This window comes from Trachypithecus francoisi, unplaced genomic scaffold (genome assembly GCF_009764315.1).
Source record: "Trachypithecus francoisi isolate TF-2019V2 unplaced genomic scaffold, Tfra_2.0 Lachesis_group14, whole genome shotgun sequence".
Classification (NCBI taxonomy): Eukaryota; Metazoa; Chordata; class Mammalia; order Primates; family Cercopithecidae; genus Trachypithecus; species Trachypithecus francoisi.
In genome coordinates, this window is record NW_022681459.1 from 2,743,192 (window position 1) to 2,887,370 (window position 144,179).

Here is a 144,179-nt window from a genome sequence, read left to right on the forward strand (position 1 = left end):
TTCTCCATGATATAAAATAGCAGCCTTCATTTAAAAGATCAGTAATTACCCCAATGACCAGATCCAAATGCTGAACAACAAACAGTCCAGATTTACCATGAGGAATAGGGTTAATATTTGCTCCCCAATGACAAATCCCAACCCGGAACAGATTTCAGCCAGGCAGCTAGCAAAGCTCGCGGGTGAACTGCACAGGCCATGGTGGGTGCAGAGCTCAGAGCCGGAAAGCAAACAGCTGCTGTAGCCTGATTTGAGTTAAAATAGTGTGAGTGTTTAGTCTGGCGCATGGCTTCAGGGGAGATTGGCAGCTGGGTCAAACAAAGTCCTTCCATTGGCTCCCTTCCCAGGCAGCTTCTGCTAGTGTTTAGGTACTAGTGCAGTGTAGAACCCTTTTCTCAGGCAAAACCTAACATCTGACCGCACCCTTTTTGCTATTAAAAAAAAAAAAAAAAGCTTCTACTTTTTTCCTCCTTTCGTTAAGATAAATTCTCCAGTAGACAACCTCTCCCACTAATTGTGTATTAGCAACGTATTTTATCTTGAGAGCTTGTACACTGGGCTCTTAACGTGGTGTGGAAGGTAGCCTGTTACAGTGCTGGATTCATAAAAGGGCCTTTATGGTTTGCGAAAGAATATCTGTGTGCTTAGGAAGGAAACTTTTTGATCTGCAGAAAAGCCAGAAGACATCTAGGTAAGACTGCGATATCAAATCTACTTTTTTGGGGGAAAGTTGGGCAGCGAGACTGCTTAATCGCAACCAATGTGAGTTTAAAGGGTGTATGTTCACTTTTGTAGAAGTTCAAAATGTACTGACGATTGTTTGCTTATTTTTTGTTTGTTTGTTTAAATCTTAAAGGAACACTGTCGTCTGCATTTTTACAATTTTGTTTTCTTCTATTGAACCGATTACAGTGGATATAGAGTTTTATTATATAGCGAAATCTTTGTAAACTGCCACAGAAAGAAAGTGTTATTTAGAAGGGAAATTGACAAGTTTTAAAGAGTAATTGTACAATCATTTGAGGACAGAGGAACACTGCATTATACTAATAAGGGTTTAATTACCAAAAAAAGTTTAATGTTGCTTTGGAAGGAATATTAAGTAAGTTGTCTTTGTCTCTTACTTTTTAATTTTAGTCGCTGATTTAGCCTGTTGGGTCACATTTTTTGTTAGTGCTGAAGGCTGCCATGAATCCGTAATGAGGCCCCTTTGCACATGATTTTGGCACCTGGCCAAAATCAACTTCCCAGCGGCAAGCTTTCTCTAAAGAACCTGGAGCAATTTCTTTCTTTCTTTTTTTTTTTTTTTTGATCTGGAATCATGTCTGAAAGCTGCCACAACCAGTTGTATAGGCATGTCAAAATGACTTTATACAGTCAATATGAAACAAGCATTAAATATTTTTTCTCATATTGGTGCTTTTATCATTATGAATTCCTTGCTTGTTGCCACCTAAGATACGATGGAACAGGCACAATCTTAAAGAAGATTTACTGATTTTTTGTTTTTCTCAGCAGACCAGAGTAGGTATGATCATCTTATTGAGAAGTATACAGTGCAAAAAAGGTTTTTCAAAATACTGCAGGATAAATAACAAATGAAATCTTAAAATTGTTAATCTCTGTAAGTAATACTCAGTGAACAGTAAGTAATGGAGTTTTCTAGAAGTTTCGTTCTGCGCGCAATTAAGCTTAACATTTTAATAGTGTTTTTGTCTATGTTAAAATGTAGCATTTGGGATTTTTTAAAATGTCAGCATTTGTTATATAATTTAAAATACTTATTAACGCCTTGATATTATTTCTAACAAATGTTTTAATAGAAATGCTTGGTATTTAGACATGGCTGAATAGCTTTAAGTAATTGTGTTTAATTGCTGTTTTGCAATAAAAAGATCATTTTTCATGAAAGAAATTTTGAAGCTCAAAGGTACTTACATTCCATATCTAGAACTATTATTAATTTTGATATTACTATAACTGAATTTTGTTCTGTAAGCCAATTTTATACTCTAGTGTTTTAAGAGTTAAATTCACGAATGTCAATGAAATACTATAGTAATCAAATATTAACACCTCAGATTTTTCTATAGCCATTTGCAATAGTATCTTTAGACATTAAACATGGGTACATTACAGAATAATTAAAAGCAGAAAAGTGTAATATCAGTTGCTCTATTTTTTTAAAACAAATTTTATTATCACTATCATAAATGCTATTATGCCTTGTGTGTTAATCTGTAGTAATCCAGAGTGCAACTTTATTTTACTAGAAACAGTCATATTTCTCTTTAAAATATTGAGGGAAATCAGATATATTATTTTTTAAGAGTGACCTAATTAAGAGATTTCTTAATAGGCATGTTTATTCTGTATTTATCTTCCCTTTACGTATAGAATATTGCTAATTTTGGTGATAGAAAAGGTCATATTAATTTTAGATAAATTTTAGGATTAGAAAATGCCTCCTGATTTCCTTCAGGTCATTTTTGTAAATATACAATTTATATTTGCTTTCTTGTGGACTGAATTATGATACTGTAAATATCTTGCTATTAGTTTAACCAAGACATGGAGTGTTTTGAATTTTCATACCAGTCAACATTAAAATCCGTAGAAATTATAAATTGTTATTAATAGAAATTTACCTAGATAAGTTATCTTTGTATGTGAGTTTACAGCTGAATTCTCATTTAATGTAATCTTTGTAATTTATATAAAAGAAGTTAATAAAGGTAAATGTTTCAAAACTTGGATTAAAACCCAAACATTTTCACATTTATTATCATGAAACAGGTGCAGGAAAAATAAGATAGCTTCTCTTGTTCAGCATGATTCTCAGTTAAAAGTTATTTTTTAATTCAATTTTAATTTTAGCTCTTACACACATCTTCTGTTTTTATTTTTTGATTATTTTGAATCAACTGTTGTACTTAGCATTTGAAATTGATGGATTATTTTTCTAATATTTACTAAGAAATGTTTTAACTGAAAATTATAGGGTATTTTTGGTTAATTAGAGCCCATAGCAAAGTAAATGCCATCAAATATAGAACTTTTCAAGTACACAGAAATGTTAGTTTGCGAGTTCAGAAGAAACTTAATTGTACACGATTACTGACAAATATTTTTTAGTTGAGGTAGAAACAAATAAGTATTAAGGGCAATTTAGATTATCTTCCTTACTGAAATAGCTAAAAAATTTACTTTCTTTTGCTATGGCAATGAGTTGTAATTATTTCCATAATGTAGGCTTTTTTAGCAGAATTACTAGCTAATTTTCCCTAGGATCATAAATGCAAACACTGATTATATTTCCTTCATTGAGTTAACATTTAAAAAATACTATATGGAAACGCGATTGCTTGTAAAAAGAAAAATATTTTAATATTTTTCTTGAATTTCTTCAATTTATAAAGAATAGCTCGAACAAGTTTTTTCGTTCATCTTTTCCCCCATACTTATGTTGGAAATATTAAAATCTATGAAATTTTACAATGTGGAATCTCTTCTACTCTTCAGAAAAAGTGAAATTTATTTGTAGTTGTCAATTCAAATTATGGACTTCTATCATTTTAAATGTGACAGGGTTTTTTGTTTGTTTATTTTAATTATGCAACAGGCACATAAAATACTTTCTTTCCCTCCAATTAAAAGAGATATTAAATAATTAAACATCAACTTTTATTCGGTATTGAAAAGAAAGCTTTAACATCGCAGTATTTTATCCACAATTGTTTAAATGTGAGAAATGTTTACAACAGGGTATTTTAGGTGAGCATTTATCATTTAAATGAAGTGCTTTGTTCTGAGGGGTCTAAAATTCAGCAATAAGATAAGTGCATTGCTACATTAGATTGAACATCATTGTTGAATTTTTGGCACAACTTCTGTTACCTCGGCCATAAAAAACTAGCATAGGCAGAATGATTTGGAATTTGCAGTAACAAAACTAGATATAGAAGCACATGAAGACACCAATCTTTGTTGTTTTGGAGAAAGTATGCACTAAAATAAAAGATGATACCTTTCATATAAACTGCTAATAATAATACTTTGTTATTTCATTAATACAATAAACCTGAAATATTAAAACAATAATTATACTTTGTCATGCATTTGTAAGGCTTTTCTCATAAAATTAACTGCCATATTTTACTCTTTTATTAGATGAACAAATGTCTTATTTCCAAGCAGCCAACATACCACTATAGCTTATATAACCAAATAATTTTTTAACGTTACTTTGATTTATATACAATTAATATTGAATAGAATCATGTTAGCTGATTTTAAGCCTTGTTCAAATAAAAGAAGTGTTGATTTGCACTTGTTGCAATTTTTTTTACTTTATATTGGTTTAATTTTAAAATTATCACAAAGTAAATATTACTGTTTGATATCATTCTTAAACATTCATTTTACAAGCCACCTGACCTGTTAGCTGTTTAAACAATGATGATTTATCTTGCTATAAATTCTTCTCTCAAAGTCAAGACAAATAAATCAGTAAAGGAACCTCTTTTTTAATGCTCAAAATTTTTTCCTAAAAACCTGTAAGAATTTGTTTAGTTTTCTCTTGTTTATGTGTTCATGTGTATTTGCCAACCTGTGTTTTTGCCTATATCCTGAGATATAAGTCTTCTGAGCTCGAGGTTGGAAAGTCTGATAGCATGCTCTACATTTGTTCTTATTCCATATTACTTTCTATAAACAAATTTATTGAGTTTCTTACTGAGAGTTAGTCGATATATGAATCAATGTTAATGATCACATCAAATCTGAGGATTTGCTTCATTTAAAGCACTGAATATTCAGCATAAATTAGTGCTAATTTACGCGTTTATAGAGTGATTCTAAATATTTGATTTTTTTTAGAGATTTACTAATTCTTTGAAAATCTGGAGAACTATCATTTGCTTAAAAAACTAATATCTACTAAAGTTATAATTGTCCCTGCTTTGCTATTATTGAAATATTGCATAATCTCTTGTTTAAAAATATCATGAGACCAAGCTATCGTGCCTTTCTTTTCATTTCTCCCACTAACATCTGAGGTCAACGTCTGTAAGGGGAAATATCTGAAAATATTTCAAAAACATTTTCTTTCCTGTGATAATCAACTACTTTATTACTTGCAGAGATTTTGAAAGGAGTAACTGTTTTATTTGAATGTTTAGATAAATATGAGGAATATATGGGCTTTCTGTGGACTTCAGTTTTAAAACTAAAATAGAAAGTAAGATGGAGAGTAATAAAATTCTATATTTTATAGCAACTAATTACAACTTGCTGTTCATACATAAACAACACACTGGAAAGATAGACAGTGGGCTTTGAGAACAGCTTTCATTTACTCAGTCTGTAAGAACTCTAGTAAAAATGGTGTCAAAGGGATGGTGGTGATCCATTCTGTATGGCCCATGGTGCTTTAAACTTATGCAGTCATTTCCCATATTTAAATCCCTGAGTCTTGCCTCAGAGCTCCAAATCACCAATCTCAGATATTTTTACAAAGAGAGAGGAGTTACACACTCATTCTTGTTCACTGGAGGATCTGTGATGGGGTTTCCTTGGCAGAAACAGGGTTCTTCTATGTATGATTTTTTAAAAAATCCCTGTTAAGGTAGTTCAGCTCATTCAGTTAGACAAATCAGCATTATAACCCAGCTGACTCAGCCTTAGCAAGGATCATTAGTTTTTCATTTTACCCCAAACCTGGGCATTTTCCTGAAGAATATGGACAGTTGTGCATGAAAGGTCAAGTTGCTAAAAATTATAGAACATGCATGCTCTACGTATGAGTTACTAAATTGTGTTTTGTGTTCAAAATAGTATATATAAATACATGTTTTGTGTACAGAATATTTAAACAGTGATAGAAACAGTTGTTCTCAAATTTAACTTATGGGATTGGCTTTATTCCAATTCTACTTGAGATGTCATCCAAAATTACTTTTTAAAAGCACTGCTTTGAAAATTTCCAAGTATAGTCTTCATGAAGTATTGCGATCTGGGTATGAATTTTCTGCTAATGCAGGAGTTTGGGAAAAATACAAGTATGTGACTATTGCATGATCTGTGGGATTCTAATCTGATCACATGCTCTTTCCTCTCCATTCCTTGGGCCCATTCAGAAATATTCTATGGAGACGGGTTTTTTTTTGTTTTTTGTTTGTTTGTTTGTTTGTTTGTTTGCTTTTTTTCCTGTCAGCAGCCAATTTTAGTCTTTATTTTATTTCTTTTTAGAGACAGGATCCTACTATGCTGCCAGGACTGGAGTATAGTGGCTATTCACAGGTGTGGTCATGACCCACTATTGTGTTGAAGTCCTGGGCTCAAGAGATTCTCCCACCTCAACCACCAATTGTAGATATATTCAGATAGCATGACATTTGAAAAAGTTGATGGAGAGAAAATTCCTACTGAAGTGTGATACAGATATCTCTAAAACATCTTTGGTTGTCAGGAAATGAATCAATGATATAGAAATAAACAATGATTTGTAATCTTGGCAGATAAACAGAGAAATAATCAGTTCAGAATATTTATGGAATGATAACATTTTCCTGTTGATATATTTTTGTGCCAACAAATTTAATTTGGAAACTGATATTTGTTACTAGAAGGCAGTAATCATTTTTAGTAATCGGTAGTTTTAAATGCTTTATTCAAGACCAAGGGCTGATTTATTGAATGAATAGGTCTTAGATAAAATGTAAGTGATTAGGCCACCTCATATCTGGAATTTGTTTTTATTTTCAATACCCAAGTCATTAAGTGTAAATGTAATAGTATTTGCATATTTTCAACTTTCAGGTTAGTCATGTCTACCTTTGATATTTGTTTTCTCCTTAGATAAGTAACTTACGAGTAATCAAATATCTTGCAATTTCCATTTTCCATCTTAAAGCCTGTGCAAGATCAAATTTGCAATTGGTAAATCACATAAAAGTCTGGATTAATAGCAAAATGAGATTATGTAGCCCAAAATGAAATTATAAATGAAGTGCAGGTGTTTACTAGGATTTGTGTGGTCAGATATACAAATAGAATCACAGGTAGACTTTTTCATTTCTCACTTGAGAAAAGTGCAATTAAAAGTAATTTCCAGATGTTCAAATGCACAGCTGCTTTCTCCTAAACTAAATTTTGCAGAAATGAGCTAAATTATAATGGGTTTAAAAGTCACTACATTTTAATGGTTTTTAAATTGAATTTGAAACATCATTACTAGGTTTACCAGATGAAGAGAGTTAATGCTTATGAGTACCTGGTACAATTTTCATTTCGGTGGCAGCAGAGCCATTAAGGTATTGGAAATTATAATAAGACCAAAACTTACACTGAGTTTGAAAAAATCGATTAGTATGTGTGTTGATATACTCTATGCCTTTATGAGATTTATATTATATACTCTATGACACTATGAAAATTATACAGCTATAGCTGAAAGAAACATGTGTATATAAGTTCATAAAATGGTATGTGGGGGGGGAGGTGTGGGTATATATGTGTGACAGAGATTTTTACATTTTCTTTGTCTAATGATAAGGAAATATCAAGAGTAAGATGTTAAGTACACTGTTTAAAATATACAAGTCTGTTACATTGTTTCTACATATCAAATTATAAGCAATGACTATGAACCTACATATGTATAATATCTACTTAAAAAAATCCATCTGTTTTACTTAGAGTTACTTACATGCCCAAAAGCAATAAGCTACTGTCATAAATATTATCCCGTTAAGTAAAGTAATGATCTTGACTAAGTTTTCTTGGGCTTGAAATAGGCTTTTCTTTGCAGCCAGGAATAGCCAAGTTTTTCTCAAACTCTTAGGGGAAGGCATATAGATGGTTAAATGAAGAAGGGGAGGTAAAAAGTGGGGGCATTCCATTGGAATAGAGAATTAAAGAGCTTTTACCCTACCTAAGCTCAGAAATTTATCATTAAAGAATCCACAACAGTTTACAAAGCGCACTACTGAAAGTATTGCCACAACAGTTTTCAAAGCGCACTACTGAAAGAATTTCAAAAATTTGACCTTGGAAGTAATTAGAAAACTGACTCATTAGTTATGAGTATGATGATAGAACACTTTATCCTACCTATGACATTCTTTCAAGTGATTGACTCCTGCCCTTGAAAGCATTATCCATGGCCAGTGATTGATGACTTGTTCAGGTCCCATGCAGAGTGCTTCATATATCTCATCTCAATCCTCTGAATAACCATGAAAGTTGATGATTATCTCATGGTACAGATGGAAGGCTAAAAGTGTTTAATTTTCCCCAACTTCCCGTGCTAGTAAGTGTTGATGTCTGGATCTGAACCTGTGTTAATGGTTTTTCTAGTCCATGCTGTTATCTGTTGCACCACATTTTGAATAATCTTGGACTTTCAGAGTATGAAGGAAGATTAAATATAACCCTTTGATATAAATGTTCTCTCTCTCTCTCTCCTCTCTGACAATTGGAGAAACAGAGTTCTAAAAATATTAAAATCAGCCATAGACAGAGAGTAGTGAGAAATACACTTTTTTTTAATACAGAAGGTTTCCTGAAGTACTTTTAGTATTGTTCTAAATTAAGCAATAACCAACGAACAATTTTGGTCATAGGCAGTTTCTCTCCAGAAAAACAAAAAACAAACAAACAAAAAAACAAATAATATCCATAAACAAAGGTTGTGTTTCTGATGTGAGGCTCTTTTGCACATCAGTGGCTTAAAAGAATGAGTAGTGGAATAGCACAATAGGGGGAAACACCTCTGAGACAGGAAATTGCACTAGCTTGTTTTGTCAACATACACAACTCTTGCATGTCTGTGGGTATAGAGTTGGAGAGGCACGGTGAGTTTTCACTGTGACCATCTGTACCATCCCGTGCAGGACTCTACTGTGGCATTCCACAGAAGCAAATCCTCAGAAGTCTTCTCAAAGGGCTTACCTGCCCTGGAACAGGTGTTTCTCACTAGAAAACAATGTCTGCTTACTTTAAAATTCAGAATTTCTCCATATCACATGCTTATGAAGAAAGAAGCGTGAACTCTGTTATAGTATAGTTGTTGGCAATTGTTATAAAAATTAGATTTCTAACCTCTATTGATAGCACTAAACTTGAAATGAGAATATGGGTATAAAATACTTCTTATAAACTTATTTTTAAGTTTTATGTAATGTTGGCTATTATGAGTCCAGATATGAACACTGAAAATTTGGGGCCAAAGTCACTTTTTCAACACTGGCACATTTGAGTTGTTGATTTTAGAACTGGGATCATTGAATGTGGTTTTTTCACACCCTTATTTTATGCAACAGAAAATGGAGGCTTCAAGAGGGAAAAAAATGGCCTTTCTGCTCATAGTCATAATACTAGCGCCTGGAGAGTTGGCTTTGATCACAGATTTTCCTTCCAGTTTTCTATTCCTTCATTTATATAAGGTCATTTACCCTCTAAATCATTTATATCTAGTTATAAATTCTTTTTTATTTTCCTAAATCTTTAGTAGAATAGAAATACAATTGAAGGAAATTTAGCTACGTTGGTAAATGTAGAAATAACTAATAAGAGGTATTGAATATAAACTTACCTATAAGTTATTGTTTCTGTAAATGCACACTATTAAAAATGTCTGGTTTGTAATTTCATTTTTGATGTATATTCTAGGGCACGCTGACATTTTAAAGAATTTTGTTGAAACGTCCACTGAGCATGCTTTCTGAAAAATGAAGATTGTCTTTTGGTTTTTTCTTTTTTATTAGCTTTAAAAAGTTTCAAGTAAAAGTTTCTGAGATGCATGATTCTTAAGCATACATCTGGATGAATGTTTTACATATGCATACATATGTAGTTATACGCATTCATACGTCTTCTCCCAGATATCAGAATATAAAACTTTCAGCACTCCATAGTACTCTCTCATCCCCATCTGACACCTGTCACCATATATGTTAGGTTTACCAGTCTTTGATTTCACATAAATAGAATTGCACAGTATGTATATATTTTTGTTTGGCTTATGTTACTCAATATTTTGCCCATGTGATTTTCCCATGTTTCATATATTGGTTGGTTGTTCTTTTTTGCTTTGCAGTATCCATTTGTGTGATTATGGCACAATTTTAATCTATTCTACTGGGTTAGTACACTTTTTGGTTGTTTTCAGTTGTCTGTTTACATAATTTTTTAAATGCAGAACTGGTACCAAAAATATAGTAGTCAGTTGTTTTCTTTAATAGATTCAATATAAAAATAGAATCACTGGCCGGGCACGGTGGCTCACGCCTGTAATCCCAGCACTTTGGGAGGCCTAGGCGGGCGGATCATGAGGTCGAGAGATCAAGACCATCCTGGCTAACACGGTGAAACCCCATCTCTACTAAAAATACAAAAAATTGGCCGGGCGTGGTGGCGGGTGCCTGTAGTCCCAGCTACTCGGGAGGCTGAGGCAGGAGAATGGCAGGAACCCGGGGGTTGGAGCTTGCAGTGAGCCGAGATCGCGCCACTGCACTCCAGTCTGGGCGACAGAGAGAGACTCCGTTCAAAAACAGAGAGCAAAAAATAGAATCACTTTAATTAAAGCACTACAGGCAGTTGTTGCTTTTCATGGTCCCATGCTAACTGAAATACATTTGTATTTGAACTCGGAAAAGTGACGACTCAATACTTCGGAGTTATCTATGAAAAAAATCCTGGAAAAAACAAATAGTATATATTATCCTAAGTAGATGCTGAAGAAACAGTCCTGCAGTATTTAAACTTTATCATCACCCATTTGCTCTTGTTATTTATTACAATATATAGAACTATAATTATAGGTTGGCCCAAATATCCATGTTGTTAAAAACTCAGTTGTCACTATATTTTCTATAACTCCTTCTGGGTGGCAAAAATTTTCTGGTTTAAAGCAAAATAATTAAGCCATTGTATTTTACATAGGATAGTTTGGGATGATTCTTTTTTTTTTTTTTTTTTTTTGTACGATATGAGCAAAATGGGACCCAATATCTTTGACAATATCTTTGATAAATATTTGTTTGAAAGTAATGGGAATAGTTTTAGAGATACTTTTCCAACTATTTTCTATGATGTTTTTAACAGTTCCACCATTGGTGTTACTATACTCAAATTTAAAATCTTTTCCTCTACTAGGATAACACAAACATTACTAATAAAAAATTGAAAAGGTTTTTAAAATTTTCCTTTATTATGGAAGAAAGATTAAGTTATTTAGAAGTTCTTAAGTCACCAACTGAATTTATTTATAAGCTTCTGTTGAGTGCATCATCAAAAAGCTAATGAATTTATTTATTACATTGGCTATATTGATAAACAGTCTGGGGTTGTCATCTGGATATTATTCACACTTGCTAGTAAGCAAATGCTTTAATAAAATAAATAACATGAAAGTCGTGTATTACAATATGGTTTGCAAAGCCCTTTCACACATACGTATACATATTAACATTGAGAGGGAGAGGATATCAGTCTTCCACCCCAAACAGTAAAATAATTAGTATCCTGATTATTTGATTGAGAAAATAATCTAAGAAAGACTGAGCTATGACCTGCATTGAAATTATTTTTCTACTCTAAATCTGTTATCTTTTATTACAACAGACTACATCTCTGTAAATAATGGAACTTCATACAAGAGATCCATGGTGAACTAGTGGCTTAATGTATCTCTCAAAATATTTTTAAACAAAATATATTTTTTATTTGTATCTGTAATGCTACAAAATTCTCATATGATCTGGAAAGTTTTCAATCATATATGAAAAATTATTTATCATTTAACACATTTTCTTGGAGGTTGTGTATTCACATTTTAGCCCCTAAAAATGGTAATATCCCTTTCTAGTTTTTTTTGTTTGTTTTAAATAATCGGTTCAAAGCTGGCCAAGGTCAATGATTCTTAAATGCTATTATTATTTTGCGACAACTATACAATGCCTGATATTGATTCCATTCCTGATACCAGCTGGCAGTAAGCTTCCCTCTCAGATGAAGCGGTAGATGGCCTGTTCATAATTCATACACGCAATGGGCACTACAAAATTCCACTGCTAGCTTCTCCTTAATTAGATGTATTTGCATCTGATAGGAAGAGAAGACTAACTTTCCACCATGCTTTGTCCCCGTAATTGTATTCTAGGTATTAAATATATTTTTAAACATGTGCAATGTCTGAAGACTTCTGAATTAACAAACTCATGTGGACATTTGAAAATGTATACCTGTTTGTCCTCCTACTATGCTATATATGTTTGGTTTTGTAAAAATATGGGTGAATTCATAGTATCGTTCTTTTTTACTCTGGATGTCACCTTGTATCTGTGAGTCTTTACTGGCCCATGAAAATGACTGGAGTTAGTCTGATCTCACCATGTAAAAAGGTCCGGTTCATGGCTTGGATTTGAGAACAGCAGAATGAATCAACTTTGAGGAAGAAGCTGATTTTTTTAAAAAAGAAAATGTCTATTTACATTGAACTTACCAGAAATAGGTAGAGATCAAGAAGAAAACAAGTATAGAATTACTTCAGGATATTTTAAAAGGACTTCCATTTAGATATCCTTGACTAAATCTGTCAACTTTGTATCCATTTTCTCATAAAGAAAGTGTTGAACTTTTCACTAGAAGTACTTCTTTTTATTCCTCAGTTAAAACATGCCTGTTTTTTTTTTGTAATACTTAAGCAATTTTATTTTACAGATATACCACTTAGTTCATCAGTCTCCACTTCCGGTTGTTTTTAAGAATTATTTATGTATTTATTTATTTTATTTTATTTTGCAATTCTGTGTTTGCTTTAATACAACAGCTATAAAAAGGAATCATGTTCATGAAGAAATAAGTATAATTCATAAAACTAACATGCCTTGCAGAGATACAAGTAAAAATATAGTTGTGTGTGTGTGTGTGTGTGTGTGTATTCACTGAGATGAATTTAATTCCTGGAGATTATTTTAAGCTTTGGTAATGATCTCTGGAGTAAAAAACAATACATTTCACTTTTTTGTTAATAGTAATTTTTATTTTGAAACACTGATATTTATAATCTGAAAATATTTATTTGTTTATTTGTTTGTTTGATATAGAGCAAGAAACAATATATTGATAGGTGATCTTTTATTCACTGTATTTATTTTTGCTAAGAGAAAGTAAATTTATATTTAATTATGAAATAACTAAATATGTTTTCTTTTGTCTAGACTAATTGTGAAGTGATAAAGTACGATATTTCTTACCAAATATAACATTTTAATGCATAGAACTTACTATCTATAATAGCTATCTTACAGTCTTGATAGTTATTAATGTAATTTATCAATAAGCCTTCTTTTGAACAGAAGGGATACATCTAATTTTTAAAAATTTGTCTTTGTCTTTTACTACGGAAATCTCATTTACAGAAAACCAAATGAGAATTCTATTCAACATGGACCCTAAGAGCTCTCAAATCCACTAAGAAAATTGCCATATGTGAAATATTCTCTTGCCCTGTTAGAACTATTCATTCGTTGTAGGCTCTGAAACCCATTTGATAAGAAATAATATTCTGATTCATGACTAATTTGAATCATATTTAAAAATTAAATAAAATTTGAGCCATAAAGGATTAAAGAGATGTAGATTATCTCATTTTACAATAGCATGAGATTTTTAAAATTTGGTTACAAATAAAACCAAATGCTTTTATAATAGGAAATGTTACAAAATTAACTGAGAACCCTTCTACCCTATGTTGTTATTCTAGTCTCTGACTGGTGTGAAAAAGCTACTAGTTAAATGATTCAGGAAAGAATAAGATAAACAAAAGGCATACACTATCCATACACGATAGTAGTTCGTAACTTCTCTCTGGAATAATTAAAATCAATTTACAGTCAGAGTAGTTAACCAGCTCTCAGTTGTCTTCCATGTAATGAATACACTTCTGTACCCTTATTAAAACATGATTTGTCAATGCTTCTGTCTTCATGAAAATTATAACTTGGTTGGGAATATTAAACAGAAATGAACCAACATGAGAAAAATGGAAAATAGGCTAGTTTAACTAAGCAACTAGATTTTCTTTATCATGTGCCAATCATGGCCAAAAATTGAAGCCAGCACAGATCTCTCTGAATGGCTTTCTAGGAAAAACACATTTTTAATTACCACATGAGCCTGTTGGAAGGTAACTGAATTCAACAAAACATTAATTGATATTCTGTTTGAAACCTTTCCTGATAATGCATCTAGCATCTAGCTATTTTCTATGATATTTTTAACAGTTTCTCTTGAAGAACAGAATATAGCATATAATAGGTGCTCAGCAAACATATGTTGAATGAATGCATGAATGAAAAACCCCAATAAAGTGAATATTTGTATCTCTCACTGGGTTTCTCTTTCTCAGCATGGCTCATTTCCTCAAACACGAAAAGATTCTTAAGGCTCCTTTTGGGTCGCTTATCTTTCAATGATTCAGTTACTTTACAAATGAATAACATCTAATTACATCTTAAGCATCCAGAGAAATCATTTTATCATTTTGTAATAATATCAGTCATCGAACATGACAGTTTCTGAAGATATACGAAGTATGGTAACTTGTAATCATTGTGCTTATATCTGGTCCACAAGGGAATGAAGATTGTTACCAAGGATGTAATAATTTAGTGTGTCATACAATTTAAAAATCAATTAAAAACTGAGATGTAGGCCGGGCTCTGTGGCTCACGCCTGTAATCCCAGCACTTTGGGTGGCCGAGGCGGGCGGATCACGAGGTCAGGAGATCCAGACCCTCCTGGCTAACGCAATGAAACCCCGTCTCTACTAAAAATACAAAAAATTAGCCAGGCGCGGTGGCGGGTGCCTGTAGTCCCAGCTACTCTGGAGGCTGAGGCAGGAGAATGGCGGGAACCCGGGAGGCGGAGCTTGCAGTGAGCCGAGACCGCGCCACTCACTCCAGCCTGGGCGACAGAGCGAGACTCTGTCTCAAAAAAAAAAAAAAAAAAAATAAATTAAAATAAAAAATAAATTTAAAAAACTGAGATGTAAAAATGGCATTCAGCCTAGTTTTTGTTTCTTTGTGTTGTATTATGGTCTCATATTTTGTTTTCAAAAGGTAATTATGTGTCAATGTGTTTAGTCATTTCTTTGGGCATTTTTTGAGCATGGTACATACAAACCATATCTTCAGAAAAACAATAACTTCTATTTTTGCCATTTATAAATTCAAACGTACTCATAACATATATATTTGTATTCAGTTATCCAGAAATCATATTTCATGAAGATGCCCAGAGAAATGGTATTGTCAGTAATGAATTGGGATAGCTTCTATGTTGGTGCATCTTTTCTTTAGTGTTTACAGTAAAATGGAGCCGATGGTTTCTATTGCTAAAAATATTTCCCCACTTGATTTAATGGTAAATCCTCCGGATCACAGTATTATTATTCTAGCGTTCATGTCTTCTGCCTTTAGCTTTCTGTGTGACAACTTTTCATCAGGAAATTTCTTAACTAATCACCAGGAAGATTTAATCAAAATCAGTTTAGTTACTAACTAACATACACTTAGGGGAATGAGAGAAGCGAAGTGTATAATGATTGAATTATTTGACTACATCTTGTTAACACAGATGTAAAATCCATGACTTCTCTCCCTTCCTCCTCCACTAAAAATAAAAAAAGAAATTAAAGATAGTTGGGAACAAATAGTTGTTAACAGCAAAATTAAAAAGAATACTAGCAGCTACCACTGCCTCTAGAGAGTGTACTGGGTTCTAGCAGAGAAGTAGCTCTTTTAAAAGAACTGATGCTGGAGATAGGTAACACCAAGTCAAATGTCACCTCTACCAGTAACCAGTTATCAAATCTTGATATTTTTTTCTTACTGTTCTTTTTTATCTGTAAATTCATAATAATAATAAACTTGATTTCATAGTATTTGTTAAGCAATCAAAAATTAATAATGTCCCTTCCAATTAAATGAAGATGTGTACAATTTAATCCAGATTTAGGAGTGAATATGAATGAAATGGGAAAAGAAGCATGTTCCTTTGAGATGTTACACTTTTTAAATCTAATGTCATTGAAAAAAGCATCAAAGTATTCAACATGTTGCCATTATGAAGGTCAAAACAGAAAACAGTGGCAAGTTTCTAAGAATATTTAAAAGTAGTAAATGTTGACTGCTTGATGTTTCTTTAAATCGTCATTAACTGGAGGGTATGCCAGCCATATCTTCCATTAATATTTTCTTCTGAAACATTTCTTCAAGGAACCATAAGTACATTAATTAAACTAGGGCAAAACTTCAAAGGAACTACTTCACTTTTCTTTGTGCAAGTTCACATAAGAAAAAGCAATTAATTTAAAATCCAAGTTTCATATATTCCCAGCTTTCCAGTTGGGAGAAGATGAAATATACATTCTCAACTCTCCTATTTCTTTCTGAACTCAATCTTCTCATTCTCTCTCTCTCTTTTTTTTTTTTTTTTTTCTTTTTCTGGCATAACTGGTTATTTTGATTACCATTAAAAGGCTAAATGGTGTTGACAATTATCTTCTTTTTACTTCTGACGCTAATTCTATTGTTTAGTAAATTAAGGGAAAGGAATACCAGATGAAATTTGGTATGATTTTTAAAGTCTGGAAAAGAAATCAGTATTTAGCTTAATTATCGTCTTTTATCTACAGGTCTGAGTATTTACATTTGGAACAACCCTTGAGCTTAATTCTGCTGTTTAGACATGAAACAGAGTTCCAAAGTCAAGTTAACCCATTTTTCTTTAAGATGTGTTAGTTTCAGTGTATCTTGCCCTGCTTAAAACAATCCTTTTTAATGTTCTATGTTTTGATCTATTTAATTTAAAAAAAAAAAAAGTAATAGGGGTTTCCAGTATGGAAAATCTGGTTGTCTCTAATTCAGTCTCTTTGTAGTAAGTCCAATATGTCCATTTTAAGAGCAGGATAGGCCTTTTTAAGGTGAATGCCTTTCAGAGGGGAACACAGTGTCTCATGTTTGCTGATCTAAATCTAAGAAGTTTTTTCCAATCTGAGATCTCTTGCCTTACAGATACTGAAAGCATCAGTATTTCCCTTTTCTAGAATTTTCACACAAATTTCAGTCCTGATGGTGTGATTTTTTTTTCTTTTGCCTTCAAGAGCTAACACGAGACATAAATAAGAAACAAGTTAACTGAAAGGAAAATTCAAAAAAAAAAAAAAAAAGGATGCTTTACGAAGGGAGATGATTTGATGGTGGGTGAAGTGGTAGACTAGGTTAATGCAACCAGGTTAAAGAAACTAGAGGGTTGAAGTACAATAAAGGGTGCCCAGAATTCTTAAGTGCAGTCAAACAAGCAAGCATGTGGCAGAGGGGCCTTGCCTAGGGTATGGATGTTTTTTGATTTTTTTTTTTTTAAAAGGAGGAAAAATAACCAGATGATCTAGCAATTCCTTAGAACATCTGCGTACTATCTATCTAATGTAATAATGAATCCAAATCACCCGTCACTATGCACTGCCACTCCGTTCTGGTAACAATCCTCTCGCCACGTCTCATCAGGAAATAAAATTTTTATTCATACAAGTTGAAGGTTGTTTTCAAGACAGACTTCCTCTGTGCTGTTCATCATGCATACCCTAGCTAAAGTATTGTAGCTAGAATATTGCAGCAATTTTCCAACTGATCTTCAAGTCTTTATTCCTTCAGATATGTTGTGTGTACTCTTTCCATTTGCCTAAATTTTCTTTCAAAAATTCCGATCACATCTCTAATTTTCTAAGAATCTTTTATGACTCTGTTGCTTTGATGTCCATGTTCCAACTGCACAGTTAAAGGTTCATCACAGCCTTACCTAAATCCTCTTTCTGGTCTTCTTTCTCTGATGGTTATTTCCACAGTTAGAGCTGCAGGAAGCCACTTGTTTCTTTAACACATCATATTCCATCTATTTCAGTTCATGCTGCTTCTGCTATAAAAACTCTTACTGCTTTTTGTCTTTACCTAAAAGAATTCTACTTCTGATTTTTACTCACTATATCAGTTTGGGCAAGTTATTAAATTGTTTTGTGCCTCACTATGAAACTCTTTGGTTCCAGATGTATTTAGAATAGTTTGAATTTTAGAAAAGTTAGAGTGGTTATGCTATACATTATGTAACATCCCCAGCAAGGTCTTGGGTGGCCAAAGACATTAATATATATGAATAATAACATTAAAGTTAATAAATAGATAGTATAAGTAGTTTTTTATTTAATGTTAGTTGATTCCAAACTTGAAATGTCTTTCATGTTTAGAAATTATTTTGATTTGGAATTTCAGATTCCAAAAGGAGCCATATACTTCCAGTGCCAGTCTTGCAGACTTGAGGTAAAGGTTAAGCGAGGTGACACATTTAAAGAATTTGCAGGCTATGTGCAGTGGCTCATGCCTATAACCCCAGCACTTTGGGAGGCTGAGGCGGGTAGATCACCTGAGGTCTGGAGTTCAAGACCAGCCTGGCCAACATGGTGAAACCCTGTCTCTACAAAAAATACAAAAATTAGCCAGGTATGGTGGTGTGAACCTGTAGTCCCCACCTACTTGTGAGGTTGAGGCAAGAGAATTGTCTGAACCTGGGAGATAAAGGCTTCGGCAAGCCAAGATTGTGCCACTGTGCTCCCACCTGGGCAATACAGTGAGACTAGGTCTCAAAAATGACAAAAAAAAAAAAAAAAAAGATTTGCAAATAGTAAACAATCATTGATCTGTAACTGTTATTATCACCGTCACCTGTCCAGTATTTCATTTAAATATCTTGTCGTCTGCAAAAATCCCTTCTAGCCAATCAGAATTTATTATACAATTCTTATAAGAACATTACAGATGTTACTTTTTGCCTGTTTGTGTGATTTGTTTTTTATATGTTTGTTTTTACCTACCCCAAACTTCAAAATATTTGATGGCAATAGTAGTTTATGTTTTCAAATCCATATCACATTCCCAGCTGCGTTCCATAACATCTCTATCTCTTCCCTCTGGATTTCTCATCCACTTCCAGTGGAAAAAAAAAAAAAAAAAAACAGCAATATTTTGGCTTTGTAGAAAAACTTATTTTTATTCAGAGAAATTGTGACTTCCTCCATTTTGCCTCTTACAGACAGGAACTTGTCATTAATGTGCAGTAGAGGCAAACATTCCTTCTTGGAACAGGATCTCTGCTTCTGGCTGATAAGCTAGGTGCTGCTAGAATGTAAATGCCTTCAAACTTGGGTAATAATTCTTAGTACCTTTCATAGAGTCATCTCTTATTTCAGATAAAATTTGAAGGAACTGTCACAGACATTTAAAATCATCAAATAAATTGTACTAGAAAAATTACTTAAATTTTAATAAAGTTTGTTTTTAGTTGAGAGTGTAAAATATGACATTTTGTTTTCTTAATAAGTTTATGTGGACTTAAACTGTAAGGGTCTAAGCTGTGTTTTTTTTTTTTTTTTAATCAGTTTGCTTTGCCAGTTATGTAAAAGATTCTAACTTGATTTCACAACTTGATATACATAATTCTCATGTACAGACCTCCAAAATTCTTTGAAATTTTCATTTGGGAGAGTAAAAAAATTGTTCAGGAGAGTAATTTGATTCAGAGTATTAAAAAGAAAAGGAAATTTAGAACTTTTGTGGTTAACATTTAAAAAAAAACCCTTGATTCATTGGATTTATAATAAAGGAGAGAAAATTGAAAATCAGGTTGTTTGGAGTTAGGAAGGTAATATGATGAGAGATGAAAATGAAGTTCAACTGAAATTAGAAAAGGATCTAGTAGTGTGGGTAACTGTAACTTCTTTGAGGGCGTAACCTTTATTTTATTTATTTATTCATTTATTTATTTGAGACAGATTCTTGCTCTGTCACCCAGGCTGGAGTACAGTGGCGTGATCTCGGCTCACTGCAACCTCCACCTCCTAGGTTGAAGCAATTCTCTTGCCTCAACCTCCCAAGTAAAGCGGGGACTACAGGTGCACACTACCATGCCCAGCTAATTTTTGTATTTTTAGTAGAGATGGGATTTCACCATGTTGGCCAGGATGGTCTCTATGTCTTGATCTCATAATCCCTCCACCTTGGCCTCCCAAAGTGCTAGGATTACAGGTGTGAGCCACCATGCCCGGCCTAACCTTTATTTTATTAATATTTGTTTCTTTCGCAAAACTTGCATAATGAATGTCATTAACTGATAACACTAAATCGATCTTGGAGGGACTTTCTGTGGGGAAACATTACTTAGTGTTGCCTATAGGTATTTATTGGCACCTATAATAGCTCAATTGAAATGTTGTGGAAAAATTCTGAAATATGTTTACGAGGTGTATGGAAATGAGTGACGAATAAAGTTGAGAGAGAAAACTGATGGTATTCTGAAAGGGGAACACATTGTATGGAATTTAGTGGGTTGTTTTTTTTCTTAACTTGCCTTATTGAATAAGCTGAACTTTCCCAGCCTCCATCCTTTAAAATATGAACACCACAAATAACAGGAAAGATAATAGCATTGGTTTCCAAGAAGAGCTCTACATATAAGCCATACATTGGGTCTCCAAAGCCAGTAATCGTAGCTTTTGAGATTTCAGGAATTCTCTTTAGAGTCACCATCTTCAACCTTAAAAATATGTATTTAAAGATTGACAAGAAAAAGAAACTGTTTAGTTACCATAACACAGAAATTCTGTTGTGATTTTAGTTGTATGTTTATTTTTTAAGAGTTCAAATTAAAAAAGACAAAGTTCCCATCATTTCAATAACATTTTTCTCATACTTATTTACTCTGAAATAAAGTATTGACTAAAGTATTTCAGTGCTAATAACTGCAACTCTAACATGATATGTATTATTTGAACTCACTATGCAAATGTGATCTAGAATAATGCACTTAAAAATTTCTAAAAATCAAATGAGTTTGCTTGTAAAATATTTTTTGCTGGCAGCCTTGATAGAATATTGAAAATAATAGATTTAAAGTGAATATTCTGATTAATAATAGATGTCAATCTTGCCAAGAAAAGTCAGTAGAGGATACAATTTTTGAAATCTTATGTTTACAGCAAGATAAAATGAAGAAAACAGAAAAACAGAGGCTTACCATTCTGGACTATCACATTTGTATATTAAAATGCTCAATGTAGGCTGGGTGCAGTGGCTCATGCCTGTAATTCACACTTTGGGAGGCCGAGACAGGAAGATAGCTTGAGCCCAGGAGTTCAAGACTAGCCTGGGCAACATGGTGAAACCTGATCTTTACAATAAATAAAAAAATTGCCCAGGCATGGTAGTGTGCACCTGTGGTTCCATCTACTTTGGAGGCTGTTTATACTTCATGCTAAAACCATTTTTTAAATGAGCTACACATAGATTCATATGCAAAACTATCAACAATAAACTATAATTATTAAACTATGTTTAATATTATACTAAGAAGATCCTCCCACCTGAGGATCATCTGAGCCCGGAAGGTGGAGATTGCAGTGAGCCATGATTGTACAGTGTACTCCAGCCTGAGCAACACAGTGAGGAAAAAAAAAGTGTTCAATGCAATTTAAATAATTTAAATGTTATTGGGGAAAAATAGTGTTCTTCAGATATCATATTTGCTTCAAGAAAAAAAATAACTTCAGTTAGAGCTAGCTGGAATAGTGACAGATTTCTAGATCATGGTCAAAATAATGCCATTACCTTGTACCTGATTGCTGCATGTAATTTTTGAAAACAATGCAAATTGTTTTACCTGACCTTTTGGGTATCAAAGCTTTCTCCTATCTAAATGTAATTATGATATTGGGTAAATGCAGAATAATTCTGAAGTTATGTTTTAGATTTAAAACTGTGTGTATTTAAAGGCATGACCAATTTCATCTTTGGTAAAGCAATACCTGAAAATGGGGGTTTTAGTATTTTAAACATTGTCATTTGACCTTAGAAGTGACATTTTTTCTTCTCTTATTTATTTATTTATTTCTTCTTTATAGGCCTTATTCAATACCAAGAATTCCTCAGGATGTCTGGTTTTTTTGTTTGTTATTATTATTATTTGAAGTGGAGTCTCACTCTGTTGCCCAGGCTAGAGTACAGTGGCACAATCTTGGCTCACTGACACCTCTACCTCCCTGAGGTTCAAGTGATTCTCCTGCCTCAGCCTCCCAAGCAGCTGAAATTACAGGCACTTGCTGCTGTACCTGGCTGATTTTTGTATTTTTAGTAGAGACATAGTTTCACCATGTTGCCCAGGCTGGTCTTGAACTCCTGACCTCAGGTGATCTATGTGCCTCGGCCTCCCAAAGTGCTGAGATTACAGGCGTGAACCACCGCCCCCATCCAGGATGTTCATTTTTAAATAGGCCATCACAGCTTCATATTAAAAAAAATCTTTAATTAAATTTCAAATATTGAGCTGAATTTAGTATAATATTAAACATAGTTTAGTAATTACATATAGTTTATTGTTGATAGTTTTGCATATGAGTCTATGTATAGCTCATTTAAAAAATGGTTTTAGCATGAAGTATAAACAGTTGAACAAATAAATGAGAAAAATGCTTGCTTAGAAGGAATGGAAATTGGGTCAGCCAGCCTAGCCTTTGACCAGGCAGTGGCGTTGAGAAGGTATTTTGTCTACAAAAAATCTAGACAGCTTCCCCAACGCCCAGTGAATTCTGACAGTCTGTTACAGTTTAGTGTGATGAATGACGTAAAGACCTGCCTAAAAGACCTCACCCAGCTTCCCAATGTCTGGCCCCGACCTACAAACCAGCTCATAGGTCTCCATGCATGTGTTGTAGAAAGGGATGTAGATGGGTGAGGATATATGTAGGGAGAAGTTATTTCAAAACTGTTATTTTTTATGGAAGTCTTTTTGACTGTGTTTCTCACCCACTTAAACACCTCCAGGGTAGAGACTGTTTCTTATTTATATATATTCAGTCTTGTATATAGAGGATCCTTTCCTCATGAATGTTTATGGAATAAAGTTAGACGTTAGGAACAAGAAAGAGCCTTTTGCTTCTTGTTGCCTGCAGGGTTAAGGCAAAGCTCCTGGAATAAGTCTAGGATGTTTGTTTTTTATATGAACTGTGGTGTAATAGAAAGAGAGCAAGAAAAAACAGCGGTAAGTAGGACAAGAATTAGAAGCTGATAAGTTAGTCCTTCTACCTTAACTTAGCGTTTTGAAGCCCTTCCCACTGTTCTTCAGTGTATGATTCAGTTGGTGTGAAACTCTCACCAGCTTTTCACAGCTCTATACATTTGCACATATTGTTCTATATGCATTAAAATTCTTTTTATTCCTTTTTCACCTGAAAAAAATATCTGCTGGTCCTTTAATGCTCTGGGATCTCATTAGAAAAGCCTTGCCTTACTCTTCCAGGCAGAATTGATTGTTCCTCTCTGAGATGGTGCATATCTGTATCATAGTGCTTTTCACATAGACTTACAAATATTCATTTACATACATGTCTGCTCTCAGTCTAAATTGTCAGCTCCTTAGCCGGGACTATTTCTTATCTATTTGTGTATTCCCACCACCTTTTATTATGCCTTTCACAGTTGGCATTCTGTGAAAGGCTGGTTAATCTTTCTAAGCATTTAACCAGCCTTTTAGAAAAATAATGTAGGCCGGGTGCAGTGGCTCAAGCCTGTAATCCCAGCACTTTGGGAGGCCGAGACGGGCGGATCATGAGGTCAGGAGATCGAGACCATCCTGGCTAACACGGTGAAACCCCGTCTCTACTAAAAAAATACAAAAATCTAGCCGGGCGAGGTGGCGGGCGCCTGTAGTCCCAGCTACTCAGGAGGCTGAGGCAGGAGAATGGCGTGAACCCGGGAGGCGGAGCTTTCAGTGAGCTGAGATCCGGCCACTGCACTCCAACCGGGGTGACAGAGCGAGACTCCGTCTCAAAAAAAAAAAAAAAAAAAAAAAGAAAAATAATGTAATATATTTACAGAGAAATGATATATGATGCCAAACAGTAGTTTACGCTCTCTGTTGCCTTGTATTTCTCCATAAAAGTAAATAACAATGACAAAAACACAACACCAAATTTAGAAATGAAACGAGATTTGTTGAAAACTATTTATTTGAGTAACTTAAATGAAATAACCAGAGCAGTATAAATAGCATAGTACAAGAAAATCAAGTCATAAAGAAATTTTCAAAACTCTCTGCCATTTTTTCATAGACAGTAGAAAATTAGAATAGAAAAAAAAGTCATTACAGGACATCCTATTCAAATACATCATGAATGGACATTGAATAAATAAATGGATGTCTGAAGCCTAGAACCTGGAACTAACATCCTAAAGTCACATTTGTTATCATCTGTGCTAGGACTAGAACCCAGATCACAGTGCCAAATCAAAAGTAAAATCCTCGCTTTTAAAATGCTGCAACGTCTTTTCTAACTTTTGTTTTCATGTAATAATTATAGAGCTACATAAAAGTTGTGCAAATAACATAGAGCATTTACATATATCTTTCATCTAGTTTCCCCTAATGGTAACAACATACATGACTATAGCACAATTATCAAACCCAGAAATTGATATAAAATTCAGGATTCCACATCGCCTGTTTTTGTTGGGTCTCTGTCTTCTCACTATGTTGTAGTTTCTCAGTCTCTGTCTTTTATGACATTGACACTTTTGATGAGTACTGGTCAGTTATTTGGTAGAATGTCCCTCGATTTGGGTTTGTCTGATGTTTTCTCGTGAGTACTTTGAAGTTATGCATTTGGGAAAGAATAACTGCTATGCCTGACTCAGTGCATCGTGTAGACAGGTGCATTTTTTTCAACGTATCTTATTACTGAAGACGTTAACCTTCAGCACTTGAGTGAGGTGGTTCCTGTCGGGTTTTTCCCATGTAAGGTTACTGTTTCTTCCTTCATAGTTAATATATATGCAGGAAATAGTCTATTTTTCTTCCATCTTTCACCCCCTAATTTTAACATTAAATAGTAGGTCTTGTCTGTAACGATTATTAATCTTGTGTTTGCTTAATGTGATTTTATGTTCTTCATTCCTTCTACATTTCTTAATTGGGATTCTTTTAAAGGAGGTGGTTTTTCTCCCCCGTTTGGTTGTTTAATTATGTAATTTATGTCAGTGTGGACACATAGCTGTTTATTTATTTTAGGGGTTATTATCCCTAAATACTATCACTATGTATTTTGTTATCCAAATTATTTCAGCTTCTGCTATTGGGAATGCTTTTCAGGTCGATTTCAATATCCATTCAACATGTCCCCCATTTTTTCTAGCACTTTCTTATTCCTTGTCATCACAAGATATTCCAGATTCATATTTTGTTTTTCCTGCCCAGTCCTGGAATATACCACATGTCTAAGGAGATCCAGTTTCTTTAATGGAAAATGGTATTTAGAAACTAAGATTTGAGTCTAAGTATACTTACTGCTACTGAAGTATTATTTCTTCTAGGCCCCGTTAATGGCTAGAGTTAGGGACTATAGGAATTTATACCATTCCATGCATAGTTGTTTATCCATATTTATTTCTGTATCTCTTTGTTTATAAATATATTAACAAATGTGAGTTAATACTTGCATCTCTGATTTTATTCTAATGGGATAGGTTAATTTTAGTCTTCTGCCTTTCCTTCTAAATTTTTTCAATGAAAAATTAAGCTTTCATTATCTACAATATGTTTACTTATTTGTTCAATCCTGGTACACACATCACGTGGTTACAAAGTTGCTAAACCTTATCTCTGTAAAAACAGATTGACTGATCATGTAATAGAGTGCAGTATATTCAAAATACTTTTACTAAGTACTAAAATATTTAAAGTAATAATAATTACTTTAGTTTGTTATTTTCTTCCCACCCTATTCAGTGTGGTGATGTCATTCATTTATAATACAGCTGGCTTCATTTTTTACTATTTGTATTCCACTCCATGTCCACCTGATATCCTGGTTTATTTTGATTTTTTACGTTTTGGGGGGATATGTGAAAATCGCTGTGGTTCTAAGATGCAAAACTGTTTTTTAGAAGTTACACCCAGAAAGATGTTGTTCCCTGTAGCTCCTTCCCTCCGTGTGCCCATTACACCCTTTTCCCTACTCATTTCTCTTCCACTTCCTATAGCTTCTGGGCTTTCCTTCTTGTATTTCTTTTGCACAAATAAGAAGATACATATTTATTTTCTTATATCCCTTTCTTTCTTACACGAAAGGTAGCTACATTAGATACTCATTTACAATTTGCTTTCTTCAATTAAGAGATTATTCTGGAAACCTCTCCAAATCAGTTCATAGAGACATTCCTTTCTTTTTTACAACTGCACATTGTGCTGTTGTGTTGATTTCACATAGCACAGTCATGCACTGCATAATGATGTTTTCGTTAACCATGAACTGCATATATGAGAGTGGTACCATGACATTATAATGGAGCTGAGAAATTTCTATCACATGGTGACATTGTCGCCATTGAAAGGTCATGGCACAAAGCAGTACTCAAGAGGTTGTGTTGCTTCTGGTGTCAACAAACCTACAGTGAGGCCAGTTGTATAAAAGGATAGCACATCCAATTATGTACAACACATAACCTTTGATAATAAACAACTATGTCACTGGTTTATCTATTTGCTATACTGTACTCTTTTTCATTACTTTAGAGTGTACTTCTTCTACTTACATATTTTAAAAGAAGGTTAATTGTAAAACAGCCTCAGGCAAGTCCTCCAGGAGGCATTCCTGAAGAAGACATTGTTATTAGAGGATGAGATGAGAGCTCCATGCATGATATTGTCCTGAAGACTTTTCTATGGGACAAAATGTGAAGGTGGAAAACGGTGATATTGATGATTCTGATTCTGTGAGACCCATGGCTAATGTGGGTGTTCATGTCTTCGTTTTTAACAAAAAAAATTAGGTCGGGAATGGTGGTTCATGCCTGTAATCCCAGCACTTTGGGAGGCCAAGGTGGGCAGATCGCAAAGTCAGGAGATAGAGACCATCCTGGCTAACACGGTGAAACCCCGTCTCTACTAAAAAAATACAAAAAATAAGCCAGGCATGGTGGCGGGTGCCTGTAGTCCTAGCTACTGGGGAGGCTGAGGCAGGAGAATGGCATGAACCTGGGAGGTGGAGCTTGCAGTGAGCCGAGATTGCACCACTGCACTCCAGCCTGGGCGACAGAGCGAGACTCCGTCTCAAAATAAATAAATAAATAAATAAATAAATAATACAAAAAGCTTAGCGAGCAGTGATATAAGGAAAAATATTTTTGTGTAGCTGTACAGTGTGTTAGTATTTTAAGCTAGGTATTATTACAAAAGAGACATAATGTTTAAAAAATTGTTTATAAGTAATAAAAGTGACAGTAAGCTAAGGTTCACTTATTACTGAAGAAAGAAAATGTCTTTTAAATAAATGTAGTGTAGCCTAAGTGTACAGTGTTTATAATGTTCATAGTAGTGTGCAGTAATGTCCCTGTCTTCACATTCACTCACCCACCAACTCACGAAAGCAGCAGCTTTCGTCCTACAGCTCCACTGGTGGCAAGTGTCCTGTATATGTGTGCCGTTTTTTATCTTTTATACCATATTTTTACTGTATCTTTTCTATTTTCATTCTGTTTAGATGTGCAAACACCATTGTGTGAAACAGTTGCCTACAGTATTGAATACAGTAGCATTCTGCACAGATTTGTTCCGGTAGGCTATACTATATAATCCATGTGTGTAGTAGGCTATAGCAATAGGTTTAAGTGGGCTCTACTTAAGTAAACTATACCAGTATACTTAAGTACATATACTAAAGTTATATACTTAAGTATACATACTTCAGTAAGCTATAGCAATAGGTTTAAGAGGTCTATACACATAGGCTTAAGTAGGCAATACCAGTAGGTTTAAGTATACAAGTATGATGTTTGCACAATGATGAAATCACCTAATACCCCATTTCTCAGAACATATTCCTGATGAACTGAGTGACGCATGACTGTATTCAACAAACTTCCTTTCCATTAGCAATAGGTTGTTTCCAATATTTGTCAATGAAAAACAATATTGCAAAGCATATCCTTGTGTCGTATATTTTCTAATTATTTACCATATCTTTAGGATAGAGTCTTAGAAGTTGGACTGATTTCTCTCCAAAAGGGTTAGACCCTTTTGTATTTACTGTATTTCCACCAGTAATGCGTGGGAGTCCATATGAATGAGTTAATGATGCTTAAAGACATAAAAGTAGACTTGAGCAAATGGAAAAGACATATCCTGTTTAAACCTGTTGGTATAGCCTCTTACTGCAGTGCCTGTTTCCCCACACCCTCATGAACAGAATGCAATGTCACTAATTTTGATCGATCTGAGAATTGAGAAACAGTATCGCAGTGTTTTAATTTGCTCTTCACTGATTATGATTGAGTTCAAATATTTTAATATTTTGAGGGGCTGGCTAGGCTCAGTGGCTCACGCCTGTAATCCCAGCACTGAGGCCGGCAGATCACAAGGTCAGGAGTTTGAGACCAGCCGGGCCAACATGGTGAGACTCCATCTCTACTAAAAATACAAAAATTAGCCTGGTGTGGTGGCATGCATCTGCAATCCCAGCTACTCGGGAGGCTGAGGCAGAAGAATTGCTTGAACCTGGGAGGCAGAGGTTGCAGTGAGCCAAGATCGTGCCATTGTACTCGAGCCTGGCCAACAGAGCAAGACTTTGTCATAAACATATATATATATATATATACACACACATATATATGGCTGTTTGTATACCTTTTGTAGAAATTTTCAGTTTATATGTTTTCCAATTCTTATGTTTTTGATGCTTTTTTCAAAATTTTTAAGAATTCTTGATATATTGTGGGCATTAGCCTTTTGTCTGTGGTATAAGTTGTGAATATTTTCTCCCAGTTTTTCAGATTTATTTTAACTTTGCAAATTTTGTCCTGCAGATTTTTACATTTTGTATGTAGTCAAATTTATGAATTTTTTATTTCATTGCTTCTGAATTTTGATTTGTATTTAGAAAGCCTGTATTTAATCCAGTTCATATTCGTTCGTATTTTCTGGTACTTGTTATTTCATTTTTACATTTAGATCTCTAATTTGTTTGGAGTTTATTTTGGTGTATACTATCAGATACGAACCTAATTTTATCTTTTTTTTCAAATGGCTAGCCAGTAGTTCCAGTACCATTTATGAAAAAGTTTATCTTCACCCTAAGAATTTAAGATGCCACCTTTAACATATGCCAAGGACATATACAAGGACTGTTTCTGCATTCTATTTTTTTTGGATTATTTGTCTATATGCCATTACAACAGGCTAGTAACAGAGACTTCGTAGTATATTCGAAAGTATAGTAGTGTTTCTTTCTTTTATAGTTTTTCATTTTAGTGTTTTTCTGGCTATTTTTTCATGTTGCCTTTTAAAATAAATTTTAGATCAACCTAACTTCATAAAATAGCTTGCTGGAGGTTTTATTGGAATTTCATCAAGTTTACAATTTCACTTAGAACTGAGATCTTTATAATGTTGAGTTCTGTTAGACAAAAACAGGATGTCTTTTCCATTTGCTCAAGTCTACTTTTATGTCTTTAGGAAGCATTAAAAATGCCTTAAATGAGTATATTAACTCCTAAATATTAATTCCTAAGTACTTAATATTCTTTATTGATATTATAAAAAGAATTTCTCTATCATTACACTCTTTATTCATTTATTAGTATATTGAAGCTACTTATTTTTATATGTTAATGTGCATCAAGTTACTTATTGCCTCTTTATTTGAGTTTGCCTTAACATTGATTTTATAGGGGTTTATAGTATACTGTCATATCATCTGGAAACAGACATCATTTTTGCTTCTCCTTTACCAATTCTTGTGCCACTAATTAATATCAGTTATCTAATTACATTGGCTAGTATTTCAAGTACATTGCTGAATATTCATAAATAATGGCCAAGCTTACCTTTGTCCCAGTTTTAGTGGAAATGCTTCTTCTCTTTTCTCACTAAAGAACATACAGGTTTTGGACTAACATATATATGTGTGTGTGTGTGTATACACACATATATATTGCTTCTGGAATATATATATATAGACACACACACACAAATGTATGTTAGTCCAAAATCTGTATCTTCTTTATTATAGGTTCTAAAGTTTTCCTCCATTCCCATGTTCTTGAATATTTTTGTATCATAAATGGTTGTTTAATTTTTGAAGATTTTTTTGTCAGTATCTATGGAGATAGTCCTAATTTTCACCTTTAGTTTTATAATATAATGTGTGACAGTAAGAAATGTTTTTACATTCCTGAGATAAATCCCATTTAGTCATAGTGCATTATTTTCAAAACATATAATTCAATTCTGTTTGTTAATCTTTTATGTGGTATTGTGGAATTATTTATGAGTGATATTGGTATTTGATTTTCTTCTTTACAATGTCTTTATTTTTGTTAGATATCACTGTTACACTTGTTTCATAGAAGAAATTATGAAATTTTAATTCCTTTTCATGGCATTGGAATAATTTTTAGACTCTTCAGGCCATATGGTTGTTGAAAGTAGCAAAAATCTCCTGTGAAACCATCTGGGCCTGATGCTTTTTGGTAAAGTAATTCTTTGATAGCTGTCTATATTTTTATGCATTGATGTGCTAAGGAAGTTGAGTCAATTTGGTAATATCTATTTCTCTAGAGAAACTATCTAACTTTTCAATTATATTTGACTAGAGCTCTGCAAAGCAGACCTCTAGGGTCCTCTGGGGGTGTGTGCATATGAATGTTTTAATTTCTTTGCTTTCAAAGATTATTTCCTTTTTGTCATTTCTTCTTTTGAATGTTTATACTTTATTGCTGCATTTTCTTGATTAACTAGTAGTTTTTCTTTCATTAATTTTCTTTAAAAATAGGACAATATATTAGGTATAGTTTTTCAATTATCTTATTCTCAAATCATTTTCTTCTTTTATTTTTCTTCCTTCATTATGATGCTTTGTTTTTGTTTCCTTTTTTTTTCTTTCTTAAAGCTTTCTGAGAAGGGAATTTAATTCATTGTCTTTTATTATTCCTTTTCTTTGTGATTAATAAAGCCTGACTTGCATCCTCGTAAGGATTTTGTTAAAGATGCAGATGGATGGGCCCCACCCATGTATGGAGATTCAGTTTCAGTAGGCCTAGGTGTGGCCTGAGGACCAGAAGCAGAATATCTAGAACTACACTGGAGAGCCACTGATGCAGTATTAAAATTTTACAAATCTTCCTCTCAAGGAATGTGTAATTCCTTATCCAATCATTTTGTTATTCACATGCATTCAAATCTGTTATGGTGTTTTGCTGGTTAAGTGTCCTCCTTCTAGGCCGGGCGCGGTGGCTCAAGCCTGTAATCCCAGCACTTTGGGAGGCCGAGACGGGCGGATCACGAGGTCAGGAGATCAAGACCATCCTGGCTAACATGGTGAAACCCCGTCTCTACTAAAAAATACAAAAAACTAGCCGGGCGACATGGCGGGCGCCTGTAGTCCCAGCTGCTTGGGAGGCTGAGGCAGGAGAATGGCGTAAACCCAGGAGGCGGAGCTTGCAGTGAGCTGAGACCCGGCCACTGCACTCCAGCCTGGGTGGCAGAGCGAGACTCCATCTCAAAAAAAAAAAAAAAAAAAAAAAAAAAGTGTCCTCCTTCTAGACCTGTGATATTTTGACTTAATAATTATGACTTGTATTCGACCATTTAAAACTTGCTTAGGTTGACAATAGGCAATATCAAGAGTTTCCCTTAGATAAAATATCACGATTTCCTAAATCTGTCACTCTTATCTTCTAAGGCAGCAGAAGTCAGAGGAGCTATACCAATATCTTAACTAACATTTTAAAATACAACTGAAGAATGTAATTTGTAACAAATTTGTTCACAATAATTTTTTTTAAAATACCTTTGTATGTACACTAAGTAACTGAACATTTTGGAAAGGCTATCAGTGATGACAAAAATACAAATGACATGAAAATAAATTATTTGGAAAATTGTGCTACAAAACTATAACCACTGATCTCATTCGAACATCAAAAATATTAGTTAGAAGCCATGCTCTAATGTTTTGGAGGTTTCCCAAGATTTTCAAACTACTAATCTCACTTCTTAATATAAGGTGGAGCAATATTCTGAAAAGTCTTTGAGTTTTTAGTTTTGCTAAAACCGTTGTTTCAACCGACCCTAGGTTATACAATTGTTAGGCTGAAATCTCATCAAATAACTGCACAAATGAACTAATGAAAGAACCTCATCTCTATAATTATCCACAAAACACAAAGGAAAAGAGTGGATAATTTCACTGTCTATATTACATTGGGCTGGTACTTTTTTTGTGTGAAGCTGATATATTGAAGATGCAGTGTAATATAATAATTCAGAAGTTATTTATATATCCTTTAAGACTGATACTATCTGTTCATACATTGCACATTGGCATTTATTTCTACAGATTTATTTTGGTGTAGTTGGTATGGGAGCCATAAAGTTTTGGTCTTCATTTTTCCAGGGGTGAAATCAAAAGAGTGTTAGAGAATAGTCTTCTTCCTCAAGCTATCAGTGTGACTATCTGAGATAACTAGAGTCTGAAAAAGAAGTTCAAATCTGTCTTAATTTTTTCAGGCCAGGATTTCCCTACAAAACTAATCTTTAATTTAGATAGAAATACAACCCTTGATTTTCTTTCATAATGTTTTTAAACGTAGAGTCTCTTGTCATTTTTTCAGAATTATTCATGTTATGCTATTGGGGGCAAAGCAAAAGTCAGGAAAATTAGACTAATTTGGAAAATGACCACATTGCTGTTGCTCTGGAGTAGGACACAGTTGGAGTTTATCACCAAGTCATTTTATGTCCCCTGGTAATGTTCCCATCTCCCAAATCCATTGCTAATATTCCTGTATCTTTCAGAGAAGATAGAAGCAACTCTATAGAAGAATTATCAGCAAAATTGTTCTTATGCAATGAAAGCATCTTAATTCACTGAAAGTAAAGCAAATCTTGTCAGTTTCTACTTTGATTTAGAAGATGAAAAAATATACCAAAGAAAGTTATACATTTTAATGTATATTAATAATATTAATAATACATTAATAATAAAGATATTAATGTTAGTGAAAGGAGTAATTACAAGCTCTTTCCATAATTTGAAATGATATGAAATGTCTGACCATTATTTTATTACAGTTCTTTACTATAAATAAAGCTAAAGGAGGATCAAAAAAATTTTCACTTAAGAAGTAATCATACATTTCTATAATTATTTAAATATCAATTAAAGTACAGGTGTTTTACTATTCAACAGATGCCTTATAAGGACATATAGGACACAACTACATTCATTTCAGAGTTTTGAATGTGTCAAAAATGTCGTGGTACATTGCTCAGTAGTTACAGCTGGCAAACAGTGATTTGCACAAAGATCTGAGTCAAAGTTGTTGTTATCAGATCCCAGTTCAAAGACACCAGGTACTGTAGTTATAATAATATTATACACATTTTAGCAGTCTTTTAATTTAAGAAACTATTTTGAGCTGTACTTAGTGCAAAGGGCAAGTGATAGTGACTGTTACATTGTTTCTTTTAGAAACAAACCTTGTAGGCAGGAACATACTAAATACAATTTTAAGCAACACTGAAACTATTGGTCATGTATAATTATTTTTGAAACATTGGTTAGTTGATCTAGATTTACAATAAGCAGTGTCTATTAGAGCAAGTTTCAGGGTTTTTTATTTTACTGTGGAGGGAAAAGAAAATTTTGGGGAGCCTAAGTTCTGCTATGATCATAATTAGTTGTGTGATTGTAATCATAATTTTGAGAATAGTAATATATCAGTTACCACATATTCGGTATTTACTTGTGGTCAGGCATGTTGCTATATACTTTAGACTGATGATGACGGGATTGAAAAACCAAAACTGGTATTATCTTAGACATTTTTCATATGCAGAAATCAGTTTCAAAAAATTAGGTAACATCCAAGGTTAAACTTCTACATCATTTAAATTTGTTTCTAATAATGATTTCTCTCCTTAGTTAAGCTAAATTTTTGAAAATCTGCTTTGATCATGCAATGTAATCGTGTTGTAATATGACAGGGTAGTGTCAATTCTTTGGCTTTTCTGAATAATAGTAAGAAAATTACTCTAAACAGGGACATCTTTGGACTCTATCACTGAGTCCAGTGTAATTGGGAGCAACTTGGTAATGAGCTTTGATTGTACCTCATTGTCTACATTGCTGCAATGAACGGGACTGTGTATTTGATGAGAGTCACAATGGTACGATGAGATTGGAAAACATGATGTTACAGATGCTGTCATATGCAAACCATGGCAGAAGTACTTAATGAACAATGACTGTAAGCATTTTATGTTGCCTTTCATTGAAAATGTTTTATAAGAAAAAAATTTTTGCATTCCATGAAGTGATGATGGAATAATTACATTTTTGATGATAAAATTATGCAACAAATACATCACATAAAAGCTAAAGAAATGACTATAAAATTGAGTAAAGATGCCACTTTCTCTACATTTTTATACATATGAGTATCTTCTCCAATGTTCTCCTTTTGTCTAATTGCACTGTGTGAAAGTGTAAATATCCAGTAAATATTGACTGAGTTAAGTCAATATTAATGTGGTTCCTAGTTTCTATTTTCCATTTGAACTCAAGTTATTGAGAGGATGATGTTAAAGTCTCCAACTCATAGCTTTGACTTTAAAATAACTTTAAAAAAATTTATATGCTCTAACTGTATTGAGTACCAACTCTGCTATATACTCTGCTTGAGACTTGAGGACAGAAATAATGATTTCATATTGGTTGAGATATGCAAGTATATAATTGATTATCCAAGTTTTTTTTCATGAAATGTGTGGTCTATAAATAGGTTTCAAGGGGTTCACAGAACCCTAAAATTATATGCAAATCATTTTCTGTCTATGGATGTGAACATTTTCATAGGCAAGGTGTTCATGGATTTCATCAGCTTTTTCAGATTCTCAAAAGGTTCATTATGTTAACAAAGTTAGAAATTATTAACCCTCTTTCTCCTTGGCAATGGAAATAAACTAGTTTTAGGGGGATATGTTTTCATATGTGATGAAATTTTGGTTCAGAAGTTTTGTGACCTGCCTAACATCAAGTAATTGTTTAATGGCAGATCTAGAATAAGAATAGTAAGTTGTCTTGTCACCTAGTCCAGGCTTGTTACCCACCATATAGTTTTTATCTCATTGACATTATCTCATTGTTTCTTCAAACCCTAGCCATATAGTCTGAAGCATTTGTTTTCTACATTTTCTTATTCTATTAAATGGAAACATCGGCTTTTATGTGCTTCCATGTTTAATAGGGAAAAATTCCAAATTGCATTAGACAACCAAATCCTAATTCAGTTTTTATTTTGGCTCATTCTTTATAAGAAGCAAATGACAACCAAAATTTTGCAGTGTAATTTCCCAGGGGAGACCTAGTCTCAGAACATTGTTTACCCAAGTCACAGTATCTTTGACATCTAATGATCATTGATTATCACAATAATAAATCACAAAAGAAAAATTCCATTGTATTTACTGTATGCTCTGCCATCTAGGGCAAGGGCATAAATAAACTATTTGGATATTTCAACAGGATTGGGCCAAGATGTTCTTGTTAAGCCTCTACACAGGTATTATGGTAAACCTAAGGAGCCCATTCTCCATGCATTCAAGTCATAGGTGTTCTGGTTTTCTTTCTTTCTCTCTCTCTCTTTCTTTCTTTCTTTCTTTTTATTTTCTTTCTTTTTTTTTATCACTAGGGTTTGGTATCTCTATGGAAATAATTAAAAACTCTCAGGAAAATGGCACATCTCTGCTCTCAGTTCAAATGATAGTCAGTCAGTGCATTCTTATATGACCTCAGAAGCTCACTTTTAGCATTGCATGTGTGTATATATGTGTGTGTATGTGTGTGTGGGGGGGTATATACTTGAAGGTTGATTAACTTATTCATAATTCATATATGAACACAGTACTAAAGAGTGTACTTATTTTTATTTTGTTAAAAAATTGGAAAACATGATCTTTTCACAAAAGGGAATGCATCACTCCTATTTTTTCATTAGGAGAATAAAGTTCATGCTACACTTTATGTATTTATCTAACATTTTGTAATTCTGGGGTTGAAAAAATAGAAGGAAATTAGGTCAGGTTTAGCCTTCATAAAAGACATTTTTACTCTGACACACCACTGGGTGGAGTATATTGCTAGCCCAGAGACTAATATTACTCTATTGAAAGGTAAGAGTTTCTGTGCAAGAAGAAACTCCTGATCAATTTTGAGGTTTTATGTATTGCTTCTAAAATCTGGACATGTTTAACAATGGCTGAGTGACCAGAATATAATGCCAACATTGACTATACTCTGGCATTATAACTTTCAAGTTTCAATCCATCTTTCCTAGATCCTTGGGAGATATGCCTAGAAGACTCTGAGAGAATTATGTGGACGAAGGCCATTTTATATTCTGGTCAAAAGAGCAACTGCAGTTTGGTCTCAATTAGTGTTTTAACTCTACATGGAAAAGCATAAAACTTCTTTTTGATAATGAAATCAAACTGTACCCAGGTATTGAATTTGACTTTTTATTTCATGTTGCTTTGATGTAGCTTATTTTGGAGCTGAGCCTAATCTTATAATAAAATGAGCTTCTCTCCGATACCCTGTGGGATTATTATTGTCCACAGCATTTGCCTGAATTTGGCCTTCAGGACTTTATGAATGAGAATAATATCCTAGTAGGCATTAGTTCTATATTATTTTCAATTTCCCATACATTTCCCCCCATTCTCCTCTCTTCTCTTTAATTTTTTCTCCCTAAGTGCTGGGAAAATGAACTCTACTAATCAAGTCTAAAAATCTCCAACCTTAGAAATTTATTGTGCTTTAAACTTTGTAATCTAATAAAATTGAGTCGTTTTTACAGAACTATTTAGGATCTGTAATTCTAAATATATATCTTCATATTTCAAGTAAAGATTATGTTATATGAAAGAAAGAATTCTCACATTGATCATTCTTTTGCCTTGTTTCCTTTATTCCTTTAATTTCATTTTCCTGCTCACAGGACCCCTTTATTTCTTCTCAGCTTTCAGCTCTCAAACCTCGCCCTATAGCTTTTATGCTTCCAAACTTCCCCTCCTGCCCCATTTCCATTCTAAAAGGAGTTCTCTTTCATCTGTTTTTTTTTTTCTTTAACAACCTCATATTCTGCACTTTACTTAATTTTTCTTTCCAACACTATTAAAGATTATTTATTTCTCCCTTCACCCGAATATAGCATCTCATCTATTTCTCTATACTGAAGATGTGGTTCACCCAGGGGAGGAACTTTCTCATACACACTGCTCAGTGCTGGGATGATTTCAATGGTGCTAGCATATTTTAATCACATTATTATCATGTAGTCCCAAAGCCTTGCTCACTGAAAACATCATCTTTAAAAGGATTTAGTTTCCATTAATCAATTTCAGAACTTGACATTCAAGCACGGAAAGCATTTATTAGAATGTTCCCTACTTGTTCCCACATTCGTTTCATTCTCTTGACTATCCAAGAAAAAGGAATTCTGCAAAGATCTTTTCTCTCTCCGTGCTTACCTCTCCTTTCTATAACCCACAGAGCCCCTCAAGTCTATTCTTTCATACAGTAGTTAAATCAGAGCATGCGGCAGGAAGGCATTGTGTGAACTGGTGGCCACACAAGTACTTTGTATTCACTAGAGGTTTAGAAGTACAGCAGCTGCATATAAATATGCATAGTTGAGAGATTCATGATGGTGCCTCCTCATTCTAGTGCTGGTTGGCTGCAGTGCAGGCACTACAAATCAATGAACATTTTCCCCATCCATCAGCTGCTCGCTTGCAAGCAGACAAAACACTTACAATGCCAGAAACCCACAGAGAGCTCCTTAGTGAACGAAACCTCACTGTCACAAGATTCAAAATAGCCTTCTCCCTCCCACCCTCAACCTCCACAGCTCTCGACCTCAAATGTCTTTTTTTTTAATCCAACGTGGATCCCAAGTACTTAAAAAATAACGCCAGGAAAGAAACTGAAAAAAAAAGGAGCATTGATAAATCAGGGTTTTGAGGGTCCTTACATAACACTTGTCACAAAACAAAGGGTTCTTTGAGATTTAACCCTTTTAGAAAATAAAACCCATCATAAAGATGAATCTGCTTATGTTGACTGTACTGCTTTGCAATTGTAGGGTTTGAGTATTGAAGCATTTAAGTATGCAAAGCATTGTGCCAAGCTGTGTCAGACATTTGTAATTTATCTATAGTTACTAGATGGCTTTGGGTATTGAAGGAATTATGATTGACGATATGAGAAGAATAAATCATAGATATATCTAACAGTAGAAATCATGTTTCTCCATTTGATTGCACAATGTTTTGCAGAGAACTCAGATATAGTTATATTGTGACAATTCATGTAGAAACTTTAATAAAGCTTAATGTCACTTAATAAAATTTCATATGTAATATATTAACGACTCAAATGTATATTTCTTGGTGAAAAGATATACTTTCATTACACCTCAGGAATAAATCTATTTCTCATTTTTAGATAGATTAACATTTGTAATAAAAATGGTTTATTCTTGTGTAGCATGAGCTATTAAACAATTTACAACACTTTATCTGACAACTTGCCAACCCATCTTCCAATAACAATAATTTAATTTTTCATTCATTTAGGTTTTCACCTACTTTGTAAATACATGCCATAGCACCATGATACTATATGATACATACTATATGATAGTATCTGTAGTCCCTGTTTTTAAGAAATGAATGTTCTGATTGGGGGTATAGGAAATACTGTTATAGAAATGACCATGTGACTTTCAAGTGTTAGGAAAGTCTAGTTCATTGTTCATTATGTTGAAGATAGTAAATGCTTTTTAAATGTATGACATTTATTTAAAAATAAGCTATCCAGTTAATATGTTTTGTTACCATATTAAAGCAAGGACAAAAACAAATATAGGTAAGATAATATAATTATACTTAACTATGGCTCAGAGAAGCTGACAGACATGTCCAAATTTTATTTGCTTCTGAGGAGCAAAACCAAAATTTGAACTCTTGTCTGCTTAACTTCAGAGCTCATCCATTCACTTCTACTAAGCCATGTAGAATTACAAGGCAGAATGTGATAATTGCTCTAGTGGATCAGAAGAGGTAAAGATCGCTTCCAGCAGGGAGGACCAAAGAAGACATCATTAAGAAGGAGTAGCATTTGAGCAAGCCTTTGAAGAATGGGCACAGGAACAAAGCAAAAACTGCAGACAGGGGTTAGCACTGGTGAAACCTTATGACTCTGGAAAATGAGTTGCCAGGCAGATGAAGGACATCACATTGAATGAAATGGATGCCATAAATAACACTACGATTTAAAGAATTGCCAAACGGACTTCTTAGTTATTAGAAATGGAATGTAAAAATAGACTTATACTTCAGGTTCCAAGTGAAAGTCAGTTAAACGGTCTGGACCTCAGTTTCTTCGTTTCTAAAGTAAGCACTTGAACCTAAAAACCACTGGAGACTCCTCTTAGGAGGTCCATTTTGCAATACTCTCATTTTCATTTTTTTCAGAATATAAAAATGTTAGTAGTAGCGAATTCAATGTGTAGTAATTATATAACCTGTATATATATAATTCTTCTTAAAACAAGAAGTGTATCTATGTATTTACATATCCATATCTCTATGTACAAACAAGATATTTGCATTTGACTGGCTTATATAAGCCAGTCAACTTCAAGAAGGCTTTTTTTTTGGGGGGGGGGGCATATATTTATCTCTAGTTTGCTTGTTAGTGTTTGAGTGCAAACTGATTCTTAAAATAATTTGATCAATATATAATAAGAAAGTATACATGTATTAAGCAAGTGATAAAGACAAGATTTGGGGATTATGCACTCTCATGATATCTGTTTTTAATTTCAACTTTTGAAGGAGATATGGAGACTGAAATATTGTATATGAATTCATCAATAAAATGGCAAATTTTTGTGATGTTCAAATGCTCTTGAGTAGATTCACAAATTCCACTTTTCTCTCCTGTAAGCCATGCAGAATTCAAAGTAAGATTTTGGCAATGTTTATTAAATGAATGTGTATGTGTGTTTGTATGTATACATTTGTGTGTATACATTTGAATGTATATACACATATGCATTCAAGTATATACAAATACATATACATATATACATTCAAATATGTATGTATTTGAGACATATGTATCTCAAATCAGTATGATGTGTACCTGTATACATGCTTGCACATATATAGACAATTTGAGGAAACATGAGAACTTAAAAGATTAATACAATAATGCTTATTTTTTTCCTGACTTCAAAGCATTTTTTTCCATTAGTATTTTTTCTCTCTAATTTCCCTTTCCAAATAAAGAAAAGAGAACCCAAAAAACAGGAGTATTTTGTTTGAATTTAGGGTAAGAAGAAAACCAAACATTGTTTTTTTCCCCATAATTTTTGCAAGGGTTTCTAAGGAATTTTAGTGGGGACCTCTTCCTTGAATAGAATTGCTCAGGATGGAATTCCATCCTGCCATTGTTGCTGCCAAACCCATTCAGGAGAACTTGATGTCATTAGAGTTCCAGACTTTTTCGTTTTCCATCTTACACTGTCGCTCATGTCCTAAAATAGTATGTTTTGGCAAAAACTGATTTGGATTCCAATGTATTTGGAATTGAGCTTTGGATTTGTATTCCAATCTGTTTGGAATTTATTAGGTTTGTTTTAATAATTTGAATGAAATTGAACCTCGTTGGTAGCAAACAATGCAATGCTTTGATCATATTAATTCTGATGCTGATCTTAAGTAGGGATAGTTTAAGCTCATTTTGGTTAAATCAGTTCATGGTCAAATTAACTAATCTTCTTAACAAATATTTACAGAGCACTAACTATATCCATTAGTGTTGAGTGTTGTTAAGATGAAAGGAAATGTAAAAAGGTTTCCAACCTTCATGACTTGTATTTTACGTTGAGAAATAAGATTAAATCTTTGAAAAGTTAACCAATTTAAGGTCTTACATACATAAATACTAAATGAGTGATAAAGTGTACAAGTTCTTTGGAAATTCAAAGACCTGGAATTTGTTCAAACCCTCTGATTTTGTTAACTAGGTAGTACCAGCACCGCTTTCTAATGGGAGAAAAGTCTCAAGATGAATTTGCCCTCAGGTACATTCTGAGCAGATGGAAGTTGAAAAGCAATGAAAGTAAATGAAAAAAAAAAATTGAACTATTATCACTTAGTAAAAAGAAGATAAAGCTGGAGCAATAGGGAAATTCCAGTAAATTTTGCTATTACAGCAAGAAAATCCTTCCCTTCAGAAGACACAAGTGCTCTCTTATAGGTTGATCTTAAGTTAGAAACACTTAATTTTATATAGGCATTTCTGGTGAGAGGACTGTATATAAGTCCATTTTCATGCTGCTGGTAAAGATATACCTGATACTGACAATTTACAAAAGAACAAGGTCTAATAGACTTACAGTTCCACATGGCTGGGGAGGCCTCACAATCATGGCAGAAGGCAAGGAGGAGCAAGTCACGTCTTATATGGATGGTGGCAGGCAAAGAGAGAGCTTGTACAGGAAAACTCCTGTTTTTAAAACCATCAGATCTCATGAGACTTATTCACTATCATGAGAACAGCACAGGAAAGACCCACCCCATAATTCAATCACCTCCCGGTTACTTCCGTAACACATGGGAATTGTGGGAGTTACAATTCAAGATGAAATTGGGTGGGGACAAAGCCAAACCAAATCTGCCGGAACTACTTTTAAAGGGGATATTGATTTAAGTGAAATAAAATTACCAAATTTATATCATGTAAGAATGAAGAGCAAATATTCATTAGTAATCCTAAAAATCAGTCACAGAATTGAATGCTTATATTTCAATAAAAATGCATATTAGTAAATATCAAGATAGTAAAAAAATCTTAAGTCTAGTACTTGAATAAAATGTTAACCCAATGACCCTTAAATCTTCCTATATTTTAGGTACCATATAGAAAATATAATAAAAATGATCTGGTTGAGAAATATTGGTCTGGAAAATTAATATAGATTAGAACTTCTTTCCCAGCCTCTAGTTATTGCAAAGATTCACACTGATTGCCTAAGGAAGAACATTCTCTCATGCTATGGCTAGAAGAGAAGTGAAAGGAAATTAAAAATAATTGCAAAATTAATCACTAGGAAAAATTTAATTGTGGACAAAATAATGAGAAAATAACACAAATTAATGATTAGAAGGTAATTGGTGAGTTTTAATGTTCTATTGGGCTCTGGATTCTAAACCTTTTCTAAAACCTAAGTCAATTGAACTGGTTGAAGAACAAATGCCTTAAGATAAAAAACAATTTTCATATTTAAAACGTACCATTGATTTCACAATAAAGTGCCATATAGCAGGAATATGATTAGCTAAACAAACATATATTGACTGAAAAAAGTTAATTTTGATCAAATTGTCATTCCATTGTCAGTGTCCATGCTCTGCATACTCAGACTTCAAATGAAATTTTGATTATCTCCAAAATTTAGGTAACAGGACACCATCTGATGTGGTTTGAGTTTTCATCCCCACCTAAGTCTTATATTTAATTGTGATCCTCAGTGCTGGAGGAGGGCTCTGCTGGGAGGTGATTGCATCATGGGGGTGGTTTCTAATGGTTCAGCAGCATCCCCATAGTGGCTGCTCTTTAAAAGTGTGTGGCACTTCCCCATTTACTCTGTCTCTTCCTCCTGCTTCAGCTACATAGGATGTGCCAGCTTCTCCTTCGCCTTCCTCCACTATTGTAAGTTTCCTGAGCCTCCCCAGACAGGCTTACTGTACAGCCTATGGAATGCTGAGCCAATTGAACCTCTTTTCTTTATAACTTACCTAGTTTCAGGTAGTTCTTTATATCAATATGAGCACGGACTAATACACCATCTAACCTACAGAATGATTCATTTGTTTCTTCATAGGCTACTTGAATCTAGGTGGTAATTTGGAATGCTATTCACCTCTGATTTGAAAATGATTTGGGTTGCTTGTAATTAGTCATTTCCTAACCCATTTACTTCCTGGTTCTCATAGACAAAGCCAAGAAATATACATGTATGTAGTCAGGGTAATTCTTTGGGTCTTAGAATAAATGAGAATAGACTTATAGATATTTACAATCCTATTTGCAAGTCTCCATCCTTTTATAGGTAAAACCTAAATTCTTCCTTTTAAAATTAAAATTTCATTTAGTTCCTTTTTATTCTGTTCTTAATGGAGAATACATTATATATGTTTAAGTAAATCTAATCCTTTTCTTTTTTCCGTCAAAGAAGTCCAAAATTCATACTTTTTGTCTTTATTGACTTCTGTTTCCCTAGTTCTCAGAATGCAGCTTAAATGAAAAACACCAAGAAAGGATGATTTAACAGCTTAGACAAATTTGTATTTAAGAGCAGATGAATCTGGGAGGGGTTGGATTCCTTAGAACAGGAATTCTTGTGGGAGTATTTGTGGGGTGGGTGAGGTGCTACAGCAGAAATAGGACGAATATTTTCAAGAAGCTGTCCAACCTTCTCTTCCTGCCCTTTATAGTCAACCAAAAAGCGAAAGATTACTTCCTCAGGTAATGTGCTCTGACTCCATAGACTAGGCCATGTCTCCCTGTTAAAGTGCTCACGGTTCCCTGTCTGACATTTCTCAATGATGCCTACATTATGTTTCATTCTCCTTTACTGACAGGGAAAGTATTAAATGCTATGTGGGTTAAACATGGTAAAAATAATGATGAGAGTGATTACATTTGTGAAAAATCTTAAAGCATATTATGGATCAGCGAAACACCAATATATTAGAATCTCTCTCTTTCTCCATTTGTATCTCTAGCTCTTTAAATAATTGTATTTTAAGCAGTTCACCCTTTCTGTGAATACTGGAAATACAACTTCCCCTTCACCAGGAAGGAAAAAATGTTCTACTGCACAGACACACACACACACACACACACACACCACACACACACATTTTGCCAATGTATTCTCCCACAGGGACAAGTGTAGCTGACTACATTTCAGGGAATTACACAGGGAGAGTAAGTGAGGAAGTGAAAGAAGGGAAGAGGGGACACGTAGCTGTGTGTTCATCTAGACCCACCTTAAGTTCCATTTTATCATTCGAAAAAAAGGGTGTGATTGAGACGGGCATAATTAATAAACTATTTTAGTCTTTTGGCCATTTTAAATGAAACAATTCATGTAATATTCAATATTCTTATTATTGAAATTGTATTATTGCTTTTTTTTATATAGGTCATGCAATTGTAGTATGTTTCTAAATAGCTTGTGTGATATTGACTAAATTCAATTATTTTAAGTTCACTTTTTAAAACATGCTATTTGTTTTGTTTTATCTTGGTGTACCACTGATATTGTTTGGCTCTGTGTTCCCACCCAAATCTCATCTTGTAACTCCCATAATTCCCACATGTTGTGGGACTCAGTAGGAGATGATTGAGTCATGGGGGTGGGTCTTTCCTGTGCTTTTCTTGTGATAGTCAGTGGGTTTCATGACATCTGCTGGCTTTAAAAATGGGTGTTTGCCTGCACAAGCTCTCTCTTTGCTTGCCACTATCCACATAAGATGTGACTTGCCATCCACCATGATTGTGAGGGTTCCCCGGTGACATGGAGCTGTGAGTTCTCCATTAAACCTCTTTCTTTTGTAAATTGCCCAGTCTCATGTATGTCTTTATCATCAGCATGAAAATGTACTAATACAGTAAATTGGTACCGGTAGAGTGGGGCATTACTGAAAAGATACCAGAAAATGTGGATGCAACTTTGGAACTAAGTAACAGGCAAAGGTTGGAAGAGTTTGGAGAGATGAGAAGAAGGCAGGAAAATGTGGGAAAGTTTGGAACTCTTAGAGACCTGTTGAACAGTTTTGACCAAAATACCGGTAATAATATGGTCAGTGAAATCCAGGCTGAAGTGGTCTCAGATTGATATGACGAACTTGTTGGGAACTGGAACAAAAGTAACTCTTGTTATGTTGTAGCAAAGAGACTGGCAACATTTTGCCCCACCCTAGAGATTTATGGAACTTTGAACTTGAGAGAGATGATTTAGGGTATCTGGCAGAAGAAATTTCTAAGCAGCAAAGGATTCGAGAGGTGATTAGAGTGCTATTAAAGGCAATCAGTTTTGTAAGGGAAGGAGAGCATAAAACTGGAAAATTGGAAACCTGACAATGCGATGGAAAAGAAAATTCCATGTTTTTGAGGAGAAATTCAAGTTAGCTGCAGAAATTTGCATAAGTAACGAGGATCCAAATGTTAATCCCCAAGACAATGAGGAAAGTATCTCCAAGGCATGTCAGAGGTCTTCATGGCAGCCCCTCCCATCACAGGCCTAGAGGCCTAGGAGGAAAAAATGATTTCGTGGGTCTGGCCCAGGGTCCCCATGCTATGTGCAGCCTAGGGACTTGGTGCCCTGCATTCTAGCCACTCTAGCCAAAAGGCCAATGTAGCTAAAATGGGCTAAGGTCCAGCTCAGGCTGTTGCTTCAGATGGTGGAAGCCCCAAGCCTTGGCAGCTTCCATGTAGTGTTGAGCCTGCAAGTGCACAGAAGTCAAGAGTTGAGGTTTGGGAACTTCCACCTTGATTTCAGAAGATGTATGGAAATGCCTGGATGCCCAGGAAGTTTGCTGCAAGGGCAGGGCCCTCATGGAGAACCTCTGCTAGGGCAATGAGGAAGGGAAATGTAGGGTTGGAGCCCCCAGACAGAGTCCCTACGGGAGCACTGCCCTGTGGAGCTGTGAGAAGAGGGCCACCATCCTCCAGATCCCAGAATGGTAGATCCACTGACAGCTTGCACCGTGTGCCTGGAAAAGCCACAGACACTCAATGCCAGCTTGTGAAAGCAGCCAGGAGGGAGACTGTACTCTTCAAAGCCACAGGGGCAGAGCTCTCCAAGACTATGGGAACTTACCTCTTGCATCAGTGTGACTTGGATGTGAGTCATGGAGTCAAGGGAGATCATTTTGGAGCTTTAAGATTTAACTACCATGCTAGATTTTGGACTCATGTGGGACCTGTAACCCCTTTATTTTGGCCAGTTTCTCCCATTTGGAACAGCTGTATTTACCCAAAGCCTGTATCCCCATTGTATCTAGGAGGTAAATAACTTCCTTTTCATTTTATCAGCTCATAGGTGGAAGGGACTTGCCTTGTTTCAGATGAGACTTTGGACTGTGGACTTTTCAGTTAATGCTGAAATGAATAGAGACTTTGGGAGACTGTTTGGAAGGCATGATTGGTTTTGAAATGTGAAGATACGAGATTTGGGAAGGGCCAGGGGCAGAATGATATGGTTTGGTTCTGTGTTCCCAACCAAATCTTACTTTGTAGCTCCCATAATTCCCATGTGTTGTGGGAGGGACCTGTGGGAGATGATTGAATCATAGAGGCAGGTCTTTCCAATGCTGTTCTTGTGATAATGAATGGGTCTCATGAGATCTGATGGCTTTCAAACAGGAGTTTGCCTGCACAATCTCTCTTTGCCTGCCACCATCCATGTAAGATATGACTTGCTCTTTGCCTTCCACCATGAGTGTGAGGCTTCTCAGTCATGTGGAGCTATGAATTCTCCACTAAACCTCTTTCCTTTGTAAATTTCCCAGTCTTGGGTATGTCTTTATCAGCAGCATGAAAACGGACTAATGCAACCACCCATTTGACTTTTGCTTAACAGGTAAACCTGGAAGGTTACAAACAGAAATTTTAGAAACAGTAGCTGAAATCTTGCAGAGGTGCTCCTAGGATCTCTTTCAATTCCCTACTAGAAAAGTGGGAAATTCATACCAATCTATTGCCCAACTTGTAGCTCTTCTAGTCCAGATGAAGAAAAGTTTCATTCTTCTGATGGATGAAGAAACGTAAGGAATAATTTTATCTACATCAAGACATTTTTTAGATTAAATTAAGAATGGGGGCTGTAATTCTCTGGGTAAGCAATTCTTGCTCCATGCAGGACACTGATTTTCACCTACATTTGCACATCAGAGCTGCCTAGAGAGCCTTTGTGAAATGCATGTGCCCTGGACCTACTCCTGGATACTTCTGCTTCTGTAGGCCTGGAGTGGGGCTGTGCCATGTGCATTTTTACAGGACTTGGAGATCATGCTCATGTATTTTCCAGATCAGTAACAACAAACCAGGGCTTTCTTCTCACAGTCATGCTGTAAGGCCCACTAATATTTGAAGGATTCACTGTTGGACAAAATGTCCAGAGACCCCATTCTTTAGAAAAGTGACCTGCTTCCCTATGAGTTTTGGATGTAGATTGACTTAGCTTGGCCTGCCCATCTTCATATTTTTACCTATGATTCAGACCTTAAAAAAAAATTAAAACCCTAAATTTCTTGCCCATGTTTAAATATTTCAAAGATAATTTTTATAACATAAAATATTTCCAACTTCTAACTCAAAATACTTTGAAAGATTATTGTTTAAGTAATACATATTAACATACCCTGTATGCTTCTTTGAGAAGTAATTTAGAGAGTATTTTCCAAAGGCAATAATATTAAAATAAATAACAATAGTTATAAATAAATAAATAATAAACACATAATAATCTTAGGCATACAGCATCTTCATATCTGGTGTCTAACCCACTTGACTATAGGTACCTTGAAGCTCATAAATATTTTCATTAACATGTGATATATTGGATGCATATTTAAAATGGAATAGAAATGAACTATTTTCAAATTAATATTTTATTCATACAAGGAATAGACCATAGCCTTTCTTTTATTTATTCCATAAACATGAGAAAAATGTTTTTCTTCCAGCTTATATAGACACTATATTAGAATACATTCTAATATATATATTGTGTGTGTGTGTGTATGTATGTAAGATGCTGTTGAAACTACTTCTATATTGTATGTTCACCTGAAAAGCTCTTAATTGTGAAACCCAAGGGGCATATGTAGTCTTTACTTTGTTGGACTTCTTTGATGTGTTTGACTCGCTCTACCACCCTGTTTGAAATTTCCATGGCTTCTGTGAGTCTCTCCACTCTTTTCCTTCTAATATTTCATCATTGCTCCTCTCTGTCTTCTTCAGGGGCTGCTTTCTCCTATAAACAATTTATTTTTATCATTCTTGGATTCCTCATCCCCTCATTCTAAATACAGGTTTTAGGTGAGCAAATTAATTCCATAATTTCAACTCTTGCTTGTATACTGCTATTTCTCCCAATTTTGTCTCCAACAAAATGACTTCGTACCTGAGCCACATGGCCTTTTCCTCTAGGTAGCTCTACTAGTATATCTTAAATCTCAAAGTCATACCTCAGCATTTTCTTCTCCAAGTTTATGGTTATTCTTATGCTGTCTCTCCTAGGTGATGACTTCAGAATGAGTCAATTTACCAAGCCGATATTTAGGAGTCATCTGTGACTCTTCCTTAAGCCTCATCACCCATATCTGACTTTTTCCAACATAGCTTCTGAAATATTTCATCTTCTTTCCTCTCCCTGTGTATTTCCACTGCCTTGTTTAGAACTCTCATCATCTCCCTTCTGCGCTACTATGAAGGCCTCTTATTTTTTTCTGCATTCCACCTCTTGCCTTTTCTTCAATCTATATTAAAGAAAAACCTTGACATAGTAATTCAAACATACACTGAAGGTCCACCATCCCTGTATGGCAAAAATAGCACGTATAGCATTAGTGTCATGACTCCCTAGTTTTGTATCTATGAAAAATATTACTAATTAAATAAAATATTCTATTTTGTTGTTTTAACATTTATTCAGAAAGATTCTGAGGAATTGTCAAAAACAGAAGTCACCCAATCACATCATACAAGATTTGGCACATAAGAGTAAATGCATTTGCCATATTGATTAAGATAAACCCCATAGTGCAGCACTGTGTTATCCCTGATCTGATCTTGGTCAGATTTTCCAGCTTTGTCTCCAGTCACTCCCTGCATCATACTCTATGAAACACTTTGGTGATAGCAGTTTCTTGCTTACACTATGCTGTTTCTTCCTTCTGAGCTTTTACTTATATTGCTCCCTTCGTTTGGAGGCTTTCTCCCTACACTCCTACCTTTTTGCCAATCCCAATTCCAATTAATTTTTACCTTTGTTGATAAGAGTCAGCCTAGTTCTCACCCTTTTCTTGAGTCCAGCCAAAGATTATGACTCTAATCCATATTCCTGTAATAATCTATGCATATCTCTATCAATGTCTGTTATTGTTCTTAGTGTATCTATACTTAGTTATTTTTCCACTTATGTGTTTGTCTAGCCTACTGATAGACACTGAGAAACACAATTTTATTAGTCTAGCAACTTTCGAACAACTTATATAGTAACTGGCACATCAGCAAGCACCGTAAAAGATGAATCAATTAACTTTGAAAACATTACTGCACGTGTAAAATATCAGATTTATTTAGGAGAGGTATTTATTTGTCTTTTCCTAAAGCACAGTTCACAAACTTCCATCATGCACTCTCAGGCAATCCAGTCTACCCCTAATCCACATAATTAATTTACATTGCTAGGTTGCTAAGGGAATTTAAGGTTTAAACTCCTGTGTAAAGCATAGATATACCAAATACATCTTCTGATGAAAATTGCGTATCTTAAGAAATAATAATAGTTAAAGACTGTAGAGAAAGCAAGTTTTTTTTTTTTGGGAAATTGTTCCCAAACACCTAAATTCTGTTTTCTTTTGTCATGGGTTATTACTATACATTATATACTAAAGTATATATATTTTATATTTATTTTCCTTCCCAATGTTTAAAAAAACACATATTCACAGTATATACTATTGATTCACCCCAGAGACATGCTTTGGTTTTGTATGGTTGAGAAATATCTAATAAAAGTGTTTCAAAATTGTTTATACTGTAGTTCATACTACTTTTCTGGTCTTCTTAGTCATAAACCAAAGACATGATTCGCAGATTTATAAGTAGGTATAATATCTCTGTATGGGTCAGACATGGTGGCTCATGCCTTAAATCTCAGCATTTTGGGAGGCCGAAGTGGTAGATCACTTAAACGCAGGAGTTCAAGACCAACCTGGGAAACATGGTGAAAACCCATATCTACAAAGAATACAAAATTTAGGCAGGCATGGTGCCATGTGCTTGTAGTCCCAGCTACTTGGGAGGCTGAGGTGGGAGGATTGCTTGAACCCGGGAGGTTGAGGTTACAGTTAGCCACAATTGCACCACTGCACTCCAGCCTGGGTGCTTGTGTGACAGAGCAAGACACCATTCCCAAAAGAAAAGGTAGAAAGAAACAAAACAACTCTATGTTTCCTGGAGAAATTTGCTGTTGATATTTATTCTTATATATCAATATATTTTAGAGTCCTTAGGATCTAAAAGTTTTATCTCAGTTTTCTTGAATTTTACTCATTTGGTTTTTGTAAACCTAAACAGAAATAATTATATGCTGACAAAAGGACTTCCATATTGTCCGAGTCCCAATTATCAGTCAAGGTGTGTGTGTATATGTGTATGTGCGAGTACACATTGTTCGAAAGAAATGTAAGAAGAGAGACGCCAAAAGAAAAAGGGCTCAGTGTCACAACACAGATGCTCTGTAATGTGATCCAATAATATGAGATTTTGAGCAGGAACTTATATGAACAGGATCCCATATTTTTCATGAAATTTTTTGAGAATCATGAGACAGCAATTTGAAATATTTGTACTTGGTTCCCTGAAACATCAGTAAATAGCACAAAGTAGTCTTCTCTTAGGTGGCTGAATATAATTTGGTGACTACTAGATTTAGAAGGTGTTGAAATAATTTTTTTTGCCTTAAAATATGAAATACTGTGTGAACTGGTCTACTCATGGAGATGAATGGAAAGCTCCTCAGAAGTATAATTTTAAAATTATGCAGAAAAGTAATCATGTGGCAAATAGAAATAGTACCTTGTTATCCTTGTTTCCAGTTAGCCAGACAAAGAAGTTTCATCTGTAGGAAAATGGAGAAAAAATATCTGGCCATGGGTTTGACTGATTCCTATTCTTATTAAGTATGTATCTTCATGTGAGAGGGAAGAGACAGGAATCATTTCTTATATGTTACAGCTTAATTCCCTCATCCACTAGTGTTTCCTGAGCACTTTAGACATGCCAGGAATAATAAACAGGGAACAAAAGGGAAGAGAGCTGTGCAGTAACTTTATTATGGATACATGCTTTCTTAGGAAAGGTAAAAGCTACATATATAAAGTATATATGCTGACTTCAGACTGTCGTTGGTGTTTGGGTGGGATAGAGGGGAAAGGGAATGCATTGGGTGAAACTTTGGTTATACTAAGACATTTATTCAACTTGCAGCTTACATTCTGGAAAGTCAGATAGATAAACATTTTATCATTTAGCAAATATGTAACACAGACAGCAATAAACGATTAAAAAAATAGTTTTAAAGCAGAATAAGACGATGAAAGGTTAGGAGTGATGTCGTTTTAGATTGACTGTTAAGGGAAGTCTTTTCTGAGAAGATACCTGAATGAAGTGAGAGAGTAAATAGTGAGCTAGGTTCTTTTAGTTTTTTTTTTTTTTTTTTTTTTTTGTAAGAGATAGAGAAAAAGATAATGAAAGCGAGCATGGCAAAATGGTAATACCTATTAATTCCAAATTTTATACTTAGAGACTGATTTTTATTATTTTTGACTCCTCTGTACCTTTGTATTTTGAAGTATTTAAAAAGTAATTTTATAATGTATATATTCGTGACCAGTTGGGGCCACATTCAGCCTGTGTGAGCGATTGAGGAGTAGGCTAGGATTTTTTGTAGTTGCATTTGGTTGAGTCCCCCTCAGCCATCTATTAGGATGGATAGTATTGCGGTAGATAGAGGGAAGTTGGTGTCTGTTAGGTCCTGAGAGAATCCGGTTTGGCATTGACAGGTAGGAGTTCCATGTGAGAGGAAACTAAAGAAGTGGATAGGCAGTAAGCCAGCAGGTCCTTGTAGCTTGTAAAGACGTTGAGTCTTTTTTCTAGGAGCAATGGGAAGATGTTGAATGGTGTTTTCGCAGGGGTAAAAGTGATATGATTGGTTTTGCATTGAAGAATTTAAAATTTTCCATTCATTCAAGAAATTTCAAGCTTGCAGCTACCGTTTGTCAGGTTCTGTTCCAAGTATGTGGAGATATATTTGTAAAAAAACAGGCCTTTACATTCAGAGAACTTGAAGTGCAAAGGTGGGTGAAGTTTTTGCTGTCATCTATGGATGAACTTACGAGCTAAATATTTTGAAATCTCCTTATAAGTTGCTTTGCACCTTCAACAACCCATATACTTATCACCTTTGACAAAGATTGGGCAACTATCTTAATTCTGATGACTGAGAATTTTGATAACTCACTTGTACATTCATTGTGAGAAAAATCTTTTGTGTGTGTGTGTAAAGTGGTTTCTTATATTGTTTTATCTGTTTCCTATTGTATCTGTAATGTTTATGTGATTCTTTTCCAAGTTTAAGACTTCTAATATTTTAAGGTCAAGAAGGCCTGGGCCAAGGACAGAAGAGCCATATGAAGTGCATGTTCATTGCTGAAGCTGAGCCAAAAAACACACTCCTTTAGAGTGTCATTTGAGAACCGGAATTCTCAGCGCTTACCAAAAGAGGATTTAAAATTCAAGTGTTAGTGATGGGGATACTTTTAATATTTTGCAGGTAGTCTGTGTCTTCTGTACAAGAAACATGTTCTAAGTGATTAGTTGTTATTGAGGACTTGGAGGAAGGATAAAGATCCATTCTCAATGAGGAAACGTGAGCATGGTTAATGCCATCCAGTTTAAAAGGTTGGCTTAGTATTTTCTTTTGAGCAGTTCCCTCCGATATTTCCCATTGATTTGACTTCATTCTCCTGGAGTTTTGTCATTTTCCACAAAACTTAATTGATCTATCTTTAGAGACAAATGACTTCCATCATTTGCCATGGAGAGAATGTGGGTCATAGTCAAATTTGATTATGGACTCTTTCTCTTTAGCGTCGTAGAAAATGGGACCACCAGGTTACTCCAGTGTCTCAAGTGATTTATTGGACCTAAGTTGGTAGCAACTAAAATTTTATGTAAGTATTCAAATTGCTCCTTATATTTATTGTAAAACAAAAGCAGTTATCTTAATACATGGCTCTTCTAACATTCAGTTTAACATATAATGAAAAAAGATGTTAGTGCTCAGACTATAGTATCTATCAATGAATTCTGAAGAAGAAGACAAAAGCCAGTAAATATTTATGCTTTTCTTAATTACCAATTTGATAACTGTGGGCAGATAAAGCTTTGTTTTTATAGCCAAGTAATTAAATGTTTTTACAACAAATCTGGAGTGCCAAATAAAGACAAAATTGTTTTTAAAATTTAAAAGAAATGTTTAGTTTTCAAGGGATGATATATAAATTTAGGAGTCAATTTAGAGCTTAATATTGCTTTGAGTTTATCTTTCATTTCACATTGCTAAATTTCTTTTAAGTTGTAAATGTTAGTATTTATATTTTAAAATTATGTATTTACACAATAATGTAGATGTTTGGTTTTAAGATAATCATGGGTGATAGAAACAACAAATTATATATATCTTTATGCAAATGTACAAACATTAGCAGAATTGTACCAATTTGAATTATATCAAGTCTAACACTGGTAGAATTATATCGAGGATAACTTTATGTGTTCTCAAATTAAAGTTGATTAAGTTGGTTTGTTTGATTTTTGTGTGTGTAAAGTGGTTTCTTATATTGTAAAGGAAGAGTAAAATGAGCTTATGAGAGATAAAGAGTGAGAATGCTAATTTTAGAAAAGGCAAGAACTTGATTTGCAATTCTTTTATTTGTTATTACAAAGCGTCAACCCCAAGGGAAAAACAGGATTGAGTATCTCATCGGAGAGGCTTTGCCTCCCTTTTCTATTTCAAAATGGTGGAGCTGGGGGGCTGGGCCTGAGAGTGACGGGGACCCAGGTCAAAACTCTGCTGTTCTCCTTTACAATCTTTGTCATGTTAGGAAGTTACTTAATTTTCTTAAGTATCTGTTTCCTTATCTATAAAATGGAAATAATACAAGTTTTAACTAGTATATGTAAATGTCCTAAGTTTCCAAAACTCAATGAAGTTTATTATGCTATGAAACTATTTCAGTCTCTTCCCTTTAATCACTGTTTATTTTACTTTTTAATTTTTTTATTATTAATTTTATGACTATATAATAGCTGTACATATTTATGGGGTACATGAGATACTTTGATATAGGCTTACAAGACATAATGATCACATTAGGGTAAATGAGGTGACCATCACCTCAAGAATTTATCATTTGTTTGTGTTACAAACATTCCAATTATACTCCTTTAGTTATTTTTAAATGTACAATAAATCTGTGTTAACTGTAATCACACAATTGTACTATCAACTACTAGATCTTATTCATTCTAACTATATTTCTGTACCCATGAACCAGCCCCATATTCCCCATCACTGTGGGGTTTCTTTTAGATATTTACCTATAGTATTTGATCAGTCATTTAATTTAATATTTTAAATAGAGATGGGATCTCACTTTGCTGCCCAAACTCATCTCAAACTCCTGGGCTCAAACAATCCTCACTGTTGGCCTTCCAAAGTGCTGAGATTACAGATGTGAGGCATCGTGCTCCCCCATCAGATATTTTGCAATTAAGCATGTGTTAAAAAATTTGCAAACTGTATGTTGTTATCCATTTCACAGGAAGATCAGATGGTGGCATAAAGGAGAATCTCAGGTTCAAATGTCCAAAATAGCAGAAGCAAGGGATAACTGATAGCCTTTAGGAAGCATTGTGATCTCTTCTTTTGTTCTTTTCCTTCCTAATCTTCCTAGTTTTTCTAAAAATGTGATCCCCACTCCTCACTTCCACATTTGCCTGTATTATTTCTTTTCATGGCACTTCACCACCATTGATGGTGCATGTTTATTTATCAATTTATTACTTTTGGTAGTAGATAACCTCTGTAAAGCAAGAGTTTCTTGTTTTGTATGTAGCCTTCTCTTAATAAAAAATATTAATTATTTTGTATTTTCCGTGATATAATTTAGGATGTGTTTTAGAAATGAAATATCATGCATTCCATTAATTGCAGTCAAAAGAAAGTGCATTTAAACAGGATATGTGTATGTGTGTTTTTCAACAAGTAATGTTAAACTTAATTTATAATGTACAAAGTAAACATAGCTAAAAACTATACTAAAGCTGTGATTTTAAAATTGTGATTTAAAAATACAGCACATTTTACTTAAATGGAGATTTTTATTCTAGAAAGGTATTGAACATGACAATCTGACAATCTGTCCTTGGGACGCTGTCACTGCTATTCTCAGATCAGCTGACAAGACCTCAGCTGGGCCTCTGCAAGTTGCTTAAGAACACTTCTAGAACCATCCTAATGGGCATGTTCCAACTGTCACTTGGAAAAAAAATGATCACTTGAGATCAATCTGTACAGCAGGTCTTTTGGCAGAAAACCAGTCATATCATTCTCTCCAATAGAGCCTTTGTGGGGAAAAGGCCTTATCGCATTCCTTGGACATGAAGTTACTGTTGGAACCATTCTCATCTCAAACTATTCTATCCCCATGCCAAAAAGCTGCAGCTTCTGAAAGGTCAGAAATGGCCTTATAATGACTTAGACCGTCTTATGATTGTTAGGAAGTTGAAGACAGTTACAATACTATAAAAGCTTTGAGTCTTTTACCCTTTCATGAGCAGCAACTGTGTGTTATTAACTAAACCACAACTTCCTGATATAGATATCAGAGAGACCAAAGCTAAGAGACTAATATGAACTCTAATCCTATCCTGGACTTGGACTCAAAGTATAGAATTGGGCTATTCAAATTGTAGAATATTAAAGAGAAAATGGAGTGCACAAAAGGCTAAGAGGAAAAAAATATATATTTTTTCCTATGAACAAAAATTCACAATTGGTTCATATGCATTGTTAATAATTAATGTAGGAAAATTTATATTTTTAAATTAAGCTTTATTTTGTAAACTGATGTTTATTCTTCTGTGTTAATTAAAAAGAAGAATCCATGTTTTGAATTTTAAAATATATTGCTAGTAGGCATTACTTGAGTTGAATAATGAGGAAGAGCTGGGAGGTGAATCTCAAAACTGAAAAATTGGAGCATTTCAGTAATCCTCATTTTTAAAGTGACAATACTAAGCTTTGTGGAAAATCAAAAGAAAGCATGTGATGTGATAATAAAATTAGGCTTTACTCATAAATGTTATGAGTACTTTACACGAGCTACAGAGCTGGCAAAATCAGTCAATAACACTACTAGCTGGATATGATAGAACCACCCAGTAGTAGTTATAGTGCACATCTTAATTCCTTTATGCATCTGTAGAATAAGGGACTTATCTAGACAATCAAGAAGTTTTTAACTCAATTAACCTAAGAATAATACTATATTTAAAAATTCTGTTTTAATAAACTGTTAAGTATAATTTCCCATGTATTCATTATAAAGAGTATGTTTGTTTTGTGTCAAAGGTGCAAGGTATAGACATTGTAATATTGTTTATTTGTTCCCATGCACTTTTGTACAAACGCTAAAGTCTATTTTGTCCCTATTCTTCGACTGTGAGCAACTTGCTTTCCTTGTAGAATATCAACTTCTTGTGACTTCCTATCCTGATGAGAAAACTAAAGCCTTTGGAATGAAAGATAGAATACAGTCACATGACATTTTAAATTCTTTTGATTGTTCAAACCTTGATGTTCTAAAATAGGAGATTATTAATTTTTTAAATGGGACATTGTCTTGAAGATGCTTTTGGTTGCATCTTCATAAACAATTCTCTCTTCAGTGAAAGAGAAAGGGAGCAGAGAACAAGAAGAGAGTTTCTAATTAATTTATATAACAAACTAGTAACTTGGTTTATCTCTTTGTCCTTCAACTGCACGATCTTGCCTTCCACATTATGGTAATCTTGTCTTAAATTGATAGTCACTTACATCATATATGTCACTTTGAAACTTGCAGGTGTGTTTATTTACCATGATCTTTATTTTGGAGATAGTGAAAAAGCCAAAAATCTCACCTCAAGTTAAGAAAAATATTCTTCTAATCCATTATGTGTTTTGTGTCCTCAAGTATTCTTAACTTGAGATGATGAATTAGGAGAATAGATTTCTGTGTTTAAGCATATTTGCTTTTGCAAAGCATAATTGTGTCTACCTACAGTAGTGTGTGTGTGTATAAATTTATATACCTATAAAATAAGAATGCTGGACTATGTTCATATGACTGTTTACAGAAAAATGTAGACACACTTTGTACTTTACCAATTACTGCTATTTCAGAAAACACATTTCTTTGCAATTCATTTTGCAACTTTATTCTTCTTAAATGTGGTTGGATCAAGTTACTTAAACTTTGGCACAAGAAATGTTTGTCTCAGCATTCTTTTTTAATGATTTAGGCAGAATTGAAAAGCCCAAGTCGTACGATCCAGTGAATACACCTTATTATTAAATAATGCTTTTTCTTCTTATAACTACTGGCTGCTTTAGCTGGGTACCCTGGCTCGAACTCTCAAATCATTTAAAGCCTACATTTTAAAAACAGTTTTAAATCTAATCTCTTTTTTATATCTGATATGACTTTTAAGCTTACTACATTCATCCTCTGACATTCTGCAAGGGAAACATGAATTAATCATTGAGTTTGTCCAACAAGGAAAGATGCATCTTTCTGATACCGTGAGCTTCCAATGTGGTACACACAAGCTGTTTCTGAGATTATAGCACAAGCAAACATTCCCACAGCTATTGTGTTGCTGTTTGCTCAGTTCCCAGCCTCTGAGAATTCCAGGTGGTGGCAGTACAGTGGTTCAATCTATGCGTATGTAGTGTTGATTTTGTTATTGTACTCACTGAAAACCTGGAGGTTACTATCTGCTAACAGCAAAACAAACTTGGCCAAGGGTTATTATGTATCTTCTGAAAGCATTTTACCAGAAACAGTTTGTGAATTGTTACAAAAATTATATTTTATTACTTCATAGTCACAAATGTTTATATATTTTTTAAAATATGAAATGGAGCCAGAGAGAAAAGAATAATTCCATCATTGCTTATAATTTTACAGATCAATTTAGAATGAGGAAGCGTATTTTAAAGAGCAAATGGTACATTTTCTTTGTCTGAAGTCTGCCTAGCAAGCAGATTTTATGTGAAGGACTACTGGGTGGTTCTTTCATATCCAGCTAGTAGTGTTATTGACTGATTTTGCCAGCTCTGTAGCTCGTGTGCTTTTTTACTTAATTTTTGTTCCCGCTCACTCTCACTGATTTGTAAGCAGCTTAAAATCAGAATGCTGTCATCTAATTCATTGGTATCTCCCTCCGTCAAGGAATGGAGTTTTATTTTATGTTAATTATTTTTCTGGGTACAGAGTAGGTGTATATATTTATGCGGTACATGAGACGTTTTGATACAAACATGCAGTGTGAAATAAGCACATCATGAAGAATGAAGTTTCCATCACCTTCACTGAGCTGCAAACAATCCAATTACATTCTTATTTTAAAATGTTATTCTTCAATATAGTCACCATGTTGTGTGATCAAATAGTGGCTCGTATTCGTTCTTTCTATTTAAAAAATTTTTTTTTTTTGCCGGTTAACCATCCCCACCTCCACTCACAATCCCCCACTACCACTTCCCCGCCTCTGGTAACTATCCTTCTGCTCTCTCTGTCTATGACTTCAACCTTTTTGATTTTGAGATCCCCAAAATAACTGAGAACATGTGACATTTGTCTTTCTGTGCCTGGCTGATTTTACTTAATGATCTCCAGTACCATCCATGTTGTTGCAAGTGACAAGATGTCGTTCTTTTTTATGGCTGAATAGTATTCCATTGTGTATATGTACCACCTTTTCTTTATCCATTCATCTGTTGATGGACACTTAGGTTTTTTTCCGAATCTTAGCTATTGTAAATAGTACTGCAACAAGCATAGGTATGAAGATATCTCTTTAATATTCTTATTTCCTTTCTTTAGATATATACCCAGCAGTGAGATTGCTGGATCACGCAGTAGCTCAATTTTTAGTTTTTTGAGGAAACTCCAAACTGTACTCCATAGTGGTTGTACTAATTTACATTCCCACCAACAGAGTACAAGGACTGCCTTTTGTCTACATCCTCACAAGCATTTGTTATTGCCTGTCTTTTGGATATAAGCCATTTTAACTGAGGTGAGATGATACCTCATTGTAGTTTTGATTTGCATTTCTCTGATGATGAATAATGTTGAGCACCTTTTCATATTCCGCTTTGCCATTTGTATGTCTTCTTTTGAGAAATGTCTCTTCGAAGCTTGCCCATCTTTTGACTGGATTATTATTATTTTTTTCTAGAGTTGTGTGAATTCCTTTTTTATTCCAGTTATTAATTCCTTGTCACATGGGTAGTATGAAAATATTTTCTCCCATTCTGTGTGGATTGTCTCTTCACTTTGTTGATTGTATCCCTTGCCAGGCAGAAGCTTTTAAATTTAATGTGATCCCATTTGTCCATGTTTGCTTTGGTTGCCCATGCTTGTGGGGTATTGCTCAAGAAGTCTTTGCCTAAACTAATGTTGTAGAGTTTACCCCAGTGGTTTCTTGTAGTAGTTTCACAGTTTGAGATCTCAGACTTAAGTCATCAATCCATTTTTATTTGATCTGAGAGAGACAGGGGTCTAGTTTTATTCTTTTGCACATGGATATCCAGTTTTCACAGCACCATTTATTGGAGACTGTTTTCTCCCAGTGTGTGTTCTTGGCACCTTTGTGGAAAAAAAAAAAAACAACAATGAGGTCACTGTAGGTGTGTGGATTTGTTCCTGAGTTTTCTATTCTGTTCCACTATTCTGTGTGCCTGTTTTTATGCCAGTATCATGCTGCTTTTGTTATTATAGCTCTGTAGTGTAATTTGAGGTCAGATACTGTGATTCCTGCAGTTTTATTATTTTTGCTTAGGATAGCTTTGGCTATTCTCAGTCTTTTGTGGTTCCATATTAATATGAGGATTGATTTTTTTTCTATTTCTGTGAAAAATGTCATGGGAATTTTGGTAGGGACTATACTGAATCTGTAGATTGCTTTGGGTAGAATGGACATTTTAGCAATATTGACTTTCCAATCCATGAACATGGAATTTTTTTTCATTTTTTTGGTGTCCTCTTCAACTTCTTTCATCAGTTGATAGTTTTCATTATAGAGATCTTTTACTTGTTTGTTAATTCCTGCGTATTTAATTTTTATGTGACTATTGTAAATTCGTTTTTTTTTATATTTCCTTTTCAGATTGTTCACTGTTGATGTATAGAAATGCTACTGGTTTTTATGTGGTGATTTTGTATCCTGCAACTTAACTGAATTTGTTTATCCGTTCTAGTAGTTTTGGGGAGAGTCTTTAGGTTTTTCCTAAAGTTCGTAAAGTTTTAGATTTCCTTGCAAATGAGGATAATTTTACTTCTCCTCTTTTTCAATTTGGATGAGCTTTATATCTTTCTCTGGTTCGATTGCTGTAGCTAGGGTTTACAGTGCAATGTTGAATAACAGTGATGGCAATGGGCATCCTTATATGTTCCCAATCTTAGAGGAAAGGTTTTCAGTATTTCCTCATTCAGTATGATACTAGTTATGGGTCTGTCATATGTGGCTTTTATTATGTTGAGGTATATTTCTTCTATCCCCAGTTTTTTTAGGGTTTTTATCATGAAGGGATGCTGAATTTTATCAAGTGCTCTTTCAGCATCTATTGAAATAATCACACGGTTTTTATCCTTCATTCTCTTGATAGGATGTATCACATTGATTGGTTTGCATGTGTTGAACCATCCTTGCATCCCAGGGATAATAAATGAGAGATTTTTGTAATGTATTGTTATAATGATTAGTTTTTTGTAATTTGTTGTTGAATTCTTTTTGCTAGTATTTTATTGAGAATTTTTGCATCAATATTCATCAGCAATATTAGCTTGTACTTTTCTTTTTTTGATGTGTCTTTTTCTGGTTTTGGTATCAGGGTAATACCACCCTCATAAAATGTGTTTGGAAGTATTTTCTCTGCTTTTATTTTTTAGAATAGTTTGAGTAAGATTGGTATAAGTTTTTTTTGTTTTGTTTTGTTTTTTTAATTTCACCAGGTTTTTGGGGAACAGATAGTGTTTGGTTACATTATTAAGTTCTTTAGTGGTGATTTTTTTGATGCATCCATCACCCAAGCAGTGTACCATGTACCCAACGTGTAGTCTTTTATCCCTCATCCTTCTCCTACCATGTTCCCCAAGTTGCCAGAGTCCATTGTATCATTCTTATGCGTTTGCATCCTCATAACTTAACTCCCACTTATGAGTGAGAACACACAGTGTTTGGATTTCCATTCCTGAATGACTTCGCTTAGAATAATGGTCTCTAATTCCATCCAGCTTACTGTGAATGCCATTATTTTGTTCTTTTTTAATGGCTGAGTAGTATTCAATGGTATATGTGTGTGTGTATATATTATATATACATATACATATGTATATATATATCATGTGTGTGTGTATATATATGTGTATATATAATCACAATTTTTTTATCCACTGGTCGATTGATGGACATTTGTGTTGGTTCCAATTTTTGCAATTGCGATTTGTGCTACTATAAACTTGTGTGTGCAAATATCTTTTTCCTATAATCGCTACTTTTCCTCTGGGTAGATAACCAATATAGGATTGCTGGATCGAATGGTAGTTCTACTTTTAGTTCTTTAAGGAATCTCCACACTGTTTTCCATAGTGGTTGTACTAGTTTTCATTTTCATCAGCAGTATAAAAGGTTCCCTTTCCACCACATTCATGGCAACATGTATTTTTTTTTTTATTTTTTGATTCTGTAAAGAATTATGGTGTTATTTTAATGGGAATTGCATTGAATTTGTAGACTGCTTTTTATTCTGGCCATTTTTGCAGGAGTAAGGTGGTATCGCATTGTGGTTTTGATTTGCATTTCCCTGATCATTAGTGACGTTGAGCATTTTTTCATGTGTTTGTTGGCCATTTGTTTAACTTCTTTTGATAATTATCTATTTATGTCCTTAGTTCATGTTTTGGATGGGATTGTTTGTTTTTATCTTGCTGATTTCTTTGAGTTCCTTGTAGATTCTGGGTATTAGTTCTTTGTTGGATGTATAAATTGCAAAGATGTTTTCCCATTCTGTGGTTTGTCTATTTACTCTGCTGAGTGTTTCTTTTGCCATGCAGAAGCATTTTAGTTTAATTAAGTTCCATCTATTTTTCTTTGTTTTTGTTGCACTTGCTTTTGGGTTCTTGGTCATGAAGTGTTTGCTTAAGCCAATGTCTAGAAGGGTTTTTCCAATGTTAACTTATAGAATCTTTATGGTTTCAGTTCTTAGACTTAAGTCCTTGATCTATCTTGTGTTTATTGTTGTACAAAGTGAGAAATGAGGATCCAGTTTCATTCTTCTACATGTGGCTTGCTAATAATTATCACAGCATCATTTCTCGAATAGAGTGTCCTTTCCATACTTTGTGTTTTTGTTTGCTTTGTGAAAGGTCAGTTGGCTATAAGTATTTGGTTTTATTTCTGGGTTCTCTTCTGTTACATTGGTCTATGTGCCTATTTTTATACCAGTACCATGCTGTTTTGGTGACTATGGCCTTACAGTATAGTTTGAAGTCAGGTAATGTGCTATGCCTTCAGATTTGTTATTTTTGCTTAGCCTTGCTTTGGCTATGTGGGCTCTATTTTGGTTCCATATGAATTTTAAGATTTTTTTTTTTCTAGTTCTGTGAAGAATGATGGTGTTATTTTGATGCAAATTGCATTGAATTTGTAGACTGCTTTTGGCAGTGTGGCCATTTTCACGATATTGATTCTACCCATGCATGAGCATGGGATGTGTTTCCCTTTATTTGTGTTGTCTATGATTTCTTTCAGCAGTGTTTTGTAGTTGTCCTTGTAGAGGTCGTTCACCTCCTTGGTTAGGTATACTACTAAGTATTTTATTTTATTTTACTTTATTTTATTTTATTTTGTTTGCAGCTATGGTAAAAGGGGTTGAGTTATTGATTTGATTCTCAGCTTGGTCTATTTTGGTGTATAGAAGAGCTACTGATTTGTGTATATTAATTTTGTGTCTGGATACTTTGCTGAATTCTTTCATCAGTTATAGGTTTCTGGAGGAGTTTCTAGGATTTTATAGGTAAACAATCATATCATCAGCAAACAGTGACAGTTTGACTTCCTCTTTGCTGATTTGGATGCCCTTTATTTCTTTCTCTTGTCTGATTGCTCTGGCTAGACTTTCAGTACAACGTTGAAGAGGAGTGCTGAGAGTGGGTATCTTTGTCTTGTTTCAATTCTCAGAAGGAATTCTTTCACCTTTCCCCCATGCAGTGTTATGTTGGCTGTGGATTTGTTACACATGGCTTTTATTACATTGAGGTATGTCCCTTATATGCCAATTTTGCTGAAAGTTTTAATCATAAAGTGATGTTGGGTTTTGTCAAGTGCTTTTTCTGCATCTATTGAGATGATCATGTGATTTTTGTTTTTAATTCTGTTTATGTGGTGTATCACATGTATTGACTTGTGTATGTTAAATCATTCCTGCATCCCTGGTTTGAAACTCACTTAATTATGGTGGATTATCTTTTTGAAATGCTGTTGGATTTGGTTAGCTAGTATTGTGTTAATGATTTTAACATCTATGTTCATCAGGGATATTGGCCTGTAGTTTTTTTTTGGTTATGTCCTTTCCTGGTTCTGGTATTAGGGTAATATAGGCTTCATATTAATAGAATGATTTAGGGAGGATTCCCTCTTTCTGTATCTTTTGGAATTGTGTCAGTAGATAGTACCAATTCTTCTTTGAATGCCTGATGTAATTCAGCTGTGAAGCCAACAGGTCCTAGACTTTTTGTTGTTGTTGGCAGTTTTTTAAAAAATCACCATTTCAATCTTGCTGCTTGTTATTGGTCTGTTCAGAGTTTCTATTTCTTCCTGGTTGAATCTTGGAGGGTTGTATATTTCCAGGAATGTATCCATCTCCTTTAAGTTTTCTAGTTTATGCATTTAAAGGTGTTCATAGTAGCCTTGCATGATCTTTTGTATTTCTGTGGTATCAGTTGTAATATCTCCTGTTTCATTTCCAATTGAGCTTATTGGATCTTTCCTCTTCTTTTCTTGGTTAATCTCACTAATGGTCTGTCAATTTTATTTATATTTTTAAATAACCAGCTTTTTGTTTCATTTATTTTTTTTTTTTTTGTAATTTTTTGCTTCAATTTTATTTAGTTCTGCTCTGATTTTTGTTACTTCTTTTCTTCTGCTGGGTTTGGATTTGGTTTGAGCTTGTTTCTTATTTTTTTGAGACGGAGTCTCGCTCTGTTGCCCAGGCTGGAGTGCAGTGGTCGGATCTCAGCTCACTGCAAGCTCCGCCTCCCGGGTTTACGCCATTCTCCTGCCTCAGCCTCCCGAGTAGCTGGGACCACAGGCGCCCGCCATCTCGCCTGGCTAATTTTTTGTATTTTTTTAGCAGAGACGGGGTTTCACCGTGTTAGCCGGGATGGTCTCGATCTCCTGACCTCGTGATCCGCCCGTCTCGGCCTCCCAAAGTGCTGGGATTACAGGCTTGAGCCACCGCGCCCGGACTTAATCTTGTTTCTCTAGTTCTTCAAGGTGTAACCTTAGATTGTCTATTTGTGCTCTTTCAGACTTTTTAATGTAGGTATTTAAGGCTATGAACTTTCCTCTTAGCACCACCTTTGCTATATCTCAGAGGTTTTGATCGGTTGTGTCACTATTATTCAATTCAAAGAATTTTTAAATTTCCATCTTGATTTTATTGTTAACCCAGTGATCATTCAGGAGCAGGTTATTTAATTTCCATGTATTTCCATGGTTTTGAGGGTTCCTTCTGGAGTTGATTTCCAATTTTATTCCACTGTGGTCTGAGAGAGTACCTGATATAATTTCAATTTTCTTAAATATATTGAGACTTGTTTTGTCTCAATTATTATATGGTCTATCTTGGAGAATGTTCCATGCACTGATAAATAGAGTGTGTATTCTGCAGTGGTTGGGTAGAATGTTCTGTAAATTTCTGGTTAGTCTATTTGTTGTATAGTTCAAATCCACTGTGTCTTTGTTGACTTTCTGTCTTGATGACTTGTCTAATGCTGTCAGTGGCATATTGAAGTCTCCCACTATTACTGTATTGCTGCCTATCTCATTTCTTAGGTCTAATAGTAGTTGTTTTATAAATTTGGGAGCCCCAGTATTTAGGATTGTGATATTTTCCTGTTGGACTAGTCCTTTTATTATTACATAATGCCCCCTTTGTCTTTTTAATTGCTATTGCTTTAAAGTTTGTTTTGTCTGATATAAGAATAGCTACTCTTGCTTGCTTTTGGTGTCCACTTGCATAGAATAACTTTTTCCACCCTTTTACCTTAAGTTTACGGGAGTCCTTATGCATTAGGTGAGTCTCTTGAAGACAGCACCTACTTAGTTGGTGAATTCTTATCCATTCTGTGATTTTGTGTCTTTTAACTGGAGCATTTATGTCATTCACATTCAATGTTCATTTTGAGATGTGAGGTACTTTTCTTTTCATCATGCTATTTCTTGCCTGAATACTTTGTTTGTTTTTTTTAACTGTTTTTGTTTTATAGGTCCTGTGAGATTTATGTTTTATGGAGGTTATATTTTGGTGTATTTTAAGGATTTGTTTCAAGATTTAGAGCTTCTTTTAGCAGTTCTTGTAGTGCTGGCTGGCTTGGTAGTGGCAAATTCTCTCCGCAATTGTTTGTCTGAAAAAGACTGTATTTTTCCTTCCTTTATGAGGCTTAGTTTAACTAGATACAGAATTCTTGCCTGATTATTGTTTTGTTTACAGAGGCTGAAGATGGGGCTCCAATCCCTTCTAGCTTATAGGGTTTCTTCTCAGAAACCCTTGTAGATATTGGTCTTAAGCCTTGCCCTTGTGAGGGTATTTTCCAGATTCTGTATGTGTGCTTTATTGTTTTCTAGTCTTTTATCTTTTGTCTCCTCTGACTGTATTTTTAAATAGCCTGTCCTCAAACTCACTAATTTGTTCTTCTTCTTGATCTACTCTGCTATTAATGAACTCATGCATTCTTCATTATGCCAATTGCATTTTTCAGCTCAAGAAAATGCTTATGCTTCTTTTTAGTTATTTTGATCTCTTTGTTAAATTTTTCTGATATAATTTTGAATTTCTTCTCTGTGTTATCTTGAATTTCTTTGAGTTTACTCAACACAGCTATTTTGAATTCTCTGTCTGAAAGGTCACATATCTCTGTTTCTCCAGGACTGGTCCCTGGTGCCTTACTTAGTTCACTTGGTGACATCATGTTCTCCTGGATGGTACTGATACTAGTAGATGTTCTTCAGTGTATGGGCATTGAAGAGTTAGGTATTTATTGTAGTCTTTACTGTCTGGGCTTATTTGTAGCTGTCCAGAATTCTTGGGGGAGGCTTTCCAGATATTTGAAAGAACTTGGTGTTATGACCTAAGGTGTGTCTGCTATAGGGAGCACCCCAAGCCCAGTAACTCTGTATTGCTTGCAGACTCATAGAGGTACCAACTTGATGGTATTGGACAAGATCTGAGAGAATTCTCTGGATTACCAGGCAAAAACTCTTAGTTCTCTTTCCTTGCTTTCTCCCAAGCATACAGTCTCTCTCTCTCTGTTCTGAGCCACCTAAAACTGGGAAAGGAGTGACACAAGCACCCCTGTGGCCACCACCACTGTGATTGCCCTGAGTCACGTGTGAAGACAGCACACTGCTAGGTCTTGCACGGGCCTGCTGTAACCACTCCCTGGCTACTGCCTATGTTCACTCAAGGCCCCACAATCAGCAGGTGGCAAAGCTAGCCAAGAATGGTCAAGGAAAGGAGTTTTAAATGAGGTGGATACAGTAAATCTTGATGATATAGATTATTCAGGCAGAAATATGATGTTTCATCAAGCAGATACATAACTCGACTTCCTCTACTTCTTTCCAATCTTGGAAATTATGAAGGATTAAATAACTTAATGTTGTGAAATGAGTATGAGGAAGAGAGATGGAAATTTTACCCTTAGTTCTGCCATGAACTAGTGATGTGAACTTGCTTTGCTTATATGTAAAGTAAGGAAATTGAACCAGTTAATTTTTAAATTACTTCTAGTTATAAGACTAATGCTGTTTTAATGAAGGGCATCATAATTTTTAATAATAATTCTCTATACCAGATAATAGTTTATTACATTTCTAGAATGTAAAACTTGGGCCACTTGAGCTGAAATCTTATGATCATGTCCACATAATGGATTTCAATCTCAGCACCTATTTTTTAATAATTTAAGAAGATGTTATTAAATCTAAAAGTCTTAGTTTTGTCATTTTGTTATTTTTTTAGCTGGTATTTTGTTTCATTTTAGTAATATGGAGTGATTTTTCTTTTTTCTTTTTACCTTTACCAACTGTTAATTTAAAATTTACTAAATTGACTAACCGTTTTGAATAACAATGAGTCTTTTTTTTTTTTTTCTTTTTTTCTTTTGAGATGGAGTCTTGCTCTGTCACCCATGCTGGAGTGCAGTGGCATGATCTCAACTCACCACCACCTCTGCCTCCTGGGCTTAAGTGATCCTCCCACCTCAGTCTCCTGAGTAGCTGTGGTGCCACCACCATGCCTGGCTAATTTTTGTATTTTTGATAGAGATAGGGTTTCACCATGTTGCCCAGGCTGGCCTTGAGCTCCTGAGCTCAAGCAATCAATCTGCCTTAGCCTCCTAACATGCTGGGATTACAAGCATGAGCCACCATGCCCCACCAAGAGTTTTGATCATTATGTCCATGCTCTACAGAGCACAAACATGCTCATGCTTTTGTTCTGATGCTCATGTGCCCTTTGTCACTATCTGTGTTGCCAGTCTCATGTATGTATGAGAAGGAACAGAGAATACCTTGCCACAGTGTATGGTTACCCAGCAAATAGACCACTAACACTCAATGTGGATAATAATATTAAAGCAATTAGCTACTTTTTACAATTCTCTATTTCATCTATTTTCTGTTTCTTTTCCAGGATATCCATAAAAATTCATCAGACAGTGTTTTTCTACTGAGCTACAAAGGTAGGAAAAATAATTTTTTTTTGGTTCGAAAATATACTTCCTTCATCTGTGTTTCAATAATTTATTCCCCTTGTTAGATATACATAGAATTGATGTTGCTTATTCTAAGTGAAAAGTGTTATTTCTATGTACTGCTCAATTAGAAACATGTAGTGTTTGTCAGTTTGAATTTTCCTTTCATACTATTACAGTTTATATCTAACTCTAGACAGAATTTACTCTTTCTCCTAAATTTTGATATTATCTTCTCCATAATTTCATCGTGCCTTGATGTTACTATATATAGTTTCCATACATCAGGAAGGCAATTCTGTGTGTGTGTGTGTGTGTGTGTGTATAGTTAGAAGTTAGAAACTGAAACTCTTCTTGTCTAGCATCATTTCATATTTTTCTTGCTATTTCAAACCTATAATTTTTAAAGAAACAACTAAAGTAATCATTCATATAATTAGCTGTCAGTGACTTAATAATATAAATGTTAACATGGAGGCATTTAGTTCAGCATTTGCTTTACTTAATAGAGTGCAGAAAATGTGGCCCTTTTCTCAGTTAGGGTATATGTGAAGATAAATTTAGAATTTCTAGACTAGTAAATACTTCTCTGATAATAACTTAATTATAGCTATTTCAAACCAGATTGTTTAATTGTGGTGAATCATATGCAAATTTTTCAGATGTAGGTCAACACCCACGCCCACATTCTAGCACCTCTTTCCTAATTCAAGACAAATTTGTAGTGCCTAAAAGAGCTGAACAGTACAGATTAGAGATATAAGAAAAAAAAAAAAAAAAAAAAACCAACCCAACAATGGTAACATAAAAACCAACCAGGAGTCAGAAAGTCTCTGTAATAATGAATAGGCAGGTTGTATTTATTTAAGACTCTGCTTGATTATTTCTTAGGCTTTACATGTTTGTAGATAACAATTTCCTCACTGCTCGTGAGATTTGTGGCTAGCAAACTCATGGTGCTTCTAAGATATTAAGTTTTCTCATCTGTAAAGTACATGCAATAGCATCATTACTGTCTACTCATTGAACTGAAATAAGAATTAAACAAATCAAGGACTGTAAAATGAATGTGTGACTCCTCAAATCCCATATGGGAAGAACATGCTGTTTTTCTTGATTTGGTTGAGTCAAAGATCACTGATGGCTAGAATGCCTTGTGTAGCTCCAGGTGAGGACAACTGAGATACAGTGCAATTGCAGAAAGTAAATAAACTTTTTATTTTTCGAGCTGTTACATTATAGTTCCAATCTGTGAATGCCTTTGTGATGCAGCATTGTATCATTTTCTGATGAACGGCTATGGTTTTATGATTCTATTTTATCTTTATATATTGTCTGCTGTACTTTCAAATATTTTATTCCCATTTATAGATGTGTTGAAAGATCATAAAGCACATTGCATAAATGTGTTACATTTGTTTTTGCTTATTTATTTATTTATTTATTTGAGACAGAGTCTTGCTCTGTCACCCAGGCTGGAGTGCAGTGACGCAATCTCGGCTCACTGATACCTCTGTCTCCCAGGTTTGAGCAATTCTTCTGCCTCAGCCTCACTAGTAACTGGGATTACAGGTGCCTGCCACCATGTCCAGCTAATTGTTGTATTTTTAGTAGAGACGGGGTTTCACCATGTTGGCCAAGCTGATCTTGAACTTCTTACCTCTTGATTCGCCTACCTCAGCCTCCCAAAGTGCTGGGATTACAGGCGTAAGCCACCATGCCAGGCCTGTTGTTGCTTATCTTTAGGTGATTATTGCTGATGTTTTTGGTATATTGATAGAAAATAGTTTTGCTGCTTGTTGATGAAAGCTACTTTCTGGCTTTAATGATAATAAAATTATAATTTTGCCTTAATGTAAACATAATTTTTATTGTTACTTCTGGGAATTTGTTCAAGGATTTGAACTTATATCTGCATATAATTTTTGATTTTTGACATTTTCTAAAAATTAATTATTGAAAAAAGTGGCAATTGTTTATTTTAATTCTCAGAGTGGGTAAAATAAATGGTGTATCCTTTGTGCTTCTTTCAATATGAGTATCTTTGTTGTTTTAATTATTTAAGATAAAAATAAGGAATTATACTAAACATAAAATGGTATATCCCTCAAAGTTAGCTACTACAAAAGTTTTCGTGTTATTCTTTCAGGTTCTTTCTTTATATACAGAAACATCAATATCAATATGAGCATATAATGTTTCCATATCATATGCATGACCCTGTGGAATTTTTTTTTGGTTTTTACCATTTTAATTATGGGCATTCTTCTAAGACTATATATGTTCTCTATTTCATCCTTTGTAATGTTTGCACATTAGTCAATATTTTGGATGTATGATGATTTATTTAATAGGTCCTCTAAGCTCTTGTTTAAAAAATAGAACTTTAAAATAGGATAAAAAGAGGCCTCTCTTAATTACATGTTTGGCTGGCATACAAAAGAATAATTCCCATTTGTATATTGAATCAAGAAATTAAGGAGTAAAGAAAAAGTGTTACAGTAAAGGGTCATTGAAAATAGTATTTCAAAAGTGTGTATTAGTGGGCAGGGTAAAGAAAAGCTAATAATGTAGATGTTCATGCAAGTATGTTGTGGGTGTGTAAAATGGAACGGCTACCAATTTCTTCAGAGTTTATTTCAAGTGGCACCTCCTTCCATAGGTACTCAGAGACTTTTCCCTTCATTCCCACTTTCACCAGTTGTCTTACATCTCTATAAAAATTCAGGGAAAAATAGACCTTTTCATATTATGTCCCATGAACAAATTCATTTTGTATGAATCTTTTTTTTTTTTCTCCCTAGGCTGTTAACCCCCAGAGGGTAATGACTATATGTTATTCATTTTTGAACCTAATAGATGCAGAAAAATTATTCATTCAATTAAATTGGAACAAAGTGTAAGAAAAGAAAGGAATTGGCTAGGCACACTGGCTTACACCTGTAATCCTCGTACTTTGGGAATCCAAGATGGGTGGATCATCTAAGGTCAGGAGTTTGAGACCAGGCTAGCCAACATGGTGAAACCCTGTCTCTACTGCAAATACAAAAAATTAGTCAGGATTGGCAGCTCACACCTGTAATACCAGCTACTTGGGAGGCTGAGGCAGGAGAATCACTTGAACCCGGGAGGTGGAGGTTGCAGTAGGCTGAGATCACACCACTGCACTCCAGCCCAGGCATCAGAGCAAGACTCCGTTTCAAAAACAGAAAAGTAATCAAGTAGAACTCTTCAATCTTACACAGATTTTATAAGATGCCACTGTATGCCTTGCTATTATGTCTGAATTAAATTATAATCAGCTCTCCTGATGGATGAGACACAAGTAATATAAACACATGGGTTTGATATACAATGGAAATTATTTTAAATTGAATTTTAATGATTCTTTGTGGTATTTATGTTCAAAAGCCATACCTACAAGTCAAGCGTTTCAGAAAAATGTTTATAAATTTATGAAAAAGTTATTTGTATGGTGCTGAACTTGAATATGTGTTACTGCATATCAATATGAAAACATTGTGTCAGCTTCAAAGCATTATGCACATGGAATACATTATTGCTATTGTTAATAGTGTAATAAAATTGCCTCTGCGGATTAAAAATGTAGATGTTTATGTACAAAATAGCAGCAATAAGTAAAAGAAGAAATTATTTATGTGGATTCTATCAGATTAAAAGTGAGTACTGTTTTCAGTACTTTGTGTATTGCAAATTGCTACTCGTGCCATTTAAATCTCTGACATTGTCTAACCGTTTGAATCGTGCTTGAAAGAACCTGTTTCCACCTTAGTGTGAATTCACTGGTAAAATAAATTTTAAAAAAACACAGTGAACAGAGGTAACAACTGCAGTTTCATTTAAAGAAAAATTAGATAATAGTGGGAGTAAAATATCCCTTTGAAACAGAATGTAATACCGAGTGAGTTATTTTTCTTATCTCACTTACAAAAGTCACTAGCTCCAACTCTGACTTCACATACCTTTTACTGAGCAAGTCAATAAGTCATTGGGAAGAAGGCAAGTGTCTTGGTCAGTCTTTTCTAATTTATTTTTTTTTTTTAGCCTGTTGCTGAACTTTTAAAACCCAGAGCCTGAAACTTAGTGTTTCAAATGCATATCTTAGCAACGCCTTAAAAAAAAAAAAAAAAAAAAAGCTCTAATCTCCTCATTGTTGTCTATTTTGCTAGGGATACAAATGCAAGTACCTCTAGCCCCTATGGCATGCAAAAAAATAACAACAAATATCAGATAATGGAAAATGGTGAGTACTGAGGAACGGGTGATCATATGGTTAACATCTGTGCTATAAGGGCTACTTGTAGAATACTAGAATGAATACTCTAGTCAACTGTTCTGATAAATTATGTGTTCCAGTGGCTACCACTTCTGAAGATTTAAGAAGTTGAGTATTGGAATTTTTTATAAAATATCATGGTTTTAAATGTTGGCTCAAAGCAAGAAAGGAAGAAAGGAAGAAAGGAAGGAAAGGAAGAAAGAAAGGAAGGAAGCAAGGAACAGAAGGAAAGAAGGGGGGAGGGAGGGAGGCAGGGAAGGAAGGAAAGAAAGAAGGAAGGAAGCAAGGAACAGAAGGAAAGAAGGGGGGAGGGAGGGAGGCAGGGAAGGAAGGAAGGAAGGAAGGAAGGAAGGAAAGATTATTGCCCTTGTAAAAAGAGATACAAGAGGCTTGTTTCCTTTCTCTTGTTTCCCATGTGAGGGTGCAGCAAGAAAGCCATTGTTAGCAGACCAGGAGAACCCTCACTGGGGTATCTCTGGCCAGTATCTTGATCTTGGACTGTCCAACCTCCAAAACTGAGAAAAAAAGAAATATATATATATAGTTGCTTAAGCCACATAAGCTATCACATTGTGTTATGGCAGTCCCACTTGCCTAGAAATAAGATTGATTACCATCTAATCCTCAGATTCCATTCAGGTTTTATGGGCTGTCCAAGTGAATTCCGATTACTGTCCTTTAAGGTGTGAGAACTCGTTTCTAAGTGATGTGCGCTGTTTAGTAGTCATGTTTTATTAGTGTCTGTCAGTGTAGGAAAGTACCATAGACTTTTCTTGACTTTTTTGACCCTGACACTTTTGAAGATTACATGCCAGCTATTTCGCAGAACGAATTTAATTTGGGTTTGTGTAATTCAGGGATCAGGTTTTACACCAATTTGGATCCTAGCATCTGGGACAGTGTCTGGCATAGAGATTGTGTTTCATAACTAATTGAGGAATGGATTATGATTGAAAATATCTATTGTGCACCTCTGACTCTGAATCACCAAGCTAATGCTAATACTAAGTATTTCAAAACTTTCTAAATAAAAAATGTCAAAAATAGGAAACACACATGTCTAAAGTTGGAAAAGAAACACTCAAAAACACAGACTCTGGTGTCTTCTCCTAGCAGCATTGGGATCTGTTCTTTAATATGTGTAGTGAGCAGGCAGGTGCTAGCCACTGTGTTGGTGAATACTAGTTTCTTAAGAGCAGGGCTTCTCAAAGTGTGATGTGTGGTCTGCTTCCAGGTCACCAGCTGTTTGCGATTCATGATGCCATAAGAAGAGAAATTGGAAATGAGAATTTAGAAACCTTTGAGCATTTTGACAAAATAATTTTATTTTTGCTATCTAATAATTCCAACACCATCTCACATTTTATCTGTATTTTTATTACACTAAGCTAATTATTAATTTACATTGTATTTTTCCATTGTATTGATCCATAATTGAGTGGAAATTTTAAAATGTAATCATTTGCCATAGTTGGTGGCCATTCTTCATTACTTTAGGTGGATTAAAGCAGAGTGGTATAAATGTGATCTAGGTCATGGTGGGATTTGATGTAGACCCTAAATAATGGATGGAATCCACCTAGTATATAAAGTATAGAACTTGATAATTTATGCACAATAAAATGTAAGAGTATATGTGTGTGCATATAGGTGTGCATGTATGTACTTGTATGCATGTTTGTATGTGTGAACTTTCTTTTATGCACTGCTATCTGTGCATATGTACTCTTGTGTATGTGCACATATACATGTGGCTGCACATGGGTGTGCATGTGTATGTTTGTATGTGCATGTGTGTGTGTTTGGGAATGTGCATGATACGTTCATAGAACTGGATAATCATGATCTTGACTAGTTTTTTAGCTGTACAGTTTTGGACATTAAATTTGAGGTGCCTGTAGAAGAAGAGAGAAGGGTCCGGGCATAGTGGTTCACACCTGTAAAGCCAGCACTTCGGAAGGCCAAGGTGGGCGGGTCACGAGGTCAGGAGTTTGTGACCAGCCTTACCAACATGGTGAAACCCTGTCTTTACTAAAAATACAAAAATTAGCTGGGCATTGTGGCGCATGCCTGTAGTCCTAGCTACTCAGGAGGCTGAGGCAGGAGAATCGATTGAACCCTGGAGGCTGAGGTTGCAGTGAGCCAAGATCATGCCATTGCACTTGCACTCCAGCCTGGGCGACAGAGTGAGACTCCATCAAAAAAAAAAAAAAAAGGACTAAAAGAGAAGGTCAATTTGGAGAAATGTATGTACGTATTTTTGTATGTATGCACATGTAATCCAGAGCTTATGAGTATATCTCAAGAGCTCTGTATGCCAGTTCTGCCTGTGCAGAATCATATGAAGGCTTTACTTTCTCATTTATTGCTGTGAAATTAATTTATTGCCTGAACATATCATGTGAAACTCCAGTAACTTGTCCCATATTTCAAAATGTATTATGGACAGAGAAGAATAACATAGCTTAAAACTGGTTCCAGACGTGTAAAAACATATTGAGTCTCTACTACCAAAGCAAAGAGGAAAATTGTGCCAATTAGATGCCTGAACCTGTTTCAGTTTCAATTACCTGGATTATCGAGGCAGAAACGATCTTTGTGCCTGATGTATGCTTATAATTGCCTTAGTCTTCAGCTTTGACTTGCTTTGAGAACATGTGCATGTTCTATTAATACCATCGTTAGAAAGGAAAATTTATTTCCTTTTTTGGTGGTTCCATAAAAGCTTTAAAATATATGTTATAATTCAGAGAACTAATATTTTATAAAGCCTCTATATAGGAGAGTAGTATATGGAGCAAAGGGAAAAGAGTTAACTAGTATTCACTTCACAATCATGATGTGATAGTTGAGTTACCTCGTATTCCTTTTTCACAACAAACGTTAGTGATTCAATCTTATTTATAGTGATGTTTGAGCATCTCCTGATTTAAGACATCCAAAGAGACCAAACACACTCTTGAGTTCTCCATATATCCAGGTCAGTAGTGTGACGATTAAGCCTCCAGTCAATCAAGCACTTTTGAGTGAAACTCCAAATGAATTAGAATCCATAGGAAGAGAAGACTCACCTCTCTATCCCCCAACCACAAAGTCAGCTTTTCTATTTAGCACCCAAAACCTAAAGACTTCAACTAAATGGACACTTTTCAGCACAGACATTATTATATACTTCATCCATAATACCTACTTAGTATTTTTATTTCAACTCAGTTAATGAAAAAGCCAGAATAGTAAGGTAGTGTGTGAATAAATTATGACCATCTCAAAATACCTTTTTGGACTTTTTTCTATGAAAGAAGTAGACAAAGTTTGTGTAATGACACTCCTTTTCCCTGCACAGTCAGTAAAATAGATGTCAAGTTTTAGTGGTCAACATCAATTAAATATCTAAAATGTATAGAATCCAACATATGTAAACCTAAATTGAGCACATTAAAAATAAAAAATATTTAACATTCCTATTTCATAAAACATGTAGGTAGTCTCCATCATTTATTTTGATCTACTAAAGCGTCTATTAGTTTATGAATTGAATCAAAAAGCATTTGAGCATCGACTACATATTAGCCTCTTCAGTAGGCTTTGAAGACTCAGTAGGTGTAAGTTATATTATCTGTCCTAGAGGGAAGTGCATTATCCATAACCTGGAGTGAAAGCTTCAGGTGTCGCCTCCCAGAGGAGGGAATGTGAGGAAATCGATTCCAAAAGTCAGGCATTTGGTCAAAATGGATAAGAGAGTTCCAGGCATCATAACAAATAATAATGACACTTGAGAAATAACAATACGATGTGTTTGAAATGTAGAGGGGAGGAGGAGGAGGGACAAAAAAGGAGGAATGTTCTAGATCACAAGAGCTTTACATGCAATAACAACTTTGAACTAAAATTTAAAGACAGCAAGGAACAAAATAATACATTTAAGAATGAGCATGAATTGATCAAATTTACATTTTAGACTGATATCTGGAAGTGTGTGCAATTGTGATAGCTGCGTAAGTTGATCAAGCAAGAAAGATAAAGGAAGAAGAGCATGGTCAAAGAAGACAAGACTGAGAAGATAGAGTTGAGTAGGTTAACCAAGAAATATATTTTAAATATCAAATTGACAGTACTTTACCATTCATGTGTGGGAGGTCAGCACAGCTGGAAATCTTACAACTCCCAAAGGTTTGCAAGAAAAACTGGGTAGATGAAGGTGCCAATAACTTACTACAAAGAACAGATTTGGGGGATAGATGATGAGTTCAATTATGAACATATTGAGAGGTTGCTATGTAGATTGCTCTGAATAGACAAATCTGGTTTCTCTCTTAGAGAAACTTAGACTGTAATCATTATAATGATATAGATGGAAGTTAGTTCATTGATGTAAGTGGATTAATTCAGCAGTATGTTTATGGCAGGAAGTGAACAGCGCTTGAGACCTGGTAAGCCAGTAAACTACCTAAAATTACAAATGCAGGACCGATGTGACAAAAGTCTTAACCATAATCTTATTGTCTTCTAATGTTAATGGGGAATGATTTCTTTAATAGATGCCTTGTATTTTTAAAGACAAAAATGCAACGTCTAGGAAAAAATATTTTTTAAATAAAAGGACGAGTACCCAAATCTTGCTGTTTGTTGTATTTCTGCAAATCTTATTTTTCTTAAATCCACTTTATATTTTGGCTTGAAATTTTTAAATCAGTACTGTTCAATATGAGTTTAAACATGAAAACATGATTAAAATTTTCTCAGCACTTTGGATATCACTCCTTCCTACCAGATTTTTTTGGTTTTTTGTACTTTTATACCACTCAACTTGCTTGAAGTACAGCCTTCTCAAAGTGTGAAGTTTTCAGTGATCTAACCCGGATACGGCAATGTTTTCCTGCATTAGCTCATCAGAAAGAATGCCAATGATATAAAAATAAATTGGAGCAAAAATAAATTAAATATTTGACCTTAATAACATATTGCTCAACTCTTATTATGTTTATGCCACCTTCATATGAATGATCATAATTGAGAAATAAGAATGATTTTATTTTCTATGCTGTAAAACAAAGTTACAGTAAAGTTAAATAACCACAGAAAGAAATGCACTCTGAGAAGGTATTTTTTTCTTTGAGAATTAAATAAGTTTTAGGCAGTTATTACATCTTAGAAAATATGCTTTAGGCCAATATTTTAGTTAAGCTATTGTTCGACTTTTGATTAGATCTATAAGCATTAGTGAGGTGTCTTTGGGGTCAATATTAGTCAAAGAAAATGAAGTTGAATGTCACAAAGATGAATCAATTTCACTGTCTAGAAGTCTTTTAGGATTCATTATCACTTGGGTTTTAATGTAGTTCATCATCATTGCCACATTATGCAAGCACATCAGTGAACTTTTAACAAAACCAGAGATAAAAACCTAATTACTTAATTTGATAATAGTTATTTTCTAATTTATGCTGCCCAAAAAATTATATCATATTTTATTATAGAATTGTCATTTTAAAATATGTATGTTGAGTCATGTCCACATCATAAACATATAAAGCCTCTGTCTTTTATAACAGTCATTTATAATCACATTCAAAAGCAGAATTTTAAAAAATTTTACAATGCAAACAAAGTAATATATTTTGAGATAATTTGAAAATCAGTCATAACTCATGAGCACATTGGATTGGTAGATCCTTTACTAACCTAAATCCTTACCTCATTCCCCTTCAAGTTCTATCCCCCTTCTCCCTTTAGTGAAGTATTTCCTTGACCAGACAGAACAATAGCTCTGACCTATGTATGGTCAACAAGTATCAAGAGCATTTAAATGCTTTCAAAAGAGAATTAAATATGTTTGTTTGCCATTTGTATATATTCTTTTGAGAATTGCCTATTCATGCCGTTGACCCACTTTTTGATGGGATTGTTTGGTATTTTTCTTGCTAATTTGTTTGAGTTCCTTATAGATTCTGGATATTAGTCCTTTGTCAGATGTCTAGATTGTGAAGATTTTCTCCCACTCTGTAAGTCTGTAGGTTATCTGTTTCCTCTGCTGACTGTTCCTTTTGCTGTGCAGAAGCTCTTTAGTTTAACTAAGACCCACCTATTTATCTTTGTTTTTGTTACATTTGTATTTTGGTTCTTGGTCATGAGGTGTTTGCCTAAGCCAGTGTCTAGAAGGGTTTCTCTGATGTTATGTTATAGAATTTTAGTTTCAGGTCTTAGATTTAAGTCCTTGATCCATCTTGAGTTGATTTTTGTTTGAGGTGAGAGATGAGGATCCAGTTTCATTCTCCTACTTGTGACTAGCCAATTATCCCAGAACCATTTGTTGAATAGGATGTCCCTTCCCCACTTTATGTTTTTGCTTGCTTTGTCAAAGATCAGTTGGCTGTAAGTATACAAAAGCCAATAAACATATAAAAAATGCTCAACGTCACTAATGAGCAGGGAGATGCAAATCAAAACCACAATGCAATACTGCCTTACTCCTCCAAGAATGGCCAGAATCAAAAAGTAATGGATGTTGGCATGGATGTGGTGAAAAGGAAACACTTCTACACTCCTGGTGGAAATATAAACTAGTACAACCACTATGGAAAACAGCATGGGGATTCCTTAAAGAACTAAAAGTAGAACTACCATTTGATCCAGTAATCCCACTACTGGGTATCTACCCAAAGGAATATAAGTCATTATACAAAAAAAAATTTGTACAAATTTATAGCAGCACAATTTGCAATTGCAAAAACATGAAACCAGTCTAAATGCCCATTAATCAATGAGTAGATAAAGAAATTGTGGTATATGTATGGAATACTACTCAGCCATAAAATGGAACAAGTCAACTGCATTCACAGCAACCTGGATAGAACTGGAGACTATTATTCTAATGGAAGTAACTCAGGAGTGAAAAACCAAACATCTTATGCTCTCACTTATAAGCAGGAGCTAAGCTATGAGGATGCACAGGTATGAGAATGATACAATGGACTTTGGGGACTAAGGAGAAAGGGTGGGAAGGGGCAAGGGATAAAAGACCGCAAATTGAGTTCAGTGTCTATTGTCCAGGTGATAGGTGCACCAAAATCTCAGAAATCACCACTTACTCATGTAATCAAGAAGTTACTCGTGTAACCAAATACAAACTGTTCCCCAAAACCTATGGAAATAAAAAATTTTAAAAAGAGACAGAATTTTTTTTAAAAAACTTTTCTGAAAGAGGAAATTCTCTTCTGCAAGAAATTTGACTTTATTTTCATTAAATCTTGACATAATTTTTATTGCAAGTTCCCATTTGTCCTCCAGGTGGTAAAAACCAGCCACAGTCAATTCAGGCTTTCTCCTTACTTTGGCTGATGTCTAGTCTAAGTTTTGGTAGGGGACCTCAGGTCTGTTCAGTCATCTGTCTACTCAGTTATTCACTAAGGTTTCCATGATTCCATCTGGTTCTTAGTCATTAATTCATGACTGTCATTTCTGAGAGACTTCTTTCTCCCATTCCTATGGCCATCCCAGGCCTACAGCTCTCTTCATGTCAGTGCAAGACTCCGTCTTAAAAAAAAAAAGGAAGCTTAGAAATCTCTTTGATGCTGTTTTGGGCTTTACATACACATGCAACATGTCCATATTTAAGTTAAAGGAGGAGATTAAACAAAAATGATCTCCCTCCTCCTCTTCTAAACTATCAGATGTTGTTTTCAGGAGGACAGGACAGGGGTCAAGAGAAGGTGAAACAGCGTAGTTGTTTGAATGAATACTTAAGAATTATGAAGAATTATGTCATTTAAGACATATTTTTCATGAGTTTCTTAATGTAATATATAATTAAAATAAGTGTTTGCTTATTTTAATATTGCTTTGATCTACTTTTAGCAAGAGACTTTTATCATTTTTATGGAATATGTCTTTAATTTATATCTAAACATAAATCACTTCTTAAATTCAATTACTAACGTATTTTCAGCTAAGAAATTCATGAGCAATTTTTAATGTCAAGAGCACATTAAAATATAAATGCTTTTGATATCTTAGATTTAAAATAAGGAATTTGGGTATTCATGAAAGAGTTAAAATTTCCGAGACTTTTGACAATAAGTTACATGAAGAAAAGTAAATGATCTCTTTAAAAATTAGGTCTTTCCTCATATACAAATGAATCAGCTATCTCATGTTTTTGTTTTTTGTTTTTCTATTTGCATATTCTACTTATATTATTATGAGAAATTTGTGAGATTTCCAAATTTACCTCTCGCTGATATTGGAAAGTCTCATAATGTTTAATGTTTGCTAATTAGATGAGTATTTAAAATGTGTAATTTGTCATTTTAAACTAGATTTCTTTCATTTATGCTAATTAGTGGTACATTTTAAAAATGTTTTACACCATTTTCTGTAATGGTTTTCTAGGCTCCTGTCTTTCCACGTACTGCCTCTAATCCACTACTTCCACAAAGCTCTCCTTACAGCACATTCTGACTGCATTGTGCAGAGAATATCAATGATTCCTAGTTATTCACAGAACAAATTCCAAACGCGTGGTCCAGTTGACCCGTTCTTTACAGCCCAGTCCCAATCTCCTTTCTCTTCACTTTATTTCTCAACTTTTCCTCCCACACCTTAGAACTGTGTCAAGCTGGTATAATTTTCAGTCCCTTTCCCTATGGCTTCATTTCTCCCACTTTTACTAACTGAAATCTTACCTATGGTTTAATATTTGGTAAATATGCCCCAACATTTATGTAAATTTTGTCTTAGTCTGTCCTGTGCTACTGTAACAGAATACCATAGGCTGGGTAATTTATAATGAACAGAAATTATTTTTTTCACAATTCTGGAAATTCTGGAAAGTCTGAGATGAATGTGCCAGCATCTGGTGATGACCTTTTTGCTGCATCATGGTGGAAGGTGGAAAGAAGAGAGAGAGAGAGAGAAAGAGAGAGACAGGCATTTTAAAAGGCTGTTGGAAGCATGTTCAACTGTTGTCAGATTTAATTTGCAAACCGTTAGATTTCTTTAATATTTTTGTTTTAAAATAACCTCAGGTCTACATGTCCAGAGATTTTCAGAAATGTTTATAAAATTTGGTTGCTGAGTCACCAAAAAATAGCTTAAAGATATATAACTATTAAGCATTTGAACAAATTAAGATTATTTAAAATAATGTATGTATGGTTGTTATGTTCTATATACATCTGCATGTAAGTTTATTTTAAGAATTATGCAAACTAACTCTGCATAGCTGTAACCAAATAGAAGTCATTAAACCCTATTTATTTTTGTAGCATTCTTGGAATACAAGTGTTTTATTTTTGATACTATGCTTTCTGTTCAGCCAACCATATGTTTGTTCCCAAAGAAAAAAATTGAGAACATGGTAATTAAGATATGCACTCAATTTATAAGTAAATAACTGATGAAAAAATAGACCAATTGCTTTGATAATCAGTTCTGTTAGCTTATGTTTAGGGCTGTCACTTCAAAACTAGAAAATGAATCAAAAGTTTTTTCTTTTCCATCTGTTAATATCATCTATGACATTTGGATACATATTTATATTTACATTTGCATTTTTATATATACTTATGTCTTACTTAATATAGTATTTACACTTGTTAATCAGCAAATTGTGGTAGTCTTTCTTTTAATAACCAGTGGTAGAGTTTGAATTTTTGAAGTGTTTATTAATTTATAATAGTGGACTAAAAGTATAGTTATCGATTTACATTATCAGACCATATGATGAGTTATAAGGATCCATGTTTATTAATGGCTTTGCCTTGTCAAATGTAATTCTTGATTAACTCTTAGCTGGAAAGAAGTGATGCTTTCATTATTTAGCTTAATTCATCTAAAATAAAGAAAATGGCTTTCTGGCAAGACATGACTTCGCCTTTTTGATTAGAGCATTTATTTCCCGAGTCTTCAAACACCTCAATCATGCAAGGTTCAATTCCAATTGAGTGTTCAGACCACACAAATAGTACAATGTTTAATACTTGGTTTAACAAAATAAGGGCATTAGCACTCACAATTTTGATTCTTTACATATTGACTAGGCTCGTTAAGGCAAAAGATCAAAGACTCTTTTTTTAAAAAAGGGAAAAAAGAAAACCTCCATGCTAGAAAATGGGGAAAAGCTAGTCTGAAATTAAATCCTAAGCCCCACAGGTTGGCTTTTCAACAGTTCAAACCTCAATTTTTCTTTGCTATAACTCCCATTTGAAACAAAATGAAATTTTCCAAACCTAAGTACTATGTTTTGCAAGACGTTTTTGTTTTCTTCATAACAGCATTTGTCTGTTTAAACAGTCTATCTCCTGCTTTATTAGTTTTTTATCTGTACTCTCTTTTAATTTTACTCTTTTTCTATTTAGTCTCTTTTTTCCATCACCCTTTTTCTTCAGCCTCCCCTACGTCTTCCTCCCCGAATCCAACGATTAGACTTCCTAGCATTCTAGTACTTTTGTCTGCTTGGAATAAGCATACACAAACAAAACTGTTCAACTTTCTCAGTTCCGTTTCTACTATTTTCGTAATTTATGAAACCACAGTAGATGTAATTTGCGTAAACATTCTCAACATACAAATTTTGTTTCCTGGAATTTTCAGTATCAATTTGGAGTATTGTTTATATCCTCAAATCTGATAAATGTTGATTATTAGAATCCTTTCCTACTTCTCAAAGAAGCAACAGCTTCCATCTTTAAATTACATGTTTCTAGTGCTTTATCTCATGTCACTATGAATTACTTTTGCTTTATTTAAAAAAGAGACATTATGTAGGAAATACATTCTGGACTCGGGAATATAGAGACGTCTGAGGGCTTAAGTAGAATAGAGACTCATCCGGCTAGGTGGCACCAAACTGCATTACTTCAGGCCACACAATGTTCATTAACACTTAAAGGGCTTTTTTTTTTTTTTTTGTATATAAATTCTATAGCCAAAAACAAAATAAAACATAACCCACCAAAAAATATTTTGTTTTACCTTTTGGTTGGTAGTTTTGGCATCAAGCACACATACTTTAATCATAGAAATAGTTTTCTTACAGAGAGATGGAGGTTGCTCGCTAAACAGAGCAAAAAAAAAAAAAAAAAAGCACCTTTCAGAATGAACAGAGCATTCATACAGAAACTGTGGAGGTGAAGTTGGCACTTACTCATCTCGAAGGACAGTGTCTTTTGGCCAAGGCTGCCATCCTGTCTGCTTTGACACTTGGAAATGGCAACTGAGTTCATAACACAAAACTGAATGTTGCCCTTCTTAATGTGAGGAGAGAATGAAATAGAGCTAAAAACAAATGACATTCCAGAATATAATCGTCATGGTGGCTCATGCCTGTAATCCTAATACTTTAGGAGGCTGAGACGGGTGGATTGCCTGAGGTCAGGAGTTCGAGACCAGCCTGGCCAACATAAGGAAACCCTGTCTCTACTAAAAATACAAAAATTAACCGGGCATGATGGCGGGCGCCTATAATCCCAGCTACTCAGGAGGCTCAGGCAGGAGCATTGCTTGAACCCGGGAGGCGGAGATTGTGGTGAACTGAGATAGCACCACTTCACTCCAGCCTGGGAGAAAGAGTGAAACTCCATCAGAAAAAAAAAGAAAGAAAGAAAGAAAGAGAGAGAGAGAGAGAGAAAGAAAGAACATAATTATGTGCAATATTGCTAGGGACAAAACAGACTCATCAGACTCATTATTACACTAAGTCAATGATCTGAGTTTCAGAATAAAAAGAAAAATTTACATTTAACACTCAGAGTTATATGAAAAAGTACAAAGAAGACATATTTTAGATAGGTAATTGTAGATTCATGGAATTTTCTTGATTTATTTCTGTACTTGAGCTTTTTCTCTGCAGTAAAGTTTACAAAAGATAAACAGTAGCCCTGTATTCTATGAAGAAACAGATAATACCCCCCTTGACGTTGTTTTTGAAAATTATTAATTGTAATTTAAAGTGAGAAAAATATCAGGTTTCTGGGAATAATCCTACAACATTAAAATGCATACATAAAGAAATAAATTGGTTACCACACCTCTCCCCTTTATTTTGCACTTTTGTATAACATACACAGAAAAACATATTCCATTAGTTTCCCTAGACCATCCTATGACTTCTACCTTTTCCTTACATTTCACATTTTCGTATAAGATCTCATATTTCTCAACCCCCACTTCTGTGTGTTTTGAACAATTTTTAAGCTGCGTTTCTTTTCATAATACTAGGCATCTCACTATTTTATTAATATTAGACATATTAATAAAATGTCTATCAATATTATCATTAATATTGTTAATATTAACTATGTTAATATCAATACTCACTACGTGCAACTCTTTTTTTTTTTTTTTTGAGACGGAGTCTCGCTCTTTCGCCTGGGCTGGAGTGCAGTGGCCGGATCTCAGCTCACTGCAAGCTCCGCCTCCCGGGTTTACGCCATTCTCCTGCCTCAGCCTCCCGAGTAGCGGGGACTACAGGCGCCCGCCACCTCGCCCGGCTAGATTTTTGTATTTTTTAGTAGAGACGGGGTTTCACCGTGTTAGCCAGGATGGTCTTGATCTCCTGACCTCGTGATCCGCCCGTCTCGGCCTCCCAAAGTGCTGGGATTACAGGCTTGAGCCACCGCGCCCGGCTATGTGCAACTCTTAAACGTGCTATATATGCATAAGTATGTAGATAGGCAGATTCCATTGTTAAGGAAGAATGGACAGGATAAAGCCATGTGTACAGAGCACAATAATGAGGTCCAGAAAAGCTGGATATTTATCTAGGAGAGTTTCTACCGGATGACATATTTGGTTGGTTGGGATAATTTGTCAGTAATCCCTGTGCTTTTAAAGTAGTAACTACAAAATAAAAGTGCTGTACTTTTTGAATTTAGTATGTCACTTCTTTAAAAGTCTGTAAAAATTTTACAAGAATTTCAATATAAATTCTTTTCTGGAAATGTAAGTGACACTTAAAGAAATGTACAGATGAAATTTACACTAAGTATTTTATGCACACACACAAAAGTTCAAAATGGTTAAATCTATCCAATACCTATTCTTGCAGTTTGACAAAAACTGATCACCCTTGAGGTTTGTGGTACTGTTACTCATCACAGAGGTTGAAAAACCCTCATTGCTAGCTTATTTGGTTCAAAAGAATAAAAAGAATCAGAAAGAAAATACATTTTTTTCAGAAACCCAAAAATAATTCTTTAGTGCAGATTTATTAAATGTTAATTTATTGCCAAGTTCCTTGTATTTATTGAAATAGTTGTGCTACTTTGGGGGGAAATAGATGTGTAGTGTTTGGGTGTCAGTTTCTACATTTTTTAATAAGGGACAAGTGTATTTCTCAGGGTTAGCAGAAATTAAGCTGTTTACGTATTTTCTCATTGCTCTGAAATTTTGAGCCACACATATGTATGGAAATTTAAATGTTTTTATATATAAGAGCTTTACCTCCTATAGTACCTTGTAACAAATATTAACTTCATAACAAAAAATATTTTGTTATATATTGAAAACCAGTTTTATTACTGGAAAAGCAAGATGAAAATGTTTTTTGCATTCAGAAATAGGTGGAAATATCATGTTCTGTTTTTTTGTTTGTTTGTTTTCTTTTTTTTTTTATACTTTAAGTTCTAGGGTACATGTGCATGACGTTTATATCATGTATAACTCCCCAATGCAATCCCTCCCTCTTCCCCCCTCCCCATGATAGGCCCCAGTGTGTGATGTTCCCCTTCCCGAGTCCAAGCGATCTCATTGTTCAGTTCCCACCTATGAGTGAGAACATGCGGTGTTTGGTTTTCTCTTCTTGTGATAGTTTGCTAAGAATGATGGTTTCCAGCTGCATCCATGTCCCTACAAAGGACGCAAACTCATCCTTTTTTATGGCTGCATAGTATTCCATGGTGTATATGTGCCACATTTTCTTGGAATCAACCCAAATGTCCATCTGTGACAGACTGGATTAAGAAAATGTGGCATGTTCTGTTTTTTATTGCTTGTGACAATGCACTATAATTGATCGATAATTTTTGAGTGCTTGCTGTATTTCCATACCTTTTTTGTTATCGTAAAAGTTACTGATAATTAACATAGTTCTCCTCAAATATGTTGTGATATAATTATGGAAATGTCTCTAAAAGACATAAAGGAATCTTGAATAATAAAAAGTCATTCACCAGGAAGTGGTGTTAGAGTTATAGGAATTGATAGAAGATGGAGCTGAATGATAGTGGCAATAATGAGCGAGTGCTTCCTGGAAGCATCAGGGTTATAGTATTGAAGATGATGTAGAACTTTGTTAGTGAGACGAAAGTAAAAGTGGAGGGCACTTTGCATGAGGGCAATCTCATGAATGAAAGAATGCAGTTTCCAACGATACAGCAGTGAGGACGTAACCCTGAAGTATTTCTTGGTATGTTCCAGTAAAAATAAATAAATAATAACAAATAAATAAATCAGATGAGTATTATGGAAACAGTTTACATATGGCTTTGACACCTGGATAGAATAGTCTGTGTTTGATGCGGTCTGAAATAGGGCACCATAATTGATTTTTAAGCAGAGTTACAATATAATGAAAGCAGCATTTAATATGGATTATTCCAGAAGTGACATGCAATATATAGGTGACAGTTGGAGGGTGGAGAGAGAATCTGGAGGCAGCTCGAGCTTTGACAGTCCACAGGAAACATTTCCAGGAATACAGATGTGAAGTGAGTGATAAGCTTTTAGCTTTAGATAGTGGCAATTAGAACACTGAAAAGGAGACGATGCCTGAGGCATTTAATTTATAATACTATATATCTATATTTTAATCTTAAAACTACCCTCATATGTTTGGTCTGACAGTTGTTGGTTTCGTTCCATGGGCAAAATAGGTTACCATTAATTCATTCCTTATCTTTCAGTTAAAGGCATTGTTAAAAATCCACATTGTCCTGCTTATACAAAGATAGTACTACATAGTACTATCCACTATCACAATCCTAGGAGCACGTACTTTGAATTATTTTCCAACAGTTGCAGAAAAATTTGCTGAAACCGACACATGCTGTCTCAGTCCATCCCCATTATAGATAATAGCTGGTACTTTTGAGATTGATGGTAAGAATTGGTGACCCATTTGATGGCTTGGCACTGAAAGCTCTGTATCCATCACATGGAAGAAGGCAGCTGATACATAATGGATGCCATCTTCCAGTAGTATTATTAATGCCATCTACTAAGCAACTGAACCAATCAACTATGTATAGTATGGAAGGTAAGCTAGCTGCCAGAAGATGGCAGAAAGGTAAACTAAGAATTTGAGTTCTGTGTTGATGAACACATTTCAACTTCTCACTAATTCTGTAGATTGTCAGAATCCAGGGTCCACATTAAACACATAGCAAATGTGATGAAGACACAGAGTTGATTCTGATATGAATCTTATGAATGATAAAAGAGTACATTTTATATATTTACAGTATTGATTCATACTACTTAATTGGAATGCCACTCAGGGGTCATTTATGATGTCATGGGGTTCAGCAGTACAAGCATGAGAATTCATTCTATTAAATAGAAAATTTCTTTCCTGCTCTTTGGAAGGGTGAGGCTCATTTTGTAATTGAAGTGTGAATGTTGTAAACAATGTCTTGCTGTTGTTTGTTTGTTTTTAGAACTGTATCAGAGAACCTTAACCATTGTGTGGTATTTTTTGCTATATAGCCTCTGACCTAAGCGTCAGTGTATGATTGTTTTCATGTATTGTATTGATTGTATCAATGTCACATAATTTTGTCAGCAACAGCCTGGTCAATTCCATCTGTCCTGTTTTGATGACTGATTTCCTTATGTCAATGAATTGACAAGTAAGTTATCCAAATGAGCAATCTAAAAAAGATTGCTTTTAATATGCTTTTTTCCCCTTGGACATTTAGATAGCTTTATACCAAGTCTCTGTGCATCCATTAATAGTATATTTTGGCCAGTTAAGTCTCCCTGAAAAGCATGGTTTTTACATGATAGATCTTTATTGGTTATATTGTTGTAATCAAATTATCTCTATGTTGTCGATCAGAGAGGAATTCTAGACATGTAAGTAAAATATTGTGTGAATTTTATTGAATGAAGCAATTAGGGCTCTTTGACCTTGTGGTTGCTACTTCTATTTTAGAAAGACATTAGAAACCCACAATGTCTAGGAATTTTCTCTTAGCCATATAGTGCTTTCATTTTGAAAAGAGGAGAAAAAAGACTTCACTTTCTGAATTGTACTTGTCTGCAGAAAAACTGTACTAGAGCTTTAGCATGATTCTTACAGGTGGCTTCATCAGCCCTGGCTCTAACAAAGCTTGAGGGGGAAAATAGACTTAAATTTTATAGAGAGTTCATCGTTTTGGGTATAATTTGTCAATTATTTTCCTGCAGATATGGTGATAATTATAACATAATCATTAAAGCGGAAGTTACTTTCCTAAAGAACAAAAACAGACTTCTTTGTTAATGATGAAGAGAAAGTTGTAAGTAGTTTAGAGGAGAATGTAAGGATGGAAGAAGTGAAGCTGTGCCGGGATCCTGGGGATAGGGGGAGAAGACATCACAGGCTTCCGTAACACTCAAAATCACAAATGATGCATAAATAGTACAGCAATATTTAATAAGCATTTTGATATATTTGATGACCACTTCAGAAAATGAACATTATTGAACAAAGTATAAAGCATACTTAAAATGTTGACTCAAATGACAAGGACCAAGAATTGACAGTACCAGATTATTCATATTAAAAACAAAAAATTAAGTAGCTATTTGAGATAAAAAGTCTCAAAATGGATGTATCTCAGAGAAACTATGCTGAATTAATACAAGTTGGTGTAGATTCAAACCAGGAACTGGAAGTTCTTATTTATTTATTTATTTATTTATTTATTTATTTTATATGTTTTTGAGACAGTCTCACTCTGTCACTCAAGCTGGAGTGCAGCGGCACAATCGCTGCTCGCTGTAACCTTTACCTCCTGGATTCAAGTAACTCTCATGTCTCAGCCTCCTGAGTAGCTGGGATTACAGGTGTGCACCACCACGCCCAGCTAATTTTTGTATCTTTAGTAGAGACAAGATTTCACCATGTTGCCCAGGCTGGTCTCAAACTCCTGGCCTCAAGAGATCTGACTGCCTCAGCCTCCCAAAGTGCTGGGATTACAGGCATGAGCCACTATACCTGGCAGAAATTCTCACCCTAAACATGAGCACAAAGTTTATCTGAAAATTGCTCGTATAAATCTACTTCCGTGTGAAAAGTTTAGATCAGTGTGAGAAACTATACTTAAATTTCACAAGTTAGAACTTTTAAATATAATTTATTATATTTTAATTATAATATACATATATAATTTAATTTTCATTCAGAGAATATCATAAAAAATCTTGTATGTGTTTCTTAAGCTCAAAGCACACAGAATCTTATTATTATTTTGTAATCAAAGAACAAATTAGGAAAAGCAAAAGAATTTTTAGGAGTACAAGGCATTTTTCACCTTCGATTTAATGCTTATGTAGTTCAGGTCTTCCAAGTAACCTAAGTATCACGGAGCAATCACTTAATATATTTTGATTTATTTTTATTTGTTTCTACAAATCACAGAATGTGTAGATAAGTATTCTCAGGACACTCCATCAGTAGTAATTTGTATTGGAAAAATTATTTTGCTAGATTTATTAACATTTACCACAGATTTTGCAAGAAATTGTTCATATTGTCATAAAAGAATTTTTCCATCAGTCTATAATAGCAAGAAGACAAAATGCAAAAAGAAATAAAAAGGTGCATGGTGAGCGAATGAACAAACTGTGGAGTGTAAGATTTTTAGGACAAGATTAAGGAACTGATTCATAAATAAGAGAAAATGGTAATGAAAACAAAGTGAATTGATTGCAAACATGCTGTTGATATAACCATAGAATACCAGATATCCATGGGAGAGCTTATAAATGCTACTGGACGTTTGTACACAACTGTGTGTATGTGTGTGCATATGTGTGTGTGTGTGTGTGTGTGTGATGGGGAGTGGGGGGAGGAAGGATGCATCATCGTATTTTTTTATTCTAGGTTAGTTTTTTATTTGTATATACTTACCACAATAATATTCGAATTTGGGGGGAAAAATGAGAATTTTTTTACTTCTGCAAATATATTTAATACAACTCATCCAAATTTATTCTAAATACACTTTGAAACAATTTGTCAACCTATAATTCTTCAAGAAGTGTAATCAGCAGTTGGTAATAATTGTGCATCTGTGGTTAATTAGCTCAGTTGGTTGAATCATGGAGCTAATGAGGCCAAAGCCTGGGTTTGATCTCTGCGTGGGCTGGTGAGTTTTGCTCTATTCCTGGGTCATAGACTGCAGTTCAAACCCAGGCCAACTATCTCATGCATGCATGCCACTGACCATAAGAAACTGGGCAAGAGAAAGCAACTTCAACAGGTCCGGAACAGATCTTCAAACTATACACAGCATCTGCTTGTTAGTGTATGAAGAGAAGCATTAGTTATGAACTCAGTACTCCTACGAAAATACATACAGGAAACTTTCTATGGCCTCAAATGACACATTGAGGAATAAGTAATATTAGGAATTACCTAAAGAAAGCATGGGAAATAGCTAATTCATAACCACAAATAGAATCTATTTCAAATGGCAAGGGAAGCAAAATCCCTGTCATTCCCACATGTTGATTTTTCCTTGATAGATTGTAAAGATCTTTAAGGGGTTGGATGAAGAGTTCTGAATCAACTGTGAAATAAGACAAAGGAGGGAGGAGAGAAGGCAGATGGAAGGCCAAAATGTCACATTTGTTGCAGATAAAGACTAGAGGATATAGTTTAGACCCACAGATAAATGGGTTCCTTAACACTAACCTCAGAATTAGAGAAATTTACCCACCCACATACACTAAGAAAACACAGGTCTCTTCAGTGCGACTGGCCTCACTTTATGGCCTGATAACGCTTTTTGTAAGAAGGTCATCCCCAAGGAAAAAAGGGAGGAGAAAGGAGGTGTTGTCATATACGGACAGTTTTTTTTTCTTACAAACATGTAAATCAGATTGGGCCACTGGTGAGACTGAGTGAGAGAAGGAAAGAGGCCTGGATTGTCCCATATGATAAAAAACCAAGAGTGGAAAATAATTCCTGCCACCCCCATCTTCAACTATACATTTTATTTTTAAATTGGATAAATGGCCAGAGTAAGATGAAAAACAAGAAAAATGCCAGAAACTGAGACTTAGACTGGATGTCTATTGTGGTAGATAGAAACTTGTGAACTTACTAAGAATCAATGTATCTCTGTTGCAGTGTGGTGATCTTTCCTCATGGTCTCCCAGATTTCTGAGGGTAGTTGGTTCCCAGTATGTCTGCCACATTGTGATCACAAATATCATGATCATAAAGAAATGCTTTGTTTGGAAATGCCTACAAATCGTGATGGAAGGGCCAAATTGAAAGTAAATATTTTGCTGGAATTATCCATTTACCAATTCATTATCATTACCAATAAACTCAACATAACAGTCTAATGAGACAGCCCTTTTTTAGAAAAAAAAAAAAAAGTTATGTTGTTAAATATATCCTTTAAACACTGTGGGATGTATTCCCTTTCGGGATTCACAATGCACTTCATCTCTTTAGTGTTTGACTTTATCATAGTGTTTTTCATACTTAGGTAAGTAATCCCATCTAACTGGTGTTTGGTAATTTAAGTTTGGGAAACACTAATCAAAACCATAATGTGAGCAAGTTCTTTGTAGTAATATTTTATGATGTTTAGTTTACTAATAATGATGAATAGATCATTTATCCTCAAATGATGTTTGCTTTAAAAAAGCTATAAATTCATGTCATAGTAAGTAGAAATAGCATTTTAGTTGTTGTAGACATAATAATTAACAGCTTTTTGTAGATCCTGTTATGTATTTTTTTTAACTCTGTAATAGTCTATAGAGAAAGACTCTTAGAGTGTGTTTGCATTGCTGTAATTGTTTCCTTGTCTTTATTATCATGCTTTAAGTTCTAGGGTACATGTGCACAATGTACAGGTTTGTTACATAGGCATACATGTGCCATGTTGGTTTGCTGCACCCATCAACTTGTCATTTACATTAGGTATTTCTCCTAATACTATCCCTCTCCAAGCAGCCCCCGCAACAGGCCACAGTGTGTAATGTTCCCCACCCTGTGTCCAAGTGTTCTCATTGTTCAGTTCCCACCTATGAGTGAGAACATGCAGTGTTTGCTTTTCTGTCTTTGTGATAGTTTGCTGAGAATGATGGTTTCCAGCTTCACCCATGTCCCTGCAAAGGACATGAACTTATCCTTTTTATGGCTGCATAGTATTCCATGGTATATATGTGCCACATGTTTTTAATCCAGTCTATCACTGATGAACATTTGAGTTGGTTCCAAGACTTTGCTACTGTGAATAATACCACAATAAACATGCATGTGCATGTGTCTTTATAGTACAATGATTTATAATCTTTTGGGTGTATACCCAGTAATGGGATTGCTTAGTCAAATGGTATTTCTAGTTCTAGATCCTTGAGGAATTGCCACACTGTCTTCCACAGTGGTTGAACTAGTTTACACTCCCACCAACAGTGTAAACGGGTTCCTATTTCTCCACATCCTCTCCAGCATCTGTTGTTACTGACTTTTTAATGATTGCCATTCTAATTGGCATGAGATGGTATCTCATTGTGGTTTTGATTTGCATTTCTCTGATGACTAGTAATGATGAGCATTTTTTCATGTGTCTTTGGGCTGTATTAATGTCTTCTTTTGAGAAGTGTCTGTTCATATTGTTTGCCCAGTTTTTGATGGGGTTGTTTGCTTTTTTCTTGTAAATTTGTTTAAGTTCTTTGTAGATTATTTAAGAGTCCTACATGTTATTTGTGGCTTACAAAAAACTTTAACCTTAGCTTATATAGAGATACTGATTGAATTTAGGTGTCAACCTCAAGATTCCATTGAAAGTGGTTATACAGACATCTAGGTTCATTTATTCCTCTTTAATAACACATACAGTCCCATTATTATACAGTTAATTTGATCTTGGGGAAGTCATCAACAAAAATGAATCAATTACATTTGAAAGGAATAAAATGTAATCATGGAGATTCCAAGTTATATTAAAAACATCTATATACAAAAATACTTTTTGAAATTAGGCCTTTTGCTGCAAAAAACAAATTTTAATTTATCGCCCAGGCTGCAGTGCAGTGGCACAATCTTGACTCACTGCAACCTCCACCTCCCTGGCTCAAGCAATCTTTCTATCTCAGCCTCCTGAGTAGCTGGGACTACAGGTGCGTGCCATCATGTCCAGCTAAAATTTTTGGATTTTTGGTACAGACAGGGTTTTACCATGTTGCCCAGACTGGGAAAATGATTCTTTTTTTAAAAAAAGCCATCTTTTGGTATGTTTGTTTATTATGATTGTACTTAAATTCTCACTGAATGCTTTTCCAGAAGTCATTGCAAAACAGAACTCTGAACATTCTTCCTGTTCTTCTCTGCACAAGCAAACAGCCCATCCAGATAAGCCAGATTTCACCAAACTCAAGACTTTACTTTTACTTATTGTCAGTGAATTTTCTCTCCTCTTAAAAATCTAGTGATCTAAATCAGGCTAAAAAAAGTGTTCTATAAAATTATACAGGAAAAATCATTTTATATTGTATGCTTCCTCTTATCTCCATTACCCTCAGGGTAGGCAGGCTGGAGCAAAAGAAAAATAGAGGAAGAGATAAAGGAAGAAAAATGCAATGGAATATATGTTTTACCTGAAAAGCACACTCAAGTGAACTAGCCCTTGGGTTTCACGGTTCCTGGGTTTTACATCATGGCTATTGTTTATTACTTGAAGTAAGTATTATTTCAGTGTATTGATTTGTAAGAGAGAATAGCATCTACCCTGCTAAACTTTCAAAGATATTAACTGACATAATGTATGTAGCATCATATAAAAGTACAGTCATATAATACGTGCATATAGATGTACAATAATGTACATCATATAATGTATAATAATGGTAGCATCATCACCCTTTATAAGAAATGATGCTGAGAAATTTTTCTAGATAGCTTTCTGCTTATAAACATTTTCAATTTAGGTATAAAGTCCTGAGTTATAAAAAATGACTATAATGACTAAGATTATTTAATTTTTAGTATGTGCTAGACATGTTCTGACTCATTTAGGTGAATATATTTTTATTTAATTATTTCAATGGCCTAATTAGGTAATTATTTGCTTTTATTCTTGTTGCAAAGGAGAGGAAAGTGAACACATGTTGACCAAATGGCTTACCCCAGGTTACAGTGCAAAAAGAGGTTCAAGTTATCTTGTCTACCCTTAGTTTCAACAGGCAATCTCTTCTATAGAATCCTTTCACACAATGTTCCAGCCTCTTTTGAAATTTATTCCAGTAAATGAGGCAGGCCATGCTAGTATGCTCATTTTTCTGTGTAGACTCCCTTCTGTAGTAACTCCATAGATTTAAAGCAAACTTTTGTCCTTTTTTGTTATTTTTCAACTTTTATTTTGGATTCAGGGGTAACATGTACAGGTTTGTAACCTGGCTGTATTGCATAATGCTGAGGTTTGGGGTCAAATGATCCTATCACCTAGGTACTGAACCTAGTACCCAATAGTTAGTTTTGTAGCCCTTGACCTCCTCCCTTCCTACCACCTTTAGAGGCCCAAGTGTCTATCATTGCCATCTTTATGTCTATGAGTACCCAATATTGCGCTCCCACTTATAAGTGAAAACATGTGATATTTGGTTTTCTATTTCTATTTGGCAATAAATTAACTTGGGACAGCATCCTCCAGCTGCATCCATGTTGCTGCAAAGGATATGATCTCATTCTTTTTAGTGGCTGCATGGTAGTCCATGAACCACATTTCCTTTATGCCATCCTCTGTTGTTGGGCACCTAGGTTGATTCCATGTCTTTGCTATTGTGAATAGTGCCCTGATGAACATGCCAGTGCGTGTGTCTTTTTCGTAGAATGCTTTGTTTTCTTTTGGATATATAGCCAGTAATGGGATCGCTGAGTAGAATGATAATCCAGGTTCTTTGAGAAATGACCAGACTGCTTTCCACAGTGGGCGAACTCATTTACATTCCCATGGCCAATGTATAAGTGTTCCCTTTTCCCGCAGCCTTACCAGCAACTGTTGTTTCTTACTTTTAGATAATAGCCATTCTGACTGGCTTGCGACAGTACCTCATTGTGGTTTTAATTTGCATTTCTCTGATGATCAGTGACGTGGAGCATTTTTTTGTATTATTTCTTGGCCACTTGTATGTCTTTTAAGATGTATCTGTTCATGTTTTTTGCCTAGTTTTTAATAGTTTTTTCAATTATTCAATTGTATAAGTTCCATATAGATCCTGGATATTAGACTTTTGTTTGATGCATAATTTGTAAATATTTTCTCCCATTCTGTAGGTTGTCTGTTTCCTCTCTTGATGGTTTCTTTTGCTATGCAGAAGCTCTTTAGGTCCCACTTTGTCAATTGTTGTTTATGTTGTGATTGCTTCTGAGGACTTAGTCATACATTTTTTCACAAGGCCAATGTCCAAATGATGTCACCTCGGTTTTCTTCTAGCATTCTTATAGTTTGAAGTCTTAGCATTTACATTTTTATTTCATCTTCAGTTAACTTTTGTATATGGTGAAAGGTAGAGGTCCAGTTTTATTCTGCTGCATATGGCTAGCCAGCCTCATGAATAGTCCTTTCTCCCTTGCGTACTGTTTAAATCAATTTTGTTGAAGATCAGATAAACTGTAGGTGTGCCGCTTTATTTCTGGGATCTTGATTCTGTTGCACTGATCTTTGTGTCTATTTTTCTACTAGGACCATGTTGTTTGGTTACTATAGCCTTATAGTCAGGTCATTGTGATGCCTCCAGGTTTGTTTGTTTTGCTTAGGATTGCTTTGCCTATTTAGGCTTTTTATGGTTCCATATGAATTTTAGAATCATTTTTTCTAATTCTGTGAATAGGAGTATCTCTGAATCTGTAGATTGCTTTGAGTAGTCTGGCCATTTTAATGATACTAATTCTTTCAATCCATGAGCGTGGAATGTTTTTCCATTTCTTTGTCTTTTCGCAGTGTTTTGTATTTCTCCTTGTAGAGATCTTTCGCTTCCTGGGTTAGATGTATTTGGAAATATTTTATTATGTGTGTGGCTATTGTAAATGGCATTGCATTTTTAATTTGGCTCTCAGCTTGAGCTTTACTGATGTATAGAAATGCTGCTGGTTTTTGTACATTCATATTTTATCCTGAAACTTTACTTACTTATCAGTTCCAGGAGTCTTTTGTTGGCCTCTATGGTTTTCTACTAGTTATAATGGAAATAATTATGATTACTAAAAGAATCACTATTACAATCATAGTTATTATAATAGATAGCTTGACTTCTTCTTTTCCTTTTTGGCTGCCTTTTTTGTTTTTGTTTTTTCTTTTTTTTGAGATGGAGTCTTCGCTCTGTCGCCCAGGCTGGAGTGCAGTGGCATGATCTTAGCTCACTGCCAGCTCCGCCTCCTGGGTTCACACCATTCTCCTGCCTCAGCCTCCCGAGTAGCTGAGACTACAGGCACCCACCACCACACCTGGCTAATTTTTTGTATTTTTTAGTAGAGACAGGATTTCACCGTGTTAGCCAGGATGGTCTCGATCTCCTGACCTCGTGATCCACCTGCCTCAGCCTCCCAAAGTGCTGGGGTTACAAGCATGAGCCACTGCACCTGGACTTCTCTGCCTTTTATTTCCTTCTCTTGTTTGATCACTTTGGCTAGCACTTCCAGTTGTATGTTGAATAGGAGTGGTGAGAGTGGGCATTCTTGTTTTTTTCTGCTTCTCAAAGGGAATGCTTCCAGTTTTCGCCCATTCAGTATGATGCTGGTTGTGAGTCTGTCATAGATAGTTTCTATTATTTTGAGGTATGTTCCTTCAATGTCTAGTTTCTTGAGGGTTTTTGTCATGAAAGGATGTTGGATTTTATCAAAAGTTTTAAATAAGCTTTTTGTTGAATTAAGTTGATACTTATTTTTTACTTATTACTAACAGGCATAAATACCTGAAACTGTAGAATAAAACACTTCTACAATATATCACTTCTATTGAAAAAAGGAATTTCAGTAATAATTTGGACAAATGATAGTGAAGGGAGTAGGAGGGGATATTTCTAAAAAAATTCTGATACATCACAATAAGACTTTATAAATGTAAAATTAGATGCTTCTTATTATGTACATGGAAAAAGACATTTTGTAGTATAGTCTGAGCAATAAACCTTTTTGAAATGAAACATAGTAATCATGCTTGCTTAACATACATAAGAAATCTTTGTATACACACATGCACGTGTTAGTCATTTCAGAAGCTCAGGCTAAATAGTTAAATAGATCCATTCTCCATGTCCTAGATAAATTTCTAGGTAAATAAACGATCATCTAGATTTATCTAGATAAGTTTATCTAGATAATAGATATTTTTAGATAGATATAGATAATAGAAACTTTTAAATTTATCTAGATAAATTTCTAGATAAATAAACTATCATTATCAAATTCACGTATCTGTAGTTAAACATAATGATCACTGATCCATTGTCTGTAAAGTAAATAATGCAAATGAAATTCAGAAGTCAATTCTGACCCCAACTCTACTATAGACAAAGTTGTTTTCAAAAGCAAGTTTGATTTCAAGTTGTTGGATTTAAATAAAACAAAGAACCAAAAAAAAAAAAAATTCCTCATATCTAGATATTACTTTTAGCTTTGCTAATCTAGTTTTCTTTTCTATCTTAAAATGACAAATAGGAAGATAGTCTTCTTTTTAAATTGAAAACATAATATAAAAAGTTGTAATTGTTTAATTGTATACATACACATATATACATATAGACATGCACAAATATATGTATGTATACACATTCTTCTCTTTTCATATCACTTTCCATTTTTATTTTTCTTTGAAAGCATTTTTTTTGAGACATGGGTATTACTGTATCACCCAGTCTTTACTCAAACTCATGGGTTCAAGTGATCCTCCCACCTCAGCCTCCCAAGCAGCTGGGACTACGAGGATATACCACTATGCCTGGCTCCATTTTCAAGTAATAAGGAAACACAGATTTGACCAAGTAGTGCTGGGATCTGTTCATTAGAAATCCACTTCAAAACTATTCTGAAAATATGATCAAGACACATAATGTACCTGATAGCATACTTGAATTATTCTATCAAAAATATGCAAATAATAAATTTATTGTTGTATATACATTACACCTAGCTTTGTGTTTTCTCCTTTCTATCTTCTGCCCAAAGTGGGGTATTTTACTGCCTATGGGCCACAATAGAGCAGACACTAGAGTGACTCCTTACTTTTTTTGTAGCCTTCTAGATATTACATCATTGGAATGTCAGACAAAGCCTTGGTATCCATATTCCATCAAGTATGTGATTTTTGTAATACTTTAGGAACAGAATAAATTTTAAAATATTTCACAGGATTGTGAAATTTTTAACCACCAGTGTCTAGGTGTACATGAAACTCTTCAGATTTTGTTTTCACCCCTTCTCAGCAAACCTCCTTTTTACAACTGCTCTCAATTATGAACAGCACTTTACACTTTTAAAAGCACACATGACTTGGCCGGGCGCGGTGGCTCAAGCCTGTAATCCCAGCACTTTGGGAGGCCGAGACGGGCGGATCACGAGGTCAGGAGATTGAGACCATCCTGGCTAACACGGTGAAACCCCCTCTCTACTAAAAATACAAAAAACTAGCCGGGCGAGGTGGCGGGCGCCTGTAGTCCCAGCTACTCCGGAGGCTGAGGCAGGAGAATGGCGTAAACCCGGGAGGCGGAGCTTGCAGTGAGCTGAGATCCGGCCACTGCACTCCAGCCCGGGCGAAAGAGCAAGACTCCGTCTCAAAAAAAAAAAAAAAAAAGTACACATGACTTAACTGTCATAAGCCATCAGAGGAAAAACATTTGGCCTTATGTTAAAGAACTTTTTCACATGTTTTATCATTTCTACAAGATTTTAAGCTTTTTGAAGACATGGAACTATTTCTAGCGTAGCACTTTACACGTATGCAGTACTCATTTTTTTATTAAATATTAAAGGAGTGAAAGCCATCTTCACACTATTCTATGATTGGGTTATCTGTATGTTTTTTCTGGGCCACTGAAGATTAAATTGAATAAATGAAGAGTTGGCACAAACCCTGACAGGAGAAAGTTGACATCCTAACAGAGACAAAGAAGTATAAATGACGATAATGAAACTCAAAATATAAATAAAAAATAAATATAACATGTAATATAATAAAGAATATAAAATATAAAGATGTAGATTAGGGGTAAATGAATTCTATTTTTTAAAAAACTGTATGGACCTTCACTCTGGGCAGTAGGCTACATAGACATTGAATATTACAGCAATTTAAAGGAGCATATTCTTTTTTGTGAAAGACTGTCTTGCTCCATTAAGGAGATGGGACACGGTGTTCAATCAAAGTGCAAAATCAAAGCCTATAATCATGACACCTAGAAAACTAAATTTACCTAGAAAGCTACAATTATGATAATGTTTTCTGTTTTGTAACTCCAAAAGTGCAATGCTTTCTAAATATAGATAATATAGATATTTAGATACATATATTTAGATAAAATAGTATATAATATATTTAAAAACATATTTTTATTTTAAAAAATTATTTTAAATAGTCTGATTAAGTTAATTTCTAGATATTTCTTTGTTTAATTTCTACATATATAATTTTTATATGTGGCGTTTGTAAATGGAATTTTTTTAATTTCATTTTTAGATTGTTTACTGTTGGTGTATAGAAATGCTACTGGGTTTTATGTGTTGACTTTGTATCCTGCAACTTTACTGAATCAGTTTATGTACAAATCACATACATTCTTCTTTTTCTTTTTAGTTACACAGGTATTTTGTAAAGTAAAGAAGTTGTTCATTCATGAACATAATATGAAAAAAATTATCCTTGCATTACTCTAAAAATGAAAGTTATATATAAACAAAAATCAATGTTTTCACCCATATTAGTATGGTAATCTAGAAAAGAACATGGACAGTAAACTCCTTCTATAGCCCATGAGATGATTTCAAGTATAAATCTTATAAGATTTCCATTTGGTTCTCCTGGAGATAAGGGAGGCTTAAAAACTGATGTACTCAGTCCAATGGCCATTAATATGGGAATAATCTGGAATATTCCATTGTGGATCTGGAACAAATTTAACATAATTGACTACAGAAGGCAGTGTATGAATAATCCATGTGTTTTGCTAATTCTGCCTGCTCTTGGTTCAACGACATGCTTTTTAAGGAGAATCTGTCATTATGCATGCAGAAGTCATTCAGGCCTGGGGGATATCACTACTCCAGCATAACCTCAAGTTAGTGGGGAGATTAAAGTCTGAAGTCAAAATTATTTCATCTGAAGTCAAAATCATTATAAAATTGAAAGTACATACTTGAGGGTAAAGTGAGGTCATAGAATGACTTTTCAAAAGCAGAATATACTATCTATAACTGAGAACAGTCAGTGGAAGAGTGCCTAGTGAGCTGTAGTAAACAGAAAACTGAAGTGCAGCTCCTTTTGTGCACTCAGACACCATACTGGGTTGTAGGCTGGACTGACTCTACCTTTCTAGGATGGCATTAATTAATTAGTATTCATTTTTCATTCTTACAACACCCCACATTACACCTAGATATTGCTTGAGCATATTCATTTGACAGTGGAGAAACATACTTATCAAATAATCTAGTTGCAATAGGGGAATAATGAACAGGTCTTTTCAGTTCTGGGAGTCATGACCTTCCCAGCAGTACTCCCAATTAATCATTCAAATATGGGATTGGCTCTTCACTGGGGAGCTCTGGCTCAAGCTTCACTTCTTTCCAAAGGCTTTTCCACTTACTTGAGGTGAGGCAATTGATGAAGTCATATGTACATTTGATATTAAATCAAGAAAGCCCTGATGATGCCTCCCATTAAATAGAAAGAAATGTCTTGCATATTTATGACTTTGTTATTTAACTCTGAATAAAACTTTTCATTTTGCTAAATGGTTGTTCTTACAGCCCATTCTGTCCTTTAAATCTGAAATTAGTTAATACATAAAGCATAACTTCCAAATGGTCAAGCAAGATGCCAGACTTCTAAGACTGCTGTACTTAACATGTAAACCTCACTTGGCGTGTAAACCAGAAAATGAAATATTGTGAATGGTTACCATAAATATCTTCTTAAATGAAGTCCAATTAATAAGACAACTAAGAGTTTCACTGGTCTGCAACATCTTTGACTACTCAAATTTATTTATTTTAAACTTGACATGATTTATCTTTTTTAACTCTTAATATAGCACTAGAACCTCTAAAATTTCATGAAAAGAAAGGATTTATGACATATATTTGAAATGTTTTGGCTAAATTTTTTTAAATTTCAAATCAATTTATTTCAGGCCATTGTAATCTGGTATATATGGTCCCAGAGAGAGGATCGTGGTACCCCAAATTCTTAAACCAGCCAAAACCCCACTGAATCTGCAAAATGAAGATTGAATGAAGATTTGAAGGCCAAATCTCTAGATCTGAGAAGACTCAAATATACAAAAGCAGCAAAAGAAGCATTATACAAAATTACTTAGAAAAGGCCCTTATATTAGACATTACTTATTATTTAGTTTCTCTGTTTTGGAAAATCAAAAATTAAATGTACAATTTTATAGTTATTACAAAAGTAAGGGTTAAAACCTTAAACCACTTAAAACACCAGTTTTACCACACACTTAAACACAGAACTCTTTTCCCTAATGCATGAGGGGTGGCATTACGCTAGCAAAGATAACCGTACTTTATGAGCTTCAGACTTGTGTCAGTTGATTAGGGAAACTATTTTTAGAGTTATCAATTGAATCAATTCACATAAATTGTTTGGCACAATATCTGTACTTTAGAGGTGCTTTAAAATATTATTATTTTTCTATTTGTGTTTATTAACTAAAATGTTTTAACTATAACTTTTAAGTGTGTTAATACATATTGACTCATGTCAGTAATGATAAAACCTCATTTCACTTTTTGGTTGGTATTTTAAGAACTTACGTTTATTTAAAATTCCTCCTTCCATTATGCAACCATCAAAAGGAATGAGATCATGTCCTTTGCAGGGACATGGATGAAGCCATTATCCTCAGCAAACTAATGCAGGAACAGAAAACCAAACACTGCATATTCTCACTTATAAGTGGGAGCTAAACAGTGAGAACACATGGACACAGGGAGGGGAATAAAACACAGTGGGGCTTGTTGTGGGTGGCGTGGAAGAGAGAACATCAGTATAAATAGCTAATTCATGTGGGGCTTAATACCTAGGTGACGGGTTGATAGGTGCAGCAAACCACCACGGCACACATTTACCTGTGTAATAAACCTGCATGTCTTGCACATGTATCCCAGAACTTGAAATAAAATAAAATAAAATTTCTCATTTCAATTAAATTATTTTCATCATTTCCCATTTGATACAAAAATAATGGTCATGAGTTCTTAATGAATCTTGAGGTTTAATTGACCATAAGGGTAAAAATAATGCAGTTTAGTTTTCTACATTAATTATTTGGAGTCATTTAATTAAAAAAAAAAAAAAAAGGCCTTGTTCTCTGTACATTCTAATTTTCTGAAGAACTCCCAGACAATATTGTCTGAGGACTTTGGAATATTCTTCATTTATATTACTTTAAAAAGCCTTGTAAAATGTCTTTGATTAAACATAATCGTGGAAAAGTTTATTTTTAATGAAACTGAGAATCCCATTAGAAATCTCTCATTTTATTCACATGACCCCAATGGACTTCAAAATATATATGACCTCGAAATATACATTATTACCTACCATCGTTACCTGCATTTAGGCCTTGCTTTTAAATTTCTCTTTGTGATTGACATGGTTTTCTTTCTTTCTGACTTAAATTAATTTTAATATCCTTATTATTGTCATCAACTACTTTATCCTCCTGCTTTTCATGCCATCTCTGCCCCTCCATCCATCACTATCAAGTCTATCAAGTGCCACTTACAACCACAACACACCACACCACACCACATTGTTTCTTATAGGCTTTTTTTTTTTCCTCTGTTGCCCAGGCTGGAGTGCAGTGGCACCATCTTGGGTCACCTCAACCTCCGCCTCCTGGATTCAAGCGATTCTCCCGCCTCCACCTCCTGAGTACCTGGAATTACAGGCGCCCACCACTTTGCTCAGCTAATTTTTGTATTTATAGTAGAGACAAGGTTTCACCATGTTGGCCAGGCTGGTCTCAAACTCCCAACCTCAAGTGATCTGACTGCCTCAGCCTCCCAAAGTGCTGGGATTATAGGTGTGAGCCACTATGCCCTGCTTCTTATAGCTTTTTTTATTAATCTTTTTTTTCCAACTTCTTGGTCTAAATAAATCTGAATTTTTCAACTAGTTTGCCTCATGCAATTTTCTCCTCTCTTGATTCTCAAGGCATGAATCATCAAAGAGGTCTTGTCAAAAGGAAGCATTTTTTTTTACTAAAATTATGAAGAAATTGAAGCAAATGTGGTTTCAAAGACCTAACTTTATCCAATTTTCGACTTTATTCCAAGTTCTGCATTTTCACAGTAAAACTTCTGTTTTATCTTTTAACAACATGATAAAGAAAAACACAGATGGAGGAACATGGAGGGGGAATTCCTAAATGGGAGCAGTTAGCAGCTATGGAAATGTAGATATTCAAGAAGAAAAGAAAAAGTAAGCAAAACTGAATTGTGAGGCCATAGAAGAGTCAAAAAAATGGCAATTTATCTCAGCTTTCCGCAAACTACAACCCATGGGCCACACTCAAGGCCTGTTTTTGTAAAATCTACACCTTAAGAATGGTTTTTACAATAACACATGTTAGAAAAATGTTTAGAAAGTCATACTTTATGATGTGAAAATTGATAAAATGTTGTTGTCCATAAAGTTTTATTGGAACACCATCACACATTCATTTATGTATTTTCTATGACAGTTTTTATGCTATAACAGCAGAATTAAGCAGTTGGGACAGAGACCTTATGACTTGCAGCATGTAAAACGCGTATTATCTAGCCCTTTATAGAAAAGTTTGCTGTCTCCAGATTTAGAACATTCCCCTAAGTTAATTTTCTCAGCTGATTAAATCATTGTTTATTGAGTATCAACTCTGGAATTTCAAGTTCAAATAAACCAAGGAGTACCTTCAGATTTTTCCATTAGAGTTTTTCTTTACAGTAACACAAGGTGGGTGCAAATAACCAGTAAGAGCAGTTACCTTCGTGTATTTGTCATTTCACAAAAAAATAAACTGTTCATTTTGGGATAACTGTAGACTTACGCAGCTGTAAGAAATAAAACAGGGTTAGATTACTCTTTATCCGGTTTCTCCAGTGCTAAAATCTTGAAAACTGTAGTACAATTGGAAAACAATGAAACAGTTGTACAAAACAGTACAACTGAAAACAGTATTACAGCCCAGATGTTAACATTGATATAGTCAAGATACAGAATGTTTCCATTACTATTGGAATCCCTTGTGTTGCCCTTCTACAGATACACCTACTTCCCTCTCACTCCCATCTCTGCCTTCACTCCTTAACCACTTACCTGTTTTCCATTTCTATAATTTTAACATTTCAAGAGTATGGAAATGTAATCACAGAATGTGATCTTTGGGGATTGGCCTTTTTCACTCAGCATAATTCTCTTGAAATCAACCACATTGCTGAGTTTACCAATAGTTTGCTTCTTATTGAGTAGTATTCCAGGGTATGGATACACTACATTTTAACCGCTCCTCCGCTGAAGTACATCAAGGTGGTTTCCAGTTTTGGGCTATTGTGAATAAATCTTCATGTATGGATTTTTCATGTAAATAGAAATTTTTATCTTGGGGGCATAAATTCCAATGAGTCAAATTGCTGGACCATATGTTAAGTCCAGCAATTTGACTTATGTTAAGTGTTTGGTTAGTTTTTAAAATAATTTGGCAAACAATCCCCAGAATGGCTGTATTTTTTTACACTTCTGTTAGCAATATATGAATGATCCAATATACTCACCTACATTTAGTGTTGCCACTACTGTTCTATGTTAGACCTTCTAACCAGTATGTGGTGATATCTCACTGTGGTTTTAATTTGCACGTCCCTAATGTGCTTGTTTGCCATCCATATAGCCTCTTGAGTAGAATGTCTCTTATACGTTTTGCCCATTTACCATTTAGACTGTTTGATTTTTTGACTGTTGAGTTGTGAGAAGTCTTTATATTTTCTAGATACTGGTCCTGTTTCAGATATATGGTTTGGAAATATATTCTTCCAATCTGTGGCTTGTCTTTCCATTCTTTTAATGGAATTGTTGGGGAGAAAGTATAATTTCTCCTCAGCGCTCATAAGTTCATAGCTTAAACAAACTTCAGTAGCAAAAGACAGATTAACAAGAGAAAAACAATCAAGTTTATTACATGCACAGTGCGTATCACTCAGAAGAAACTTCAATGAAAGGTAACGCAAGGGAGTGGCTTAGAACTCTGGTTTATATAGAATCTTCGATAAACAACAATATATTTTAGAGAAGCGACCTGACAAAGAAAAGCAGTTTTAGGCTTCCAGAGGCAGGGAGCTGTGGGAAGTTAAATATATGGAAAAAACTAATGGAGTAAGGCCATTATAATGGAGTAAGCCATCTCTGAGCTGACAGGTTGTCTCCAGAAAGAATTTATACCTTCTCCTTATGTGGAAAGCAGGGAGGATAGACAGAGCTCTTCCTTTGTTGGCTGTTTCATGATTGCCTTTAGTTCAACAATATTTGTGTCACAGAGGCATGTTTTGGGGTGACATCTTCTGGTTTCCTTTGGAATATTTTATGGAGCAAAAGTGTTTAATTTTGATGAACCACCTTATCAATTTTTCTTTATGTATAGTGTTTTTGTTATGAATTCCAGTAACTCTTTGCCTAGTTCCAGGTCCCAAAGATCTTGTTTTGTTACTTTCTAAAAGTTTTATAGTTTTATGTTTTATATTTAGGCCTGTGATCCATTTTGAGTTAATTAGTATATAAGATGTGATATGTAAATCAAAATTCTCCCTCTTTTCCCCTTCACTCTCCCCTTCCCTTTGTCTCTCTCTCTCTCTTCCTCTCTCTCTGTCTCTTCCTCTCTCTTCCTCTTTCTCTCTCTCTCTCTCTCTCTCTCTCCTGTGGGTGTCCAACTGCTGTGGCACCATTTGCTGAAAAGACTATCTTTTTTCTATTGAATTGGTTTTGGGTCGGCCATAGCACACTGGGAGGCCGAAGCGGTCAGATCATTTGAGGCCAGGAGTTCAAGACCAGCCAGGCCAACATGGCGAAACCCCATCTCTACTAAAAATACAAAAAGCTAGCCAGGCATGGTGGCACGTACCTGTAATCCCAGCTACTCAGGAGGTTGAGGCAGGAGAATAGCTTGAGCCTGGGAAGTGGAGGTTGCAGTGAGCCAAGATCGTGCCACTGCACTCCAGCCTGGGTGACAGAGCAAGACTCCATATAGAAAAAAAATGGTTTTGTACCTTTGTCAAAAATCAGTTGTTAGTTGGACATGTATATATGAGTCTCTTTCTAGATTCCCTGTTCTGTTCCATTGATTGATGTGTCTATCTCTCTGCCGATACTGTCACACAGTCTTGATTAGAGTCACAGAATAACCTACTACAATTTTTGTTATTACTAATTTATTTTACATATATTATTAGGTCTAATGTTAGTATATTATACTAGTTAAAAATCTGTCTTTACATCAAATAGACTAATTCCTGCTGCCATGTATTTTTTTCCCAAAATTGTTTCAGTTATTCTAGTTCCATTACATTTCCAAATACATTTGGAATACTTTTATCTATATCTATAATAAATCTTGCTGGGGTTTTAGTCAGAATTGAATTAAACTTGTATATCAATTTGGAGAGAACTAACAACTTCGTTGAGACTTGCAATCCGTGAACATAACAGTATCTCTCTCCAGATCTCTTAGGTTTCTTATCAGCATTTTGCAGTTTTCATCACACAAGTCTTGTACATGTTCTTTTATCTACACCTAACCAGTTCATTTTTTTAGCAATTCTAGATAGTATTGTATTTTTACCTTCTTGCCTTATTGCTGATCTTAGGGAGAAAGCATTTAGTTTTTTACCATTAAGTATAATGTTAGTTAGAGGAATTTTTGTAAAAGATCTTTATCGAGTTAAGAAAGTTCGCCTCTGTTCCTAGTTGTCGGAGAATTTTTAGACATGAATGGGTGCTGAATTTTGTCAAATGCTTTTTTAAAATTTTTGCTTTGATTGATATTATCATGTGATTTATCTTTTTGAGCCTGTTGCTGCGGTGATTTGTATTGATTGATATTTGAATATTAAACTGGCTTTGCATCCCTAGAATATACCTCACCAGGTCACTGTGTATTAGGTTGGTGCAAAAGTACTTGCCATTTTGGACCATGAATTTTGAATCATTATAACTAGGCTCAAACACATCTGTATTAATCAAAATAAGAACTATTACAATCAACACAACTTTGCCAACAAGAAATAAGTTTGTTTATTTCTGTAGCATAAAAATCTATGCTTTGAATTCAAGGAATTTTTGGAAAGCATTTTTCTGCATCCTGCTGGTTGTGGCAGCGTTTTCCCTGCAAAAAGTTGTCGAGATGCTTGAAGAAGTGGTGGTCGGTTGGTGAGAAGTTAGGGGAATATGGTGGATGAGGCAAAACTTCATAGCCCAAGTAGTTCAACTTTGGAGGCGTTGGTTGTGCAACATGCAGTCAGGCATTATTGTGGAGAGTAATTGGGCCGTTTCTGTTAACCGATGCCGGCTGCAGATATTACAGTTTTTGGTGCATCCCCTCGATTTGCTGAGCATACTTCTCAGATGTAATGGTTTCGCCAGGATTCAGAAAGCTGTAGTGGATCAGACTGGCAGCAGACCACTGAACAGCGACCATGACCTATTTTTGGGTACAGGTTTGGTTTGGGGAATTGCTTTGGTGCTTCTTCTCGGTCCAGCCACTGAGCTGGTCATCACAGATTGTCGTATAAAATCCACTTTTCATCCCACATCACAATCCAATCGAGAAATGGTTCATTGATGCTGTGTAATATAAGTGACAACAAGCCAAAACGATGATTTCTTTGATTTTTTCACTCAGCTCAAGAGACACCCACTTACTGAGCTTTTCACCTTTCCAGTTTGCTTCAAATGCCGAAAGACCATAGAATGGTCGACGTCGAGTTCTTTGGCAACTTCTCTTGTAGTTGTAAGAGGATCAGCTTCTCAGTTGGTCATTGTTAATTCCCAATGGCCAGCCAATATGCTCCTCATCTTCAAGGCTCTTGCAAAACTTCTTGAACCACCACTGTACTGTAGGCTCATCAGCAGTTCCTGGGCCAAATGCGTTGTTGTTGTCGACGTATTACCCATTTTGAACTCAAATAAGAATATCGCTTGAATTTGCTTGTTGGTTGACATTATTTCCATAGTCTAAAATAAATGTAAAATAAATAGCAAGTAATAAGTCATTAGCAAAAACCACAAAGTGAGAAATGCCCATTAAAATGATGTATAACATAACCACATTTATTTAAGAATGTATTATGTATTTCTGTTTTTTTCTTTCTTTCTTTTTTTTTTTTTAAACAAAGTCTTGCTCTGTTACCCAGGCTGGAGTGCAGTAGCATTATCTCGGCTCACTGCAAGCTCTGCCTCCCGGGTTCATGCCATTCTCCTGCCTCAGCCTCCTGAGTAGCTGGGACTACAGGCGCCCGCCACCTCGCCCGGCTAGCTTTTTGTATTTTTTAGTAGAGACGGGGTTTCACCGTGTTAGCCAGGATGGTCTCGATCTCCTGACCTCGTGATCCGCCCGTCTCGGCCTCCCAAAGTGCTGGGATTACAGGCTTGAGCCACCGCACCGGGCCACATAATTCATTTTTATATATTGATGAATTTTATTTGCTAATACTTTGTTAAGAAATTTTGTGTCCATATTCACGAGAGACATTGGTCTCTAGATTCCTCCTCTTACACTGTCTTGTCTGATTTAAGTATCAGGATAATGTCAACTTCATAAAATAAACTGAGAAATGTTCCCTCCTCCTCTATTTTCTCAAAAAGTTTGTGTAGAATTGGTGTTAAAACTTTCAATAACGGACAGATAAAAATTAGCCTGGCATGGTGGCGGACACCTGTAATCCCAGCTACTAGGCAGGCTGAGGCTGGAGTATCGCTTGAACCCAGGGGGTGGAGGTTGCAGTGAGCCAAAATCACGCCATTGCACTCCAGCCTGGACGACAAGAGCAAAACTCCACCTACAAAAAAAAAAAAAAAAAAAAAAAAAAAACCACCTTTCAATATTTGTTACAATTATCCAGTTAAATTATCTGGGACTGGAGATTTCTTTTTGAGAGAGTTGTTAAACTACATATTCAATCTCTCTTTCTTTTTTAAAAATAGAGACAGGATCTTGCTGTCTCTGTCACCCACGCTGGAGTAAAGTGGCATGGTCATAGCCCACGGCAGCCTCAAACTCTGGGGCCCAAACCATCCTCCCACCTCAGCCTCCTAATTAGGTAGGATTACAGGTGTGCATCATCACAACTAGCTAATTTTTAAATTTTTTTGTAGAGATCGTGTCTCACTATGTTGCCCAGCCTGGTCTCAAACTCCTGGCCTGAAGTGATCCTCCTGCCTTAGCCTCCCAAAGCCCTGGGATCACAGACATGAGCCACCATGCCTGGCCTTCAGTTTTCTTAACAGTTGTAGGACTCATTTCAGGGCTTATTATAGGGATCAACCAAGTGATCTAATTCATATTGAGTGAGTTGTGGTAATATGTGTTTTTAAAGAATTGGCTCATTTCATCAAAGATATCCAATTTATGTGTTTAGTGTAGTTTGCAGTGTTCCCTTATTATCTTTTGCTGTGTGTAGTGCTATCCCCTGTTCCATTTCTGATATTGATAATTGGTATATTCTTCTTTTATTTCTCAGTCTTGCTGAGGGGGTGACAATTTTATTAATCTTTTCAAATACACATTTTTTTGTTGATTTTTCCCTGTTCTTCTGTTTTCTTTTTTGTGTACTTGTGCTCTTATTTTCTTTCTCTTCTGCTTTAGGTTGATTTTGCTCTTCTTTCTCTTGTTTTTTGACATTAGACCTTTGAGTATAGTTTTGAGGCCTTTCCTCTTTTCTAGCTGACGCATTTATTGCTATGACTTTCACTATAAGCACTACTGTAGCTGTGTTCCACACATTTTCATATGTTGTATTTTCATTTTCATTCACTCCAATTTATTTTTCTTTCAATTGAGACTTCCTCTTTGACTCCTTAATTATTTAGGAGAATGTTAATTAGTTTCCAAGTGTTTGGAGATTTTCCTGTTATCTTTCTGTTATTGATTACTATTTTGATTATATTGTGGTCCAAAAACACCTTCTGTATGATTTCAGTTATCTTTAATTTGTTGAGATGTGCTTTACGTGCTATAAAATGTGACCTATCTTGGAATATGTTTGTGGGCACTTGAAAATGTGGATTCTTCTGTGGTTGGGTGGTATGGTTAATAAATATCAACTAGATTCTGTTGATGAATGATTTGTTGGATTCTGTATTCTTGATAATTGTCTGTTTAATTGTTCTGTCCTTTATTGGAAGATGTGTGTCAAAGTATACGATTATAAATGTGTACTTGTCGTCCGGTCACGGTGGCTCACGCCTGTAATCCCAGCACTTTGGGAGGCCGAGGCAGGGGGATCATGAGGTCAGGAGTTTGAGACAAGCCTGATCAACATGGTGAAACCCCGTTTCTACCAAAAATACAAAAATTAACCAGGTGTGATGATGTGCACCTGTAATCCCAGCTACTCAGGAGGCTGAGGCAGGAGTATTGCTTGAACCTGGGAAGTGGAGGTTGCAGTGAGCCAAGACTGCACTACTGCGCTCCAGCCTGGGTGACAGTGAGACTCCATCTCAGAAAAATAAAAATAAAAATAAAAATAAATAAATGTGAACTTGTTGGTTTCTCTTTTCTGTTTCATACTCTACATATTCTGCAGCTTTGTTTTGGTGCATACACATTCAAAGATGCTGTGTCTTCTTGTTGGATTGTTTCTTTTATCATTGTGTAATGTCTACCTTTGTCTCTGGTAATTTTCTGTCCTTGGAAGTCTATTTTATTTGTTATTATTAAAGACACTCCTGTTTTCTTTTCTAATGTTTAACTAATATACTTACTTTAATCATTTTACTTTCAACCTGTTTATATTGTTATATTTAAATTTTCATTGTAGACAGCATATAATTGGGCCATGGGTTTTAAATCCACTATGCAAATCTTTGCCATTTCATTGGTATATTCAAACAATTCACATTTATTTCAATAATTTATTTATATGACTTAAGCCTGTCATTTAAATATTTCTTTTCTGTTTGTTCCTTCTGTTTTTTATTTCTCTGTGTTTTTTTCTCCTGCCTTTTTGTGGGTTACTTGAACAAATTTTAACATTTTTAGAATTTTGACATATCTAGAGTTTTTTTTTACTAAATTTCGTTATGTAATTTTTTAGTGGTTGCTTTATGTATTATGTTACATATACATAACTTATCACAGTCTACTGGTATCCCCATTTTACCATTCAAAGCAGTTAAAAAATCTTACCTACTTTTGTACCTTCACTCTTATAATATAATTGTCTTAGATATTTCCTCCACGTGCGTTTAGAAATATACCAGTGTTCTATTTCTGTTTCCACAATCAAACATAATTTGGAAAACTCCAGAAAAGGAAAGTCTATTCTATTTATCCATATTTGTATGTACTAAATTCTTTCTTCCTTTCTAAACTTCCAAGATTCCCTCTTCTGTCTTTCCCATTCTGTTTAGACAACTTCCTTAGCCGTTCTGTCAGGTTAGGCCTGCTAATTGCAAATTATTCTAGTTTTCTTTATCTAACAGTGTTTTCCTCTCCCCTTCATTTCTAAAGGATATTTTCTATGGATATCAAACTCTAGGTTGATAGTTCTTTTCTTTCAGCTAGTGAAACGGTCATGTCCTTTCCTTTTGGTCTTTATGGTTTCTGATGGAAAACACACTGTCTGAACCATTTTTCCTCTATAGGTAAGACTGTGTTTTTTTTTCCTGCTCTTTTCAAGATTTTTTCTTTAAGTGTTTGTAAGTTTGACCATGATATGCTTTGGTATAAATTTCTTTGTTTTTTTTTCTGTTTGTGGTTTGTTCAGCTTCTTGAATCTGTGTCCTTTTTGCTATATTTTGGAAGTTTCCAGCCACTACAGCCACTCTTTCTTTGAGGATATTTGAAGCATTGCCCTTTTTCTCCTCTCTTTCTGGGATTCTAGTGACACAGATACAAATGTTTTATTTTTTGTTATAGTTTCACAGTTGCCTAAGTCTTTGTTTTTTAGTTTATTTCTGTTGTTCAGATTATTTCTATTATTCTTCCTTCCAGTTCACTGATTCTTTCTTCTGCCTTCTCCACTCTGCTGTCAAGTACATCCTTTTAGTTTTTGATAATTTCAGTTGTTTTATTTTTCAGTTCTAAAATTTTTATCTGATTATTCTTTGTATCTTCTGTTTCTTTGTCAAAACTTTTACCTTTTGTATTTGTTTCAACCATGTTTATAATTGCCCCTTGGAGCATTTTCATGACAGCTGCTTTAAAATCTTTGTCAGATAATTCTAACATCTCTGTCATCTCAATATTCGCATGTATGAATAGTCTTGTAAAAATTCAGTTTGAGATCTTCTTTTTGCTTTGTGTGACAAATGATTTTCAGTTGAAACCTGGACATCTTAGGTATTATGTATGAGGCTCTGGTTCTTATTTAAACCTTGTGTTTTATCTGGCTTCTTCTTACACCACTGCAGCCGGGAAAAGGGGGCATGCTGCCTTGTTACTGCCAGATATGGATAGAAGTAGCTCCTGCTCTTCAATGAACCTCCATTGGTTTCTGCTACCAAACTGACCTCCACTGATATCTTCCTGGCTAGGAAAAATGGAAAAATGGAGCAGTTTGTTGCTGCTCTTATTGTGGTCTTCACCAGTGCTTTAGAAGTTAAGGGATAGCATGGTAGCCTTGTTACAGCTGGACAGTTTTGAATGTTCTCAATCTCCACCAAACCTCCTCTCATACTACCTCAGTGGAGAGGGAGATGGATACCTCATTATTGTCGGGTTTGGGGTGGAAGTCCAGACTGTCCATTTTAGTCAACATAGACACTGCATGTAGGGTAAGAGAGGAATCTTGCTAACCCCCGACAGGGATGAAACTTCTAGATTCCTGCTCAGACTTCTTTTACACTGCTCTGGGGGCGGGAAGGAGAGGGTGTTGGAATATCCTGGCAAGAATCAGCGTCTGGGCTTGCCACTTTGCCTTTGCGGGTGTACATGGGGATGGGACCATAATTATTTTTGTGGTGTTCAAGTAGAGCAAAATGGTATTGCTTTCTGTCTTTCTAGGCTGCCCCTTTCTTGTTCCGTTGACTAGAGAGAACAGCCTTTTGTTGGAACTTTGTTTTTTTTGTCTGAACCAGTTGGCATTTCTGGGTTGCAGGCTTCTTCAGCTCCGAAGTTTTGATGTATAAGGTAAAAATTAAAAATCCATGTCAATCCTTGAGTCCTTCAGTCTCTAGCTAGTTTTTCATCTTCTCTCAGCTTTTCAGAGTCTCCTTCAATGTGTTTGGTATGTAATGAGGAAGGATTTTAATTGTACCTAGCAGGGGGGTTAGAAAAAACTATGTCTACTACATCTTTCTAGAAGTAGTGAAAGTCTCCCATTACTTTGTTTCTTTTTAAAAATTGTTTTTAACTGGGAAGGCCGCATACAATTTTCACATCAGATTCTTTCAGAAAGTTCAGCACAATTATACAAAACTAATCATGAATTTAGTGTTAAAAAGGAAACCTTCAGACAGAGAAAATATCTCTATCTGTAATTTATTTTTTAATATCCATTTTACTTCCACGTTCCAATTTCCATCGGTTTGTTTCTTGACAAGTTTGTCTCTTTTAGGACCTGCAATATCTCTGTTTAGTAGTGAGCTTTTCTCACTTAAAAGTACTTACTGAATGACTCCCACCTGGGAGTCACATCAATTTCCTTCATTGATGTTCCCCTGTGCCTGTCAGAAGGCCTGGTACATACTAGGACTTAATAAATAATCTGTGAATAAGTGAATGAGAACTGGGAATTTAAATTTTTATATAAATGAATGCGTCATCTACTTTCTTGTTTTGCTGAAGCATGGGGCTTAAGTTCCAACCAAGCACTCTTTAAACATGTGCTTAGGACACTAGCAGACTTCTCCAGAATTTTGCAATCTAGAAAAAAAGCAATTTTAATTTCAGGCCCATATGTAAATTTTTAGTTTATGATTTAGAATTGCATTATTTTGAATTACAAATGGGAAGAACAACATGATGGTTCTCACGTGTGTGTATGTGTGCGTGCACATTCACTCCTATCGTTACTAAAGTAAGTCACCTGAAGGACATGGCACAAAAACAACTGGAAACCATTTTTAGTTATGTTTCCTAGATGCCTGAATCTTTTTTCAGATTTTTTTCTATTAGACAAGTCACAGTTTGATTATCTTTGAAAGTCATTGTTATGTATTGTGTAGTGTATGTGTTTATACATGGAAAAGGGGCAACATTAGTCCATCATTTTGGGAAGGCACTGAATATAATGTTAAATTTTTTGCAAACGTAATCATGCTTTAGATATTCTCCAATTATTGCAACATTTTTCAAAACAAAGTTAAAGGACATGGTTCTTTTTAGTGCCACTCAGTATGCTGTTTCAGTACTAATAATGCTTGCTTTCCTGCTTGGCTTTAAATTCTGCTTAAGGAAATTGTGAAAAATTGAATTCACTCTACTTTGGTTAGAAAGTGTAGAAATGTTCGTACATGGGAACTTTCACTGCCTGCTAGAATGGAAATTCATTGGGGAGGGGGAACCATGTCGTTTTACTACCTAAGAGCTGTTGACACAGTCCCTGCATCTTTCAAAGGCATCTTTCATGCCACACGGGCAAACTGTAGCCAGAGAAGAAACAGAAAGAGCCCTTCTCACATATGTCAATCTCAAAAAACTTGCACAGCAGCTGTGCTAGGTACTGATGAGGATTACTATAGACCCAGTTGCAGGGTTTTAGGTGGCTAAAGAGACAACTGGCTTTCTCAGGGGGGCACTTTGTTGGAGACTGCAGCTTAGTGCATCCCCACTGTTGCTAGAAGACGTTGTGACCATGTAGTACAAAATCAGTGCCAGATAAAATCAGAAAGTAGCAAAAAGCAAGAAGAAAACTCAGAGTTTTTTTAAATCTTAAAGTGAGAGACGAAAACAAATGTTCTGGGCTTGTTTCATTCACTTGTAAGGAAAAGGAGACAGATGAAGGGATGCCTTTAACTCAGAAAACTTGAAGGGCTTTCAGTCTTTTCATTTGAGAACCATTTGGGTGTGTTGAGAAAAAAAGTTGCAGAGTAGGCATGTTCAGACCTTTATTTGCTACATTTGGTAGGAAAGATTTTTTTTTCCCCTCTTAACTACAAGAAGCCAGAGTTTTCTGTGCAAACGAAACAGGCGTTGCAAGAATCAGATTCACTTTGGACGACTCTTCACATTCCAAGTCATCATTGCGTTAGGCAGCACAATTCCATCTCTGGTTGATGGGCAGAAAAAGTGGGCAGCTTGCCAGGTAGACGTTTCCATGACTCCCAGCCCCCAAAGGTGATGTGTTTTTCAGCTAATTCAATGAAGAGTGGGCTGAACTTTGGGTCTAAACGAGACAATAGCTGCCTTCGCAGTATCAGCAGAATGGTTGATGGGAATGCACTCTACATTTGGCAGAGAATCATGTGACCTTACGACTGAGATTTTGTGATGGTGCCAGCGGAGACTTGGAAAGCAGCAACCGTCCTGACTTTTTTCTTCTTTTCTAACATGGCTCAGAAAATGGTGGATCTTAATACTTGACTTTAGCCAGACTCAGCAAGCGACTGAGCTTTGAAGCACAACTTCGCCTTTATTCTGGGTTTTTGGCAGGCCACCAGGAGGCTGTCCCTTTCACGCCTGATAAATTCTGCTGCTTATCTCTAAATAGAAAAAAAAAGAAAAGAAAATAATAATAGAATATTGAGGCATAACAAGTGAATTCTAAAATTGTATGTGCTTTTTGTTTTTTTATTTTTTTGCCTTTTCTGACTGCTGATTTTTATTTATTTTTTATTTATTTATCATTATTATTATTATTATTTTAGGTTACTACCCTTTCTGCTTGTAGAAGAATCCAAGTAGTTGGGTCTTTTTTGTTTTTTGGTTTAAAATGAACGGGCATTTGAACTGGGCAAACAGGACGACAGCAGCAGTGAGCGTGAGATCATTGCATTGCAGCAGTGTAGCAAACTGGCACCCTGCCTTTGCACCCCTTTGGTTCAGGAGACAAACGTGTGCAATCCTCATTTCTAAAGTCAGCACAGCCTGGAAGGATTCCTGGTCTCTCCCACCTTCTGCCATTCTGCTGCCAGTGACGGCAAGGATTGGTGTAGCTTCTGCGCAGTGCTTTGTGCCTGGAATACCGAGAAGGAAGAAAAAGAAGACAAGCACCCTGGGCCTTTTCTAAGAAATTACAGGCGCCCTTGAAGAGAAAATCTGAGTGTGTCCTACTACATGCAAGAGTGCTGAAAAAAAAAAAAAAAAAAAAAAAAGAGACGTTCCTGCTCAAAAACTAAAACAAAAGCAAACAAACAAAAATCCAAACCAAAACAAACCAAAAAAAGCAAACATTGGCTGTATAACTACAGAGACATCGGGCTTTGTAAAGCAGCTTTTTAAGGCAGCATAGCCAAATGAGCCTTCTTTACTTTTATTATTTCAAACAATATGGCATAATTAGCAATATATTGCATTTGGTGAAATCGCACCTTTCATATCAGGTATAACTTTTTTTGTTGTTTTTTTCTTGTAAAGGCTACTGTTATATAAAAGGGGATCCTTGAACTTTCCATTTACTCTGATGTAACTCATAGCCCACTTTACTCTTATTAACTTTTTCCTTTTCCTCTCTTGCTCTAATTTTGATTAGAATAGAAACTTAAGTAAAGATGGAAAAATCTCTATGAAAAAGACAATACATGTTTTTATGTGCGATATACACAGAAGTTTTGGAAAGGCATTAATATATCTGTGCTTTTCGTGTCCAGTATTAGTTTTTGCTAAGAAAAGTGAATGTTTAGACCTAGTGAGTAAAAAAGTAAATCTTTAATGTGACTTATAATTTGAAATGTGAAAGAAGAAACTTTTTAAACTAGTAGAAAAGGGTTATATTAGAATATGCATTAAATTACTGATAAATAAGATTACTTTTGGGGAAGTTATGTTCAGATTATTTACAGAGATTTCAGTAGAACAAAAATAGGAATGAAAAGAGCATGTTCTCATTTGCTAGGTAGAAAACAAGCTTCTTTCATAATAATAAGCTCTTTTAAAATACATTTTAAAAGAAGTACTTGTCCTAGAGCAGTTGCAAAACACATTGGAAATATCAAGTATATTAGTAGAAAAAGTACATACAAACTTGTTTTAAGTTCAGAGCAATGTATTGGCTCAGCAGATAACTGCATTGCATTGTAATTATTTTGTCTGTTTCTAGAAGTAAATTGCTAAGCAATTTAAGCATTTTATTAAAAAAACAGTTTTGCCTGGTTCACTGTGAAAGGATTAGCAGATGCATTCCAGCTATTTTAGTTTTGATAAAAAATGTTTCTAAACAAGTGTAAACATAATTTTTCAAAGAGAATGCTTTTGAAAAATTTAGCATATACCAATGAAAACTATAATTTGCATACTAATAATTGATGTTATAATATTTTGATAAAAATATACTTGATAATCTGTTATGCTTTTAAAATCATCTTTTATTATATTAAAAATATGTAGGGCAAACAATGAGAAATATAGAACTGATTAATTCTGCCTTTGTGTTTGCTATTCTATGAACAATTACAGGAAATTGCACAATCCCTATATACTGATAACATTCAAATAAAACGTTTTGTTGATTATTGTTCACTAATTATTTACAAAAGAGCTCTCGTTCCTCCATGCTGTCTCAGCTAATGGTACACCAACTTTCACAGGCTTAATTAATATTGATAAACCTGTTTCCATGTTTCAACTTCCTTTAGTTTAAAAACATTATTTTAAATGTTATTTTTAGCAGTCATTAATCTCTACACTCTTAATTATCTTATTAAGCTCCATGCCAAATCCAAATCTCTTTTCAGCTTTCACTTCATTGTGCAAAACCTAGTCGCGTCTTTAACAGCCATCGTCCTTTCACTTTCAAAACTGTTACTGTGAAAACAACAGCAACCAAAATGAACGCATAAATGCAAACTATGAAACCACTTTATATGTCATATGAGTAGCCGGGGTGGGGCCCTATGAGTCTTCCAAGCCTTTAAAAAAAATTACTTTAAAAGGTTTTGCCCATTTTGATATCGAGTTTTCTTCTCGATCGTCTACCCTCATTCCCACTATCCACTCAGATGCTCCTCCTAGACAGCAGTTGTCTGATATTTCTCCTTTTGTGGTTGTTTTAGGGAAAAACTTAAAATGGATATGAAAAGTGAAGAAAGTGATCATAGGAGAAAACCATTTCAGGTAAAAATAAAAAACAAAGAGCAATTAATATGTAATATTTTCAAAGAAAAACAACATTATTTGACTGTGTTTTGCTATAAGAATTCATTTCATATTCTTTATGAGTCTAGCTGTTGAAATTTTATTGATGGTTTTCATTTGAAAATGTGTACTATGACCTGCCTTTGTGAAAAATTTCTTGTGGTCAATTGGACAGTTTGTGTCCCATTGAATATATGTCTGTGTATCCATACGCTTAAGATAGATGCAATACGGTTTACTAGAAAGCTATTTAGGAAAAGAAAAAAATTATGTTTTCTTATTTGTTGTACCATATAAAAGGAAGTGAAATCAGGAGGAGAGGAATAAGGTCATGTTTTTTCATCTTTTTTGCATGACCTGATAAGACAATGAAACCAAACATGCTTTCTTATAGTTATGGTAAAACTAAACCCAATGCTGCCTCTTATTTCACATTTGCATTTATAAATATATGTTGAAATATTTTTACTGCAACTGAATGTATGATTGTTGATTATTTACTATAGTTTTTAATAATTATGAGAACAATTTAAGAATAAATAATAGTTAAAAATTACGTGGAACACATTATCTATATAAAGGCTATAAAACATTTATTTCAAAATCTGCAAAATCACTAAGCAATTAGTATGTAGTATTATTTTACACAATAAAGATATAATTAGGAAATGCTAAATGATTATAGATGTGAAATGATTAATGATTGTACAACTTACCATTTTATTGCAATTGAGTTTAGAATCTTAAAAAATAGTGTATGTGGCTGGCTTTATGTTTACTCGTTTGTGTGTTTGCTTGTTGTCTAGTGGTTTAAAACATGTTTTAGTAATATTTTACTTTTGCCCAACCTGTTGACCAGATGAGTTATATGTAGCCATGTATTTTAAGTGTATCTTTTTTGAACAGTAAGTTTAAATATATTTTATGTAGGAAAGAAGATAGCCTATGTCATGTAATACATCTGGAGTATTAGTGTGGAGTATTAGTAATCATGCCATTATCGTGCCATTTAGTCTAGTTTTATATTAACTCACTCAAATATTGTAAATTTTAGCACCAGTCCAACTATAGACACAGATGTATATATTTAAGGCTGATAATAACTTCCTGTATTCTCTACCTCGTGAACAAGATCTTACTTGTTTTATGAGAAAGTTATAATGTTACCAATTCCTTGAAACCACTAACTAGACTAGTTTTATAAAAATTAAAATAAGCACGGTCTAACTCATACACAATTAACTTAATAGTTAATTTGGTTTTAATTATAGGCTCATAATACTACATTCATGCCTCACAATTACATAATTCATACATGCATGTATGGATTCCTTTTTCTTTTAAAACTCATCATCAATTAGAAGAGTTTAATTCCAAAATATTTACTATTGAAACAAAAGCAGTTCATGAAAAATGTTTCAATAAACTACTTTTTAAATTCTCATGCATATAAATTTGTATTTAGTTTTGAATATTTATGAAGGCCTTTAATGGAGAATATGCATCCTTAGAATTCAGCATTTAAAACATTTACACTAAAGGATCAATATTTTTTTTGTCTCTTAATTGCATCAGATATTTACAACAAATTCTACATTAATAGGGAGCCCATGCAAGATGTTGCCCATTGGCATAAACCCGTAGATCCGATCTTGTGGTGAAGTGGACCGCACAAGCTCGCTTCTATGGGTCTGTGTCAGTGTGGTAATCTGACAAAATGCTATACACAGTGCCGTTCAATAATAGTTCAGTAAAATCCTGTTAAACTCCAGTTGATTATATACTTTTGAAGTAATTATATTTTCCTTTGTTTTTCATGTTTATTTTAATCGTGTCTGTCTTACAAGGCAGGCTTCAATTCTCAACAACTTGGAAGTGTCTATAGCATACCCATTCAAGTTCGATTCCATGTACAGTAAATTGCATAAGAAAGTTGAACCTTTATAGCAGGGTTTGAACCAGGATCTGAATAGATTCTGTTCAGAAACTTGAGTGCATACAGTAGTGTTTAGTGTACCTCTTCAACTTCAGTAAGAAAATTAAAGACTACCATTGGATTTCTATGATTTTATTGAGCCTATTTCTCCTGAAAAAATGAGGCTGAATGCAATTGACTTTTACTATTAATTGCTAGCAGAACTATGGCAGGTGAAATGGTCAGAAGACATTTTACGTGACCTACACTGGAAACCCAAGTGTTTAGGTTAGTCCTATGAGAAAGAGTTAAAGTTTACTGGTAAAATGTTAGAATATTATATCTATATCCTTGCCAAGCCCTTAGGTGTATGGCTGCCATATTTGGAGGAGCTGACTGAAGATATGATAAGGAATTTGAAGCAACTTTGGAAGCTGTGTGCATCCGGGTTGAGGTAGTAGGTTGTATGGTTTAGAGTTATACCCTGGGAGTTAACTGTACAACCTTCTAGCTTTCCTTGGAGCACACTTGAGCCATCGAGGAATTCTTCATCACTTTAACCTGATCGAGCCACTTTCTGTGCAAGAAGGTAATGTGTCATGAGTATCTTGGATCATTGATTTGAGCCTTTATTACATTAAAATAATCATTTCAGCCCTATTAGATTATTCCATTTGCATCTGCTTATGAACAGCGCCAAAATGGTGTTTCTAATGGGTTGTCACTCCATGTTCAAACATTTTAAGAAAATTGTGGGTAGTGACTTAAATTGCATTAATATTAAAGCTTTTTATCATCTATAGATTGACAAAATTCAGACCTTAATTTTCAAATTGATCATTGATCTATTTATGTTGGCTGCTTAGACACTATAATAAAAAATGTCTGCTAGAGTTAATAGCTCCCATGGCACATTATTTGAGTTTTCCTTATGACACATCACTTTCTACCTTATGTTATGGCTATTTATGTGCTTGCTTATTTTTTCCACACTAGACTGTAAGCCCCTTGAGGGCAAAGTCCATGTTTTATTTTTCATTGTATCGCCTGCAATGCCTTACTCATAATAAGCACTAAATATTTATTGGATTAGTGAATGGAGTATAATCACTCTGTGATGAGTTTATATGAATATTTGAATGAATTATGGCACTGGTCAAACCTCTGAGTTTTATTTATTGCTCCCAAAATTGTTTAAATTTAATTCCCGGACTGCTCCACATCAGTAATATATGTAACAATTTTTGACAGTGTTGAATATGTTCATTCATCCTAAAAAGATAATTTAAAATTTAGAAGTACTTTTTATCTAGAATAAAAATAATCGAGCAAATTCATTTTTACTAATTAGTTCATGACAGTTTATAATCCTACATTTAGGTAATTTATATTTCTGTTGAATTTAAATACCTTTGTTTCCAGATGAATTGTTTTTCTTTTAGCATGAATTTCAACTAAATATTCTATTTTGCCTCATTTAACAATATGATTTTTAAAAATTAGATTTGTGTCTTTTGTGTATTTCCCTCGTCTCCTGCCCTTTGTTTTTGTACAGCTATATCTGTTGAATAAACCAGAAGCAACTAAACCAGAAACATGTCAATAAATTAATAATAAATATGCATATAAAGTATAATTTGAGAATATGAACACATTTTTGTTTAAAGGAAAGGCACTTTATAATATTTTTTATGTCACAAAGCAAATGGGATTCTGTGGACTCTTAGTTTGCTGTCAACTTTAGCAGCAGTTAGTGGTATAATTTGTGTAGTGATGCTATCTCACATAGATCATCTTTCAGACACAGGATTAAGTAGTTGTTGATGTTAGAACTTTAATTTAAGACTCCAAATATGAAACATGGAATACATTAAAAAGATGTTTAGATGCAAATATATGTTAAGAACCTTAAGACACTGGCTATGTGGTGCTGACCTTTCTAGAATGCTCAGGCATCCAAAATATCTTAATACCGAGAACTTGCTGACAATGTAGTGAAGAAGGAATGTCTACCCCCGACATGTAGAACGTGTGAGCCTTAGAAAGTGAATACCAGTGACTTCAAGCAAAATAATTTGACTGGCCTACAGTAGTAAAGACTATTTCTCTTTGTGAAAGAAAAATATTTGCAAGGACTAATGAAGAAGCAATGAATAAGAGGTGGTAGACATAAATCTAAAACAAACTAACAAAAAGAAATGAAGAGATGAAAAGGAAAGTGACTCATAGCAAAGAGGAACACCATTGTGTCTAATGATGGCAGTTCAACCCACAGGTGAAAGAAAGGGACAACTAAATGGGTAAACAATTACATCTTTATAAATAGTTTTTCCCTTGAGAACCTAGGATCCCTTTCCTGTGTGTTTCTATGTATGTATCTCCCCATACTAGGTGTATTTATTTAGAAGTCAAATCTATTGATGGGCCAAATAGAATACAATTGCCAATAAATGTCTGTTTCCTTACAGTACAATGCAGTTAAGTGCCTCACAAAAGTCAAGTAAGATGTGCAGTTTAAGGATAATCTTACCAAAGTACTATAATGAATTGTTAGAATTACGGCCTCTTTTATCTACTATCATCTAAAGTGAATGAGTATAATAGAAGAATAATTGAAGAATGGTGAAGATGTCTCCATGATTTATTATGTTAGTCATGTAGAAATCATAAGAAAAAATCTGGCCAGGCGTGGTGGCTCATGTCTGTAATCCCAGCACTTTGGGAGTCTGAGGCAGGTGGGTCACTTGAGGTCAGGAGTTCGAGACCAGCCTGACCAAAATGGTGAAACCCTGTCTCCACTAAAAATACAAAATTAACTGGGCATGGTGGTGCATGCCTGTAATCACAGCTACTTGGGAGGCTGGGACAGGAGAATCATTTGAACTTGGGAGACAGAGGTTGCAATGAGCCAAGATCATGCCTTTGCACTCCAGCCTGGGAGAGAGATTGAGACTCCGTTCTCAAAAACACAAAACAAAACAAAACAATAAAACAGAAAAAAATCTGCAAGGGGGAGGATATAGTTAGTACCAATGAAGAACATTTTTAAAACTTCTCTGTAGGATGAGAACACTACATGGAAGAATTATATGTTTGCCTTTGATTCATAATAAATTTTGCTACTCTGGGTATGAGGGCTATGTAACTTGCTACATGTTTATAAATAAATGGCAAATGTCAGATATACAAATTGATAGAATTTTTTAAGAAACCAAGATATAGGACCACTGGTGGTGTCAGTAATTAAAAATAGTTAAATTATGTCTAAGAAATCAAAAGGAAAGATTGTTCATATAGAGGGCTTACGTTCAGTTATGGGGAAACAACTGCCCAGACTGAATAATTTCCTTAAGAATTTTAAGTGGTCAAGTTTAACCGTAGACTGGAGTTTTCACATCTGGTAACAGAGTATGACAATTCAGGAAATTATTAAATATTAGTGAATCATACTTCGTTTAACCAATATTTCTTTTGATATTTTGGGGCACAAAGTTGGACACATCTTATGTTCATACTGGTTGATTTACCTCAAATGCTTTGTGGGACGAGGCAGGAAGGAGTTTTAGAGTGGGAAGGGGGGGAGGGAGAGAAGAAGGGAAGGAGGGAAGAAAGGTAAAATCAAGTGCAAAGCAATCAATTGAGCCTCACCAGACAAGTCCAATATTAGTTTAAAAGAACTAATGAGAGAAAGTAACTATGAGAGAATCAGTTGAATTACTTGGCAATTGGACTGAGTCTTTTTGAAAACAATCCAACAGTCCATGAACTATGTTATTAGAATAAATGAATGATTTCTGTAAATAGTAATTTAGATTATCTTATTCCCTATTATCAAATGCTGACTAATGAGCACAGGTGATTCCTCAAGATTACCCAAATGATCTGATACAGGATTCTGTCTTCCTGCACATTATTTCACACCCATGGTTAGTTTCTCCGCAACAGGATAGAGGAAGAACTCCTGAGGTAACTGATCTTAACTCTACCTATACTTGACCTCTAAAACCCTTTGGGACTGCTTGTGAAAGATATACCGGAAGAATACTTTACTCTTACTTTAATTCCTACTGCCCAAGCAAAACTAGTACCTGTAATTATTATGTCATTGAACATGATAGTATCATGTTCATCTACAAATCCTTTACTGATTCTCTAAGATAGAATTTCTCAGTTTTGAATCCTCAAGGCTCTTGCCACTTTCATTCCCACAGAGATTTCTCTGACTTCTATTAGTAGTATTTACAAGTGTCCAAAGGGACTGTGACTTGCCTTTGTACCTCTTGTAATGTACATGCTTTACTTTTTTAACTATAGATATATTGAATCAATGCCTGTCATCTTGAGTTGAACTTTAGATCACTTACGGGCAATGATGAGAACTGCTACACACCTTACAATACACTTTGTTGCAGCAGTAAAGTCATGGGTTACCCAAGACATCTCCAGACTCTCCAGAATATATTGTCATGGTATTAGGAATAGTCTAACGGTGCCTAGGTCTGCAGCCCACTCTTGATTACGCATGTGATATACTATTTCAAATGATTTAGGAAACCAGCCAATCACTATAATTTGTAATAAATCTAAGCCCCTTTATGTAAGAAATCCATGTCCGTTTCAAACTCATAGCTCATACTTTAATGTTTAGCTTATAGGATCCATTCAAGAACTTTTTGGTGAATGAGCAAAAATTTTTTTAAGTAAAATAAAAAAGTGTGAAATAATGGAGCAATTCTATACTTAAGTAGACTTCTTCAGACTTTTAAAGTTTAGAATTTAAAAGAAATTAGAAATACCACATTTTGGGGGAATTCCTTTTGATGATAATTCTTGATCTTTTAAAATTGGCATTGTCTTATGTGTCCCTTAATTTTTAACCTTATTCTGTGCTATGTGAAGGTGTGAATTAAATCATATTTCTCTCCTACATCCAATATCTCTTAAATCTCGATTTTGTTTCTCTTCATCTGAACTCTTAGAGTACTTATTTGACTCCAATCATAGTCAGCCTGTGTTTCTAGTTACTTTTTATATGTTTATGTAGTATATAAGGTTAGACCATAAGCTATATAATTTGTGGAAATTTTTACACAATAGTCACTTAATGAATTGTGCTTTATTGAAATTAAAAATAAAATTGAGACTTATTAATGATAAGAACCTTAGAGATCAAATGGCCCATTTTCCAGATGACTGAACAGAGGCCCAGTTTCTTTAATGATTCTGCCAAGGTCAATCTACTAGTTATGGACATAACTCAGATTTCAAACCATTTCAGTGACCTATCCAAGAAGAAATATTTTAGAATTTCTGTCATTAGATTTTTAGTTAGTACTCCATTTTAATGTGTCATTAAACTAATAAACAAGTTGATTGAAATTAGAGAATGGACTGTTGTTTCCAAAAGGCTACAGATCACATAGTAATTTAGCTTCAAGCTCAAATATGATAGACATATAATTAAAGTGATTTAAAATAAATTCATGCCTTCAATTATTTCTTTCCAAGTACCATTGCACTCTCCTTCTTCTAGGCAAAGAGAGGCAGTTATCAACCCCAGTTACATTCTGATATTTTTCCTCCTTCTAGAGCACTTATCCAAGAGAGGAGAGTATGGCCTAGCAGTTGGTGGTATATCTTAAGCAAAAAAAAAAAAAAAAAAAAATACAACTATATATTGTTCAATCTGTTAGCACCGTGTTGCTCAGAAAAATGAAAGTTAATATTAAATGGTAACTGTAACTAAATCCAACTTCAGGTTCAATTGTTCATGCCCTCCATGAGATAGGCAAGATATTATGTAAAGTGCTTTCACAGGGATCATAAAGTTAAGTAACCTCTGGGTCCAGGTAGTATAAGCCAGACTTTAAGACAAGGGGAAGTAATGGGGACTGTGGTAGACCAAAGAAGGCCTATTTACCTTTAAGATATTTCAAAATAGGCCAACACCATGGCTCACGCCTATAATCCCAGCACTTTGGGAGGCCGAGGTGGGCAGATCACCTGAGGTCAGGAGTTCAAGATCAGCCTGGCCAAAATGGTAAAACGCCGTCTCTACTGAAAACACAAAAATTAAACGGGTGTGGTGGTGGGCACCCGTAATCCCAACTACTCAGGACGCTGAGGCAGGGGAGTCACTTGAACTGGGAGGCAGAGGTTGCAGTGAGTTGAGATCACGCCACTGCACTCCAGCCTGGGTCACAGAGTGAGACTCTGTCACACACACACACACAAAAAAGGATATTTTAAAATAACTCTTGTTAGTCCATATGAATTGGATCCCAAGGGCAGCCAGTTTTCCATTTCTGATATGAAGGTATCAAGATAGTAAAGCAAAATTTCAAAAAACTTCTTATTCTGATGAAGCTAACAGCATCTTTTCATCAAGTTGAACTAGATAATTTGGGATATCTTTACTACTCTCAAGGCATTATAAAGTTCATAAAAAAGACAACTTCTATACTGACATTGTTATTTTAAATAGGTATGTATGATGCATGACAGTCTACATGGTTTCTTGAATTTAACTAATGAAAAATATTCATTTGTCAAGCAATAATTAGCAACTGCAATATTATTTTGATGTCATTTAAATAAAAGAAGTGTAATAGTAGTAGTAATTGTAATATTCTTGGTAGGAATATGTAATTGTAGGTTTGTATTTGCATGTAAACCTCAATGTACAAAAAATGAAATTCTTACCATTCTTATGCTCAGGTAATTAATGCTATAGATGGATAAATATATAGCATTTTCAAGTCAGAAAGAACAAAATGTTAAATAGAATGAACACTAAGTTCAAGCAGTCTCATCTCCATATGAAGTCAGGCAACTGAGTAGAATTCAAAAGTAAAGAAACATTGGTATTGTTAATTATATTTTATTGTGTTCTAATTAAAAGACCAATTATACATAAATCTGGAATTAGATCAGTTTCCTGTCCATGAATTTTCAATATAATTTAATCCGGTGAATCTAAATGTGTAAAAGAGAAATGACAAAATCACTTATGAAAAAACACAAAGTTTCCAGTAGTAAAAAACATGTATTGTCAATATTGTTGTCTGTTGTAGAAGCTCTCTTATTTGATATATATAATTGGGATCAATAGTCAATCAGTTAATACCTCAGATTTTAAAATAAATTGATCTTAAATACATACATACCACCTACATTTTATTTAAATTTTAAACACTTGATTATATATTTATTTGCCAATAATTTTATGTAAACCAAGAACATTTTTTTTTGGTTTGGGTTGTTGGTTACAGATTATAGTCATCCTTCCTTTCAATAAATCCTATAATGCATCATATATGATTTCTAATTTTTGGTTGTGTTATGAACACCTTTAAGTTCAAGTCCAATGCAAAGAAATCTAAGAGCAGAATTCTACTTGCTCCTGTTTTTTTTCTAAGCTTCTGAAATTGTCTTTCCTTCATGTTATTTTATAGCATGATGAGTTTTTTAAGTGACTGAATTTTATTAAATCTTCCCTAAATATTCAACTTAGAGATATAGAACATTTCTCAGTTTTTTCACAATTCTATTTCAATTTGTTTATGTGATATTTAATTAAATTATGTAATTCAATATATGCAAAACTGACATAAACTGTTTTGGGAGCAAATGTAATGGACTCCAGGGAGGCATATAAACCACTTGGTGGGAACAGACATATTGAACTGGGCGTTCCAGAAATCTTGATGGTGATAGAACGGTTCTCTCTCCACTGTCCAGAACAATAGCCACTGGCCACATGAAGCTATTGAGCACTTAAAGTATGTCTAGTGTGACTGAAAAAATGAATTTTAAATTTTAGTTAATTTTAGTTGACTCAAATTTAAATAGCTACATGTGGTTTGTAGCTAAAGTAGCAAGCTGTGCAGTTCTAGAGAGTAACTCACTTGCATTTAGCATTTAGCAGCTGGGATATCTGTTAAGAACATCAGATAATCTGCAAAGTGGCTAAATGGTTAAGAAAACTACTGTAGTTGAATTAAGATGCACTTAGGAAATGCAGATTGATTTGGAATGCGTTTGTTTTGCTTTCTTTGTTTTACGTTATCATCTTTTACGTTTGTCTGTTTTTTTTTTTCAATTGAGTCTAAATTTAGTTTTGAGGAATTTTTAAAACTTTGTCAAAATAAAGAAGCCAATGAGTAAAACATTAAACACTACAGAGATTTACAGCTCTTTATGTAGCATTCAATTCAACCAAAAACTAATCAGAAAGTAATGACATTCCTTCTCATATTGGCAAAAAAAGTTCTTAATTCAGGATAGTAGGTCCATAGGAGCCATAGGATGAATTTGTTGAGTCTTTAGAACCTTTGAAATATTTATATTAATAGTTTAAATGTATGTGAATGTGCTTTTTTTTTTTTTTTTGAGACGGAGTCTCACTCTATTGCCCAGGCTGAAGTGCGATGGTGTGATTTTGGCTCACTGCAACCTCCGCCTCCTGATTTCAAGCGATTCTCCTGCCTCAGCCTTCTGAGTAGCTGGAATTACAGGTGCGTGCCACCACGTCCAGCTCATTTTTGTATTTTTAGTAGAGAAGGGGTTTCACCGTGTTGGTTAGGCTTGTCTTGAACTCCTGACTTTGTGATCCACCCACCTCAGCCTCCCAAAGTGCTGAGATTACAGGCATGAGCCACCGCACCCTGCCCAATGTGCTCGTATTTCTAAGAAAAACCCAGGCTCTGTCAGATTTTCAAGGGAGTGCATCATTTCCTCAAAAAGTTAATAATAACTGCATGAGGTTACTGTTTAATACTTTTTGAGGTGCCTGAATTTAATTCAGTGTAAACTATGATAGAATCAAAAGCCTCCATTTACAAATATTGTAAATCTATCAATCCACATATATTTTAAATTATAAAATTTATACATTATTAAATATGTAAAAATTTTATGTATTGCACAATATATAATTTATATGTAATTAATAATACATTTATAATTTAATTACTTAGATAAACTCGTGGAACAATGTTGACAAAGAAAAAAAGTAGCTTAATTCTTTGGAAGGACTAAATTAAATTGGGTAGGTAAAATCACTGTGATTTTAAGTTTGAACATTTAACTCTAAATTACTGGATATATCATAAAAATGTAGATTGAAGCCTGTAGGCTCATGGGGCATGAGCCTGTAGTCTCAGCTACTCAGGAGATGGAGGCAACAGGATTGTTTGTGTCCAGGAATTTGAGGGTGTTGTGAGCTGTCATCTGCAACCTGGGTGATGAAGGGAGATCCCATCTCTAAAATAAAATAAAACAGATTGAGTCATCTCTCAGTTCTACAATATAAGTACATTTACCTTTTATTAACGAATATCTGGGCTTATTAAAGTGATGCCTTATGAGTGTGGTTTATGAAACATAAAAAGATAGTCATCAGTTTCATGCTAAATGAGAGAACTTGCCTCACATGAAAACGTTCAGAAAATTAGAAAATTGTACTTTTATATGTTTTTAAAATAACATTTTTGTTTTAATGTATTTTTATGTTTCCCTTTTTAATTACCGTTGATCCTTGAACATTACAGGGGTTGGGGTCCTCACTCCCCGATGTAGTTGAAAATTTGGGTGTAACTTTTGACTCCTCAAAAGCTTAAGTACTGATAGCGTACTGTTGACCAGAAGTCTTACTGATAACATAAACAGTTAATTAACATATATTTTGTATATGCGTTATATACTATATTCTTGCTATAAAGTATACTTGAAGCTGGGCACGGTGGCTCATGCCTGTAAACCCAGCACTTTGGGAGGCCAAGGCGGGTGGATCACCTGAGGTTGGGAGTTCAAGACCAGCCTGACCAACATGGAGATACCCCGTCTCTACTAAAAATACAAAATTAGCTGGGTGTGGTGGCGCATGCCTGTACTCCCAACTACTTAGGAGGCTGAGGCAGGAGTATTGCCTGAACCCGGGAAGTGGAGGTTGCAGTGAGCCGAGATTGCGCCATTGCACTCCAGCCTAGGCAACAAGAGCTAAACTCCGTCTCAAAATAAATAAATAATACAAAAGTTTACTTGAGAAGAGAAAATGTTATTAAGAAAATTGTATGAGAAAATATTCCACTGCTCATTCAGTAAAAGTGGATAATCATAAAAGCCTTTATCTTAATTGCCTTCAAGTTGAGTGAGCCAAAGAGGAGGAGGAAGAGGAGGAATTGGTCTTGTCGCCTCAGGGGTGGGAGAGGCAAAAGCAGAGGCAGGAGGGGCAGGCACACTCATGTAAGTTTTATTGAATAAAATTCATATGTAAGTGAACCTGTACAATTCCAATCTGTGTTGTTCAAGAGTCAACTGTAATGTTTTTAATCTATCAACTACCAATTCCAAAGACATCAAGTAGGATGGCTTCTACTGCAATAGTATTAGTCTTCTTATAAAAGTGAGAAAACCATGGTCAGGGAGGTTTACATATAAATTCCTTACAGCCAATAAAAGGTAAATCTCAGGACTGAAGCAGCTGTATCTTACTCCAAAGGATTTGATTTTAACTATTTTGTTATAATGTCTCCTGTGATGGAGAATTAGAAACTTGAAAGCAGTAAGTATCCACAGTAAACATTTGTAAGTAAGATTTTTCTCTGTTTTATTGAAAATGAATGTGCAGCTTCCCTAGTCCAACTGGCCAGCCCTTCCTGTGCTTTCAGAGACCCTTTCTAGACCAGTGTTACAATTTGGAGATCCACACAATAATAGTTCAAGGACCTGTTTTCTGCTTCTGAGTTTTTAAAATATAGAATAGCATATGGTTACCAAACCTAACCTATCTAAAACAGCAAATGTATTTGCTTCTAACTGGGGATTTATTAGGTTAGTGTGGTAATATGTTTATTTGAGGATTAAAAAAAAAGTTGTGCAATATCACTCAGTCTTTTAACTTCAGATTATTTCCATTTAAAAATTCTAAGTATTTCAAAACATGGGAGAACAATAAACTGTAGGTCACAGACTACTTGAGATGAACTGACTAATATTTGGGAAGCATCTAAATAACACAGTTTCTTACATAATATAGGGGCCCAGAGAAGACTCTGCTTTTCCTTCCCCCACTGCTGATGATTAAAAATCACTTGACCCTCACTTATTGTTTTCCTCCCTGCTCTGGGTTTTAAGACCTTTTAGAACAGTGACCCTCAACTGGGCATGAATGGGAGGGGAATGTGAGGCGGGAGGTGGGTGTGGTTGAAAAAGTCTTCACTACTATTCAGATTTTACCTCTGCATGGGCACCCATTTCGGTAAGAATCCATTCTGTGATATTATTTCAGAGGCGAAGGAAAGGCTACCCTTCCTTCAAAATAGCTTGGTCTTACATTACACATTTAACTGAGAGCACAATGACTGACTATCCCTTGTTCTCCAGTAATATAGTGATCAAACTCCACCCTGGAGTCAGGATCCCCGAGTTTATACTGAGTCTGAGTCAACACCAACGATAAAAGCTGACCTTTTCATCAGTGCTTTGTGATCTTTATCTGTAATGTGAACATTGTAACACCAATGTTGCAAGATTTTTGAGAGAATTAAAAGATTATATGCACATGACCTCTAGCAACCATGATGCCTAGTAGGTAATAGGAGTTGAATAAAAGGTAATTATTATCATTAGGCATATTAACTGATGCAGTGTATTGTTTGCTTTATTAAAGATTCCGCATGCTCAGTGCTACAGAATTTACAAAGGCAGAGCCAGTCACAAGAAATGTTGGGAGGTGTTTTTTTTTTTTTTTTTTTTTTTTTTCTGACTGTCCTCTTATCTTCAAAACATCATGGCACTGCTGCCTGGATTTGCTGGTTTGAATAGGCCACATTTCAGCTATTCTTTCCATTGTCAGGTCATGGCAAATAATAAGTCTCACCTTTTCCTTCTGAAATTACAGTCCCCCTTCATTCATCTGAAGTTAATTCTTTTCTTTTTTGTATCACGCTTATTTTGCAAACATGAACAATCTTGTCACTACTGTGTATATGCAAATAAAGTGAAATGATAAATTGCTTAAGTGTCTCCGTTTTTCTATCTGTAGAATAGGGTTCGTAATCCCTTCCTGTTGTACTTTTCCAGACAGTTGAGAAAATAAAAACATGTGATGTAGAGAAAAGCGCATCAGTATTCTCATAAATAGAAAATTAAGCCATTTAGACTATCTGCAGGAAGTTTGATAAGTAGACTTCCAGAGAAGAAGCGGCAAAGAATTCTTTAATTGTTCATTCCCTAAGAAAAAGCTGCCTCTCTCAATCTTTTAATACCTCTCTGTCTTTCTTTCCCTGTCTACCCGCCTCTGTTCTGTGTGCCTAGATCCTGTTTATATTTTCTCTCAACTCTTTACATAATGACTCTTTTCATGTCTGCATGTAAATTTTTTTTCATATCTAGCCAAGCGCCAAAATAACATTATGTTTGATATATAAATTAATTTTTTAATTAAATCAATTAATGAGAACAGCTAGAGAAATGTAGATTTTAGTTCACATGAAACTGGAAGGTACTGGCTACACTGTAATTAATATACTAATGGTTTGTCAGGCTTGGTCATCGTCTTGGTCAGGGGATCAGTCCTGTAATTTCTTCCTAATTTTTTTTTTAAATAAAGCCAGTTATTTCCATATGAGCTAGGTATGCACTTCCATACCTGTTTGATAAGATTGATCACATTAAACATTTCTCACAGGAAAATGGGTCTATGTTTTATGTTTAATTTTAATTTTCACTTGGTGGAAACTAAGTGCAGTACGCCATGCTGGTCCAGTGAAAGCATATGCAGTAATTTCATTGTAACCAATTTTCACTTTAGATAGTGACCAGGAGATATTTGAACTGGGTTATGAGTTTCTGAGATTTTGAGCATGGTTCTTCCTTCTCTCCCTAGGCTGGATAGAGTACTATGGCAGGGTATTGGATGGTTTTCCAAAGCAGGATAACTTCCAGGAAGGAAGCAACACAGATGTCTGAAGTTCAGTGGTATAATGCACTTTTATTACTCCTCTGTTCCTGGCCTACAAATCTGCAGAAAGGACATATGAGGACCTTAATACTCTCCAGGAAATAGCATCTTTTTATTTCTTTTTTCTTTCTTTTTTTTTGAGATGGAGTCCCACTCTGTCGCGCAGGCTGGAGTGCGGTGGTATGATCTTGGCTCACTGCAACCTGCATCTCCCAAGTTCAAGTGATTCTCCTGCCTCGGCCTCCTGAGTAGCTGGGATTACAGGTGTATACCACCACACCCAGTTACTTTGTTATTTTTAGGAAAGATGGGGTTTCACCATGTTGTCCAGGCTTGTCTCAAACTCCTGACCTCAGGTGGTCTGCCCGCCTTGGCCTTCCAAAGTGCCGGGATTACAGGCGTGAGTCAACGTGCCATCTTCATCCACTTTGATCTAAGCTTGACATCTATTCTGTTTATGGTGTTGTCAGAGATTTGTGGAACTGGGATCATGAGTTCGTCCATTTCAACTGTTGATTATTTTACTAATGGCTATGAAAGTGCTATGACGTTCACAGCAGGTCTTTTCACATTTGATGGATAATTTTGGGAGCAGGGAAGATAGACCTTATTTCCTTGCTTAGAGTTTCATTTCCAAACATGGACTTTAGATATAGGACTGCCAGTTTTAGCAAAATAAAAATATGGGACATGCAGTTAAGTCTGAATTTTAGCTAGACAGTAAATACTTTAAAAATATTAGTATGTCCAATATGTCATGTTGTTTTTACTGCTTATCTGAAATTCAATTTTGACTATACATCTTCTATTTTTATTTGGCAACTTTATTTAGGTAGCATTTTCCATAATGAAGTGTCTTATGCCTATTTCTCCATATATTTCCACTCACATTAAGTAAAGGAATAGAAACTAACTAGAATAAAATTTACGTATGAAATATCAGGGGAAAAATACAAAATTAATATAATAATTTATATTAAATTAATAGAAAATCAAATAAAGCCCTTTTTCTAAATGCCAGAATCATATAAAATTTGTATTAGGCTATGTTTACTTTATATGATTAAACGAAATGATTTAGCAAATGACATTTCATAAACAAAAGCCAGTTTATAACATTAGCATAAACTTTAGAGGATTAAAAATTTGTTACAGTGTCTAAGCCGTATTTCTGATTGGTTTCTGTAATATTCTAAGTGGTTTTTGCATTAGTTACTACAGAGTATTTTTTGGTGCAAGTTTTGGAGGGAAAGTTTGCTAAGAAATGAACATTCTGATTAAAGGAATTTCACTCTTCAATTCATAGAAAGCATCATTTGTTTTTCACGTGATCTGTTGCTATCAGTTCCTTTCAAATCTTTGTTAGCTTTTTAAACATCTGTTGCTATAAGAAGACAAATCTTACACACATGACTTGTGCTGTGTGTTTGCCCCAGAGTCAAGTGAATGTTTTATATGGCACCTAGAGATCTGTGATAACAGCTCCCTGGCTGTGTTCCTGCACATCACCATCTAACCCTTTCCCATATCCTGATGTCTTCCTTCCTGACCATCCTAACCATCCTCAGTTCAGTGGCCCTCCGCATTTCCTGTTTTGCTCAGACTCTCACCAGTGCCCAGCTCTCCAGCCAGGTCTTCTCCCTACATTTATCAGCCACCACCCACCCTCTGCCCCACTGCACCAATTCCTTCCTAGTTTTGCAGGCTGAGCCCTGAGCAGAGAATAACAAACCTGGGAACTTTCATAGTGTCACCCAAAGTCACACCGCACACACATGTGCTTGGCCACATATTCACACATAATGAATTTTTTTTAATTTAATGAGGGAATTGTTATGTAAATTTGGCACCATTTCTTTTGTTTTATATGGATGGACATTAGCACTTAAATATTAAGAGGTTATTTTTGGCCGGGCGCGGTGGCTCACACCTATAATCCCAGCACTTTGGGAGGCCAAGGCAGGCAGATCACCTGAGGTCAGGAGCTGGAGAACAGCACGGCCAACATGGTGAAACCTCATCTCTACTAAAAATACCAAAAATTAGCCAGGCTTAGAGGCGCGCACCTATAATCCCAGCTACTCAGGAGGCTGAGACAGGAGAATCGCTTGAACCCAGGAGATGGGGGTTGCAGTGAGCCGAGATTGCGCCATTGCACTCCAGACTGGGCAACAAGAGGGAAACTCCGTCTCAAAAAAAAAAAAAAAAAAAAGAGATTATTTTCAAAGTTGCATAGTCACAAGTCAAGGCAGGAACCCAAGTCCTGCCATCAAATCAAAGTTTTGAGACTTAAGTTCCTCCTGTGTGTTATAGGATCATATGGTCCCAGAATTAAACTAGAACTTAAAATACCGAGCTAAAGTGCTTATAGTTATCAGAAAATGATTGTTTATTCCCTACAATTTTCACTAAAGTGAAGAAGACATGTGAGAGACAGTTTGTGAGACCTAATTCTGGTTGAGGCTAAGAATTCCATTCGTTTTCCAGTCACTGACAAATTGATTTAACTCTTTTGCTCTTGGACATGATTCTTTGTCACACAAGAATGTTCTGTGATTATATGATTCTATAATCTTTTCGGTTTAAAATTTGACTTAATTATTAGCATATAGCAAGGCAAGAATTTTCTGGTTTTTTTTTTTTTTGGAAGTCAAGAATTTTCAAATGAATAAATGCATGAGTAAATGGTGGTATCCATGCTTTATTACATATAATACAAAATATATTATTTTGCAATTGTTTAATGACACATTTGAGACTGACATAGGTATTTTATTGTTTCTGTGGATATTTTAAATAATTGGATTTTTAAAAATTGTCCCACATACTAAGTTACATTTTTTACACAGTTGCAGCACAATACTTCCCTTTGACCCTCATTTGAGCCTCTGGCTTTCTTTAGCCTTCTTAAGCTCTTTCCTCTCTCTCTTTATTCCTCTATTCAAAGAGTGGTATGTATTTTGTAAAGATTTTGTAATCTTGACTACTAATAAAGTTTAAATTCCTCTGCAGGAGAGTTAAGGAACTTTATAATCTGCTTCCAATACACCAACGTAAACTATCAGGCTATGCCTTCATCTCTTGAGTCCACCATTTCCCAGTACCTACATATACACCAATACTTTATACTTCACTCACGGTGGGGCTCCATGCACCAACGTAGCACGTGAGCAGTGGTGTGTAGTGGAAGGCAAGAGTCCGTAAGCGCAGGCTTTGGAATGAGACAATCAGAGCTCAGATGTAGCTGTGTCATTTTGTAGCTACACGGCTATCTCTGTCTGTATAAACCTCACTTGTTTTACCTATGACTAAGATAATAACACAGCATAGAGCTCCTATAGGATTAAATGATATAACATAATTTAAATTATGTTATGAAGCGTTTGGTACAGGGAAGGCAATAAGTGTAAGCTATTGTGATACAATAAAGATGGACATGAAAGTTTTTGCTTATTTTGGTTTTTCTGTCTAAAAAGTTTTGAATTACTTTTATTTCTGGCAAAATTGCTTAATATTCTTTAAGATCTGCTAACCTTATATTCACATTAAAATGTAATTAATAATGATTGTTGCATGTCACTCTCTTATTTCTTAACTGACATTGTATCTTTTCCTATTCCGACTTTTCTCTAGATTTACACTTTAAAAAGGTCATACGCAATCGAAGTGAAGGGAATTTGTCAGTCATTTACTCCAATATCCTCATCTAATAATTAATAAAACTGAAGTTCAAACTCATTGATAACTAACATATTTTTGTGAAATTGTTTGTATAATGTCTGCCTTTGTAGTAGTCTGTGAATTTCCAAAAAGTAGAAAACTGTGTCTGTCTGATTGGTTTAGTATCAACAATAATTGATATAGGGTGAACTCTCAGTGATAAATACTTCTAGAATAAGAGAATGTTGTGCAACTACTTCTGGCCAGACTTCTTAATGGTAGGCTGGCCCTTTTTGTGTTATACTACGTTTCTTTTCACTCAAACCTCATCTTGTTTTGCAGATTCACTTATTAAAAATCTTTCTTGAAAGTGTTTGTACATCCTGGAGTGGCCCACATAAAACTGATGTTTGTAAGATCCAGGAACTCTCCTGGTTGTATAATGTGATTACCTGTTTTTGGAGTTCTAATGATGCACACCCCTAGAGACAGACCAAGGGAAAAGTAAAGCTGAAGCAATAACTTATTTATGTATTTATTTACTTACTTTTCTTGGCTAAGACGATCTAGACATGTGGATCTTCTATCCTTGGCATCAAATTCGGGGCTCCTTTCTTGTGTCTAACAATTAATTGCTTCAACCTTAATTTCACAGTAGTGCCAATTTTGTGTTAACCTTGGCTGTCTGCAGACACTGTCATTCTTGTTGCTTATTTCTACTCTATAGTAACCCAGAGAGAAGCAGAAAAGTTTATAGGACTTGTGTTTTATGCATGAGGGAACTAAGGCTTCGTCTGAATTCAGATACCCTCTCTGCCATCATACTGTTTTTACGCCGTGCAGTTTTGCTTCCCTTCGCTGGGTTGGGGCTGCCTTAGAACTATGGTTGAGCTAAGAATATGGTGGCTCCCACCTGTAATCCCAGCACTTTGGGAGGCTAAGGCTTATGGATAGCTTGATGTCAGGAGTTCAAGACCAGCATGGGCAACATAGTGAAATCCTGTCTCTACTAAAAATAAAAAGCTAGCTGGGTGTGATGGTGCATGCCTATAGTCCCACCTACTTGGGAGGCTGAGGCAGGAGAATTGCTTGAATTGAATTGCCTCTGGGAGGCAGAGGTTGCAATGAGCCAAGATTGTGCCATTGTACTCCAGCCTGGGCAACAGAACAAAACTCTGTCTCAAAAATAAAATAAATACATAAATAAGGAATCTGGGCCTCAGTTTGGTCATCTGGAGAATGGGCCAGATGATCTCTAAGGTTCTTACCATTAATAAGTCTCTTCCAAAAATAGAAAAAATTATCTGGGTGTGGTGGCACACACCTGTGGTCCCAGCTACTCTGGAGGCTGAGGTGGGAGGATGGCTTGAGCCCAGGAAGCAGGTGCTGTAGTGAGCCAAGATCATGCCACTGCACTGCAGCCTAGGCAACACAGCACGACTCTGTCTCAAAAATAAATAAATAAATAATATGGCTGAGATATTTTACAGCAGTGAGAGAAATCTAACCATTCTCCCCATAAATTCTAGCAAAGTTCCTAGAGCAGCCTCAGGCTATAGGACCATTGAATTCCTGTGCTAAAGTCCCCCCCAGCCTACCCTCATGGAGTCCTGAATTTAAACAGATGGCTACTTCAAATTATGGGTTAGGGCTGCAGGGTCTGTGTTTAGTAATTAGCACTTGAACCTAGCAATAACCTTCAATGAGTCTCTCATTTTCCTGCTCTGGGGAGATAAAACATCAACAAATATAGACTGAGTGTGCTTGAGTGTCAGACTGTCAGGTTGGGATCGCTTGTTGGATGTATGGAATTAAACAAGTTCTTTAATTTCTCTGTACTTCAGATGCTTCATCTGCAAAGCGGCGTCAACCTCAAAGTTTCCTGGAGAGGGTAAAAGAAATTATAAATGTAATAGCACAGAGCCTGACTCATAGGAGTGCTCCATAAACATTAGCTCCGAATCATCATTATTATTCATTACTTTGTGAAAATCAAGTTACAGTTTCATCTCATCTGAGTTGATCACATACATATTTTTCTTTATTTTTTAAAAAAACAAATTTCTTTACAAACATGAAATAAATGGGGTGGAATTTACTTTTTTCATTTATAATTAGATGATTTCAGTTAATTTGATTTTCAGCAAAAGTGTCTTTATTGGTTTTGACCATGTTGGAAACTGAACACAGTTCATCTGGCATTACTGGCATCACATTGGAAATGTGTATAACCTTATGTTGAAAGTACAATTACAAGTGTAATTCTCTCTTGACGTTTGCTTGAAATTCATCTCTTTTGGGTTATATGTTAATAATGAAGGGTGGAAATTTGCTGTAAGCATTTACATTTGATTTAGACACAGGTTAATATTGTTTGCCTGTAATATATTTAACATTTCAAAACTGCTTTCTGATTTATCTTATGTATCTTAAAACTCACAGCTATTAATTCTTCTCATTTTTCCACTAAAGCTAGCATGCTACAAAGCAAAATATTAATATATTCTATAAGTTGTAGAATTTCTTAAGATTTATCTCTACCATTGGATGAGGCATCATAGGCCCTTCTCCTCAAGGAAGTGGAAAATAGTCTATGCCAGTAGTTGTCAGTAAAAAAGGACATGTGTCGCTAAAGTTTATATCATATGAATATTAATATTCCTTATATGGCCATCATTTTCAGTGTTTCATTTTCCAAATGCACTTTCTAAAAACATGTAAAATTATGGTCCATTACTAACCACTAATGGATAAGTTTATGACTGAATTCTGCACCGAAAATGATTATTTGCTGTGTGAAGACAGATTTGCAAAACAAGATGTGGTAACATTTAAATGGCCACTTATTTTTAGTAGAAGATTGCCCTGACTGTGGCCTAAAACTTAGATTTCCATTTCATGGCATCATTATCTTCAGACTCAGATGTGCGTCTCTGGCACTTAAGGAGCATGAGGAAAACCAATTTGATTAAAATAAGCTGTTTCGTATCGTTAGGAAATTTGGAGATGGAAAAATAATGATTTGTGTAATAAATGTATGAACTGAAGCCACATTCATCCTCCGAGGTAATTAGCAATTCTGTATTTTCAGGAACCAGGAAGGCAACAGATTTTTCCAAGAGAGGCTCTTTTTGTAGAAAATTGTGGGTATCTTACTTGATGGTAAAACTGAACAAAGTAAACTGTTTGATTTATGGTATGAATGTTATAAGAATTATTCTGTAGTTCATTTGTTCCCATCAATTCATGAAATCAATCTTTTAAGCATATTTTGCAATCAAAATTTCTAAAAGAAACCTAAGGATCTTATAATAACATCCCACTTCTTTCTATAGTATTTTCATGCAATATACTGCATATCTAGATCCATTAAAGCAATTTAAAAAATTTCTTCTATTGATATCGCTACAGTCTATTTCAAACATTGGTACCTGAAGATAATTATGAAGTCAGCAATGATTCAGTGAAACAGAATGTAAATAGTGCTGAAAGCATAAATAGTACCCAAGGCGATTTGGATCTTTTTTAAAAAAATTTAAGATCTAGGATTTACCCATACTTAAATAAACTTCAAGTATTTATTTTTTAACTAATCTCCACTCAAAGCACCTTCAAATACTGTTTCCACATTGTTTAAAGTGTAAATGAATAGGATAATGAAAATAACTATTGAATAAAATAGACGTTAAGTGACCTGCCTGCAGCCACAGAGTTAGCTTGCAGCTATGCCAAGAATCAAATTTAGATTTTCTGGTTTGCCTGTGTTCTTTTCACTGCTTTTTTAAAAGAAGTCAAGGGTTTAAGATAACTGACCTCAATACATAGTTCAGTATCTTTGTTTGTCAGCAGAAAATACACTTCATGCCATTGTGGTGTTTAGATAAAATATACAAAATGTAAATGCTAATGAGATGCTCAGTATGTGACGATGAACCGCAAAAAGCAATATAATGTGACAAATATTTATTAAAAAGCTAATTCTGTCAATATAAATATTTCTAAGGAGAGTATTCTTTTCACCTTCAGAAAGCCATATAATATCAGTAATTAATGAGCGGTGAAGCCAATCAATGGTAAAATACTTTCAGATTTTTAAAAACTAATTTAGTAATTGGCAATATATTCAGGAACATTATTAAGTTGGTTTTTTTTTTGCATCACAAAGATTGAGTTCTGCTATTTCTGTTGACAGAACATGTGCTAAATGATAACACTGATAAATAAGGGTAAGTTCCGTAATTTTTAGAAGTGTGGTTCCAGGAAGAAAACTTCCTAAATGATGGAAGGAAAAAATAAATTAACTTAGATATTTTTCTGTACAATTTAGAAACAGATGAACCGTAGATTACAAAGTATTACTTCGTGATCTCTGGAACAAGGCTATAACATGAATTTAAGAAGTTACCCTTACATACATTGTATCAGGCTCTTACCCCTCCCTCCAGAACCTTGTGCTGCCTGTCCTATTGCCTGAAATATTTATCTGACCCAAAGAAGACTGGGTCTTAGATGTCAGGTTCTCCAAGAATCCTCCCCAGACTGCTGGTGTCCATGGGAAGGATGGTCCAGTGTGCCCCTTAGAGTCTGTACTTTGTCAGCCTTTGTCACAATATAATCAACACATCGAATGCGATGGCCTGTTTATTTCGCTGGAGAGTCAACTTCCCAAGAATAGGAAATGGGTGTCCATTGGTCTAGCTGTGTTTCACCCATAGTAAGTAATCAACTCTGATTGAATGAAGGGATACTCAAGTTAACTAGCCCTTGTGCAAGTCCCTATAGCTTAGAGTCACAGGCTGTCTTTTGAAGCTCTTTACTACACTTTATTTCACTCAGATGACGGACAAGGAAACTGAGACTCAGGCAGGCTAAGAGGTCACACACCATAAATGACAGAGTGAGGAAATGAAGCCCATTCTCTTTCCTCGCTTATTCTTTCATTCAACAGATTTATGCTGAGCATCCTCTATGTGTCAGACATTATGTCAAAGCTGAGAATCCAAAGATAAATAGGTTAAAATTTCCTGAAGCTCCCTGCCTAGTCAGAGATAGACTGTAAACAGTAATTATAATTCAATATGATAAGGGCTTTGACAGAACCATGTACTCTGTGCTGTAGAATTTCTAAAGAAGGAATCAATGTCTGTGCATATTAAATCACTCCATTTTATTTTAATATTCTTTTAATACTCTTTTATGGCTGACTGTTTAGTATATAACTACCGTCATTTAGAAGAAGGTAGGCAAAGGCCTGTTCAAATTAATGAAAGTTTAAATATTGCAATATTATTTCTAAACTAATTAGTTTTCATGATTGTTCATATTGTACATTAATTTGAATATCAAACAGAAGTCTATATAAAGCCTAATCCACAATAGTTTTAAGTGTATTGCTTAGAAAAATTAGTATTGTCATTTATATAACTTGGAATCCAAAGAAGACTCTCAGAAGAGAATGATCATAAGCACATTACCAGAATAGATGAGCGAAGAACTGGGGTAGGAGTACAATATGGCATGAAGATGGCTTAGGGTGAATCAGGAACTAGCAACACTCTTAGAGAAAGCAACTGTGTGCCTGAGTTTTGATCAGAAGTTCATCTGCTGTTTTTAAAAATCTTTTAAAGAATAATTGGTTGCTGGATGAATCGATTTATTTTACTTCTCATAGTTTTTAAATTATTCTTCAAACAAAAGAAAAGAGCCATGACAGATTATGGCATTTAATAATGGCAATTCAAAATATTTTATCAAATGGATTTAAAAAAAAGTAAATGTCAATAAACAGCATAATTTTATTTGCATTTCTTAATAATCCCCAAGCCATTCAAACTGAGAGCAATGACAAGCTCATAAAAAACAAGTCATGAACCTACCAGGAAATTCGAGGGAGGGGATCTTGCTTTATCAATCTATGTATCTCCAGTGTTAAGCACGATGGCTTATCTCACACATGATTGAAAGACTTCAACCACAAAAAGAAGAATCCCAATTGAAGACTTCATTTTTTTTGTTTTAGTTTTTTTGAGATGGAGTCTCTGTCGCCTGGACTGGAGTGC

General features: G+C 34.8%; 1 long non-coding RNA gene across 1 annotated transcript; it reads left to right on the forward strand.

Moving 5' to 3' along the window:
• The first annotated feature begins 241 nt into the window (after positions 1–241).
• LOC117095604 lies at positions 242–119,875 on the forward strand. The gene is made up of 3 exons (XR_004442107.1): positions 242–691; positions 68,346–68,394; positions 119,500–119,875. It is a non-coding gene; the product is annotated as an uncharacterized LOC117095604 (long non-coding RNA).
• The last annotated feature ends 24,304 nt before the right edge of the window (positions 119,876–144,179 follow it).